Genomic DNA, 142,045 nt, shown 5'->3' on the forward strand with positions numbered 1-142,045 from the left:
TCTCTTCCAACAGAATTAGCACACAAATCATCCGACAAGTGACCCTCAAGCCTGTAAGATGCCAATATTTCATTAGGTGAGAGGCCCCGAAAATGCTGCCCCATCTCCTGCGTTTCTCTTTTACCACCGTTAAACATTCCTTTAGATTATTCCAAGTATGGATTCCCACACTTGGCTACACTTGCATGCCATCAGCTCAGTTTTTGCCAAATCTATTGTTGTGCACCATCTTTCTAAATATTTACAACAAAATCATAGTCCCTGATGGATTGGCAGGTCAGTCTTGGACAGAGAAGGAAATGGCCCTGACTGCCCTAGGATGTCCCAAGGAAACTAGCTGTGTATTTGAAGTATCCAAAAGGAAAGAAAAGGGAGGCACAGAAAGGATCGTATTAGCCACCATTTCAGTTTTGTTCAGCGCTATCTTTGAATTCTGTGTCACCCAAAACAAACCTCATTTGGGATAAATCTTCAACATCAGTAACATTTAGTCCCTTGAGAATATTACCTCAAATCGGGAAGTCAAAATCTCAAAAAGAAAATTACTTTCAACCATTATTCAAATACAATAGAAATTCTATGATTGCCTATTCACATGTCAAAAATATTTCCTTATATGTAATAAATCAGTGTAGACTTGATTTCATGATTGGATGTATGAGACTGACAGAAACTGATTTTAAAAATCTTTTATCTTGGTAAAACATTTTGGAATTCACAAAACATTTTCATATATTATGCCTTATTTAATCCTCACCACAGCCCTTTGAAAATATCCAAAGCCCGTTTTCTTTAACATTGTTTGTGGGGCATAGATATAAATTCCATATTCCCAGAAATCCTAGTACTTCCCTTCATGTTTTTGCTATGGTTTGAGGGGAAATTATAAGAAACATTGTAGATCGGTTTCTCCATGGCTAATTTGGGGTAATTGCAAAATTCATATAAATAAGCTACTCAAGGTAATCTTCGTCAGTGAGTGTTTTATAAGGTAATTTATTGAAATGAGAGCTGAAGTTTGAATTGTTAGCTCAGCTATGCAGACGGCTTCACTGTGAGCATTGCACCACAGCCAGGCTCTCTCAGTGCAGATCAGAAGGGCAGTTCACTGAACTCAGTAGGGCAGTACTGGCTGTGCCAGCTTGTACAATTCACAGCTTTATGGCCAGGACTGCAGAATCACGGCTTCCGCTTCCCATCAGGGGAGAAAGCAGCAGCATCTGAGCAGAGAGAAAGTTAGAAAAGAAAAGCTTGGCTATTATCTGAAATTGCACTGGCTTTGACTTGTCCAAAAGCTATTTCCCCTTTCAAAGTCACTTCGTGAGCATTGACTGTACCAGAATAATCAGCATTCTCTGTGGCTGGCTGAAGGGTGAGTCAGGATTCTAAATTCTAGCTGCAGTGCTGGGGAAAATGGAAACACCAGGCAAGGAGTACATCATGATGTCAGCAGTTTCCGAGGGCTGGTCAAAATGCCAGAAAACACGGCTGGTTTTACAATGCAATAAATGTATCTGAATGTTCCAAAAAAACGAGGCAAAAGATTTATGCTCCTGACATTTGCCCTCAAGCAGGTAGATGTTTTGATATGGTGTGCCTAGGACCTAACATGCCACCAATTAAAGTGTATCGCTGGCATGCAAGGATGCAAAGAAAACACTGCTACATGTAAGGTGCAGCAGACCCAAAGCTCCACAAGGTGGGCAGCCCCGAATGAAACCCCTTGGTCACTTCATCAGTGATCCAAATTCAAGTTTCAGAAATTATTCATCTATTCCTAAACTTTACAGCATGTTGAGAAACAATGACCACCAAAATGTCAACACAAACAATTTCATGTAACTGACAAAAGATTGCTATACAGAACATATAAAGAACTTTTAGGCTGGGCGCAGTGGCTCACGCCTGTAATCCCAACACTTTGGGAGGCTGAGGCAGGTGGATCACCTGAGGTCAGGAGTTCAAGACCAGCCTGACCAACATGGAGGAACCCCGTCTCCACTAAAAATACAAAAGTAGCCGGGCGTGGTAGTGCATGCCTGTAATCCCACATACTCAGGAGGCTGAGGCAGGAGAATCGCTTGAACCTGGGAGGCGGAGGTTGCAGTGAGCCGAGATTGCACAAAACTCCGTCTTACAAAAAAAAAAGAACTCTTACAAAGTAGTAAGAAAAAGACAAACAATCCAACAGAAGAAATAAGCAAAATAGCTCCTTCTCAAAAGAGGAAACCTGAATAGTCTACAAATATATGAAGAGATATTCAACCCCACGGGTAATCTGGGAAACGCTAATTGAAAAAAATGAGACACCAAATGGAAATTAATGTTCGCACAAAAAACCTATACATAAATGTTAACAGCAGCTTTATTTGTAATAGCCCAAACTTGGAAATAAACATAGGTCCTTCAATGAGTGATGGTTGAATAGACTGTGGTCCATCCATACCATGGAATACCAACAATAAAAGGGATTTTTTTTTGTTTTTCTTGGTTTTTTTTTGAGATGGAGTCTCGCTCTATCACCCAGGCTAGAGTGCACTGGTGCAATCTTGGCTCACTGCAACCTCGGCTCACTGCAACTTCTGCCTCCCAGGTTCAAGCAATGCTCCTGCCTCAGCCTCCCAAGTAGCTGGGACTATAGGCATGCACCACCACGCCCAGCTAATTTTTGTATATATATATATTTTTTGAGATGGAGTCTCACTCTGTCATCCAGGCTGGAGTGCAGTAGCGCAATCTTGGCTCACTGAAACCTCCGCCTCCCAGGTTTAAGCAGTTCTTTGCCTTAGCCTCCCAAGTAGCTGGGATTACAGCGTGTGCCACCACGCCCAGCTAATTTTTATATTTTTAGTAGAGACGGGGTTTCACCATCTTGGCCAGCCTGGTCTTGAACTCCTGACCTCATAATCCACCCGCCTCTTCCTCCCAAAGTGCTGGGATTATAGGCGTGAGCCACCACGCCCGGCCTACTTCTTATATTTTTAGTAGAGACAGGGTTTCACCATGTTGTCCAGGCTAGTCTCAAACTCCTGGCCTCAGTGATCTGCCTGTCTTGGCCTCCCAAAGTGCTAGGATTAAAGGTATGAGCCACTGTGCCCGGCCTTGGATTATTGATACATGCAACAACTTGGATGGTGAATATGCTGAGTGAAAAAAGCCAATCTCTAACAGTTACATACTACATGGTTCCTTTTATACAACATTTTGTTTAATTTTTATTTTTTTTTCTTTTTAAGTTTCCACATACAATATTGAATACAACATTTTGAAAGGATAAAATCTTTTTTTTTTTTTTTTTTTTTTGAGATGAAGTCTTGCTCTGTCACCCAGGCTGGGGTGCAGTGGTGCGATATCAGCTCACTGAAACCTCTGCCTCCTGGGTTCAAGCGATTCTCCTGCCTCAGCATCCCAAGTAGCTGGGATTACAGGTGCCCACCAACACGCCTGGCTAATTTTTTTTTTTTTTTTTAGATGGAGTCTCTCCCTGTCATCCAGGCTGGAGTGCAGTGGTGCAATCTCGGCTCACTGTAACCTCTGCCTCCTGGGTTCAAGCAATTCTCCTGCCTCAGCCTCCCTAGTATCTGGGACTACAGGCACGCGCCACTGCGCCCGGCTAATTTTTGTATTTTTAGTTGAGACGGGGTTTCACCACATTGGCCAGGCTGGTCTCGAACTCCTGACCTCGTGACCTGCCCACCTTGGCCTCCCAAAATGCTGGGATTACAGGCGTGAGCCACCGCTCCCGGCCTAATTTTTTGTATTTCTTTTTTTTTTTTTTTTTAGTAGAGACGCGGTTTCACCATGTTGGCCAGGCTGGTTTCGAACTCCTGACCTCAAGTGATCTGCCTGCCTTAGCCTCCCAAAGTGCTAGGATTACAGGCATGAGCCACCTTGCCCAGCCTGAAAGGATAAAATCTTGCAAATGAAGAACAGAGGTTAAAAAGGAGGGGGAGGCCAGGTGCAGTGGCTCACACCAGTAATCCCAGTACTTTGGGAGGTCGAGGCAGGCTGATCACTTGAGGCCAGGAGTTCCAGACCAGCCTGGCCAACATGGTAAAACCCCGTCTTTACTAAAAATACAAAAATTAGCCAGGTGTGGTGATGCATCCCTGTAGTCCCAGCTACTTGGGAGGCCGAGGCACAAGAATCGTTTGAACCCAGCAGGTGGAGGTTGCAGTGAGCTGAGATTTCACACCACAGGAAGATCCTTGTGTTTTAACTGTTCTGTATCTTGAGTGTGGAGGTGGATACATGGACCTACATATGACATAAAATTATATATAATTAAATGCATTCACATACACATAAAATGAGTCTGAGTAAAACCAGGGAAACTTGTACAAAATTGGTGGACTGTGCCAATTTTGATATTCTGGTTGTGACTATACTTTTGCAAAGTATTATCATTAGTAGGATCTGGGTTAACGGTATGCAAGTTCTCCGTATTATTTCTTTTGACTACATATGAAATCTATAGTTATCTGAATAAAATCTTTTTTTTTTTTTTTTTTTTGAGACAGAGTCTCGCTCAGGGTGGAGTGCAGTGGCACAATCTTGGCTCACTGCAACCTCCACTCCCAGGTTCAAGCGATTCTCCTGCCTCAGCCTCCTGAGTAGCTGGGACTACAGGTGCTTACCACCATGCCCAGCTAATTTTTTGTATTTTTAGTAGAGATGGGGTTTCACCACGTTGGCCAGGATGGTCTCAATCTCCTGACCTCATGATCCACTCGCTTTGACCTCCCAAAGTGGTGGGATTACAGGCATGAGCCACTGTGCCCGGCCTGAATAAAAATTTAAATAAAAAGAGACGCCATGCTTCACCCATGAGATTGGCAAACAAATTTTAAAATCTCACAGTATAAAGTTCTGGCAAGGGTGTAAGAAACATGAAGTCTTCATCCACTGCTACTGAGTGTATAATTAGCTATGGCCACTTTTGAGAGTAATATGACAAGCAACCAGTGAAATTTAAAATATCACCCTTCATTGCTCAACATTCACCTTCTGGGGCATATATACTCTAGAGAAATGATTCTGCATGGGCCTGAAAAAATTTGCAAATTTGCATGTAAGGGTTTATGATAGCAAAGGAGTGAAAATAATGTAAATATCCTCTAATAGGTGAATGAACAAATAGAACATAGTTTATTTATAATATAAAGCAGCATAAAGTAATGAACTAGATGAGAATGAACATATATATATACACACACACACGCAGATAGATCTTAGAGACACAATATCAAATTTAAAAAGCAACTTACGGATTGATATTTACTTATTCAACAAATACTTGAGTGCTTACCATGTATCAGGAGCTGTTCTAGGAGCTAGCAGTACAGCAGAAAACAGACAAAGAAAGATAAAGTCTCTGCTTCACATATCTTACATTTTTGTATGGGAATACAAGCAAATAGACACAATACTATTTACGTAAAAATGTTAAGGGTGCATGTATGGTTTGGAATATATATCACATGTATACACATACACACACATATGTTAATGTATACACACATTTTTTAACTGCTCCTTGTGGAGCAGGGGTACCCTAAAAGCAGTGTGCCTAGGGAAGCCATACTTTTTAAAAAATAATATTTAAGGCTGGGCATGGTGGATCACGCCTGTAATGACAGCACTTTGGGAGGCCAAGGCAGGTGGATCACCTGAGGTCAGGAGTTCAAGCCCAGCCTGACCAACAAGGTGAAACCCCATCTCTACTAAAACTATAAAAATTAGCTGGGCGTGGTGGTGTGCACCTGTAATCCCAGCTACTTGGGAGGCTGAGGCAGGAGAATCACTTGAACCTGGAAGGCGGAGGTTGCATTGAGCCAAGATGGCACCATTGCACTCCAGCCTGGGCAACAGAGCAGGACTCCATCTCAAAATAAATAAATAAATAAATAAATAAATAAATAAAATCTTAAAAATAGTATTTTAAAGTAGACTAGAATGATATACTTAATTTTTTTGAGACAGGGTCTTGCTATGTTGCCCAAGCTGCTCTTAAACTCCTGAGTTCAAGGGTCCTTCTACCTCAGACTTCTGAGTAGCTGAGACTACAGGCACATACCTGTGCCCAGTTTATACCATTTTTATGATATTGGGAGGAAGGAAAATAAGTAGGACTTGGGGTGAGGGTGGTTGAAGGGAATGTTAACTATATCTGCAATATTTTAATTATCTAAAAGGCATTCTTTGGCCAAGTATAAACACAAATGTTTTCTTTTGTAGTTACAATTAATAATTGAAAGGTATATATTTAGATGGAGTCTCACTCTGTTGCCCAGGCTGGAGTGCAGTGGCACGATCTCGGCTCACTGCAAACTCTGCCTCCTGGGTTCACTGCATTCTCCTGCCTCAGCCTCCCGAGTAGCTGGGACTACAGGCGCCTGCCACCACGCCCAGCTAATTTTTTGTATTTTCAGTAGAGACGGGGTTTCACCGTGTTAGCCAGGATGGTCTCAATCTCCTGACCTCGTGATCCACCCGCCTCGGCCTCCCAAAATGCTGGGATTACAGGCATGAGTCACAGTGCCCGGCCATGAAAGGTATTTTTATAGTATAAAAATTTAGAGTCTAAGCTAATATTTCATAAATTGAGGTCTGAGCACATTTCTCAAGATTGAAAACTACTGACATATTTATTGATTCATCCTTGCCAAACTCACGAGTGACTAATTTATAAACTAGAATGGCATTTGTGTTAATTTTTGAAGAAAGGGGCTAGAGACTTAATGAACAAATGGGTAGTATAAAACCTAGGCTCTCCTTTTCTTATCATCACTGCAATTAATTGCATTAATTAGGCATTAAACCCCTTATGAGATGTGGCTGGCACCCTAGTTTAGATCATGTTCAAAACATTTGCTCTTTTTGGGATTTGTAGGAACTCCTTGCAACTCTGTAAGTCTCCTTTTTTCATTTAAAATGAATGGATTAGGCTAAATATCTGAGATTAGACTAAATACTTTTCTGGATCTTAGCTTCTAATTCACCCAATTATATAGTAGTTCTTTTTCAACTTAGTCTTTACAAATTTGTTATTATTATTATTACTATTTTTGAGATGGAGTCTCACTCTTGTCTCCCACGCTGGAGTGCAATGGAACGATCTCAGCTCACTGCAGCCTCCCACTCTGATTCTCCTGCCTCAGCCTCCTGAGTAGCTGGGATTACAGGCGCCAGCCACACCCGGCTAATTTTTGTATTTTTAATAGAGACGGGGTTTCCCCATGTTGGCTAGGCTGGTCTCCAACTCTAGACAAATGGCTAGAAAGTACTAGAATCAGGATTTCTTTTTTGTGTGTGTGTGAGTCATCAGCGCCAGGCCACAAAGGCTTTTGTTAAGAGTTAAATGAAGCTGGGCGCGGTGGCTCACGCCTATAATCCCAGCACTTTGGAAGGTGGAGGAGGATGGATCACCTGAGGTCAGGAGTTTAAGACCAGCCTGGCCAACATGGTGAAACCCTGTCTTTACTAAAAATACAAAAATTATGGCCGGGTGCGGTGGCTCACGCCTGTAATCCCAGCACTTTGGGAGGCTGAGGTGGGCAGATAACCTGAGGTCAGGAGTTTGAGACCAGCCTGGCCAACATAGTGAAACCCTGTCTCTACTAAAAATACAAAAACCTACATGGTGAAACCCCGTCTCTACTAAAAATACAAAAATTAGGTGGGCGTGGTGGCACGTGCCAGTAATCCCAGCTACTTGGGAGGGAGGCTGAGGCAGGAGAACTGCTTGAATCAGGGAGTCGGAGGTTGCAGTGAGTCGAGATGGCGCCACTGCACTCCAGCCTGGCAAGAGAGTGAGACTCCTTCTCAAAAAAAAAAAAAAAAAAAGAAAAAGAAAAAAATTATATGGGGATGGTGGCGCATGCCTGTAATCCCAGATACTCGGGAGGCTGAGGCAGGAGAATCGCTTGAACCCGGGAGGTGGAGGTTGCAGTGAGCCAAGATCGCGTCATTGCACTCCAGCCTGGGCAACAATGCGAGACCTCGTCTCAAAAAAACAAAAAGTTAGCCAGGCGTGGTGGTGGGCGCCTGTAATCCCAGCTTCTTGGGAGGCTAAGGCAGGAGAATCGCTTGAGCAGGCAGCAGAGGTTGCAGTGAGCCGAGGTTGCACCAGTGCACTCCAGCCTGGGTAACAGAGCGAGACTACGTCTCAAAAAAATAAATAAACCATATCAAAAAAACCTCATTATTTTGATATCCATTGTTTAGTTCCAAGTTTAATTAAATTATGTAGATACTTGATATAAAATTACTTTTTAAAAAAATTGAAACTCTGTCACCCAGTTTGGAGTTCAGTGGTGCTATCTCAGCTCACTGTAACCTCCACCCTGGGCTCAGGTGATTCTCCTATCTCAGCTTCCTGAGTAGCTGGGACTGCAGGCAGGTGCCACTACGTCTGGCTAATTTTCTGTATTTTTGGTAAAGACAGGGTTTCACTATGTTGCCGAGGCTGGTCTGAAACTCCCGAGCTCAGGCAATCCACCTGCCACAGCCTCTCAAAGTGTTGGAATTATAGGCATGAGCCACTGCACCTGGCCAGCTATTTTTCTTTTAAGGAAAAAAAGAGGCTGCTTTGCTTATGGAGTAGCCCTTCTTTATTCCTTTACTTTATACAAAGAAAAAGAAAAAAAATGGGAGGTTTTACTTTCAAACTTTTTTTTTTTTTTTTTTTGAGACAGAGTCTCACTCTGTTGCCCAGGCTGGAGTGCAGCTGCACAGCTTCAGCTCGCTGCAAGCTCCACCTCCCAGGTTCACGCCGTTCTCCTGCCTCAGCCTCCCGAGTAGCTGGGACTACAGGCACCTGCTACCACGCGGGTAATTTTTTGTATTTTTAGTAGAGGCGGGGTTTCACCTTGTTAGCCAGGATGGTCTCGATCTCCTGACCTCGTGATCCGCCCACCTCAGCCTCCCAAAGTGCTGGGATTACAGGCGTGAGCCACTGCGCCCGGCCTACTTTGAAACTTTTAAAACTATTTGCAAGTAAAATTTTTCTCTAACCAGTTAGTTTGCAGTAGAGAGTTTCAATTCAAGGTCACAGAAGAGGAAGCCAACTAACTAATTAAATGCTCACTAAATGATTGTCAGTGTTTCAGATTTTCTTTATCATCAGTTAGCATTCCCTACACCATCACTTTAGGGAGTCAATAGAATTTTATAAGAGTAGGCCTCAGTAAGTACTGGGAGGCCAGTAGCACTGTTCAAGCACATGGGCTGTCTGTGTTTGAAGCCTGACCTGTCATTTGTTCACTTTCTGACCTTGAGCAGATTACTTAAACTCTCTCAACCTGTTTCCTCATGAGGATAATACAAGTACTTCTAGGGGGTTTGTGAAAACTCATAAAGAGGTTAAAAACATTGCCTGGCATATAGTAAGCACCCAATAAATAAGAAATAATATTTGTATAGTAATTATGCCAGAAACTGTTATAAGAGCTGTATATATATTAACAATTAGCTATTACTAGTATTACTAATACCTAGTTCAGGATTTAGCTTAGTAAACTTTCTGCTTCAGAAGCAAATATGAGAGGTGAAAACATCAATTTATTCTCCTTAGTCTTAGTTACATACTTTCCAAGTAAAGTCACAGAGCACAATTTCCTTGCTGGCAGGGACAAGACATGGGTTTACATGATATCACCTATCCCCTCAATTTAACAGCATGTACTATGCAGTTGGGCATTTAAGCAGAAATTAAGAGTTGGCAGGTATTGCTCAACTGGTACCCATTTTAGGAATAATGCTGAATCATAGCATTTTATCTGGTCTTCTCTCAGGATATTTAATGCTAATTTTTTGTATTTTTAGTAAAGACGGGATTTCACCTTGTTAGCCAGGATGGTCTCGATCTCCTGACCTCATGATCCACCTGCCTCGGCTCCCCAAAGTGCTGGGATTACAGGCGTGAGCCACCGCGCCAGGACTTTTTCTTTTCTTTTTTTTTTTTTGAGAGAGTCTCCCTCTGTTGTGCAGGCTGGAGTGCAGTGGCTCACTCTCTTGCTCCCAGGTGCAAGCGATTCTCCTACCTCAGCTTCGCGAGTAGCTGGGATTACAGGTGCCCACCACCACACTCGGCTAATTTTTGTGTTATTAGTAGAGACAAGTTTTCACCATGTTGCCCAGGCTGCTCTCAAACTCCTGACCTCAGGTGATCCACCTACCTCGGCCTCCCAAGTGCTGGGAAGTTTTTTTTTTTCTTTTCTTTTTTTGAGACTGAGTCTCGCTCCGTCACCCAGGCTGGAGTGCAGTGGCGTGATCTCGGCTCACTGCAAGCTCTGCCTCTCAGGTTCAAGCGATTCTCCTGCCTCAACCTCTCGAGTAGCTTGGACTATAGGTCCCCGCCACCACGACCGGCTAATTTTTTGTATTTTTAGTAGAGACGGGATTTCACCGTGTTAGCCGGGATGGTCTTGATCAGCTGACCTCGTGATCCGCCAGCCTCGGCCTTCCAAAGTGCTGGGATTACAGCTGTGAGCCACCGCGCCCAGCCAGTGCTGGGAAGTTTTTTGTATTTTTAGTAGAGACGGGATTTCGCCGTGTTAGCCAGGATGGTCTCGATCTCCTGACCTCGTGATCCGCCCGCCTCGGCCTCCCAAAGTGCTGGATTACAGACGTGAGCCACCGAACCCGACCGACACTTAATACTTTCTTATGGCCCTTGTTATCCTGTAAATTCTTCAAGGGCAAACTCTGTGTCTCAACTAGTCACCTTTGTAACCCTTGCAATGCTGAGCATGAGACTGAACACTGGGGGAGAGGAAGGGAATAAAACATCTCCAGGGAAGAGGAATGTAATGGGAGCCTCTTCAAGTCCCACTGGCAGCTTATCTTTCGAGTGAGCCTTTTCCTATTTTCAAACATCTCTAGTAAAATAGGCATACCAAAGGGCATATCCAGGCAATACAAGCCATTGTAGTTAAATTCCATCATACACCTTTTCTGGCGCCTCACGATCAGCCTGGCTCTATTAATAATAGTCATTACAGAAAGCTGCATGCCAGGTAGAAAGAGCCATTAGCTGTTACTACTCCACTGCCAAGAAGTAAAGACATTATGTTTCCATTTCTTCTACTTAAGTCTTTTAAAACCTATAGAACATTATGTCCAGTATCTCTATCTCACACTCACTTTCATTTTCTACAGCTGTTAAAATTTTTGTTTTAAATATTAGGAATATTCCATTCCTGGGTCTATAATGAATAGCAAACATTTTATACAGTACTATGGTTGGAATGGTAAACAAAAATAAGTCAGAGAATATTAATTTTTTGCCCTATGGTAATTTTAACTTGTCCTCTTGGTGTGGTGTGGACGCACCCAGGTTGGACTTCATACACAGCCTCTTGCATTATATTGACTCATTGTCAGAGCTCACGAAGTCACTACCTAAGTGTCTGATTGCTACACTATACATTACCTCAAGATACTATGAAGGTTAATCAGATTACAGAGGGGAAATCTATAAAGCTGAGTAAGCTCCTTGGTAATAAAACTATATAAATACAAAATACTGTTTTTTATTGGCAGATAATATATCGTGTTTTAGCACAACACATAAGCTGCTAGGCATTTATTCAATCTGATTGGGAATGGGTTAAATTTGGTTAAAAAATTACCTTAGGTTGCTTTAATTAAAAAAATGTTTAAGGCTGAGTGCAGTGGCTCACACCTGTAATCCTAGCACTTTGGGAGCACTGGGTGCAGTGGCTCACACCTGTAATCCTAGCACTTTGGGAGCACTGGGTGCAGTGGCTCACACCTGTAATCCTAGCACTTTGGCCTAGCACCGCTTGAGGCCAGGAGTTCAAGACCAGCCTAGCCAACATGATGAAACCCCATCTCTACTAAAAATACAAAAATTAGCCAGGCGTCGTGGTGGGAGCCTGCAGTCCCAGCTACTCAGGAGTCTGAGGCAGAATTGGTCGAACATGGGAGGCGGAGGTTGCAGTGAGCTGAGATAGCACTCCAGCCTGGGCAACAGAGGGAGACCTTCTCAAAAAATAGTAATAAATAAATTTAAAAAGTTCGGCCAGGCGCGGTGGCTCATGCCTCTAATCCCAGCGCTATGGGAGGCTGATCACCACTTTGGGTGGGCGGATCACCTGAGGTCAGGAGTTTGAGACCAGCCTGACCAACATGGAGAAACCCCGCCTCTACTAAAAATACAAAATTAGCCCGGCGTGGTGGCGCATGCCTGTAATCCCAGCTACTGGGGAGGCTGAGGCAGGAGAATCACTTGAATCAGGGAGGCAGAGGTTGCAGTGAGCCGAGATCGTGCCATTGCACTCCAGCCTGGGCAATGGAGCGAGACTCCGTTCTCAAAAAAAAAAAAAAAAAAAGTTTAAAATATCATTGGTCCTTAAAGTTATACATTCATTCTTTGATAATTGCTATGTTGAACACAACCTCCTAACTGCTTTACAATGATTAAGCACTAATGATTTGAACCCAGGTTTAATGCCTGACTCTCAACACATGTGCTCTACCTTCTCACGAACATGATTTCAAAAATCATAGCCCCGGGATTCGGGATTGGCGGCTCATGCCTGTAATCCCAGCGACAGAGCAAGACCCTACTCTTAAAAAAAAAAGAAAAAAGAAAAAAAAAGAAAAATAAATCATAGTATTGAACTGGGAGGTTTCACTGAGACGAAACTTGGGACTCTTCCTTTTTTTTTTTTTGTTTCGAATAAAGCCATTCTAGAATGAGACAAAATTCTAAAATATTTTATAGTTAACAGTTTAAATTGGGTTTAATCTTGACAAGACTATCTAGGGCTATATACACAAATCTCTTTTGGAGAAAATACCACATCTAAACTGAAGTCTATTCCTGAATATGACACACCAGGTCAAATGGTTCTCCTGGCCCTCCCGGGGGATGTCACTCATAAACGTGCTAAAAGTCACAGTCTAGGCCCCATTACCTTACATACTCATGACCTTCCCAGGAAGGCCCCTCGCCCTTACCAGGCACTTTCATTTTGGGAAGATACATCAGTCCTGGCGGAGAAAGCAGCAAGGCCTTTCCCCGGTTCACAAAAATTAATACAAATCTCAGAGGCTGCATCCCACAGCCGTGACCACCGTGACCTGGCATCCCCTTTTCTGCAAACTTAAATGTTATCTGGAATTCGGGCCTGGCTCTGAAAGCCAAGGGCCTGGCAGGAGCCCGAGAAAGGGGAGAAACTTTCTGCGGCCCCAAGCTAATAGCAGTCACTGCACCGAGACCCGTCCCCTGGCATCCCTTTGCTCCAGCTGGCAAGACAGACCACCAAGGTCAGCCAGATTTCCACCCAGTCTGGCCGGGCCCGGACCCAGCTGGGAAGGGACCGAGAAGCACCGGGACCTGGATCCCGGTGGGAAAGGCCGCGCGCGGGGCACGGCGGGAAAAGACGCGGCGCGCAGAAACACCCGCCCCACCCCTTGCCGCGCCGCGCCGCGCCGCGCTCTAGTGGGCGGCCCTCCCGCGGGCGGCTCTGATTGGACTGCCGAACCCCTCGCGCTGATTGGCCGCGTGGGCGAGGCGGAGGAGAGCCGTGCGCAGCGGCGTATGTGGGGCCGTGTGCAGACCCGCGTGTGGCGCAGGCAAGGACCCTCAAAATAAACATCCTCTACCTTGCAAGCCGTCTTCCCCAGGCCTGCGTCCGAGTCTCCGCCGCTGCGGGCCCGCTCCGACGCGGAAGGTGAGGGCTGGGGGAGGGGGCCGGCGCTGAGGGAGCCGCAGTGCGGGTCGGGTCTGTGGCGGACAGAGAGGGTGGGGAGCGGCGAGGTGGCGATGGCGGCCGCACTTTGGCCTGCGCCGCTGCTGCGTCAGGCGGGAAGCTCGGCTGCTGCCGCCGCTTCGGACCCGGGTTTCTGGCCCACCGCTGTCGGACGACACTTCTGTCCTTTCTTCGTCCTGGAAAGCTGGGTCGCCGAGCATGCGGGTCTTTCGGCGCCAGGGCCGCACCCCAGGCCGCAGGCTTAGGGCAGAGGAGGCCCGCCCGTGCGCCCTTGGGGCCGAGGCCCTGACGCTTCGAGGGTCGCGGAATGAGGGACCGAGGGTGGATTTGGCGGGAACTCACTGGAAGAAGTCCGTGTGGTGGGGAAAGGCTCTCGGCTGCGGATGAAGGGGGGGATGGGGTGGATATAGTCGTGCCGGCCATGTGCTGGGGTCGTGCGCCTGGCGGGCCATGTGCCAAGGGTTTTGGGGGCCTTAGAAAAGAGTTCTTAGGCCGGGCGCGGTGGCTCACGCCTGTAATCCCAGCACTTTGAGAGGCCCAGGCGGGCGGATCACGAGGTCAGGAGTTCGAGACCAGCCTGACCAATATGGTGAAACCTTGTCTGTACTAAAAATACAAAAATTAGCCGGGCATGGTGGCGGGCGCATGTAATCCCAGCTGCTCCGGATGCTGGACAGGAGAATCGCGTGAACCCGGGAGGCGGAGGTTGTGGTGAGCCGAGATCGCGCCACTACACTCCAGCCTGGGCAACAGAGACTCCGTCCTTTAAAAAAAAAAAAACAAAAAAAAAAACGAAAGAAAAAGGTTCTTGAAGAAGCCTTTGTGTTTGGGGTGACGAGACTCTGCTGGAAGACTTGGGAGCCTTTAGAGTTTATACTCCCTATACTTGATAGTTTTCCGATTTTTGAATTTTTATCGTCATTCAAATACTAAGTTGCTTGTGTTACATTATCATCCCAAAAGGGGCTGATGGGGCTCACTTTCCCTGAGTCAACACGATTTAAGTTGCTGGGATCCTTTAAAAGCGCCGTTACCAGAAAAAACACGAATTTGTCAAACCTCCAAAACCACAGCAGCGGGCGGTAGTCTGCATCATTTCTTGGATTAATGAAACAGATGTAATTACAAACGAGACACGAAATTCAACTAGCTCCCCTCCATCTAGATTTTTCCATATCGTGAGAACCTATTTTAGAATGGCATAATGGTCCACATTTGGGTTTAGGTGTTGATTTTATTTTGGGTAAGGCTTGTGCTTGTTCCCACATGTTAAACACATGGCCTCAGCCACAGGGCACTTCCAAAGGAAGTGACTGTTTCTGGTCTTGGGGGTCTTGTAAAAAGAGAACATTGCTCAGTAATCGTCTGTGTTTTTAGCTAGTGTGTTTCAGGCATTATTCAGAAGGACTCAGAAGAGGTAAGATAAGCCAAAACTGAATTTGTTTTGTGTCTTTTTCAGAGTGAAGGAGGTCTAGTGAATATCCCCATCTTGCTTTTAAATTACATTTTTAAAAGTAGATTTTTCCCCGTTTCCTATTTGACCCAATTTTGGAGTGAAACGTAACCAGTTAGTATTTCCATTCGAATTTAAATTAGCAATTTTATGTTATTTGTTTGCTCAAGCAGTATAACTGGAGTGTAGAGCTTTGAGGGTTTCAAAAAGATAACGAGATGCAGTCCTTATCTCCTGGGCTTCCCCCTCCCCCCTCCTAAATAGTTTTAAATGCTTCTAATGAGTTACTCTGGTTAAGGATAATCAAACACCTGTAAACTGCCAGGATCCTAGGTACATGCTGTTTTTAGTTTGTTGAGCCTGATTCTTATCTACAAGAGTTCTTTGTGTATTGGAATATAAAAGGAATAATTTATTACATTCCCAAGGGCAGAATTAAAGACTTAAGTTTTTCCGATTTCATCTCTTGATAAGTTTTTCTTTAAAAAAATAACAGTTTGTGTTTTTCTGAGGAACCAAAGGTCCTTTTTTTTTTTCATATTGGTAACAGGAGAGGTAATGTATTTCAGATGGTGCATTCTGTAAAATATTTTGAACCAAATCAGTGGAAGACCAGGGGTTTTTCTTTTTTTTTTTTGAGAGGGAGTCTCACTGTGTCGCCCAAGCTGGAGTGCTGTGGCGCGATCTCGGCTGACTGCGACCTCCGCCTCCCGGATTAAGCGATTCTCCTGCCTCAGCCTCCGAAGTAGCTGGGATTACAGGCGCCCACTGCCACACCCAGCTAGTTTTTGTATTTTAGTAGAGACGGGGTTTCAGCATGTTGGCCAGGCTGGTCTCGAACTCCTGACCTTGTGATGCGACTCCCTCAGCCTCTCAAAGTGCTAGGATTACAGGCATGAGCCACCGCGCCTGGCCAGGTTTTTCAGGGAAATGTCTTTTTTTAAAGTATAAATGTGTTTTGTTACATGATTTATGACAATTGTACTTGGTTTTTTTTTTTTTTTTTTTTTTTTTTTGTGAGACAGGGTTTTTCTCTCGGCCAGGCTGGAATGCAGTGGCACAATCTCGGCTCACTGCAACCTCCATCTCCCAGGCTCAAGCAATTCTCCTGCCTCAGCCTCCCAAATAGCTGGGATTACAGGCGTGTGTCACCACGCCCGGCTAATTTTTGTATTTTTTGTAGAGACGGGGTTTCACCTTGTTGGCCAGGCTGGTCTCGATCTCCTGACCTCAGGTAATTCACCCTCCTCGGCCTCCCAAAGTACTGGGATTACAGGCCTGAGCCACCGTGCCCTGCCAACAATTCTACTTGTCTTTTAAAGTTCAATAAAAAATATATGGCATGTATATGGGATAGTACCAAACTGGTGCCTAAAAGCAGTGAAACCACAAAAGCCAAAATTGACAAATGGGATCTAATTAAACTAAAGAGCTTCTGCACAGCAAAAGAAACTACCATCAGAGTGAACAGGCAACCTACAAAATGGGAGAAAATTTTCGCAACCTACTCATATGACAAAGGGCTAATATCCAGAATCTACAATGAACTCAAACAAATTTACAAGAAAAAAACAAACAACCCCATCAAAAAGTGGGTGAAGGACATGAACAGACACTTCTCAAAAGAAGACATTTATGCAGCCAAAAAACACATGAAAAAATGCTCACCATCACTGGCCATCAGAGAAATGCAAATCAAAACCACAATGAGTGAGATACCAGCTCACACCAGTTAGAATGGCAATCATTAAAAAAATCAGGAAACAACAGGTGCTGGAGAGGATGTGGAGAAATAGGAACACTCTTACACTGTTGGTGGGACTGTAAACTAGTTCAACCATTGTGGAAGTCAGTGTGGCGATTCCTGAGGGATCTAGAACTAGCAATACCATTTGACCCAGCCATCCCATTACTAGATATATACCCAAAGGACTAAATCATGCTGCTGTAAAGACACATGCACACGTATGTTTATTGCGGCATTATTCACAATAGCAAAGACTTGGAACCGACCCAAATGTCCAACAATGATAGACTGGATTAAGAAAATGTGGCACATATACACCATGGAATACTATGCAGCCATAAAAAATGATGAGTTCATGTCCTTTGTAGGGACATGGATGAAATTGGAAATCATCATTCTCAGTAAACTATCGCAAGAACAAAAAACCAAACACCGCATATTCTTACTCATAGGTGGGAAGTGAACAATGAGAACACATGGACACAGGAAGGGGAACATCACACTCTGGGGACTTGAGGGGTGGGGGGAGTGGGGAGGGATAGCATTGGGAGATATACCTAAAGTATGATAATTAAAAAAAAAAAAAACAGTGAAACCACCATTGGACTAATTGGAATGATTTGTCTATTGGCTGAAGATTTGACCACAGAGAGATTCTGCTTTTTTTTCCTTGCAGGGATGAAAAATTAAAAAAAAAAAAAAGGTTGGTTCCTTTTTCTCTTCCTAGCCTCCTACATTAAGTAGAGAGCCAGAAGAATGATGCCAAGGCATCCTGGCCTGCTGTGTGGAGAACCCTCTTTCCTTACTGTCTCACTTAATAGTTCTGGCAGTGTCAGATGCTGCAGCAGCAAGGGAATGCCATTGAGTGATTGCAGTAAGCTATGCAGCATTTTCATGTTTAAAACTACTGAGATAATAAAGTGAGAACTTGAGGCCACCAAATTTTAAGTTGTAATTAGAAGGATTTTGTTAATTAGAAATATGAGAGTGCTACAATGATCACCTAGAATGGCTCCATAAATACAAATGAGGTGTTAACTAGTGAATCTAAGTTGCCAGTGTTTGTGTTTGGTGAGACTCCTAAGTTCTGCCGTGAAGTTAAAGAAAATATCTATCTTTTAAGATTCAAGAAACCTGTGTGAATGAATTCAAAATTTTTATGACTGTAGATTTTTTAAAAAGCCATCAGTTCTAGTTTACTTTGATTTTTATCTAAAGAGAAATACAGAATGAATACTTACAGCATTACAATTCAAATGTGCGTGGCTTTTTTTTTCTTAGTTACTAGATACGTAGTAGTAATACCTTTATGTAATATTTTGAAGTAGAGATTGAATTGGTATAATTCCCTACCTTAAAAATACTACACAATAGCATTTTTGTCATATATTACGATAGCATTTTTGTGTACTTTACCACTTAACTTTTTTCTTTTCTTTTCTTTTTTTTTTTTTTTGAGACAAAGTCTCGCTCTGTCACCCAGGCTGGAGTGCAATGGCAGGATCTCAGCTCACTGCAACCTCTGCTTCCTGGGTTTAAGCCATTCTCCTGCCTCAGCGTCCTGAGTAGCTGGGACTATAGGCATGTGCCACCACGCCTGGCTAATTTTTGTTTTTTTAGTTTTTTTGGAGACGGAGTCTCGCTTTGTCACCCACACTGGAGTGCAAATGGCATGATCTCGGCTCACTGCAGCCTCCACCTCCTGGGTTCAAGCAATTCTCTTGCTTCAGTCTCCTGAATAGCTGAGATTATAGGCACGCACCACCACGCCTAGTTAATTTTTGTGTATTTAGTAGAGATGGGGTTTCACTATGTTGGCCAGGCTGCCGACTTCAAGTGATCTTCGTGCCTCAGCCTCCCAAAGTGCTGGGATTACAGGCATGAGCCACTGCGCCCGGCCTTGACTCTTAACAAAAGCCTTTGTAGAGGATTGAGAGCCAGACTCTTGAAATTCTGATTGTAGTACTTTCTAGCTGTGTGGCTTTGGGTAAGTCACTTGGTGTCAGATTTTTTAATTTATTTTTTTGAGATGGAGTCTCACACTGTCGCCCAGGCAACCTCGGCCTCCGAGGTTCATGCCATTCTCCTGCCTCAGCCTCCCAAGTAGCTGGGACTACAGGCGCCTGCCACCATGCCCGGCTAATTTTTTATATTTTTAGTGGAGATGGGGTTTCACCGTGTTAGCCAGGATGGTCTTGATCTCCTGACCTTGTGATCTGCCCGCCTTGGCCTCCCAAAGTGCTGGGATTACAGGCATGAGCCACTGCCCCTGGCCAATGTCAGATGTTTAGTTTGTCATTAAGATGGAGCAAGAATACATAACTTGTGAGTTTGTAAGATTATAGATATGTTTACTAATGACTGACTCATAGATATCCAGCTGTTAAAACTCTTCAAGAAGTAATCAGGGCAGGCGGAAATGGATGTAATTAACCAAGGTCAGGCAGTAAGTTCAGGAACCAGGATAAAAATACAGAATTGCTCCTGAGTAAGTACTCTGTTTTCCATTATTCTGGCTGGAATGCAGGTAATACAGAAAGTATATTTGCTTCCTTTCATTGCTTTTTTTTTTTTTTGAGGTGGAGTTTCGCTCTTGTTGCCCAGGCTGGAGTGCGATGGTGTGATCTCGGCTCACTGCAACCTCTGCCTCCCGGGTTCAAGCGGTTCTCCTGCCTCAGCCTCCTGAGTATCTGGAACTACGGGCACGTGCCAGCACACCCGGCCAATTTTGTGTTTTTAGTAGAGACAGGATTTCTCCATGTTGGTCAGGCTGGTCCTGAGCTCCAAACCTCAGGTGATCCGCCCACCTCTGCCTCCCAAAGTGCTGGGATTACAGGTGTGAGCCAGCGCACCCGGCCCCATAGTTTGTTTTTATTAAAACAATCTGGGGTATCCTGGCTAACACGGTGAAACCCCTGTCTCTACTAAAAATACAAAAAAAAAAAAGTAGCCAGGCGTCATGGCGGGCACCTGTAGTCCCAGCTACTCGAGAGGTTGAGGCAGGAGAATGGGGTGAACCTGGGAGGTGGAGCTTGCAGTGAGCCGAGATTGTGCCACTGCACTCCAGCCTGGGTGACAGCAAGACTCTGTCTCAAAAAAAAAAAAAAATCTGAAGTGTTTCAGTACCATGTTGGAACAGTAAACTGACTTAATGGAGCATAATAATGTGCATACGTATATACATTCAGAGGGCAAAAGCTCCAATATGGTCTAAATGCAGTTAAGTGAACAACATGAATGAGTCGGAGATAACCCTGAGCTTGCGAAAAGTAAGGATATATACAAATGTGAATGTGTACAGCTGTGTTAGGAAAACCATATAAAGTAATAAAGATAGCCAGAATCATACCCTACTTTGCTAGTATCATTTTTATCTCCAACTTTCCTGTTGCTACTTTATTTTAAATGTATTTTCTAGGACAGAGTTATGATCATTCTATTTATTAGAACCCTGGTTGTTAGTCTTGACCACATACTGTTAGATTTTAGTAGTTTACTATATTTGTTTTTAGTATCAATAGTATGGTACAATTACATTAAGGAAGACAAATTTAGTATAGTAACCATTTGTGGTTTCTTTAATTCCAAGATAAGTTCAAAATTTGTAAAATAGTTACACCTCTTAGTTTAGCATACATGGCTCCTCACAGTGAATCTTAAGTCTTGTCAGACCTTATCTTTTTTTTTTTTTTGAGACAGAATCTTGCTTGCTCTGTTGCCCAGGCTGGAGTGTTAGTGGTGCGATCTCGGCTCACTGCAACCTCTGCCTCCTGGGTTCAAGCAATTCTTGTGCCTCAGCCTCCTGAGTAGCTGGGATTACAGGCACTCACCACTGTGTCCAGCTAATTTTTGTATTTTTAGTAGAGACAGGGTTTCACCATGTTGGCCAGCTGGTCTCGAACTCCTGACCTCAGGTGATCCATCTGCCTCGGCCTCCCAAAATGCTGGGATTACAGGCGTGGGCCACCCCGCCCGTCCCAGACCTTATCTTGACTGTCTTAGTCATTTCTTCTCTTGCCTGACATGCCTTGTGCTCCTACCACCCTTTAAAGTGGTTTGTGTCGTAAACATTTGATACACAAAAATTGAAACTTAGGACAAATATCTTGATGTCTGGTAGTTGAAAATGTGAACTGATTTGGAAATCACCAGTTTTTCTCCTCTTAATCTCTTCCCCATTCCATTCAGGAAATAGACTGTAAGGTGGGAAATAAGTATAAGCAGTTAACCTCACTCTAAACCTGCTATGTAGTAGACATTGGACTGAGTTCTGTCTACTCTCTGTAAGCAATCCAAGGTAATTGGCGAAAGTGGAAAGAATATTTACTGAGAAGACCAAAACTTTGGTTTTTAAATTGAATATCTATTAAGCACAAGGTAACAATTCTTACCACACACATCAGTTTTATTATTTCCCTTTTACAAATAAGACAGAGATGGGTAGTCAGATGTCTTTGAGGTAACACAGCAAGTAGTTAAACTGGGTTAAGTGATTAACCCAGGTTGAATATGGTTCCAAAATCTCTTATAGTGTCAGGCAGGCTACATCAGTGCAGTATACATATATCAGGTTTCACGAAAATTTTTTTCCAGAGAAAACACAAACCCAAGGAACCTTCAGTAAGTGGTCCGTTATATTAGTGGTTTTTAGCAAAAGGAAGAAACTTAAGTGTTTTCCTGCTGCCTGACAAAAGTGAAAAACAGTATATTGGTTTTTATTGAAGTTAGTATGTTTTGTAGCTTGCATAAAATAGTATTGAAATCCAATTGATTATGAATTCTTGGACTAATAGAACCTGGATGACAAATTAGAGGTTCTGGCCTGGCTGCTGGCTTTTTTAGTTGTCTTGGGTGTACATTTCTCAGCCACACGTGGGGATTGTGTTAGATAATCTGAAAAAAAATCTAATTTTCATGGTTTTATGATTCAGCAGCTTTCTTCCTTTGATATTTTCTAGTATTTGCTTTATTATAGATTGGAATCCTCAAAATAACATTTACAAGTAGAAGATACTTATGTTACTGGATTTTAAAAAAAATTACATTGGGAATGTCTTTTGAGTGGTTGGCCCTAATCCCTGTCAGAAGCTGAAAGTTGTGGATCCTAAATTCATCTGGGCAGAACCTTACCTATGATTTCAGAAAGCTGAGAGTTTCAGAGAGTGACTGTAGTCAGTCTTTAGTGAGTACAAAATTGATAATACATCATTACTTCAAATTAATGGTGCAGTAACTCTTGTGACTGATAGCAATAATTCAGGTGCTTTGTTGTTAGTACTTGATTAGATTGGATTGGGTCAGTAGTTTCACCAAATTGCTAAAGACCCCTGCCCCCCTAGAATTAAAATACTGAGTTACATAATGGCTACTAAAAGGATAACTATATGGGGTGTTTGATGATTCAAAGGTGAATTACTTGGTCTCTACCTTCAAGGAATATGATACAAGGCAATATGGTACTGCCATTAGACAGATATTAACAGAGTGTCCTGGGACTTAATAGGAAGGGTAGTTCCAGGCTGGGAGATGTAGTCAGATTCTTTTATAGAGTTGGCATTTGAGTTGGCCCGTGAAGGTTGGAAAAAGTTGTGACAGGTGGAAAAGGAGCAGGGGAGACCAGGACAGTGCAGTGAAATTCCAGCCAGGAGCAGTCATAGGCAATGAGACAGACTCATGGAGCCATGATTCTCAGCTGTCTTACCTTACCTTAGTTTTCCTAAGGAATATCATGGAATTATGTAAAGACCTTTAAACTAAATACATCCATATGAGATGAGTGCTAGGATGGGGACCTGCTGCCTAATATAAGTAGTGTGAGTCTAAAACATTGTGGAAAGTGGTTAGTTTAATAATGTTATTAAAGAGACAAGTCTATCACAAGGGACCAGTTACCAGTGAAACTGTAGATCACCTGATTCACTGTGATAGGGTTAGCCAAAGGGAGGAGAGGGCAGATTACATACATAGTACCTAAGGCCACTCAAAGACCTCTTTTAAAATCATGGTGTCATATTGATGACATTTGGAGGCTATTAATGTTTTTCTTCCCTTTTAAGACTTAGTGTTTTTTTTTTTCTTTATTAGCATTAATTTACTCTAGTAAATAAAATTCTGTGTGACTAAAAATGGCAAAACAGGCTGGGCGCAGTGGCTCACGCCTGTAATTCCAACACTTTGGGAGGCTGAGGCAGGTGGATCACTAGGTCAGGAGATCGAGACCATCCTGGCCAACATGGTGAAACCCTGTCTCTACTAAAATACAAAAAATTACCCGGGCGTGGTGGTGCACGCCTGTAGTCCCAGCTATGTGGGAGGCTGAGGCAGAGGAATCGCTTGAACCCGGGAGGTGAAGGTTGCAGTGAGCCAAGGTTGCGCCACCACACTCCAGCCTGGTCACAGAGCGAGACTGTCTCAAAAAAAAAAGCAAAACATCTAAAACTTCTGTTATATTCTAGTGTGTAAAGTTCTGCCTTTGCCACTGAGGTGCATATCTGTTTTACAGAATAGTTTTTTTTGTTCTTTCTTTGAAGACGGAGTCTCGCTCTGTCACCCAGGCTGGAGTGCGGTGGCCCAGTCTCAGCTCACTGCAACCTCCGCCTCCCGGGTTCAAGGGATTCTCCTGCCTCAGCCTCTCGAGTAGCTGGGACTATAGGTGTGTACCACCACGCCCGGGTAATTTTTTTAATTTTAGTGGAGTTGGGGTTTCACCATGTTGGCCAGGATGGTCTTGATTTCCTGACCTCATGATCCTCCTGCTTCCCAAAGTGCTGAGATTACAGGCGTGAACCACTGCGCCTGCCCTAATTTTGTGTTTTTAGTAGAGATGGAGTTTCACTGTGTTGGTCAGGCTGATCTCCAACTCCTGACCTCAGGTGATCCTCCTGCCTTGGCGTCCCAAAGTGCTGGGATTACAGGTGTGAGCCACTGTGCCCATCCTTGTTTTGTATTTTCTAAAAGAGATGTATCTTGTTTAAACATTAAATTATAAGATATTCAGGCCTTGCAAATTGTCTGGATTACACTGTAAAAGTAATCATTTATGTGCAAATAATTCCTTGAGATCAATAGTTAAATGAGCTCAAGCTGATCTCACTAAACTGGAGAAGATACAAAATGAAGATGGGGAGGAAGTGGTGCCATAAGCAGCTTTTTTACTTTGATCATTTTATATACCTTTTTTTTTTTGAGATGGAGTTTCACTCTTGTAGCCCAGGTTGGCTTGTAACAATCTCCACCTCCCGGGTTCTAGAGATTATCCTGCCTCCGCCTCCTGAGTAGCTGGGATTATAGGCATGCGCCACCAAGCCTGGCTAATTTTGCATTTTTAGTAGAGACGGGGTTTCTCCTTGTTGGTCAGGTTGGTCTCAAACTCCCACCCTCAGGTGAACCATCCTCCTCGGCCTCCCAAAGTGCTGGGATTACAGGTGTGAGCCACCGTGCCCTGCCTGCCATTTGTTTTTTTTGTTTGTTTGTTTTTAATTCTGACTCTTCTCTGTGGTGGAAACCAGCAAATACTTCACATAATTTAGGATGCTAATACTAGTACAGTTAAAAGAATGATGACAAAGCAGATACTATTTCAAATTCTGTAAAAATCTGTTATTAATATCCTTCACTGGCTGTTTCTTCTGACTAGAAATGTTTTGTACATCTGAAAGCACCGGTAGTAACTCATAGCCAAATAATTTTTTTGGTGATATGTTCATAGGCAAGTGGCAAGAGTTAGTAGAAAGATTTCTCTAAGAATTTATCCTAAATCAGATTGCACAGAGTTCGGGTAAGTGAGTATTGGGTTATTTTCTTTTGTATATTTGACAATGGGAACTTTTTGAAACTCAACTTCAGCGTAATTTTAAGTCACTAAATTTGTCCACAGGTTAATGATTAAACAGTTACTGAAAGTGGAGAACCTTGCCATTTTTCTGACTGCGTTTTGGGTCTTTGGCACTGTGGTTGGGTTAGCTAATTCGATAATCCACTCAAGTTTTACTCAGTTGGAAATATGTTTTTCTATATGATGGTGCCTGTGCTTAGGTTTGAGAGGATATTTAAAATACAATTTTGTGTGCCATTGTTTGACAATGGAATTAAGGGTAAAAATATTTAGATATGGAAGTGTGAAAATACAGTTGCATTGTTTTCATTCCGTTCTATTCCATTTCATTCTATTTTAAGAATAGCCTCAATTTATTTTTAGATTGTTACATAAGTACAAAATCCATTTGCTTTAGTGGGAGTTTTATTTTTATTTTAAAATGATACCCAATTAAAGGAGTTTATTATGAAATTCTAAGTAGCATTGTTTAAAATGTAAAATTACATTACAGAAACATTTGGAAAGGGGAGATCAAAAGAAAAGAAAACAAAACACAAATGTCCCAGTGCTGTAGGTGCTATTATTTGCGCTTTGGTATAACTCATGGTCGTTTTCCTACTATTTTTATTATACAGTCATCTCTTGGTATCTGTGAAGTGGTTCCACGAACTCCCTCAGATACCAAAATCCTCCTATGCTCAAGTTCCCGATATAAAATAGTGTAGTACTTGCATTACAACCTTTGCACATCTTCCCATATACTTTAAAATCATCTCTAGATTACTTATAATACCTAACACAATGTAAATGCTGAATAAACTTATAATACGTAACACAATGTAAATGCTGAATAAGTAGTTGTTAACATTGTGTTGTTTAGGGAATAATGGCAAGAAAAGTCTGCATGTTCAATACAGATGCAACTTTTTTCCACTGAATATTTTTATTCCGAGGTTGGTTGAAGCCATGGATGCAGAACCCATGGATATAGAGGGCCTACTGTACTTGTACCATCTAGAGATAAGATTTGTATCTTGCATTTGTTTTAACATATCTGTTCTAAAGAATATCTCAGTCACCAGGCAAGTGCTGCAGTATAACTAGGTACGTCAGGTGCTAAGGTTAAGAGAGTATTTTCCTTCACTGACTCCTCACTCCGAGAATCCATTTTACAGCTTCATTGGTTTGGGTTATTCCAATTTTTTGATGTGAGTAAATAAATGACTTCTATTTGCCCAAAATAAAGCTTATATAGGCCTTATAACCATGCAAATGTGTCCATTAAGTTGGACCTGGAATGAGTGAATGACTATTACTGCCAGTGTGTGTGTATGTCTGTGTCTGTGTCTGTCTGTCTGTCTGTCTGTCTCACTTTGTCCCCTAGGCTGGAGTGCAGTGGTATGATCTCGGCTCACTGCAACCTCCACCTCCCGGGTTCAAGCGATTCTTCTGCTTCAGCCTCCCGAGTAGCTGGGATTAAAGGCACATGCCACCATGCCTGGCTGTTTTTTGTATTTAATAGGTCTATAATACCCAAGCATGTAGTTGTGTGATTATTTTATTTTTTTGAGACGGAGTCTCACTATTGCCCAGGCTGGAGTACAGTGGCACCATCTCAGCTCACTGCAAGCTCCGCCTCCTGGGTTCACACCATTCTCCTGCCTCAGCCTCCCAAGTAGCTGGGATTACAGGCGCCCGCCACTTCGTGTGGCAAATTTTTTGTATTTTTCGTAGAGACAGGGTTTCACCATGTTAGCCAAGATGGTCTCGATCTCATGATCCACCCACCTCGGCCTCCCAAAGTGCTGGGATTACTGGCGTGAGCCACCACGCCCAGCTATTTTTTTAACCAATATATTAGCTAGCTTTTTTCCCCAGAATAATTTTCCAAAAATACATTTAATAGAGAATAAAAGTTAAAAGAACTTTCAGTGGTTTAATGCTGTTACTTTTAATATTTCAAAGATCTGACTGCAGCCATGAGCAGCAATGAGTGCTTCAAGTGTGGACGATCTGGCCACTGGGCCCGGGAATGTCCTACTGGTGGAGGCCGTGGTCGTGGAATGAGAAGCCGTGGCAGAGGTGGTTTTACCTCGGATAGAGGTATTTTGTCGAATAGAAAAATTTGAAGTACTTCAGTATTTGTTAGTATCAAGACTGGTCTGACTAGCCGAATTCTTTGTTTTTGCTCAAAACAGGTTTCCAGTTTGTTTCCTCGTCTCTTCCAGACATCTGTTATCGCTGTGGTGAGTCTGGTCATCTTGCCAAGGATTGTGATCTTCAGGAGGATGGTAAGTATTTAACACTTCCTTTTCATACCCCTCTAGAGCTTGGAGAGGTGAGCACATGCAACTGTGTATAGCATTTCCACCTTTGAGGTTTTGTATTGTATAATTTAAAACGTAACACTTTGTAAAGGTTTTATAGTCTTGGCCTGTTTCTTTTTTCCTTATTGTTGAAGCCTGCTATAACTGCGGTAGAGGTGGCCACATTGCCAAGGACTGCAAGGAGCCCAAGAGAGAGCGAGAGCAATGCTGCTACAACTGTGGCAAACCAGGCCATCTGGCTCGTGACTGCGACCATGCAGATGAGCAGAAATGCTATTCTTGTGGAGAATTCGGACACATTCAAAAAGACTGCACCAAAGTGAAGTGCTATAGGTAAGGTGTCAGAATGTTGTTAGAAGAAAACTCATTGCAGATTCTTCCAGAGATGAATTAGCTATAAATGGAAGGGACTTAGTAAATTCAGTGAAACTTAGCTGTGACCAGATAAGACCAATTTTCAGCATATGTAACTGGCAGTCTATCTCTATATAATTCTGTATTCTGCCCTGATATCCTGTGGCTTATGGTACCTGGGCAGTTTTCACAACTGGACTTTTTTAATATATAAAAGTAAGAGTGTTATAATTTGAAACTTCCAGAGACTTCATAGAAAGCTCTGTAATATACATAAATCTTTTATCATGTAACCAGAAATCTTTGCCTGTTTGTGACATGTAAGTGTATAATTTGATAAATGTTGTGTACATATCTGAAACCTTAGGGGTTAATTGCATGAAAACAAAGATCAGGCGTTTTGTTCTGCATGGTGGCTGTTGCTTTGGTAGACAGTTTTGTTCTGAGGCCCATTGTGAAAACTATGTTAATTTCTTTTTTAGGTGTGGTGAAACTGGTCATGTAGCCATCAACTGCAGCAAGACAAGTGAAGTCAACTGTTACCGCTGTGGCGAGTCAGGGCACCTTGCACGGGAATGCACAATTGAGGCTACAGCCTAATTATTTTCCTTTGTCGCCCCTCCTTTTTCTGATTGATGGTTGTATTATTTTCTCTGAATCCTCTTCACTGGCCAAAGGTTGGCAGATAGAGGCAACTCCCAGGCCAGTGAGCTTTACTTGCCGTGTAAAAGGAGGAAAGGGGTGGAAAAAAACCGACTTTCTGCATTTAACTACAAAAAAAGTTTATGTTTAGTTTGGTAGAGGTGTTATGTATAATGCTTTGTTAAAGAACCCCCTTTCCGTGCCACTGGTGAATAGGGATTGATGAATGGGAAGAGTTGAGTCAGACCAGTAAGCCCGTCCTGGGTTTCTTGAACATGTTCCCATGTAGGAGGTAAAACCAATTCTGGAAGTGTCTATGAACTTCCATAAATAACTTTAATTTTAGTATAATGATGGCCTTGGATTGTCTGACCTCAGTAGCTATTAAATAACATCAAGTAACATCTGTATCAGGCCCTACATAGAACATACAGTTGAGTGGGAGTAAACAAAAAGATAAACATGCGTGTTAATGGCTGTTCGAGAGAAATCGGAATAAAAGCCTAAACAGGAACAACTTCATCACAGTGTTGATGTTGGACACATAGATGGTGATGGCAAAGGTTTAGAACACATTATTTTCAAAGACTAAATCTAAAACCCAGAGTAAACATCAATGCTCAGAGTTAGCATAATTTGGAGCTATTCAGGAATTGCAGAGAAATGCATTTTCACAGAAATCAAGATGTTATTTTTGTATACTATATCACTTAGACAACTGTGTTTCATTTGCTGTAATCAGTTTTTAAAAGTCAGATGGAAAGAGCAACTGAAGTCCTAGAAAATAGAAATGTAATTTTAAACTATTCCAATAAAGCTGGAGGAGGAAGGGGAGTTTGACTAAAGTTCTTTTTGTTTGTTTCAAATTTTCATTAATGTATATAGTGCAAAATACCGTATTAAAGAGGGGAATGTGGAGGACTGAAAGCTGACAGTTTGGACTTTTCTTTTTGTACTTAAGTCATGTCTTCAATAATGAAAATTGCTGTTAAAAGGATGTATGGGATTTAGATACTTTTGCAAAGCTATAGAAAATTCACTTTGTAATCTATTATAATAATGCCCTTGAGTTCTGTGTTCAGTCTGAACAGGTTTTTTGGTGGTGGTGGTGGTTTTGTTTTTTGGAGACGGAGTCTCACTCTGTCACCCAGGCTGAAGTGCAGTGACGTGATCTTGGCTCACTGCAATCTCCACCTCCCAGGTTCAAGCAATTCTCTTGCCTCAGCCTCCTGAGTAGCTGGGATTAGAGGCACCCGCCACCACCCCCCGCTAATTTTTTGTATTTTTATTTTTATTTTTATTTTATTATTATTTTTTTTGAGACGGAGTCTCTCTCTGTCGCCCAGGCTGGAGTGCAGTGGCGCGATCTCGGCTCACTGCAAGCTCTGCCTCCCGGGTTCGCGCCATTCTCCTGCCTCAGCCTCCTGAGTAGCTGGGACTTACAGGCATCTGCCACCGCGCCCGGCTAATTTTTTTTTTGTATTTTTAGTAGAGATGGGGTTTCACCGTGTTAGCCAGGATGTTCTCGATCTCCTGACCTCGTGATCCACCCGCTTCGGCCTCCCAAAGTGCTGGGATTACAGGCATGAGCCACTGCGCCCGGCCTATTTTTTGTATTTTTAGTAGAGACTGGGTTTCATCATGTTGGTCGGGCTGGTCTCGAACTCCTGACCTCAGGTGATACACCTGCCCCCCCCCCCAGAGTGCTAGTGTTACAGGCGCGAGCCACCGTGTCCGGCCGATTCTGAACAGTTTTAATACCATTGCTGTTTTAGTGTTTTGTGTTTTCCTGGGCTTTTTTTTTTTTTTTTTTTTTTTTTTTTTGAGACACAGTCTCGCTCTATTGCCCAGGCTAGAGCGCAATGATGCAATCTCAGCTCACTGCAACCTCCACCCCCCACCCCCACACCCCGTTCAAGTAATTCTCCTGCCTCAGCCTCCCAAATAGCTGGGATTACAGGTGTCCGCCACCACACCCAGCTAATTTTTGTTATTTTTAGTAGAGATGGGGTTTCACCGTGTTGGTCAGGCCGGTCTCCAACTGTTGCCCTCAGGTGAGCCACTGTGCCCCACCTTTTCCTGGGTTTCATAAGGATCTGAAGTGGTGGATTCCTTGTTTTTGCTAGTATCTCATTTAGAGTTGAGATGGACCTTAAAACTCATCTGTTTTAACTCACTTTTTAATAGATGAGTTAAACTTAATTTACTTAAGGATGTACAATTAGAGCCTGGAACTTCAACCATTATTCACTCCCCATGCCCTGTTTCCCCCCACTTCGAAATTAAATGCAGTTAGCGTCATATACTTTTTCCATTTAGTTCGTTTTCCCCCTCCATACTGCTGTGTGATTCTTGACTTTGGGTATGAGTTTTTCATCCTTCATGCAGGGTTCTGTCAGTTCATGGTATAGTGATTCAGTGTTAAAATGGTGGTGTCTCAGCTGTGCTGTGCACATTCCAACCTTGTCAAATTAATAGTCCCAAGCAAGCTGAAAAAGAGGTAATAACATACTCATTTCTTTATGAATATAAGCTTATAATATTTTTTCATGTGCTATTTTTACTGAGCAAATTGTATGTCTCACATGTTAACACAATAAATATCTTGACAATTTTATTTTCTACCATATGTATGAAACAGCATAAGGAAAGACTTGTTTTTGAAGGCATCACTGTTAGGTTGGGGGAAAGACTTATTTTTGAAGGCATCAGTGTTAAATGAGGTTTGGGGGCTGGTGTGCACATGGAGTTATTTCCCCCCAAATTCTGGGCCTCATGTAGGAGACCTAAAACATAGCAAATGGGATATGTTGTTATGGCTCTTTAGGTCAGCTTAGTTCTCGTTAATAATACTTTTCCTGTGTTAATCACAGCTTTGTGTGTTGGGAAGGGAAAAAGTAAAGTGGGTTGGTTAAAATTTAGAACTCGTTTGCTTCATGGACCCATTCCTTGTGCTGAATTTGTAGTACTTTAGTTGCGTTTTGAGACCTTTTGAAACAACATAATTAAGGACCTATTCACAGGAGACCTCAAAGCGTTCCTTTATAAGATAAAATTTATTTGCATTGACCTGGATGACTGGAAAGCAAATGCAACATGAAAATGTGTATTTTACAGAGAAATCCGGCTAACTAAAAGGAGTCACGCTGGACGTGGTGGTTTATGCCTGTAATCCCAGCACTTTGGGAAGCCAAGACGGGTGGATCATGAGGTCAGGAGTTCGAGACCAGCCTGGCCGACATGGGGAAACCCTGTCTCCACTGAAAATACAAAAATTAGCCAGGTGTGGTGTCACACGCCTTGATTCTCAGCTACTCAGGAGGCTGAGGCAGGAGAATACCTCAAACCGGGAGGCAGAGGTTGCAGTGAGCCAAGATTGGCGCCATTGCACTCCATTCTGGGGAACAGACAGACTCCGTCTCAAAAAAAAAAAGTACAATGAACCCCTATGTGTTATCGATCTAGATTTAACAATAGTTTGAAAGTAAGTTATAGACGTGACACTTCACTTTATCATGCATCTTGTAAGATGTTCTCATTACCACAATACCATTATCATACTTAATGTATCTAAACATTATTCCCTAGTATCTGATACCTAATACTGTATTCAAATAGCATAATTGTGTCTAAGAAGTGTTATGTAGCTACTTTTTCCAAACCAGGATCCAGTCAGCGTTTATGAGTTGCATTAGGTTAATGTGTTTCTTTTTCTTATTTTGAGAAGGAGTCTCGCTCTGGAGCTCAGTGGCATGATCTTGTCCTACTGCAACGTCCACCTCCTGGGTTCAAGCAGTTCTCGTGCCTCAGCCTGGGGGATAGCGCGAGACTGCCTCCAAAAAAAAAAAAAAAAAGATGAGGTCTTGCTATGTTGCCTGGGCTGCTCTCAAACTACTTGGCCTGAAGTGATCCTCCTGCCTTGGCCTCCTAAAGTGCAGGAATTATACGCAAGAGCCACTGTGTCCAGCCTAGTAATTCTTTAGTGGCATGCATAACTCTGTGTTTAATTTTCTTCACTTAAAATTAGCTGGGCGTGGTGGCGGGCACCTGTAGTCCCAGCTACTGGGGAGGCTGAGGCAGGAGAATCGCGTGAACCCAGGAGGTGGAGCTTGCAGTGAGCCGAGGTCCTGCCACTGCACTCCAGCCTGGGCCACAGAGCGAGACTCCGTCTCAAAAAATTTTTTTCTTCACTTGATGAAAATATTTTTTCTAATTTGTTTTTTTGAATCAAGATCCAAATCCTCTCTATACATGTGTTTCGTAATGTCTCTTAAGTGTCTAAGTCTCTTAACAGTTACCTGTCTTTATTGAAGAAAACCTGAGGTTGATCCTATGACCTATATTTGGCTGATTGTATCATTGTGATATTGTTTCACATGATTTTTAACCCCTGTGGTTTTTGTAAAATGGTAGATTCAGAAGGTTGATTTTACATATATATAAACATATATATATAGAGGTTCTGTTTTTTTTTTCTTTCTTTTTTGAGACAGAGTCTTGCCCTGTTGCCCAGGTTGGAGTGCAGTGGCGCTATCTCAGCTCATTACAACCTCTGATTCCCAAGTGATTCTCCTGCCTCAGCCTCCCAAGTAGCTGGGATTATAGGTGCCTTGCCACCATGGCAGCCTGGTTTTTTTTTCCTTTGCATTGGAATCTCACTCTGTCGCCAAGGCTGGAGTGCTGTGGGAGTGTGATCTTGGCTCACTGCAACTTCCACCTTGCGGGTTCAAGCAATATACCTGGCTAACTTTTGTATTTTTAGTAGAGATGGGGTTTCCCCATGTTGGCCAGGCTGGTCTCGAACCCCGGACTTCAAATGATCCGCCTGCTTTGGCCTCCCAGAGTGCTGGGATTACAGGCGTGAGCCACTGCACCTGACCTCTTTTTCTTTCTTTTAGACAAGAATATATCATAGGAGATGCAGTGTGCTTCCTGTTGCATCATATCAAGAGGTGCAAAATGTCAGGTTTTAGTTTTGGTGATCATAAACATAATCGGTTTGGTGATTTCAGTTTTGTCCATTCATCTTGAAGTTCCCCATTAATCTTGTACTAAGTGGTTTTTACGGTTTGAGAGCCATGGATGATAGATATCCTGGATGACTTCAGTTATGAGGAACAATTAATGGAAGAATTTTAAATCATTTAAAATGCAAGACTCCCAGGAATTAATGTGTGCTCATTCTTTTCTTTTTTCCTTCTGTCTGTCCACCCGTCCGTCCTTCCCTCCCTTCCCTCTCTTTTTTTTTTTGACAGAGTCTCGCCCTATTTCCCAGGCTGGAGTGCAGTGGCACAATCTCTGTTCACTGCAACCTCCGCCTCCCAGGTTCATGCAATCCTGCCTCAGCCCCCCTAGTAGCTGGGATTACAGGTGCCCATCACCAAGCCTGGCTAATTTTTTTTTGGTTTTTTTTTTTTTGAGACGGAATCTCAGTTGCTCAGGGTGGAGTGCAGTGGTGCTATCTCGGCTCACTGCAACCTCCGCCTCCCCGGTTCAAGTGATTCTCACACCTCAGCCTCCCAAGTAGCTGGGATTAACAGGTGTGCACTACCATGCCCAGCTGATTTTTGTATTTTTAGTAGAGACAGGGTTTCGCCATGTTGGCCAGGCTGGTCTTGAACTCCTGATCTCAGGTGATCCGCCCGCCTTGGCCTCCCAAAGTGCTAGGATTACAGGCATGAGCCACCTTGCCCGGCCCGCCTGTTATATATATATATTTTTCAAGGCAGAGTCTTGTTCTGTTGCACAGGCTGATCTCAAACTCCTGGGCTCAAGTCCTCCTGCCTTGGCCTCCCAAAGTGCTGGGTAGAATGCTATCTCAGATCATCATGGTGGTAGTTTCTGGTTGTTTGGCTGCTAGTGTTTGGGGGGTTAGAAAATTTACATCTTTGGGAGGGTACTATTCTGTCTGGCTTCTGGTCCCCAAAGTTTCACATCCATTTCACATATAAAATGCATGTATTCTATTCCAAATTACCCAAAGTATCAGCCCATTGATACTTTTGTAAAATCTTTGATAATTGGGGTGGGGGGTGTGGAGTAAAATCTCATCTACATCTCATCAGTTCCACCTGAGGATATCCTCAGGCTCAAGCCTTTTCTTACGTTTTGTCCTTTTTCTCACAGTCCAAGCTGGCAGTGTTTCTGCTGGTATAAAATTCTCAAGAACCTTGTGAGTCTCCTTTGTGTGTCGTGGGAATTCATTCCATTAGACAAACAGGAGGCTCCTCCACAGACAGAGGGGATAATCTCATCTCTATTTCTGGTTTCTGCTGAGATGGTTGTGTCAGTTGCCTAGTCTCTTCAAAGAGCCTTCGGTATGAATGAATATTCTGATCTTTTGATTCTTCTGAGGCACTAGAAAAAGGTCGTACAACTGCACCCTTGGCTTTTTCTCCAGAGCACACATTCCTTGCAGTGAATCCCCTAATTTTAGCATCTTTTGCTATGTGGAAGACTGAGAATTTCCCAAATCAAGTACTGGTTCCTTTTGGCTTAATAGTTCTTCCCTCAATCTCTCTTTTTTTTTTTTTTGCATTTTATATAAGCAGTAGGAAGAAACCAGAAAACCTCCCCAGCTAAATATCCAAGTTCGTTGTTTACAAGTTCTGCTTTCCTTATAACTGTAGGACACAATTCAGCTAAGTTTCTCCCACTATTTGAGGACCCCCTTTCCTCCCATTTCCAGTAGCATGCTCCTCACTTCCTTCTGAGCCCTCAATATGAGGATTTTTTTTCCCCCTCGAGATGGAGTCTTGCTGTGTCACCCAGGCTGAGAGTGCAATGGCGCAATCTCGGCTCACCGCCACCCCCGCCTCCCGGGTTCAAGCAATTCTCCTGCCTCAGCCTCCCGAGTAGCTGGGATTACAGGCATCCGTTACCACACCCGGCTAATTTTTGTATTTTTAGTAGAGACTGGGTTTCACCATGTTGGCCAGGCTGGTCTCAAACTCCTGACCTCAGGATCTGCCTGTCTTGCCTTCCCAAAGTGCTGGCATAGGTGTGACCACTGCGCCTGGACCCCAGCAGGATTTTTAATGTCCATATTTCTACTAACAGTCTTTATGATGATTTACATATTCTTTAACACTATATGTTCTATTACATTTTTCCTTTTTTTAGATAGGGTCTCTCTTGCCCAGACTGGAGTGCAGTGGTGCAATCACGGGTCACTGCAGCCTTGACCTCCTGTACTCAAGTAACTTCCCAGTTCAGCCTCCCGAGGAGTTGGGACCACAGGCAAGCCACCATGCCTGGCTAACTTTTAAATTTTTGTAGAGATGGGGTCTCCCTATGTCGCCCAGGCTGGTCTTCAACTCCTGGGGTCAAGCCATCCTCCCACCTCGGCCACCTAAAGTGCTGGGATTACAGGTGTGAGCCACTGTGCACTTCTTCTATTGTGCTTTTCATTTCCTTCAAAGTCCTCACTAGCAGAGTTGCTAACCCATACTTCTACTAATAATTAAGGCATTCTAGGCTTTTCCTGTCATCTTCAGAATTCTTCAGCTTCTGCCCATTGCCCAATTCCAAAGCCACTTCCACAGTTAGGTATTTGTTAGAGAAGCATCCCACTTGGAGGTACCAAAATCTGTATTTCATATTGTTGCTTTAACAACCTACCACAGACTTTGTGGTTTAGAACAATACCAGTTCTTTATAGTTCTGAAAGTCAGAAATACGTCTTATGGGACTAAAAGTGTCAGCAGGGCTATTTTCCTTCTGGAGCTCTAGGGAAGAATCTTTATCCTTGCATTTTCCAGCTTCTAGAGGCTTTCTGGATTCTTTGGCTCATGTCCATGTCACTCCAGCATCAACTTCATCACATCTCCTCTGATTCTGAACTTTGGACCCCGTCTTGTGTTTTCTTTTTTTTTTTAGACAAAGTTTAGCTCTTGTTGCCCAGGCTGGAATGCAATGGTGCGATCTCGGCTCACTGCAACCTCCACCTCCCAGGTTCAAGCGATTCTCCTGCCTCTGCCTCCCGAGTAGCTGGGATTACAGGTGCATGCCACTGCACCCAGCTGATTTTTGTATTTTTAGTAGGAACAGGGTTTCATCATATTGGTCAGGCTGGTCTCGAACTCCTGATCTCAGGTGATCCATCTGCCTTGGCCTCCCAAAGTGCTGGGATTACAGGTGTCAGCCACCACGCCCGACCTGGCCCCCCTCTTATAAGGTTACTTGGGATTGGCCGGGTGCGGTGGCTCACCTGTAATCCCAGCACTTTAGGAGGGTGAGGGGGGTGATCTTGAGGTTAGGAGTTTGAGACCAGCCTGGCCAACATGGTGAAACCCCGTCTCTACTCAAAATACAAAATTTAGCTGGGCATGGTGGCGGGCACCTGTAATCCCAGCTACTTGGGAGGCTGAGGCAGGAGAATCACTTGAACCCGGGAGGCGGATGTTGCAGTGAGCTGAGATTGCACCATTGCATTCCAGCCCGGGCGACAGTGTGAGACTCCGTCTCAAAAAAAAAAAAAAAAGAATACTTGTGATACTTGTGGTTGCACTGGGGCTGTCGGATAATCTGGGATAATCTTTCCGTCTCAAATCTTTTTTGTCTGTTTTTTGTTTTGTTTTCTTGAGACAGAGTTTTGCTCTGTTGCCCAGGCTGGAGTGCAGTGGTGCAATCTCGGCTCACTGCAAGCTCTGCCTCCTGGGTTCACGCCATTCTGCCTCAGCCTCCCGAGTAGCTGGGACTACAGGCACCCGCCACCACGGCCAGCTAATTTTTTGTATTTTTAGTAGAGACGTGGTTTCACTGTGTTAGCCAGGATGGTCTCGATCTCCTGACCTCGTGATCCACCCGCCTCGGCCTTCCAAAGTGCTGGAATTACAGGCATGAGTCACAGCGCCCGGTCTCAATTTTTTTTTTTTTTTTTTTTTTTTTGAGGCAGAGTCTCACACTGTTGCCCAGGCTGGAATGCAGTGGTGTGAACCGACTCACCGGCTCACTGCAACCTCCGACCTCCTGGATTCAAGCGATTCTCCTGCCTTAGCCTCTTGAGTAGCTGAGATTACAGGCATTCACCGCTGTGTCCAGCTGATTTTTGTATTTTTAGTAGAGATGAGGTTTCACCATGTTGGACAGGCTGGTCTTGAACTAATGACCTCAGGTGATCCACCCGCCTCAGCCTCCCAAAGTGCTGGGATTACAGGCATGAGCCACCGCACCCGGCCCTATCTCAAGCTTCTTAACTGCACCTGCTAAATCTCTTTTGCCATGTAAGGTAACATACTAACAGGTTTCAGAGATTAGGATGTGGACATTTTGGGGGGCTGTTTTCTGCCTGCAATACCTGCTCTCCAGTGAATCCATGTTTAGTGGAGGACAACATTTGAGGCACTTACATGGATGCTAGGGGACATATATGTGAATGTTAGGCAAAAGTCCTGCCTGAAGCCGGAAAATACCTTTTTAATATTAGTTTTTTTCACCCAATTTGATGTATTATTCTATCCCACTTAAAATACATGAACTAATAAAACCAGATTTTTTTCACCTGTGTGGTTGCTGTTCAGGAATATAGGCTCAATGTTGTCTCACATCAGCATCTGTATGTGAGATTTTTTAATTTTTGTAACCCGATGTAAATCATAGCAGCTTTATTGGCCAAATCCAGCCTGCTGGCCAGTTTACAACTGCTGCTTTAGGATTAGTGATGTGATCCAATGACAGATCATAGTTGGGATTGGAATCCCGGATGTTTAAACTGTCTCAAATGGTAAGTAGGCATCAACCAGTCAGATTAGTCAAGTGGCAGGGGGGATAAAGGACAGGGTGCTGCAAGCAAAAGGAGCATCATGAACAAAGGCAAGATCAGTGTGAGCAGAGAAAGGAAGGCCATTTAGCAGACTGGCAAGATAGGTCTGACTCTTATTGGTTGCAACCCTAAAGAATTTTACATAAATCTTCACATAACTAAAGATTTAAGTGGGCTAGAGGCAAGGCCATATTCTCATCCACCCAACACTAAATCTTGTCTCCTGAGCTCTGAAGTGGCTGACAGTTGGTATTACCTTCTGTCTGACATCCAGCAGGATCTATTTTCTCCAGCATTGCAAGCAGATCTCAAGACTCCATCTGGCTAGGTCAGCTTGGGTCTGAAGCCCACCAGTCACTATGCCTAGGGAGATGGGATGGATGGATTAGCTTAATCTAGCGTTTGATCCATACTTAAAGCTGGGGATGCAGTTCCCTTCCCCACAACCAGAGGGCTCCCCAAATGGAACTGAGATAAGTGGGTAGGGGGAGCAAATGCTAGGACAACATAGGTAACACCTCTTGAATCCTGCTAATATGTGATCTCTGCATCCTAGAGTCAGGGACTTAATGGATAAAGGTGGTATGGACATGTTGAGAAGGCCTCATTTGAGTGAGGAATGACCCTGCTTGTTTCAGATCAGATATTTAAGGTAAAAGTTAAGCTGCTTGAACAAAAGACCCCCAAATGCAGAGGGCTTAACAAGACACGTTTTTATTTTTCTCATTTTGCAGAGCTCAGTTTTCCATAGCTGGGAGGTGGGGAGTCTGGCGTCTTCACAATACTTCCATTTCTGAATTCAGGTTGGCTGATCCCATGGACACGTCTCAGTCAGCAGAGAAAGGAAAAGGGCAACGGATGTATATTTTTGTCATGGCTTCATCTAAGTGACGCACATTCCTTTGACTCGATTCTCATTGGCCATTATAAATCATAAACCAGACAGGTGGGAGGATGGGGTCTGTAGTGGGTGGTCATATGCCCACTTAAAACTTGTCACATTGGAAGTGAGGAGCGCCTCTGCCCGGCCGCCCTGTCTGGGAGGTGAGGAGCTTCTCTGCCTGGCCGCCCCGTCTGGGAAGTGAGGAGCGCCTCTGCCCGGCCGCCCATCGTCTGGGATGTGAGGAGCACCTCTGCCAGCCGCCCCGTCTGGGAAGTGATGAGCGCCTCTGCCTCGCAGCCCTGTCTGGGAGGTGAGGAGTGCCTCTGCCCGGCCGCCCTGTCTGGGAGGTGAGGAGCGCCTCTGCCCGGCCGCCCTGTCTGGGAGGTGTACCCAACAGCTCCAAAGGGACAGCGACCATTGGGAGTGGGCCATGAGGACAATGGCGGTTTTGTTGAAAAGAGAGGGGGGAAGTGTGGGGAAAGGAAGGAGAGATCAGATTGTTGCTGTGTCTGTGTAGAAAGAGGTGGGCATAGGAGACTCCATTTTGTTCTGACTAGGAGAAATTCTTCTGCCTTGGGATGCTATTGATCTATGGCCTTCCCCCCAGCCCCCTGCTCTCTGAAACATGTGCTTTGTCAACTCAGGGTTAAATGGATTAAGGGCGGTGCAAGATGTGCTTTGTTAAACAGATGCTCGAAGGCAGCATGCTCTTTAAGAGTCATCACCACTCCCTAATCTCAAGTACCCAGGGACACAAACACTGCAGAAGGCCGCAGGGACCTCTGCCTAGGAAAACCAGAGACCTTTGTTCATGTGTTTATCTCCTGACCTTCTCTCCACTATTATCCTATGACCCTGCCATATCCCCCTCTCCGAGAAACACCCAAGAATGATCAATAAATACTTAATAATAAAAAAAAAAAATTGTCACATTTCAGGTATGAGATTCAGGTGACTATTCTAAGTACTTTTCCTGTCCTGTCTGATCCTGAACCACATGTCAGCTGCTTCTCTCTTTGGCTTGTGCCTCCTGCCTGCGGCTAGGGTGCCCATCACTAGTTAGGTCCCATGGTGGAGGGAGTCCCTGCAGCTAAGGCACCATGCTTGAAAGGGGAAAGCGGCTGTAACAGAATTTGCTGCGGGCCCTCACCTGAATTCCCCACCACAGTTCCTCTCATTGCTGACACCATGCGGGAATAACCATCAAAACGTCTCCTACCAGGGACCTCTCCTGTCTTCCTGGTCCTTGTCTAACGATCTTCTGGTCCCAGCAATGTGCTCAGGACACAGTGACCGCACTTCTCCAACCACCCTCCTGCCCTAAGTGGCACTTTTTGCCTGGAACTTAAAATTTTAAAAGAGGATGACCTCAAGCATCGTCCAGCTCTGAAAGGCCCCGGGATTCCAACAGACCAGCTCAGAAAAACTAGAAATGGCCCTAAGAAGTGACAGGGAAAAGTAAAGGAGTTTACGAAGCCCAGCCAGCTCCAACTCCAGGACGCACACTCCAGCTCCCACTAGAGGAGCTGTCGGGGCTGTAGATCCCTAGTCGCAGAGATGAGGTCGAGTAATTTCCAAAAGGGGACATTTGCTCTCACAGAAGAACCAAGAAGGAAGCCGGTGGGATTAGAGTAGCGGCAATCACTCAGACCGCGCCCAGCGCTGCCTGCTCCCGCAGTACCAATAGTGAACGCAAGACATTTAGTATGCCTGTTTCTAGAGCTAAGACCCGTCGCCCGGGCTGTGTCCGAAAACCGCCAGTCCCTCTGAGCCAGTCCCTCTGCGCAAGCCCGATCACACGTCTGCGTGTGATGATGCCGCGTGCCGGCGCTACCGGAAGACCGCCTGCCGGAGCGCGGGAATTTTCTCTCCCAATCTCCGGCCGGATCTCCCTTTCACTTCCGGTCCTCCCTTGCACTTCCGGTCCCTTTCTTTTACGTTTCCCACAAAACATCAGGCTCTGTGGGCAGTTAGAATCTTCAGTTCCTGTGAGCATCGCTTCGTCCGGGCACTTCCGGACGAAGTTCACTTCCTGTCCCTTTCTTTTACGTTTCCGACAAAACAGTGTCTGTGGGCAGTTAGACGCTTCAGTTTCTGTGAGCGTCCGCTTCGTCTGGGCACTTCCGGTACTCCCATTCACTTCCGGTCCCTGTCTTTTACGTTTCCGGCAAAACATCAGTGTCTGTGGGTAGTTAGAATCTTCAGTTCCTGTGAGCGTCGGCTTCGTCTGGGCACTTCCGATACTCCCGTTCACCTCCGGTCCCTTTCTTCTACGTTTCCGACAAAACATCAGTGTCTGTGGGTAGTTAGAATCTTCAGGTCCTGTGAGCGTCGGCGTCTTCTGGGCCTGTGGAGTTTCTTGGACAGGGGCCTCGGGGCTCCAGGACGGCGCCCTTAGCGACACCATGGTGAGTAGGGTGGGCGGCTGAGGGAGCGAGTGGATGGGCGGGCAGGCGGGGGGGCGCCCAGTCCACCTGGGGCGCTCGTTCGGTAGAGGCTCAGGCGTGCAGTGCTGAGAGCTTCAGGTTCCTTGGTGTAACGAGGGGATTCTCTTCCTGCCTCCATTAGCTGTCACAAATTGGAAAACTGGAAACTCGGGAGCCGCGTTACCGTCCTGGACAGTGTCTTAATCCCGATGAAGCTCTTTACGTTAACCTGAGGGAAATTGAAACACGGAGAAGCGCTAGGTCTCCCTCCGAGTTACGGTGCATAGTGTGGGCCGGCTGTTTGTCCCTAAATACCACAGAGAAGATTAAGAGCAGTTGTGACTATATATTTCTGGGATTATTTCATTTATGTCCGTTCTCAGTCTGCTCCATAATATACGAACATCACGAGGGTAGGGTCTTTTCCTTATTGCTTCCTTAATGTCTGACACAAAGTCGTTGCAGATGTTGAATAACTATTGAATAAATGAATGGCGTAGACAGAAAGTGTTCTATGAGGGTGTGCTCTCTGTGGTCTGGCGTCATTTGTTGGTTTCTTCATTTCTTCAAGAAGCATTTATGACGTGTAAATATAAGAATACACGTAGTGCGGGTACAAAGATGATTGGTACCGGCACTACGTAATATTGGCTACTGTATTATTTTCATTAAGTGAAGCCCCTATAAGAAACATTGGGCGTCATGGTTAGGTTATAAGAGATATATTGGAAGCCATTGTAGATTGATGAGCAGAAGCTCCCAAGAAAAAGAGAGAAACCAGTGGAATAGAAGTAGCCGTTTCGCGGGAGGCTGAGGCAGGAGAATGGTGTGAACCCGGGAGGCGGAGTTTGCAGTGAGCCGAGATCGCGCCACTGCACTCCAGCCTGGGCGACAGAGCGAGACTCCGTCTCAAAAAAAAAAAAAAAAAGTAGTAGCCGTTTCTGTGAGAAGGTATATCCCAAATTACTGCGGTGTTTGCCTATCTACCAGGCATTTGCCAAGTTTGTTTCTGTGTCAGTTGAAGGGGAGAATCTCAAAAGAGATTTAAATTGAACTCGATTTTGCTGAGTGTCTATAAATTGCATGCCTGGTGTATTTGTCTCATGAAGATATCGTGACAGCTCTGTAAGATGAGGTATGATCTCTATTGTAAAGATGGGGAAACTGAGTGATAGAGAGACTACTTCTCACAGATGGTAAGTGGAAGAACTGGGAATGTAAGTCCCTGACTTAGCCAGGACTCTTTCTACCTAGACTACAACCCAGAAAACTCGTTCTCTGTCAGACACTGTGTTTCAGGGATAATTGAGTTGACATTTAGTGTGACAGTACTTACATAAAACTTTACGAAAGGCAGTCTTCAGACTTATTTTCCCCAAATACCACTGGCAGGGAACAGGCAATTGTGATGCTGGGTGTTAAATGCCACGGTAAGTATAATCCTTGATAGAGGACACCAGCCTAACTGGGAAGAAGGGGTCACAGAATAATGTTCTGGGTGGTCAGGAAACAAGTAAAATTTGAAGGAAGAATAATGCAAGTTAGCCAGATACAAGGCGTTAGGGTCAGTGGAGGAGTAAAGATTTTAAGTAGAGGGAGGAGCAGACTTGGTCACAGGATTTGGACATCTTTTGATTTTTGTTTATTGTTGTTCATATAGTACTTCAAGTGGTTTGCTTGTGATTGTATTCTTGTAAAACTTTTCAATAAAAAGTAAATGGCAAGAAAAAAATATATTTTAAACATGGGCATTTTTCTTCTCTTTTCTCTCTTTCCAGGCCCGAAATGCAGAAAAGGCCATGTAAGTATCAACTTGTTTTTGGCTGTAAATTTTTTGTAACTTAATAACCACCATGTAACTCTTTGTGTATTTCCTCTTTTTGGTATCTGAGCCTTTTGAGAAGTTGTTTCTTTCTTTACATATGTTAAAAATAGCATTCCTGTTTTTGCCCATTTGTTTTCTCCATTTATGTGTTTTCTCACAGTTTCCAGAACTTAAACACTGGATGAACATTTGTTCACCTGTGGTTGGTGTAGGGGTTGTGAGAGTGACAGCCAGGGAACACCATGATGTTAGTCTTTTAACACCTGGATGTATTGCTTATCACAGTGGTCTGATAAGTAGAGTTTCCCACAGTCCTTATGTGTAGTGTAAGTAAAATAGATTCTTGGGTATTCAGGAATACAAATTGCCTCATAATCCCTACTCTTGAGAACATGGAAGTCCCTAACTACTCTGTGATTTCTTAATTACTATATATATATATGAATGACATTAAATATGGTCATAAGCAGATCTACCCCATCCAGGAACATGGGTAATGAGAAGTCGGTATGAGCAGGATCTAATGGAGTCTTTTATATCCCTGGTAGGACGGCCTTAGCAAGATTTCGCCAGGCTCAGCTGGAAGAGGGAAAAGTGAAGGTTGGTGTAAATCTTCCTCATGAATTGTAAAGTGTCAAGAATAAATGCAGGCTGGGCGCAGTGGCTCATGCCTGTAATCCCGATACTTTGGGAGGCTGAGGTGGGTGGATCACTTGAGTCTAGGAGTTTGAGACCAGTCTGGGCAACATGGCAAAATCCCTTCTTTACAAAAAATACAAAGATTAGCCTAGCCAGGCATGGTGGCACCTGCCTGTAGTCCCAGCTACTGGGGAGGCTGAGGCAGGAGAATCGCTTGAATGCAGGAGTCTTACATTGCAGGGAGCCATGATCATGCCACTGCACTCCAGCCTGGGTGACACAGTGAGAACCTGTCAGAAAAAAAAAAAAAAAAAAAAAGCAGGGTGCAGTGGCTCACGCCTGTAATCCCAGCACTTTGAGAGGCTGAGGGGGGTGGATCACTTGAGGTCAGGAGTTTGAGGCCAGCCTGATTAACATGGTGAAACCCCGTCTCTACTAAAAATACAAAAATTAGCTGGGCATGGTGGCAGGCACCTGTAATCCCAGCTACTTGAGGCTGAGGCGGAAGAATCACTTGAGCCCTGGAGACGGAGGTTGCAGTGCACCGAGAGCGCGCCGCTGCACTCCAGGTCAGCAGACTTCAAACTTCAAAATTTCTATTTCTTATCTGTACCTGCTGACGCTCTTGAGAGTCTGTACACTTGAATTCCAATACCTCCCCACAGCTGAGGCAGGGTGATGGATCTGGCTGCTTGTTTTTCCGTTTCTTTTGTATTATAATGACTGGGCCCGGCCCTCTTTTTTTTTTTGAGATGGACGCTCTGTCACTCAGGCTGGAGTGCAGTGGCGTGATCTGGCTCACTGCAACCTCCAACTCCCTGATTCAAGCAATTCCCCTGCCTCAGCCTCCTGAGTAGCTGGAATTACAGGCACATATCACCACACCCAGCTAATTTTTTTATATTTTTAGTAGAGACAGGGTTTCCCCATGTTGGCCAGACTGGTCTCAAACTCCAGGCCTCAAGCAATCTGCCTGCCTTGACCTCCCAAAGTGGGAATTACAGGGATGAACCGCCGTGCCCGGCCTGATGACTGGGTCCTTTATTACTCCAGCTCTAATATTGAATAGGGACTGGAGTATGATGTGGAGAACAGCTGTAAGCTGAAACCGGTAAATTATTTCATTTCTTAGAGACTCACCAAATTAGAGATAATATATACCATTCTTTGGATTTTTTTTTAATTTTATATACACACATGTATATGAATACACCCATATTTATGTATGTTTGTTTTAAACACTGATAGACATTGTTTCTTAAGGTACTATAAATATGCCATGAAATAGCTATAACCTAGTTTGGCTGTCTCTCTATTGCAGGACAGTTAAGTTCTTTCCAATACTAAATACAATGCAATCAATGTTTTTCCTAAGGAGAGATTGTAGAATGAGGTTTAAGGCTTGATGCAGATCATCTGGAATGAAAACTTCAAATATTTTTAGGCCATTAGATTTAGGCTTAAGGCCTGAATCAGTTGTGAATGTTGTATGAAACTTTTAAATAGTATAATGGAAATGTGTTTTTTTTTTCTCCTTAGGAACGAAGACCCTTTCTGGCCTCAGAATGTACTGAGCTGCCTAAAGCTGAGAAGTGGAGACGACAGGTATGTTCTGGGTAAATCTGATTTCAGTAGAAGTAACAAGTCTCTCATTTCTTCTTATTATCTAAATGACTGCTAGACCAAAAGTCTAAGTATTTTTGAATACTAATTTTGAATTATAGTTTTTCTGTGCTTTCTAACATATTCAAAAATCATTAAAATGTATTACTTTTTTTTTAATAGATCATTGGAGAGATCTCTAAAAAAGTGGCTCAGATTCAGAATGGTAAGCAAACTTGTTCCTTTAAAGTGCTTGATTCTCAAATCCACAGTTAGACTTGAGGACTTCAATACTCCTTTCACAATAATCAATAGAGCAAGTAGATAGTAAATCAGTAAGGACATAGAAGAGCCAATCAATACGATCAGTCAGTTTGATGTAGTTGAAAGTTGTAGAATACTCTACCTCACAACACTGTACCTAACAAAAAAGAATACGTCTTTTTTTTTTTTTTTTTTTTTTTTTTTTTTTGAGACAGAGTCTCACTCTGTCACCCAGGCTGGAGTGCAGTGGCGCGATCTCGGCTCACTGCAAGCTCAGCCTTCCGGGTTCACGCCATTCTCCTGCCTCAGCCTCCCGAATAGCTGAGACTACAGGTGCCCACCACCATGCCCGGCTAATTTTTCTGTACTTTTAGTTGAGACAGGGTTTCACCGTGTTAGCCAGGATGGTCTTGATCTCCTGACCTTGCGATTTGTCCGCCTCAGCCTCCCAAAGTTCTGGGATTACAGGTATGAGCCACTATGCCTGGCCTAATACATGGTCTTTTTTAAGAGCACATGGAACATTCACCAAAATAAAACATATTCTGGGCTGCAGAACAAATGTTAGCAAATTTAAAATATTTGAGGCCGGGCGCAGTAGCTCACGCCTGTAATCCCAGCACTTTGGGAGGCTGAGGAGGGAGGATCCCCTAAGGTTTGGAGTTTGAGACCAGCCTGACCAACATGGAGAAACCTCATCTCTAATGAAAATACAAAATTAGCTGGGTGTGGTGGCTCATGCTTGTAATCCCAGCTATTTGGGAGGCTGAGGCAGGAGAATCGCTTGAACCTGACGGGCGGAGGTTACAGTGAGCCGAGATCACGCTATTGCATTGCAGCTTCAGCAACAAGAGTGAAACTCCATCTCAAAAAAAAAAAAATTGAAATTACACAGAGTATTTTCTCTGATTATAACAACAGATTCATATCTGAAAAATTCCTAAATATTTGGAAATTAAACAATGTACTTGTAAATAATTCATGTGTCTGAGAGGAAACAGCAAAGAAATTAGAAGATATTTTGAATTTAATTAGAGTGAAAACATAATGTCAAAATTTAGGGGATGAAAAAATTTATGGGATATAATGCTTAGATAAAAATGTATAGCACTGGCCTGGTGTGGTGGCTCACACCTGTAATCCCAGCACTTTGGGAGGCCGAGGCGGGTGGATCATGGGGTTAGGAGATAAGAGACTATCCTGGCCAACATGGTGAAACCCTGTCTCTACTAAAAATACAAAAGTTAGCTGGGTGTGGTGGTGTGTGCCTGTAATCCCAGCTACTCAGGTGGCTAAAGCAGGAGAATCGCTTGAACCCAGGAGGTGGAGGTTGTAGTGAGCCAAGATCGCGCCACTGCACTCCAGGACTCCATCTCAAAACAAACAAACAAAAAATACATATGTGGCACTGAAATAATAGAAAATTATGAAAGTTTTCAAATCAGTGATCTAAGCTTCTACCCTATGAAATTAGAAAAGAAGAGCAAATTAAACCCAAAGCAAGCAGAAGGAAGGAAATAGTAAAGATAAGAAATCAATAGCATTGAAAACAAGATGAATAGAGAAAACAGACCAACAGCTGGTTCTTTGAAAAGATCAATAAAATTGATAAACTTCTAGTAGACTGACCGAGAAAAAAATATACACAAATTAAGAATATTGGGAATATTACTATAGAATCTACATACATTAAAAGGATAATAAGGAAATATTACAGACAATGTTATACCCATAAATTTGACAACTTAGATGAAATAGGTTAATTCCTTACAAGACACAAACTGCCAAAGCTCACTTAAGAGAAGTGGTCCTTTTTTTTTTTTGAGATGGAGTCTCACTCTGTCACCCAGGCTAGAGTGCAGCGGCGAGTTCTCGGCTCACTGCAACCTCCACCTCCCTGGGTTCAAGCAGTTTCTCCCACCTCAGCCTCCCGAGTAGCTGGGATTACAGGCACCCTCCATCATACCTGGCTAATTTTTTTTTTTTTTTTTTTTTTTTTTTTTTGAGACGGAGTCTCACTCTTTCACCCAAGCTGGAGTGCAGTGGTGCGATCTCGGCTCACTGCAGGCTCCGCCCGCCGGGGTTCATGCCATTCTCCTGCCTCAGCCTCCCGCGTAGCTGGGACTACAGGCGCCCGCCACCTCGCCTGGCTAATTTTTTTTTTTTTTTTTTTTTTTTTTTTCTGAGACGGAGTCTCGCTCTGTCGCCCAGGCTGGAGTGCAGTGGTGCAATCTCGGCTCACTGCAAGCTCCGCCTCCCGGGTTCACGCCATTCTCCTGCCTCAGCCTCCCCAGTAGCTGGGACTACAGGCGCCCGCCACCACGCCCGGCTAATTTTTTGTATTTTTAGTAGAGATGGGGTTTCTCTGTGTTAGCCAGGATGGTCTCGATCTCCTCCTGACTTCATGATCCGCCCATCTCGGCCTCCCAAAGTGCTGGGATTACAGGCGTGAGCCACCGCGCCCGGCCTAATTTTTTGTATTTTTAATAGAGACGGGGTTTCACCGTGTTAGCCAGGATGGTCTCGATCTCCGGACCTCGTGATCTGCCCGCCTTGGCCTCCCAAAGTGCTGGGATTACAGGCGTGAGCCACTGCACCCGGCCAAATTTTTGTAATTTTTTAGTAGAGACAGGGTTTCACCATGTTGAACAGGCTGGTCTTCAATTCCTGACCTCAGGTGATCCACCCTCCTCGGCCTTCTAAAGTGCTAGGATTACAGGTGTAAGCCACAGTGCCTGGCCAAGAAATAGTTCATTTTGTTTTGTTTTGTTTTGTTTTGAGACAGAGTCTCGCTCTGTTGCCCAGGCTGGAGTGCAGTGGCATTATCTTGGCTCACCGCAGCCTCTGCCTCCCGGGTTCAAGCGAATCTCCTGCCTCAGCCTCCTGAGTAGCTGGGCCTACAGGCGCCCACCACCACGCCCAGCTAATTTTTTTTTGTATTTTTAGTAGAGACGGGGTTTCACCATGTTAGCCAGGATGGTCTCGATCTCCTGACCTCATGATCTGCCCACCTCACCCTCCCATAGTGTTGGGATTATAGGCGTGAGCCACTGCACCCAGCCCTGAAGAAATTTTTGATTGTTACAACTGGAAGGGTGCTACTGGCGCATAGTGGGTAGAGGCCAGGGATGTGCTAAGCCTCTTACAAGTAATTATCCTAAATAAACTACAGTGTCAATAATTCTACTGTTTAGAGACAGTTCAAAAAGAAATGGTAAACCCGAGTAGTCCTATATCTGTTAAAGAAATTGGGGCTGTGCACCGTGGCTCACGCCTGTAACTGCAACACTTTGGGAAGCGGAATTTGGTGGATCACCTGAGGTTAGGAGTTCAAGACCAGGCTGGCCAACATGGTGAAACCCTGTCTCTATGAAAAATACAAAAATTAGCCAGGCATGGTGACGCATGTGTGTAATCCCAGCTACTTGGGAGGCTGAGGCAGGAGAATCACTTTAACCCAGGAGGCAGAGGTTGCAGTGAGCCAAGATTGGGCCATTGCACTCCGGCCTGGGTGACAGAGCGACAGTCCATCTCAAAAAAAAAAAAAAAAAGATGGAAAGAAATTGAATTCATTTCTAAATACCTTTCTAAAAGAAAATTCCAGGCCCAGATGGCTTCACTGGTCAGTTCTACTAAATATTTAAGGAAGAAATAATACCAACTCCACATAGTTTCCTCAAGAAAATGGAAGAAGAGGGAACACTTTTTAACTCATTTTATGAATTTTAGTATCAGCATTACCCTGATGCTAAAATCACAAAAAGATATTATGAGAAATAACTACTGACAATATTTCCTATGAATATAGACAAAAATCTTTAATGAAACATTAGCATATCAAACCTAGCAATGTACGGCCAGGCGTGGTGGCTCACGCCTGTAATTCCAGCACTTTGGGAGGCCGAGGTGGGTGGATCGCGAGATCAGAAGATCGAAACCATCCTGGCTAACACACGGTGAAACCCCGTCTCTACTAAAAATACAAAAAAATTAGCCAGGCATGGTGGCTGATGCCTGTAGTCCCAGCTTCCCGGGAGGCTGAGGCAGGCGAATCGCTGGAACCCGGGAGGCGGAGCTTGCAGTGAGCCGAGATCGCACCACTGCACTCCAGCCTGGGCGACAGAGCGAGACTCCGTCTCAAAGAAAAAAAAAACCTAGCAATGTATAAAAAAGATAATACACCACAACTAAGGAGGATTTATTCTGGAAAACCATAGTAGATTCAGCATTCAAAGATAAGTGAATTCACTGTGTCATTCTAAAGAAGAAAATCTGTATGATGATCTAAGTAGATGCAGAAAAAGTATTTGACAAAATTAGACGTTTATTCATGATAAGAACTCAGCAAACTGGGAATAAAAGGGAACTTTTTACCCTGATAAAGCACTTCTTTTTTTTTTTCTGAGACGGAGTTTTGCTCTTGTCACCCATGCTGGAGTGCAGTGGTGCAATTTCAGCTCAATGCAACCTCCGCCTCTCAGTTCAAGTGATTCTCCTGCCTCAGCCTCCTGAGTAGCTGGGATTGTAGGCGCCAACCACCACGCTTAGCTAATTTTTGTATTTTCAGTAGAGACAGGGTTTTACCACGTTGGCAAGGCTGGTCTCGAATTCCCAACCTCAGGTGATCCACCCACCTTGGCCTCCCTAAGAGCTGCGATTACAGGCATGAGCCACCACACCCGGCCCTGATAAAGTACTTATAAGAAACCTATAGCCAATAAACTATTTAACGGTGAAGGAATGAATGCTTTCCTCGTAAGATCAGGAATGAGGCAAAGACATCCATTCTGACCACTATATTCAGCGTGATTCCAGAAATCCTAGCCAGTGCAGTAAAGTAAAAAAAGGAAATATAAGGCATAAAGATTAGAAAGTAATAAATAAAACTGTCTTTATTGTAACATAGAAAATCCTATATAATTTTCTTTTTTTTTGAGATGGAATCTCGCTCTGTCGCCCAGGCTGAAGTGCAGTGGTGCAGTCTCGGCTCACTGCAACCTCTGTCCCCTGGGTTCAAGTGATTCTCCTGCCTCAGCCTCCTGAGTAGCTGGGACTACAGGCATGCGCCACCATGCCCGGCCAATTTTTGTATTTTTAGTAGAGACAGTTTTGCCATGTTGGCCAGCCTGGTCTCGAACTCCCAACCTCAGGTGATCCACCCGCCTCTGCCTCCCAAAGTACTGGGATTATAGGCATGAGCCACCACGCCCAGCCTAAAATCTTACATAATTTTCTATGTAGAAAATCCCAAGGAACCTACAGAAAGACTTCTAAAATGGATAAGTGAATTTATCAAGATCACAGAAAAGAAGTTCAATATACAGAATTATATATATACACACACACACCCATAAATATATATATATCTATATCTATATCTATATATATATATATATATTTTTTTTTTTTTTTTTGAGGTAGAGTCTTGCTCTGTCACCCACGCTGGAGTGCAGTGGCCCAGTCTTGGCTCACTGCAACCTCTGCCTCCCAGGTTCAAGCTATTCTGCCTCAGCCTCTCGAGTAGCTGGCACTACAGGCATCCACCACCACACCTGGCTGATTTTTGTATTTTTAGTAGAGACAGAGTTTCACCATGTTGGCTAGGCTGGTCTGGAACTTCTGGGCTCAAGTGATCTGCCTGCTTCAGCCTCCTAAAGTGCTGGGATTACAGGTGTGAGCCACCATGCTCAGCTTCAAAATTATATTTTTATATACTAACATTGAACAGCTGGAAATACAACATTTTTTAAAAGTGCTATTTACAAAAGCACCAAAACACAATAAATAACTTAGGTATAAATCTTTTTTATTTTAATTTTATTTATTTATTTTTTTGAGACGGAGTCTTGCTCTGGAGTGCAGCTAACTGCAAGCTCTGCCCCCCCGGGTTCTTGCCATTCTCCTGCCTCAGCCTCCCGAGTAGCTGGGACTACAGGCGCCCACCACCACGCCTGGCTAATTTTTTTTGTATTTTTAGTAGAGACGAGGTTTCACCATGTTAGCCAGGATGGTCTCGATCTCCTGACCTTGTGATCCACCCGCCTCGGCCTCCCAAAGTGCTGGAATTACAGGCATGAGCCACCGCGCCTGGCCATTCTTAGGTATAAATCTAACAAAATACAGTCAGGATCTGTATGCTGAAAACTAGGATGCGATGACTAAAGAAACCAAAGAAGACCCGAATGAATGGGGAGATACACTGTGCTCTTGTATGGGAAGACTTAACACAGTATAGATGTTAATTCTTTCTCTCTTCAAATATATCACAATCAAAATTCTAACAGGATTTTTTGTTTACATTGACTGTCTGAAATTTAATTGGAAAGGCAAAGGAACTACAATAGCCAAAACAATTTTGAAAAGGAACAAAATTGGAGCATTCATTCCACCTGATTTCAAGATGTAATAGAAAGCTCCAGCTTCCAGATAATGTGGTATTGGTGAAAGGACAGGTTACATAGACCAAAGAAACAGAATTAGAAGTCCATTAGAAGTCCAGAAATAGAGCCACACATAAATGATTCAGTTGACTTTTTTTTTTTTTTGGAGACAGAGCCTTTCTCAGGCTGGGTAGCCTGGAGTACAGTGGTGCAGTCATAGCTCACTGCAGCGTCCACCTCTTGGGCTCAAGTGATCCTTTTGCCTCAACCTCTCATGTAGCTGAGACGGCAGACGCATGCCACCATGCCTGGCTAATTTTTTTCTTTCTTTTTTTTTTTTTTTTGAGATGGAGTCTTGCTCTTTTGCCCAGGCTGGTGTGCAGTGGCACGGTCTCGGCTCACTGCCTCCAGGGTTTAAGTGATTCGCCTGCCTCAGCCTCCCAAGTAGCTGGGACTACAAGTGCGTGCCACCATGCATGGCTGATTTTTTGTATACATATATATATATATATATATATATTTTTTTTTTTTTTTTTAGTAGAGATGGGTTTTCACTGTGTTAGCCAGGATGGTCTCCATCTCCTGACCTCCTGATCCACACACCTTGGCCTCCCAAAGTGCTGGGATTATAGGCGTGAGCTGCTGTGCCTGGCGTGCCTGGCTAATTTTTTTTTTTTTTTTTTTTTTTTGAGATGGAGTTTTGTTCTTGTCGCCAGGCTGGAGTGCAGTGGCGTGATCTCAGCTCACCGCACCTCCACCTCCCGGGTGCAAGTGATTCTCCTGCCTCAGCCTCCCAAGTAGCTGGGATTACAGGCATGTGTCACTATGCCCAGCTAATTGTTTGTATTTTTAGTAGAGATAGGGTTTATCCTTGTTTGTCAGACTGGTCTCAAACTCCCAACCTCAAGTGATCTGCCTGCCTCGGCCTCCCAAAGTGCTGGGATTACAGGTGTGAGCCACTGTGCCCAGCCTTGCCTGGCTAATTTTTAAATTTTTGGTAAAGATGGGCTCTTGTTATGTTGCCCAGGCTGGACTTAAGCAGTCTTCCCATCTGTGTCTCCCAGAGTGTTGGGATTACAGGCATAAGCCACTATGTCTGGTTTGGTCAGTTGACTTTTGACAAAAGTTGTGAAAACAATTCAATGCAGAAAGGGATGACAAATAACTCTTAAAAATTCATCGATTAGAAAATATAATTTGTTTTAAGAAGTGGGCAAAATTTTGAACAGATACTTTACCAAAGAAAATCCGTAGGGTGGGCATGGTGGCTCACGCCTGTAATCCCAGCACTTTGGGAGGCCGAGATGGGTGGATCACTTGAGGCCAGGAGTTTGAGACCAGCCTGGCCAACATGGCAAAACCCCGTCTCTACTAAAAATACAAAAATTAGCTGGGTATGGTGGCTTACACCTGTAATCTCAACTACTTGGGAGGCTGAGGCATGAGGATAGCTTGAACGTGAGAGGCAGAGGTTGCAGTGAGCTGAGATTGTACCACTGCACTCCAGCCTGGGCAACAGAGCGAGACTCTGTCTCAAAACATAAAATAAAATAAAATGTAGATGCAAATGAGCATCTTTTCATGTGTTTAACATAATAGTCATAAAGGAAATGCAGATTAAAAAAACAGTGGGATACTACACACTTAATAGAATGACTTACACAAATAGTGACAATGCCAAGTGCAGGTGAATATGTGAAGTAATGAACTCTCGTGAGGAGGCAAAATGGAACAGTTACTTTAGAATGGGGTTTGGTGGTTTCTTATAAAGTTAAACATACACTTAACCTATGATCCATCAATTCCACTCCTAGATATTTCTCCAAGAGAAATGTAATACTTTTCTGTTACACAAAAACTCATACATAATGTTTATAGTAGCCCCAAAACTGGAAGCAACCCAAAGGTCCTTCTGGTGAATGGATAAACAAACTGAGGTGTGTCTATAAAATAAAATAATACTCAGTAGTAAAAACAAACATATAGGCTAGGCACTGTGGCTTATGCCTGTAATCCCCAGCACTTTGGGAGACCAAGGTGGGAGGATCGCTTTGAGTTCAGGAGTTGGAGACCAGCTTGGGTAACATAGTAAGGCCTCATCTCTGTAAATAATAATAATAATTAAAGTAAATAAATAAAATTAAAACATATGGATGAATAAATAAAAATAAAACAAAAATAAATAAAATTAAAACATTTCAACTCAGCATAATGCTGAGTGAAAGAAACAAAACTCAAAATACTACATAATTTATGATCTCATTTATATGATGTTCTGGAAAAGCAAAATTATAGGAACAGAATACATTGTGTTTACTGGTGGCCAAAAGTTGGGTAGGAGGAGGGGTTGACTATAGTGGTGCATAAGGGAATGTTTTGGGGCGATGGAACTTTTCTGTGTCTTAATTGTGGTGATGATTACATGATTATATGCATTTGTGAAAACTCACATAATTGTGTACCAAAAAGTAATGTTTTTATATGTAGATTTTGGAAAGTCAATAAAAAAAAATAAAACGTGTGATTCTTGTTTTCTCCAAGATGCCTTGGCTTTGCTTTGGGAGAGGCTTCTGGAATCCTCTCCCTTTGCTTTGGTTGAGGCCCTCAGAGGATTGGGCTGCCTTGAGTTCTCTGTGTCTTTAGCACTGGAAAGTCTCACCATGGTGGTGGCAGGTCTTTTTTATTTCTTAATAGAACAGAACGTGGGAGTGGGAGGTTCTAAAATGTATTTTTTTTTTTTTTTTTTTTTTTTGTGAGACAGTCTTGCCCTGTCACCCAGGCTGGAGTGCAGTGGCATGATCTTCGCTCAGTGCAACCTCTGCCTCCCAGGCTCAAGCTATTCTCCTACCTCAGCTTCCTGAGTAGCTGGGATTACAAGCGTGCACCATCACTCCCGGCTGATTTTTGTATTTTTAGTAGCGACAAGGACTCCCCATGTTGGCCAAGGCTGGTCTCGAACTCCTGACCTCAAGTGATCTGCCCTCCTCTGCCTCCCAAAAGGCTGGGATTACGGGTGTGAGCCACCGCACCCAGTTACAATGTATTCTTACTTGACTTTTTTTTTTTGAATGGCGGACTCACTCTGTCACCCAGGCTGGAGTGCAGTGGTGCTATTACAGCTCACTGCAGTCTCTGCCTCCTGGGCTCAAGTGATTCTCCCACCTAAGTCTCCCAAGTAGCTGGAACCACAGGCATGTGCCACCACACCCAGTTAATTTTTCATATTTTTGGTGGAGATGGGATTTCACTATGTTGCCCAGGCTAGTCTTGAACTCCTGAGCTCAAGCAGTCCACCCACTTCTGCTTCCCAGAGTGCTGGGATTACAGGCGTGAGCCACTGCACCTGGCCTGTTTGACTTTTTTAAAAAAATGGACTTTATCCAGGCAAGAATTACATGTAATAAAATTCCCCCGTTTTTAATGTAGAGTTGGATGAGTTGCAGCAGATTTTTATACCCGTGAAAGCCACCACCTCCACAAGCAGTATCCATCGTCCCTAGAAGTCCTTTCATGCCCATCTTCTAGAGCATCAGTCTTAGCTGTAACCCAGGTGTAAGAGCCCTTCTGGATTTGCTGTTGTCATCCAGCATTACCTCATAAAGGCCTTGCTGTGTCTCCACTGTGTGCAAATTGTCCCTTTCAAAAGTTACATGATGTTTCATTTCAACATACTAGGGTTCATTAACCATTTTCCTACCTTCTCTTGGTGTGATGCCCCAGCTGCACCACAGTGAAATTTGTTGTGCACATCCCTTTCAATTAATCCCTTAGCCTTAATTCTTAGCCCTATAGTCCTTGCCAAAAATTTTTCCCATATAGCAATACATTGCTTTCCTGAAAACGCTAAACCATCATAGAATGCTGCCATCCCTAGGTGCGTATCCCAGCCTTATTGTGTCTTTGCTGGCCTTGGTTGCTGTTTCCCCCTCTCTCTTAAGAGCTTGTTATTTCAGTAGTTGTATAAATGGAACTGCCGGGTTGTTTCAGGGTTGTTTATATTTTTTTGGTTGCTAATGAGGATGAAGTTATTTTCAAGGATTTTTTTTTCTTACACTAGTGGGAACTCTGTTTATAATTCTTGTCCTTTCATTTATTTGGGTGGTTTTTCTTATCAATTTAGATGAATATTTTTATGTGGTATACCTTCGTAGGTGTTGACATTCATTTTAAGGATATGATACTAAATGTACGTGTTAGAGGTGTTGACATTCATTTTTATGGAATGATATTGTTAACCTTTTTGTTTTCTAGCTGGTTTAGGTGAATTTCGAATTCGTGACCTGAATGATGAAATTAACAAGCTGCTAAGGGAGAAAGGACACTGGGAGGTCCGGATAAAGGAGCTGGGAGGTCCTGATTATGGAGTGAGTACATGGCAGCCCCAGTGGCGGGTCTTGTCTAGTTTTCCACCTACAGCAGTTCCCAGCCCATTCCTGCCATAGGAGTCCCTTGATACAGGAAACCTATGAACAGGATGGGTAGGATGATGCTGGAAGACCTCACAGCACATGCCTCACAGCAGACAGGGCATCTATCTGTATGTACCAGCCAGAAGGCCTTGCGGAAGCTGCTTCATCTCTGGGCCTCGTGTTTAAAATCACCATGAGCCCGGGTGTGGTAGCTCACTCCTATAATCCCAGCACTTTGGGAGGCCGAGGCGGGCGGATCACTTGAGGTCAGGAGTTCAAGTCCAGCCTGGCCAGTATGGCAAAAGCCCATCTTTTCTAAAAATACAAAAATTAGCTGTGTGTGGTGGTGCACGCCTGTAATCCCAGCTACTTGGGAGGCTGAGGCAGGAGAATCACTCGAACCTGGAAGATGGAGGTTGCAGTGAGCAAAGATCGCCACTGCACTCCAGCCTGGGCAACAGAGTAAGACTCTGTCTTCAAAAAAAAAAGACTATGGTCCTTCACTGGGTGCAGTGGCTCACACCTGTAATCCTAGCACTTTGGGAGGCTGAGACAGGATGAGCCCTTGAGCACAGAAGTTTGAGACCAGCCTGGGCAGTGTTGTGGGACCCTGAATCTACAAAATATTTAAAAATCAGCTAGGCATGGTAGCACATGCTTATAGTCCCAGCTGCTCAGAAGGATGAGGTGGGAGGATGGCTTGAGCCTGGGAGGTGGAGGCTGCAGTGAGCTGTCATCATGCCACTGCATCTCAGCCTGGGTGCCAGAGCAAGATACTGTCTCAAAAAAAAGATAAAATGACCATGGTTCCTCACATTCTTTGAGTGCCTTAGGAACTGGAGACAGCCATTTGTTGGCTTTGTTATCTGAGAGCCATAGAGACACTACATTCTGTCCTTTTTTTGGACTTCTATAAATGCAATACTCTAGAACCATAGCTTTCAAACTTTTAAGAACATGGCCCATTGTAAAACACACACAGACACACACACAATCACAAGCCAGCACACAAAGGTGCTGAAAAAAACAATAAGTATGGTATATTTTTTATTCTGTTCTATTTTGGTTTTTAAAAATTTGATGTTTGTGACCTGCTTAACTGATTTCATGACGCACTAATGGGTCTTGGTTTTGAAAACTCCCGCCCCAGAGCCTAATTCATTCACACTTTTGTGATGAGACCTACCTCAGATCACTGGAAACAGTATGTAATCAATGGACTATAACGTGTTATATAAGAAACACATGCAGTTTTTCTACGTGTTGATCTTTTCACCTTTGAGAAAGTCTAACACATAACCATAATTCTTACCCTAGTACATACAAATGGAGTGTTCAGCCTTCCCACTGCAGAAGAGGAAAGGCATTCCCATTTCTGAAGCACCTTTTGTGTCCGGGCACCGCACTAGGAGACTTCTCTTGGGTGTCTTGCCTAACTTCTTTTTTTCTTTTCATTTATTTTATTTTTGTTGTTTTTTATTTTTATATGCCAATCTTCTCTATCATTCCGATTTTAGTATATGTCCTGCCAGAGTGAGCACTTGCCTGACCTCTTCAGCGGTTGTGTGGTGGAGATTTTATTTTTCCTGTGAGGCGGCTTAAAAGCAGCTCATTAATCCACCTAGAAAAGTAGTCTCAGGTATGAAAAAATTCGTATGTGAAATGTTAAGTTCCACCACCCAAATTCAACACTATTAATATTTTTATATATTTCTTCCAGAGATTTTTAATGCTTAATAATTTTATTTTTATTTTCTACATAGAAAAGTAATATATTATCACTAAGTTCAGAAAAGTACGAAGAAGTAGAACAACACTCAGTCACAATCCCATTACATAAGTGCAGCCACTTGAATATGCTCTTTATCTTTTTTTTTCCTTCTGTTGTTTTTGTATGAATGTCATAATTGAAACCATACTCATTGTATGTGCAATTTTGGTTCTGGATTTTGTTTTTCTTTTCAAAATGGTAGCTTTCATTATATAAACAGTACATATTTTTGTGCAGAGAAAAAATATAAAAATTATAAAATATAAAAAATACATATTAGTATATACATTATAGAAATTCATTAATATTCTAACTATGTGCTTTATTCTCTAAACTGTATAAGGAATACAGTTTCATGTCAATAAATAATCATATGATAGATATGTATATTAAATTGTTTTATTCTAGTTTAGTTTTTTTTTTTTTTTTTTTTTTTTTTTTGAGACAGAGTCTCGCTTCATCACCCAGGCTGGAGTGCAGTGGTATGATCTTGGCTCACTGCAACCTCTGCCTCCTGGGTTCAAGCAATTCTTGTGCCCCAGCCTCCAGAGCAGCTGAGATTACAGGTGTGTGCCACCACACCTGGCTAATTTTTATATTTTAGTAGAGTTGGGGTTTGACCATGTTGGCCAGGCTGGTCTCGAACTCCTGACCTCTGGTGATCTGTCCGCCTTGGTCTCCCAAAGTGCTGGAATCACAGATGTGAGCCACTGCACCCAGCCTCTTAGTTTTTGAGACAAGATCTTACTCTGTCACCCCAGGCTGGAGTGCAGTGGCACGATCATGGCTCACTGCAGCCTTGACTCCAGGTGCAAGTAATCCTTTTACCTCAGCCTCCCGAGCAGCTGAGATGACAGGTGTGTGCCACCATGCTCAGCTAATTTTTTTTTTTTGAGACGGAGTCTCGCTCTGTCACCCAGGCTGGAGTGCAGGAGTGTGATTTCGACTCACTGCAACCTCCCCTGCCTGGGTTCAAGCAATTCTCATGCCTCAGCCTCCAGAGTAGCTGGGATTACAGGTGCCTACCACCACGCCCAGCTAATTTTTGTATTTTTAGTAGAGACAGGGTTTCACCATGTTGGCCAGGCTGGTCTCGAACTCCCTACCTCAGGTGATCCACCTGCCTTGGCTCCCCAAAGTGCTGGGATTATAGGTGTGAGCTACCGTGCCTAGCCATGCCCAGCTAATTTTTAAATTTTTTGTAGAAATGGTGTCCCATTATGTTGTCCAGGCTGGTCTTGAGCTCCTGGAGTCTATCAGTCATCCTGCCTCAGCCTCCCAAAGTACTGGGATTACAGGCATGAGCCGCTGTGCTCAGCCAAATTGTATGATTTTAAAAAATGTTTTTTAACTCAAAGCACATTGCAAAAATATACAGAGAACTTTTATATACTGTTTATACAGATTTACTGGTATTTAACATTTTGCTTGTATTTGCTTTATTTTCTTTGTGTACCTTGAGATTTATTTTTTGTGAACCACTTGAAAGGTAGGTTACAATACATCATGCTTCTTTACCCTTTAATATATGTGTATTTCCTAAGAAGAAGAATATTCTCTTATGTAACCATGGTAGAGCTATCAAGTTTAAGAAATTTAACTTGGCTACAATAATTGAATCCATGTGGCATTTCATCAGTTTTCCCAATAATGTCCTTGGTAGCATTTCCCCTGCAGTACAGGACCTGATCCGGGGTCACATACTACATGTAGTTGTCAAATCGTCTTTTTTTTTTTTTTTTTTCGAGACAGAGTCTCACTCTGTCGTCCAAGCTGGAGTGCAGTGGCGCACGATCTCAGCTCACCCTAACTCCGCCTCCGAGGTTCAAGTGATTCTTGTGCTCCAGCAAGTGATTCTTGTGCTCCAGCAAGTGATTCTTGTGCTCCAGACTCCCAAGTAGCTGGGATTACAGATGTGTGCCACCATACCCTGCTAATTTTTGTATTTTTAGTAGAGGTGGGATTTTACCATGTTGGCCGGGCTGGTCTTGAACTCTTGACCTCAGATGATCTTCCCGCCTTGGTCTCCCAAAGTGCTGGGATTACACATGTGAGCCACCGCACCCAGCAAATCATCAGTTTTAATAGATATAGTTGTATCTTCTGGATGTATTTCATTTTTTTTCCACTGATTGTCATATAGGTTGTTTGTAATCTTTTTAAAGGTTTTGTCACTTAGCATCGTAAGTGTTTTTTATCTTTATTTATTTATTTATTTATTTTTAAATTATTTTATTTTATTTTTTTGAGACGGAGTCTTGCTCTGTCGCCCAGGCTGGAGTGCAGTGGCGTGATCTCAGCTCACTGCAAGCTCCGCTTCCCAGGTTCATGCCATTCTCCTGCCTTAGCCTCCCAAGTAGCTGGGACTACAGGCGCCCACCACCATGCCTGGCTAGTTTTTTGTATTTATAGTAGAGACGGGGTTTCACCGTGTTATCCAGGATGGTCTCGATCTCCTGACCTCCTGATCCGCCCGCCTCGGCCTCCCAAAGTGCTGAGATTACAGGCGTGAGCCACTGCGCCCGGCCTAGTTTTATTTTTTTTTTTTGAGACAGGGTCTTGCTCTGTCACCCAGGCTGGAATGCAGTGGCGCGATAGGTGTGTGTCACCATGCCTGGCTAATTTTTGCATTTTTTTGTAGAGACAGGGTTTCGCCATGTTGCCCAGGCTGGTTGTGAACTCCTGGCCTCAAGTGATCTTCCCGCCTCGGTGTCCCAGAGTGCTGGGATTACAGGTGTGAGCCACCATGCCCAGCCCATAAGTGTTTTTTATTTATATATTTATTTATTTATTTTATTTTTGAGACAGAGTCTCACTCTGTCACCCTGGCTGGAGTAGAGTGGCACGATCTTGGCTCACTGCAATCTCCACCTCCCAGGTTCAAGCAATTCTTCCTGCCCCAGTCTCCTGAGTAGCTGGGATTACAGGCGTGTCTCACCACACCCAGCTAATTTTTTTATATTTAGTAGAGACACAGTTTTGCCATGTTGCCCAGGCTGTCTTGAACTCCTAAGCTGAAGTGATCGCCTACCTTGGCCTCCCAAAGTGCTAGGATTACAGGTGTGAGCCACTGCATCCGGCTATTATCTTAAAATATATTTGCAGACATGGAAATAGTGGGTTTAAAGATCAGATCCGCCAGGCTCAGTGGCTCACACCTGTAATCCCAGCACTTTGGGAGGCTGAGGTGGGCGGATCATGAGGTCAGGAGTTCAAGACCATCCTGACCAACATGGTGAAACCCCGTCTCTACTAAAAATACAAAAATTAGCCAGGCATGGTGGCACGCACCTGTAATCCCAGCTACTCAGGAGGCTGAGGCAGGAGAATCGCTTGAACCTAGGAGGCGGAGGTTGCAGTGAGATTGTGCTACTGCACTCCAGCCTGGGCAACAGAGCGAGACTCCGCCTCAAATAAATAAATAAATAATAACTAACTAACTAACAGATCCATTTTCTCTTTTTTCTTCACAATAAGAAAGTCGGCCCTAAAATGCTGGATCATGAAGGAAAAGAAGTCCCAGGAAACCGAGGTTACAAGTACTTTGGAGCAGCAAAAGATTTGCCTGGTGTTAGAGAGCTGTTTGAAAAAGAACGTAAGTAACTAAGTTTGTGACAGTTTTAGCCTTTCATTGGTAATAATCATAAGAGTAGATATGCTATATGCTAACTGCTCTTACTTTTTTTTCTTAGTTGCATAACAGCCTTATAGTGTAGGAATTATTGTTCCCAGATTTTAACTGAGAATTCTTAAGAACTGGGATAGAATCATAGGCCCATGCCATACAATTGGGTCTGGAAAGTGCACCCAGGATTGGCTGGTGCAGGATTCTGCCTTTGGCAGGTGCTAATCTGTCAGTCTGGACAAGGAGTTTCCCTACTTGAAGTTTCCCAGAACGATTGGGGCAGGCTCTGAAGTTCATTGAATCAGGTTCATGTTTCAGTTACTTATTAGTTGAACAAATGATAACCAAAGAACAAATAAAATCTTGGGCCAAACCCTAACATGTAAAAATGGACAAAAGTGAGGCCCAGCACCGTGGCTCATGCCTGTAATCCCAGCACTTTGGGAGGCTGAGATGGGCGGATCACCTGAGGTAGGGAGTTAGAGACCAGCTTGACCAACATGGAGAAACCCCGTCTCCACTAAACATACAAAATTAGCTGGGCATGGTGGTGCATGCCTGTACTCCCAGCTACTCAGGAGACTGAGACAGGAGAATTGCTTGAATCTGAGGGGTGGAGGTTGCGGTGAGCCGAGATCATGCCATTGCACTCCAGCCTGGACAACAAGAGCGAAACTCCATCTCAAAAAAAAAAAGGAGAAAAGTGGAGCTACTTTGTGTGAATCCAAATAGGGCACACCCACCTTTCCTCCTCCTTTCAGCCAAACCTCCTGAATATAATTTGAAACTGTTAGTCTGGAGTTTTAGTCTGTTTTGATTTTGTATTTTAGAAAGGTAGTCAACACTTCATAGGAAAAAGTATGAGAGGCAGAGAAGAATGATGCCAGTATTTTCACCATTATTAGCGTTTTGTTATATCTCCTTCTAGTTAGCTTTTCTATTTAAAAAAATATATAGTTCTATTTTTATTAAATGCTGCTTGTTTTAAAATTCATTATTCCAAAACTAGTTTTACATAGGGCACTACCATCACTTAAAAATAATTCAGAGTTTAAATATTGTGCCATTAATTATGAAGGAATATATTTTTTACTACAGAGGAGTTATAGCCAGGCACAGTGGCTCATGCCTGTAATCCCAGCACTTTGGGAGGCTGAGGCAGGAGAATCACAAGGTCAGGAGTTCGAGACCAGCCTAGCCAACATGGTGAAACCCTGTCTCTACTAAAAATACAAAAAAAATTAGCTGGGCATATGGCAGGCACCTGTAATCCCAGCAACTCAGGAGGCTGAGGCAGGAGAATCACTTGAACCTGGGAGGCAGAGGTTGCAGTGAGCCGAGATCGTCCCACTGCGCTCCCCTGGGCAGCGGAGCAGGACTCCATCTCAAACAAAAAAAAGAAGTTATAAAATACAGAAAATCAGAAAAAACCACTCACATTTTCACACCTTGTATGTGATGATTGTTAATACATTAGGGCATTGTTCCCTCCAGTTTCTTTCTTTCTTTCTTTCTTTCTTTCTTTTTTGAGATGGAGTCTTGCTCTGTTGCGCAGGCTGGAGTGTAGTTGTGCGATCTCGGCTCACTGCAACCTCTGCCTCCTGGGTTCAAGCAATTCTCCTGCCTCAGCCTCCCAAGTAGCTGGGACTACAGGCGCATGCCACCATGCCCAGCTAATTTGTATTTTTTTTTTTTTTTTGAGACGGAGTCTTGCTCTGTCGCCAAGGCTGGAGTACAGTGGCCCAATCTTGGCTCACTGCAAGCTCCACCTCCCGGGTTTACACCATTCTCCTGCCTCAGCCTCCTGAGTAGCTGGGATTACAGGCGTCTGCCACCATGCCCAGCTAATTTTTTTTTTTTTTTTTTTTTTTTTAGTAGAGACGGGGTTTCACCATGTTAGTCAGGATGGTCTCGATCTCCTGACCTCGTGATCCACGTGCCTCAGCTTCCCAAAGTGCGGGGATTACAGGCGTGAGCCACCGTGACCAGTACTAATTTGTATTTTTAGTAGAGACGGGGTTTCACTATGTTGGCGCCAGGGTGGTCTCGAGCTCTTTTTTTTTGAGATGGAGTCTTGCTCTGTTGCCCAGGCTGGAGTGCAGTGATGCGATCTCGGCTCACTGCTGCAAGCTCTGCCTCCCAGGTTCACGCCATTCTTCTGCCTCAGCCTCCCGAGTAGCTGGGACTATAGGCGCCCGCCACCATGCCTGGCAAAGTTTTTGTATTTTTTTAGTAGAGCCAGGGTTTCACCGTGTTAGCCAGGATGGTCTCGATCTCCTGATCTCGTGATCCGCCCGCCTCGGCCTCCCAAAATGCTGGGATTACAGGTGTGAGCCACTGCTCCCGGCCGGTCTCAAACTCTTGATGTCATGATCTGCCCACCTCGGCCTCCCAAAGCGCTGGGATTACAGGAGTGAGCCACCTCGCCTGGCTGTTCCTTCCAGTTTCTAAAGGGTTGTATTGGGGCGGCTCCTATATTGTGATTATGCTCTGTATGTTAGGTTTTTTGCATTTACATTTTTCTAAATGTATTTTTGCTTATTCCAGTGATAGATTTTTGGGTTTTTTAATTTATTTTTCCTTTTTTGTCATCTATTGAAAAGATTTTTGTTTTAGAAAGAAAATGAGTAAGCGAATTTTACTGGTTATAATTCAAATAGTACAGATAGAGTTAAAGTCCTCTTACCTCTACGCTCATCCCAGTGCCCCTCCTAGAGGTAACTGATAACCATTATTATCTGTTTGGTATGTTCCTTTCCGGCCTTAAAAAATTTTTTTATTTTTTTAGGCCAGGCGCGGTGGCTCACGCCTGTAATCCCAGCACTTTGGGAGGCTGAGGCGGGCGGATCACAAGGTCAGGAGATCAAGACCATCCTGGCTAACATGGTGAAACCCCGTCTCTGCTAAAAAAAAAATACAAAAAATTAGCTGGGCATGGTGGCGGGCACCTGTAATCCCAGCTACTTCGGAGGCTGAGGCAGGAGAATGGCGTGAACCCAGGAGGCGGAGCTTGCAGTGAGCTGAGATCGTGCCATTGCACTCCAGCCTGGGCAACAGAGCAAGGCTCTGTCTAAAAAAAATAAATAAATAATAAAAAAGAAGAAGAAGAAAATACAAAATTAGCTGGGCATGGTGGCAGGTGCCTGTAATCCCAGCTACTTGGGAGGCTAAGGCAGGAGAATGGCGTGAACCCGGGAGGTGGAGCTTGCAGTAAGCTGAGATCGCGCCATTGCACTCCAGCCTGGGTGACAGAGTGAGGCTCTGTCTTAAAAAAAAAAAAAAAAGAAGAAGAAGAAGAAAATACAAAATTAGCTGGGCGTGGTGGCGCGTGCCTGTAATCCCAGCTACTCGGGAGGCTGAGGCAGGAGAATTGCTTGAACCTGGGAGGTGGAGGTTGCGGTGAGCTGAGATTGCGCCATTGCACTCCAGCCTGGGCAACAAGAGTGAGACTCCGTCTCAAAAAAAAAAAAAATGCTGGGATTACAGGCATGAGTCACTGCGCCTGGCCAGCTTTTATTCTTTGACCAATCTGGTTGGTTGTCATTTTGTTTTTCATTTTTAATAATTACTTAGCTGGGTGCAGTGGCTCACACCTATAATCTTAGCACTTTGGGAAGCCTAAGCGGGTGGATCACCCGAGGTCAGGAGTTGGAGACTTGCCTGGCCAACATGGTGAAACCCCATCTCTACTAAAAATACAAAAATTAGCTGGGTGTGGTGGCGGGTGCCTGTAATCCCAGCTGCTCGGGAGGCTGACGCAGGAGAATCGCTTGAACCCAGGATGCAGAGGTTGCAGTGAGCCAAGATCATGCCATTGCACTCCAGCCTGGACAACAAGAGTGAAATTCCATCTCAAAAAAAAAAAGAATTACTTAAATATTCCGGATTGTAGTCCTAGTCTGAAAATATCTTCTTTAGGGCTTTCTCATGTATCTTTTTTGTTTGTTTATAGTTTCTTTTGTCTTTTTTATTTACTTACATTTCCTGTCATGCTTTTTCATTAAACATTATGACAGTTCCTGTGTTATTAAAATACTTTGTGAAATAGCATTACAGGGGCTGCAGGATATCCCATCCCATACATATTCTGCAATTTACAATCCTAGGTTATTCCCAAGTTTTCTCTATTATATAAATAATACTGTGATGCATATATCTGTCCATGAAGCTTTTTGCTATCTTGTGTTTGGTTTTTTTTTTTTTTTTGAGACGGAGTCTCGCTCTGTCACCCAGGCTGGAGTGCAGTGGCGCAGTCTTGGCTCACTGCAACCTCTGTTCCCTGGGTTCAGGCGATTCTCCTGCCTCAGCCTCCGGAGTAGCTGGGATTACAGGGGCCCCCACGACCATGCCTGGCTAATTTTTATATTTTTAGTAGAGATGGGGTTTCACCATGTTGGCCACGCTGGTCTCGAACTGCTGACCTGGTGATTCTCCCGCCTTGGCCTCCCAAAGTGCTAGGATTACAGGCATGAGCCACCACGCCCGGCCTGGTTTTGTTTTTTACTTAGGTAGATTGCTTTTAAATGGATTAATGGGTCCAAGTACTGATTTTAAAAAGGGCTCTACCACTTAAATAATCCCATGAATAGTATAGAAAAGTGTCTATGCATGTTATTTTCTTTTTTTGTGTGATGGAGTCTTGCTTTGTCGCCCAGGCTGGAGTGCAGTGGCGTGATCTCGGCTCACTGCAAACTCTGCCTCCCAGGTTCAAGCGATTCTCCTGCCACAGCCTGAGTAGCTGGGATTGCAGGTGCGCACCACCACGCCTGGCTAATTTTTGTATTTTTAGTAGAGACGGGGTTTCACCATGTTGGTCAGGCTGGTCTGGAACTCCTGACCTCGTGAGCCACCTGCCTGGGCCTCCCAAAGTGCTAGGATTACAGGTGTGAGCCACCGCGCCCACCCGGTATTTTCATGAACATACGTGCCACGTGTGTGTATAGCGTTGCATCAGGAGACAGCTTCGCTGGAGTGTGATTATGACTTGGAAACTCAGCTCCATTTCTGTTTCTTATAGCTCTTCCTCCTCCCAGAAAGACACGTGCTGAGCTCATGAAGGCAATCGATTTTGAGTACTATGGTTACCTAGATGAAGATGATGGTGTTATTGTGCCTTTGGAACAGGAATATGAAAAGAAACGTAGGTCTCTGGGCATTTCATTTCATAATAGATGGCATCTGTTTTCTGTTGTCTCCTTTGAAAACAGGATTTTCAATAGTGCTTTATGCCAGAAGGGAGTTTTCTTTGTTGCTAATGGTCTTCAGGCCTGATGGTCTGCTAATTCCCTGACCCCTGTGAGGCAGTCAAAGCTGTGTGGGCCAGAGGTAACAGGTTGGGGAAGCCATGAGAGCCACGTCTGACCGGTCCCTGTCTGCTAGGAGGTCACCATCTGGATTCGTGCTAATACCAGTGCCCATGTGACACATCAAGCCAGGACTTTGGAAGCAAGTGGTCTGGAGCTGGAGCTGCTTTCTAGCATGCTCTGCCCCTGTCTTCTCTGTTTTCATTTGGACATGTTGGGAAGCCACTCAGGTTATGGAAGTGGGGAGGATTTGGGAATGTTCCCTAAAAAGCTGTTTTGTAGTGACTGAAGGCCAGAGCTGTTGTAGGACTACCATGCCTCACATCCATTTCCACCCATGGGGGCAGAATGAAGGGTGTCCCTTTCTAGAGGGGATGTCTAGACTTTCCCTGCATAGTGTTGGCCTTTCCCTGCATAGTGTTGAAAGCTAATTTAGAGACTGAAATAAATAGCACCTACCCTCTCTTGTGTTCAGTCAGAGCTGAGTTAGTGGAAAAGTGGAAAGCAGAGAGAGAGGCTCGGCTGGCAAGAGGAGAAAAGGAAGAGGAGGAGGAAGAGGAGGAAGAGATCAACATCTATGCAGTCACCGAGGAGGAGGTATTGGGGTTGGCCCCTTCTGGCACTCACTGCCATCTGCTCCAAGCCATGAAGTGTGGCAGGGAGGAAGCTTGGCTCCCAAACACAGTCAGGGTTCACAGCCCAGCTTGCTCACCTGCAGGATGGCTGTGAAAACACTTGTGAGATTACAGGAGGGTTTCAGGAGGCAGCAGCCATGAGATTGCCCTGCCGGCCGTGGTTTACACCAGGGCTTCCTTCTTTCCTTCTTAAAGACAGGCCCTCCTGCATACACTAGAATTAGATTGATAAACACAGAGGAAGCCATGAGCTTTAGCCCATGACCTGATCACTTCTGTTCACGTGGCAGTGGCAGTCGCTCTTCTGTAGTCTAACACCCCCATCTTTTTTATTTTTTTTGAGACGGAGTCTGGCTCTGTTGCCCAGGCTGGAGTGCAGTGGCACGATCTTGGCTTACTGCAACCTCTGCCTCCCGGGTTCAAGCAATTCTTCTGCCTCAACCTCCCAAGTAGCTGGGACTACAGGCGAGTGCCACCACGCCTGGCTAATTTTTGTATTTTTAGTAGAGACGGGGTTTCACCATATTGGCCAGGCAGGTCTGGAACTCCTGACCTCGTGATCCACCCGCCTTGGCCTCCCAAAGTGCTGGGATGACAGGCGTGAACCATTGCGCCCAGCCCTAACACCCCCGTCTTACACATGGAAAGAAACGCAGAGCAGAGAAGAAACTTTCTCAGAGGGTCATGGTTGGGGAATCTTTGCATATTTTCAGACCTTTTGCATATTTTCTGATCTTTTGCATATTTTCTGATCTGTAGGAAATACTCATTATATATCTTACTTATTACTTTTTATTATAGCCACCATGTAAGTAATCTTGACATATCTCTGTCTGTGCTACACCTTTTATTTTTTTCTATGAAACACTACCAAAACTTCACTGCATTTAAAGAGGTATTCTGAAACAAGGAAAACTCAGCATTTGAAATCTCTGCCTCCCAGGCAGAGCTCTTCTGCAGGGCCCTATATTTGGAGTCCTTGCTGCCTGCACAGGTCTAGGTGGATCTGATGTGCTGGACTGAGAGAAGGGAGGGGATCACCCACACATGGATGATGGCTCAGGTTCCACATGAGGAGCTTGCTGAGACACCACTGGTGAAGAAGCAGGCTCAGGTTTAGTAACTTAATGTCACACGGGATATAACAGGCCTGACGTTCCTGCTAATGTCCAGCTGGGCCAGCACTGGGGTTCAGTGCAGGTCTGAAGCAGGATGGCAGCATGCCTTAGGAGGATTTCCTCTAGGTACAAATATTCATTTGCTCTCTCAGCAGGTGTTTAATTCATGGCTCCTGTGAGCCAGCCCCATTCCAGGTGCAGGGACATGGTGGTACAGAGGCTTGAAGTGTAGCTCATAGTCCAGGCGGAGGCAGTCCAGTAAGAGAGACAGTGAGCAACAGAACCTCAATAGAGCCTGGTGCAGGGACAGCCTGCAGACACTCTGCTGGGAAGCTAACCCCTCAGCTGAGATTAGGACGATCCAGCGAACTTAACCAAGGAAGGAGGAGATGAGGGGAGAGGGCTCCCAGCAGGGGCGCATCATGTGCTGAGAGATCCTGTGATGAGTGTGAGAGACAAAGGACAGCCCAGTGTGCTGGAGTGCAGAGATTGGGTGCTGGGTGTGAGTGGAGGCTGATGGGGAGCTGGTGTTGTGGGGAAGAGCAGTGGAAACCCACAGCAGAATTTTTTTTTTTCTTTTCAAATAATTATAGCGATATAGGAAGTTGCAAAGAGTACAGAGAGATCCTGTGTATGCTTCACCCAGTTCCCCGCAGTGGTTGTATCTCATGTAGTTCTAGCACAGTAGTAAAACTGGGAGGTTGACATTGGCATAATGAGTGTGTGGAGTTCTGTGTCATTTGTCTCCATGTGTGGAGATCCATGTGGCCATCATGACAATCCAGATACAGAACTGGCCGGGGGTGGTGGTCACGCCTGTAATCCTAATACTTTGGGAGGCTGAGGTGGGAGGATTGCTTGAACTCAGGAGTTCAAGACCAGTCTGGCAACACAATGAGGCCCTGTTTCTACCAAAAATAGAAACAATTAGCTGGGTGTGGTTGGACATGCTTATAGTCCCAGCTACTCAGGAGGCTGAGGTGTGAGAATTGCTTGAGCTCAGGGGGTTCAGATTACAGTGAGCTGTGATTGCACCACTGCACTCCAGCCTGGGAACTGTCCCCTTACTACAAAGATCCCTGGTGCCACCCCTTCACAGTTCACACCTCCCTGTCCTCACCATCTCTTCTCCTAGCTGATCCCTAACCTGTTCTCCATCTCTGATTTTGTCATTTCAGAATGTTTTATAAATGGGATCATGCTGTGGGTCACCTTTAGCGATGGCCTTGACACTCAACATGATGCCCTTGCCATCCCTCTGGTTGTTGAGTTCAATAGTTCATTCCTTTTCACTGCTGAGTGTTGTTCCATATACAGAAAAGTACACACCTGCTAAATGTGTAGGTCACTGGATTTTCACAGGGTGAACACACACATATAGCAAATACCAGTGAAGAAACAGAACAGGACCACAATGCCAGAAGCTCACCACTGCCTCAGGGGTCACCCTCCTGACCTCTCGTGATCTATATGTTTCACTTGTGTCTGAACGTTACATATGTGGAGTTGTGTGTACTCTTTTGTGTCTAATGTTTGTGGGTATTTGTGTTGTGTCCAGCTTGGGGTTTTGGCAGATAGGGTTGCTGGGAATTTTCTTGTTCCCGTGCAGTGTTTCTCTTGAGTACATGCTGAGGAGTGGAACCGCCAGATCAGGGTAGGTATCTGTTTAGTGTTAGATACAACCAGTTTCTCCAAGTGCCAGTGGATGAGAGGTTCCTGAAGAGGATTTTGAAGCCATCCCCACTGGGAGCCAGTCAGGGAATGGGTCGTGCACGGTGTCTGCCAGAGCCCAGCAAACAGTGGACTCCCGACTCGCCACAAGACCCCTTCTCTCTTTCCAAGTCCGTGTTGTTTTCTTTGTTATTAGAAATTTGTATTGACTCATAGGCAACCTCTGAGTTGATTATTTTTCTATACATGGTGCATTCTTTTACATTTAAATTTTTAAAAATAGTGATACATTCACAAGGTTCAAAAGTGAAAAAGTATATAAAGATATTCCACAAAGATTCTCTTTCCTCACCCTGTCCCTCATCTACCTTGTTCTCACTGCCGTCAGTAATTTCTATTCTTATTTCCTCCTTAGACAAAAGGTAGCATAATATACACCATGTTCTATGGCTTTTTTTACTTACTCTTGTGGCTCAAGTGTCTTTCTATAAGTATAGAACTTTCTTAGTTTTTTTTTTAATTTTAAATAGTTGCAGAGTAGTGTGTTTTATAGAGTTGCCAGCATTTATCTAGCTGGGCGCCTACTGATGGACTTTTCGCTTGTTCTGTTTGTAGTCGGACGAGGAAGGCAGCCAGGAGAAAGGAGGGGATGACGGCCAGCAGAAGTTCATTGCTCATGTCCCCGTTCCCTCGCAGCAAGAGGTAGGACCACAGCTAAGAGCTGCCTGGGTGCCGGGGGCTTCTCTAAAGCAGACTGCACAGAGCACTATAGTGGGTTTTCATTGTCCTTCCTACCCATCAGGGCAGCTCAGGGTCTTGACCACATGACACCTGTCATTATGCTCAGGGTGTGGGGTCCAAAAAGGGCAGGACCCTCTGCTCTAGGCCATTCTTTTGTTCAAATGTTTCCAATGGGAGGGAGTTAGGACTCTTGGAGACTATTCTGCGTATTTAAATCAGACTCCTCGATGGACTTCTCCCACGGGGACTTCCTCCTGGCTGGGTCTGGCAGGGGTTGGAGGGCTTTGCTGAGGAGTGAGCCCTGCACTCTTAATTTCCACAGATTGAGGAGGCACTGGTGCGAAGGAAGAAAATGGAACTCCTCCAGAAGTATGCAAGCGAGACCCTGCAGGCCCAAAGTGAAGAAGCCAGAAGGCTCCTGGGGTATTAGGACCCAGCTGGGGCTCTCCTTGGAGTTCTTCCATCCCTGAGTGGTACCTCAGGACCCAGGGCTGCAGACAGGCAGGCTGGTGCTGCAAGGGCTCCTGCCCCATTCTCAGCCTTCCTTCCCTCTCGTCTCATGTTGACCGGAGGGTAGGGGTCTGTCCCTGGTCTTCCTGGTAGGTTTTGTACACATATTTTGCTACTGTGTGGATCCATTTATTTTTATTGTGGAGTGTATACAACAGGTTGCGAACTGGCTGCCTGTGGCTTATTTTGACTTGCACTGCGATTTTGAGGGGAGAAGAATCAATTAGTGGCAAACATTTAAAAATGCAATTTTTTGCAGACCAAAGTATAATTTTAAAAAATGCAAATTTTCTAAAAGACACATCTCTTAAAAAATGAGATGATGTGGCGAGGCACAGTGGCTCACACCTGTAACCCCAGCACTTTGGGAGGCCGAGGCGGGCGGGTCACGAGGCCAAGAGATCAAGACCATCCTGACCAACATGGTGAAACCCCATGTCTACTAAAAATACAAAAAAATTAGCTGGGCGTAGTGGCATGCACCTGTAGTCCCAGCTGCTTGGGAGGCTGAGGCAGGAGAATCACTTGAACCTGGGAGGTGGAGGTTGAAGTGAGCCGAGATCGTGCCACTGCACTCCAGCCTGGCGACAGAGTGAGACTCTGTCCCCCCCCCGCAAAAAAAAGAGATGATATGTCAGCCCTGAGCACGCAACCCACAAGTCAATGACCAGGTCCCTCTGTGTTGGTCGCTGCTCTGGGCTCTCTGTTAGCCCCCCTCCACCTGCTCCACTCGCTCCTGCCTGGGTGGCAGGAATTTGAGTTTGCTACTCCTGTTTTATAACCCATTCTGCAGAAACCTATTTTTATTAAAGATTTTTATAAGAAAGGGAAACCTCCATGTCTTCAGCTTGTTCCCTGGGCTGACGGCTCTGAGGTGACAGTGACATTAGGATGTGGCCAGTCACTGAGGGGCACTGCCTTCCTGCAAGGGAGTCCCTGAAGCCCCAGCCCCAAGTGTGGCAAAGACAGGACCAGATCCCAGGAGTCTAGGTGGGAGTGAGCCGACCCACCGTGGCATCCGTGGCCACAGCTGTAGACAGGGCTCCTTGGCAGTGGGCCACACTGTGGCCTGCTGAAAGCACACAGTGGACATGAGCTGAGTCCAGAGCTTCCTCTGAACTGGGGCTTAGCTCTCTAGTAGGGAACCATGGTCAGCGGCTGCAGCCCCTGGGCAAGATGGGGCCTGGCCTCCTGCCCTCTGCAGGGTCATGGGAGTATCTGGGAGCTCAGGGTCAGGGCCAGATGGCTGTTCCTGGGGCCTGGGGCTCCAGCTCAGGCTGTTTGGGACTAGGAGGAACTCGGCTTGGAGAAGCCCATCACACAGCAGGAGGCCTGGGATGGTTGGTCTGTGGGGAGCAGCTCAGACTTGGGGTGGCAGAGCCGTGTGTGGCTGTGTGTGGCCAAGTCGGGAGAGTGGCCAGTGCTGGGCCCACTCTAAGGAGCCCGAGGGCCACAAGGACTGTGGAAAAGGTCTGAGTGAGGGAGTTGGGAGCTAGTGGCTATGGAACTTGCTTGAGGATGCTCCGTGCGGCCACAAGGAGAGGCCCAGGCAGGACCAGGTCAGGAGGAGGCCGGGGCAGAGGCCCTGGCAGGAAGTGGGTGGGCTTGGTGGGGATGGGAGTAGCCAGGGTGTAGGTGAGGATGGGGAAGGGGCCCCCCTGCCTCCTGGCTTCCCTGAGGGCTGGGCTGGCCAATCCCAGCCCTCAGTCAAGCCCGGAGGCAAATGCGTGCAGGGAGGAGAGGTGTCCAGGTTGAAGCTTTGGGAGCCCTTGGAGGCAGCAAGGCAGACTCGCCTCTGGGACCCAGCACCCAGCTTGGGCCTGCAGGTGGGAGCTCAGGAGTGAACATCGTGGGGGCCTTGAGCAAGACCCTCTGGGCCCAGCCTCACCTTCCATACTTTGAAGTCAAGGAGTGGACCTGTGCTGTCTCAGTTCGCTCTGGGGTCTGGGCAGTCCTGTGGTTTGGGCAGAGGCCTCAGAGGGCCCTAGGGACAGACTGACCCAGGTCTGAGCCTCTGGGGAGCGTGCGGATGGCCGGGCTCAGACAGGCCTGGTTGTGGGTTTGTCTTCCAAGGGGCACACGCGCACTCTGGTGCTTCCTGGCATTCAGAAGAGAATGGGGAATCCAGACATCAGGCCTTCCTTCTCCCTGGGAAGGATGGCAGGTGCTTGGAGCCAGGCCTGTCTTGAGAGCCAGGGCTCTGGGCCTTCCTCCTCCAGTGCCCTGTTCTAGGCCTTCAGTGCACAAAGCACTCCCCTCCTGGGGTCTCTTCAGGGCTCTGCCGGATGCAAACTGGCCAGGGATTAGGATTCCACATTTGAGGAAACAGACTGAGAGTGGAGAAGCACCAATCTGGACATCCTCTAGGTGTTCCTGGCAGAGGCCCTTGCTACTTGTCTGTGCCCAAAGGCCCTAGAGGGTCCTAGATGTGGGACAAGGTCTCAGCAGGGCTACAGTCCCAGGCCTGGAAACAGCTGGGGGTGGGGGAAGCTGGCTGGGTGGGTGTGGTCATCTTTTCCCAGTTTGTGGCTCCGAGGTGACAGAACCAGTCTCAGGAGGCTTTGTTTGGTTAATAAAATCTGCTGAATGGTTTATATTAGCTTTGGCTCTGCCTGTGGTTTCCCGAAAAGCTACTTTTTCATAGTCTTGTTTCCATCAACTTCCTTCTTCCCTCACACTGCCTGTCCTCCGGTGTCTAAAACACACCACCTCTCTCCTGTTTTGCTTTAAGACTAGTCATAGCATCCCCACCCAGGCCTCCTGGACCTCCTCCCACTGCATCCCCAACCGGCTGACCCCACCTGCCCTTGGGCAATTTATAAACAAGAAATGAAAACCTTTCTCCTCGTGCCCTGCACTTGCCCTGCAGTCCTGCGCATGGCCACCCCATTCCCTGAAACACTGGCAGGATCTGGACCCGAGCTGGGGCTCCTCACCCTGCTCACTGCGTAGCACTAAAAGTAGGAACCGGCCTGGATGGACATCAGGCCTGGCCCAGCACCCAGCTGACTAGCAAGCAGAGGGATCCAGGGGGAGGGGCAGCGCCACCCAGCTCCTTCTGGCATCTCACTTGCTGCCCGCCTGCTCCACCCAAAAGGATGCAGAAGGCAGTGTCTGTGGAGGGCTGGCCTGGCACTCTGAGTCCTGCTTCTCTGCTGCAACTCCTGGGGGCTTTTAGCAGGTCATGCAGTTCCTGAGCCTGGATTTCCTTTCCTACAAAATGAGCCGTGGAGAGGGCAGAGTTGTTCACAGTTCTCTAGCTGGGCCAGGGTAGAAGTCTAAAAAACCGGTGTGTTTGAGGGGCTGGGAAGTCAGATGAGGGGCTGAGGGGAGATGATGTTGGGAGAAGAGGAACCTTAAACGTGTGCGTGTTCCTGAGCGTCTGGGACTTGGCACTGAACTTGCTTGGGCAGGGGATGCCTTTGTAAGGTCCCTTCTAGCAGCAGATGGGGTGAGGGTAGGGGTTGTGCTGGGGGGACTAGAAACAGACCAGGGAGGAAGCCAATCTGATCCTCTAGGGGATGGCTGGGTCTGGTCGGGGGCTAGCAGTAGAGGTGTGAGTTGGGGTGCCTGAGGTGCTGACCCCTATATTTTGAGTCAGATCCTCAAGTGTGAGACCAGTGCCATCAACAGAAGCAGTGGGAGTGGAGGTGCTCATTTGCCCGTGTTTATGACATTTTGAGATTCTGGGAGGAGAGAGTGGGTGCCTGTGTTTTCTTTGGTCACCAGGTGAGTGCAGAGGGCTGTTTATGGAGGAGCCTTTCCAGCCAGCAGTCAGCACCAGCCAGAGCACTGAAGTTTATGACTGCTGTAGCCGATTCTGCTTTATTCCTACTTTTAATTTTCAGAGTCCAGAGTGCTCACCATTATAACACGGAACCTCACAATCCTACTTTTAATTTTGTAATATTTTGTAGCCAGCACCTCTCTGTATGAAAGACACAAGGTATTGTGGTTGGCATCTGGCTTTAATGGTGTTTTTTCACTTGGCACATTTTCAGCACTAGCCTTGGCATCACCACATAAAGAAAATTTGGGGCCGAGAGTGGTGGCGCTTACCTGTAATCCCATCACTTTGGGAGGCCAAGGCAGGAGTATCATTTGCTTGAGCCCAGGAGTTCAAGACCAGCCTGGGTAACATAATAAGACCTCTACAAAAAATAAAAAAATTAGCTGGATGTAGTAATGCACGTCTGTGGTCCCAGGCCTGTGATCGAGTACAAGAGGCTGAGTTGGGAGTATGACTTGAGCCCTGGAGATTTGAGGCGGCAGTGAGCCGTGATTGTACCGCTGCACTCCAGCCTGGGCAACAGAGGAAGACGCTGTTTCCCCCATACCCCTACCCCCCCAAAAAGAAGAAAACTTGTCTGATAATGTTGTAGGTTTATATTTTAATAATGGCAAGTGTAGAAAGAAAAAGATGAAAGGAGAAAGAAGGAAGGAGAAAACCAGGTACAAATGTCCCTTTAGCCACTTGGAGGAGGTCTGATCCAGGGAACATTGCCATTATGGGATACCCTCTTTATCATCTGAGATGGTGCCACTGCATGGCAATGACACAAACAGTTAAAATGCATTCAGCTCACCCACCACTAGCTTTAAGAATGTTAAATTCTTGGCCAGGCGCAGTGGCTCATGCCTGTAATCCCAGCACTTTGGGAGGCCGATGTGGGCAGATCACGAGGTCAGGAGATCGAGACCATCCTGGCTAACACAGTGAAACCCTGTCTCTACTAAAAATATAAAAAATTAGCCAGGCGTGGTGGCTGGCGCCTGTAGTCCCAGCTACTCAGGAGGCTGAGGCAGGAGAATGGCGTGAACCTGGGAGGCGGAGGTTGCAGTATGCAGAGATCGCGCCACTGCACTCCAGCCTGGGCGACAGAGTGAGACTCTGTCTCAAAAAAAAAAAAAAAAAAAAATATGTTTCTTGGCCGGGCGTGGTGGCTCATGCCTGTAATCCCAGCACTTTGGGAGGCCGAGGTGGGCGGGTCACCTGAGGTCAGGAGTTCAAGACCAGCCTGGCCAACACAGCGAAACTCTGTCTCTACTAAAAATACGAAAATTAGTCGGGTGTGGTGGCACATGCCTCTAATCCCAGTTACTGAGGAGGCTGAGGCAGGAGAATTGCTTGAGGTTGCGGTGAGCCAAGATCACGCCATTGCACTCCATCCTGGGCAACAAGAGTGAAACTCTGTCTCAAAAAAAAGTTAAATTCTTGACCAATTTTTTTTTTTTTTTTTTTTTGTTGTTGTTGTTTTTTTTTTTTTTGAGACGGAGTCTCGCTCTGTCGCTCAGGCTGGAGTGCAGTGGCGCGATCTTGGCTCACTGCAAGCTACGCCTCCTGGGTTCACGCCATTCTCCTGCCTCAGCCTCCGAGTAGCTGGGACTACAGGCGCCGGCCAACACACCCGGCTAATTTTTTGTATTTTTAGTAGAGACGGAGTTTCACCATGTTAGCCAGGATGGTCACAATCTCCTGACCTTGTGATCCGTCCATCTTAGCCTCCCAAAGTGCTGGGATTACAGGTGTGAGCCACCATGCCCGGCGACTAAATTCTTGACCTATTTAAAAAAATTTGCAATATAGGCCGGGTGCGGTGGTTCATGACTGTAATCTCAGCACTTTGGGGAGGCCGAGGTGGGCGGATCATGAGGTCAGGAGATCAAGACCATCCTGGCTAACACGGTGAAACCCCATCTCTACTAAAAATACAAAAAATTAGCTGGGCATGGTGGCGGGCGCCTGTAGTCCCAGCTACTCGGGAGGCTGAGGGGGGAGAATGGCGTGAATCCGGGAGGCAGAGCTTGCAGTGAGCTGAGATCGCACCACTGTACTCCAGCCTGGGCGACAGAGCGAGACTCCGTCTCAAAAAAAAAAAAAAAAGTGCAATATACATTTTTTCAAATTTGGTGTATTAAATGAAATATAAATATTTTTTAATTGCTGCATTTCAAATTAGCATGATTCCGTTTCAAATAAAATGCCACTGTGCTACTCAGGAATTTACCACCAAAAGAGGAAATGCAGATATTAGACAGCTTTATTGAGGTATAATTTACATACCATAAAACCCACCGGTTGTAAGTTTACATTTTGATGATTTTAATAAACTTGTGGAGTTGTGCAACCCTTACCACAGTCCAATTTTAGAATCACCCCACAAAGGCAAGGGAGTGGTGCCTGGGTTTTCTGACAAAATCTATACTCAGACCAACATGTCCCCTGCCCCAGCCCAACCAGTTCCAGGCTAGAGCAGTGGAAAGGCCAGTTAGCTATCCAATCACCACACGCTTCATCCTGGCTCCTGGATTCCACACCATTTTGTGCTGTGGTAGCTGCTCTGAGCTGGGGGCAGGCCTTGTTTTCTGGAGTTCTGGACTTTGACCTGAGCTAGTCCCAGCATGCAGAAACCTTCCATCACATCTCCTGTCTACTTCTACCCTGGAGTGGAGGTTATTTCCTGCCGCTCTAACTCTCCGCTCCCATCAGGTGTACCAAAGCGGGGCTCTCAATTGCTTTTCAGTGGCACTTTGGGGTTTCCTGTCTGATTCTGTTAGGTATTTCCCATGGGAGTGGAGTTCAAACTTTCAGAAGAAACAACTCTTCTGCCTTCTCCATGGGGTCTGCCTTTGCAGACTGCTCGTTCAGTCCCTTCCTATCTTGACCTGAAAGGTTGGCCGGGGTCCTCACAGTGGCACTGGGGGACTGGCTCTCTGCGAAGTCTCCTTCAGCTTGAAGACTTCCCCTTTTCTCCTGGATTTTTGTCTGCTTTGTCCACAGGTGCATTACAAGGCCCCAGGACAGTGCCCACATGTAGTAGGCATTCATTAAATGTGTTGAATACCTGGAATTGGAGTGCCACAAGCGAGCTGTCTGGAGGGGTAAGGGGTGCTGTCAATTCCTTCCCATCTTCGGAGCTGGGAAGCCCAGTCCTGTCGGATCTAGTATAAGCTTCTTACAGATGTTTGGGTCTCCTTTCTCTGAGGCGCCCTGGTTCACTGGGCCAACTCAGGAGTTGGTCTGCCCTTCCTCAGAAATCCCCTCAAGTTTCTCTGTTCCTCTTCCTAGACTGGTGCTTTTTGGCTGGGTCAATTTCCCAAATGGGCCTGTAGCTTCTCTGAGCTGGGTCATCCAGCCGTTTGGCAGCTGCTTCAACCACTGCTAGGCTGCCTTTTGGAGACAAGAGCTCCCAGCTCCTCCTTCTGGCCTAGCTTCCCATCAAATGGAGCCCTGGGTCCTCTCCTCACAAGGATTTTGGCCTCCTCCGCAGTTTTGTAGCCAGCCCGGATTCTGGCCTTCTTGCAGCCTGCTCCCTACCTTCCTTTCCGCCCATGGGAAGAGCGACCCCCACCACTCTCGGAGACTGCACTGCCCGCCTGTCAGAGTGGGCACTCAGGTGACACTGCTGTGGTCGTCCCCTTCCCCCGTGATCCATTCCGGAGGGGGTCATTCTTAGTCTAGGCCTGCAGGCCCGGAGCTCCCACCATGGTCTCCGCCTGTCCCTGACCGGCGGTCTGGGAGGCAGCAGGTAGGGGATCCCGGGCAGGCGGACCAGGCCTGGGTGGGGGGCGGGCAGGAGGCGCGAGACCTGGGGCTGAGACCTGGGGGTCCCAGCTGATGAAGGGTCGGGGTGGGCAGTGGTCTGGGGGCCAGACGGATCCGCGGTGTGGGCGCGCCGGGGTGTTGATGGAGGAGGGGCCGAGGGTGCTGAGGGCGGGGTCGGGCTGGGGGCGGGGCTGAGGGCGGAGTCGGGTCGGGCGGAGTCAGAGCTGAGGTGAGCCTGAGGGCGGAGTCGGGGCGGGCTGAGGTGGGCCTGTGGGCGGAGTCGGGGCGATGTGCTGAGGTGGGCCTGAGGGCGGAGTCGAGGTCGGGCTGAAGGCGGAGTCGGGGCGGGCTGAGGTGGGCCTGAGGGCGGAGTCGAGGTCGGGCTGAAGGCGGAGTCGGGGCGGGCTGAGGTGGGCCTGAAGGCAGAGTCGAGGTCGGAGCTGGGGACGGAGTCGAGTTCGGGCTGAGGGCGGAGTCGGGGCGGGCTGAGGTGGGCCTGTGGGCGGAGTCGAGGTCGAGCTGAGGGCAGAGTCGGGGCGCGCTGAGGTGAGCCTGGGGGCGGAGTCGAGGTCGGAGCTGAGGGCGGAGTCGGGGGCGGGGACGTAGGCGGAACCGGGGTCGGGCTGAGGTGGGCCCGAGGGTTGGGCTGGGGGCGGAGTGGGTGCCAGCCTGAGGTCGGAGCCCGGGTGGGGCGGAGTCGGGGGCGGGCTGGGGCGGGCCTACAGGCCGGACTGGCCTGGCACGGAGCTGAGGGCCGGCCGGAGCTTTGCGGAGGGCCCGGCTTGGCGGGTCCGGGGCGGAGCCGAACCCGCGGGGCTCCGGGTTCGGGCGGGGCCGAGCCGGGCCGGGGCGGGACCCAGCCGGGGTGGGGCGGGGCCGAGGCCGAGGCAGGCGGTCGGCAGTGCTGGGGGTTCAGGTGTTGCGGCGGCTCCACGTAGCCAGGCGGCCCGTGGGCTGGAGCGGGCGGAGCTCGGCCCGCGGCTTGCGTGAGCTCAGGCCGGTCCCAGCGTCCAGAGCGTCGGCCCTTCGGCTTCCTCTAGGCCATGGCAGGGCCGGGCCCAGGCCCGGGGGACCCGGACGAGCAGTACGATTTCCTCTTCAAGCTGGTGCTGGTGGGCGACGCAAGCGTGGGCAAGACGTGCGTGGTGCAGCGCTTCAAGACCGGCGCCTTCTCGGAGCGCCAGGGAAGCACCATCGGCGTCGACTTCACCATGAAGACGCTGGAGATCCAGGGCAAGCGGGTCAAGGTGGGAGGCCGGCCAGGGCCCCTGGAAGGCGCTCCCTCGGAGGGTGGGGCGGGGGCAGCGGAGCCCCTGGCCGCGGCGAGCGCACCCCGCATCCGTCTGAAGTTTCCTTTGGCTTCCCCTTTTTCCTTCCTTGGGTCGGAGCAGGCCTGGACCCCGGGGTCTGGGCCGGGTTCAAGTCCTCAAAGCGCCGGCCACGGGTTGCGGGGAGGGGCGAGGGAGTGTGGAGGAGGCGGCCCTGCCCTCCGGAGCTTACACCCTGGGGGGGACTATGCTCCAAAATAACTTTAGCCATTGGAAGGCAGGGGGTTAGACTCCCCTGTTCCAGATACTAGCGGAGCGCCTCGGAGTACGGAGATCAGACCCCCCACCTCCATCCACCGCGGTGGCAGCCCCCAGCTCAGCCTACCGGCGGGGCACTCAGCCAGAGAACTGCATCCCCACCCCAGGACTAGGAGCGATCAGGAAGTAGTTGCTTCTAGGACCGGAGGGCCAAAACTTTTTGTCAGAATTTCCGGCCTGGCCACGCCTCCCTGCAGTCTCTTTGTGGACCTGGTGGTGGAACTTTACTCGACTAGGGCCAGCCCCGGTTCCCTCCCCCAGCTGGAGTTTGATAGAAACTGAAAACTTCACAGATACCGGAAGGTGGGGGAGAGAACCAAGCTTTGGCAATGGCTCCGAATAAAAACAGCAGGATGTGGTTGCCACGGTGTCCTGGCAGTGGTTTGATAAATATTTGTGATGAATGAAATCAGAGTTTCTTAACCTAGGTGTTAGTACTCCCTAATCAACTAGGAGACCCTGGGCTGAAGGCACTCAGTAACTTTTCTGAACCGCACTGTACAGAAATCTTTGCTTGCTTTCATGGTTTCGAGCCCCCATGATCTTCAGGACACCTCTCAGGGCACAGGGCTGGGACGATCTCTGCCAGGGAGTTGGGAGTCACTGGAGCCTTGCTGCTGCTGGGCTCTGCCTCTCCGGGTGGCTCTAGGCCTGCTCCTTGTTGCCTTTGGCTAGGATATGTAGCTCTTTGTCTTTGTTTCTATAAAATTGGGATAATTTCTGGGTGTTGCCTCTCTCCTGCCCCAAGGTGGAGAAAAAAGTAAATCAACAGTCTTTATGTGTCCACAGTGCCTCTCAGTAGATATGACGGGGAAGCAGAAACTCCTGCCTGAGGGGTTTTGTTATTATTATTTTTTAATCGTCTTCTGGGGTCTGTGTTTTGGTCTCCGTGGATGGAAAAGAGCAAGGCGCAGAAGGCAGCTTTGAGTCACTCGGGACCACCCTTTTGGAGCAGGTAGCCAGGGAAGGGCTGGAGTGGGTGGAGTGTCCGTTAATGAGTGTGTGCCCAGTGATGATGCCAGCAGCTGCAGGGAAAGGGGAGTGTGAAAATACAGGCTAAAGAGCAGTGGTGTCCTCCTCACGAGCTATCGGTCTGCATCTGGAGTGTCTGTGGTGGCCCGGTGCTGACGGTGGTCAGGGAGGGGGCAGGGTTCCTGTTTACCTGTTGAGATAACAGACTGTGTCCCAGCAGAGCTCCGGGTTTACTGCGCACGGGTTATGCAATGCAGGGCCAGGCAGTTCGTTCTTTCCTTATGGTTGCCTCCAGATTGTCCGTCCTAGGAAGCAGCCCGGGGCCCAGGGAGTAGAAGAGCTGTGTAGCTGTGGTAAACACCTCTCCAAGTTATAGCCGCTGCCCTTCTTGAGAGGCTGCTGGGAATCAGTTGGGTTACAGGTGCATTCTCTGCTGACTGGAGGGAATTCTTACCCCCGCTCACACAGGATGGAGCCTGGGCACACAGCTAGGAAGTGATAGAGGTGGGAATATTTTTCCCAGTTTTTCTGACTCCAAAGCAGATTTCTCCCCCACAGTGGACAGCTTTTCAGAATCCCATTGTCTGTTGTGGGAAAGCCTCTGGGCAATTGTTTACCACCTCATTTTGCCGGCAGGAAAACCTGAAGTCTAACTCACTGCAGAGGCTCCAAATTAAAGCTGGGCAGCCGTGAACTTGAGGGAACACTGTCCTTGGAGCCGGGCTTCCTGGAGTCCGCTGCCGCCACAGGAGCAAGCCATTTTCCCTCCTCCGTCTATAAAGTGCCTCTGAGTAGTCTTTTGGCAATGTGATTTTAAGTCAAGTTTTTTGAGGTCTAATTTACACACGGTAAACCTTCACCACTTGAGGTGTACAGGTCTATGAACTTGACAAACTTACACAGACAAGCAGCCACATCACTATCAAGATGGAGAATTTTCCCACCAACCCAGAAAGTTCTTTTGTTCTTCTGTAGTCAGTTCCTTTCACCCCATCCTCTGGCAACCCCTGATCTGTTTTTTGTCTCTGTAGTTTCAGCAGTGTGATTTTAACTGAAAGCCTTGATAAACCAGAGCTTATTGTTGTTTTTTCTGTGGAAAGCAAGTGCACATCAGGGATTCAGTGTAAAACCTTCCCAGGGGCCGGGTGCAGTGGCTCATGCCTGTAATCCCAGCACTTTGGGAGGCCGAGGCAGGAAGATTGCTTGATGTCAAGAGTTCAAGATGAGCCTGGCCAGCATAGTGAGACGTGGTATCTATTTAAAATAAAATAAAATAAACCTTCTCCGGGCCTGTCTTGGGAAGCCCAAGATGCTTGTCCAGCAAGCATCCAGTCTTATATCCTAAAGCTTTCCCTGTGATTCTTTACAATGATGCTGGGTTTTATTAGAGCTTGAGGAAGCTTAGAGATGGATCACCTGGTGGTTTTCTAGCTCCTGTGAGCTTGGAGGTACCGAAAGGTAAGGAGAAAGGCCAAGAGGGCAGAGAGAGGGTCAGAAGGGCTTTAACTAGCTTCCCAACCAGTCAGAGCAATACCTTTATCTAGTTTTATGTTGAAATTCTTGTTATTTGACTAAATAATTCTCCTGCTAAAAAAAACGAAACATTTGAGAATCACAGATTTAATCAAATTACTTTATTTCTGTAGCCACTTCCCATTACAACCAGAATAACCTCCAAACACCTTCCCCAAAGAGATGGACCTCTGGAAGGAGACAAAGTTGTTGAGGCAGACAGAGGCCCATCTCTACCCTTCACTGCCTGCTCTCCAGCTTCACTAGCCCTTCAACATGGCAGGCTTACCCCTGCCTCAGGACCTTTGCATCTCTTCCCCTGCCCATCATACTCTGCCTCTAGATCCCCACGTAACTGCTACTTCATCATTCAGGTCGCAACGCAAACGCCACATCTTCAGAGAGGCCTTGCCTGATCTCCCAGGTCCTCTATTCTGTAACTCTGTTGTATCTGGTCATAACACTTACCACAGCTTCAAATTAACTGTTTTTTTCTGTCTCCTCCTATAGAAGGTAAGCTCCTTGAAGACACAGGGATCAGTGGGCCAGTGTCAAACACATGGTGTCCAATATGTGCCTGTTAATTGGTTCCTTTATAGAGAGAAAGCTGAGGCCAGGGTCACTTAAAACTCTGTGGCAAAACCAAGGGTTTGGCTGGCTCCTAAGCCCAGTCTTCATTTTTACTTGACCACCCTGCTTATTTGCTCTGAGTTCATAAAGGTGACCGTGAGATTCTGAAAGTGAATGGATCTAATAAAAATGCAGTTGTGGCCATTGCATTCACTGAGAGAAGAATGTGGAATGGGGCATTTTAGAAAGATTGGGGTTGACAGTTAAAGAGTTTTAGGGTGTTTATCGATTATTAACCAAAACGTGTAGATATACCCAAACAGCTCAGAGACACTGCTGTATGAGTCAGTAAGGCTTTGTATATGGTGATCATTTCCAGTGTTCTTGTGGATGCATTTGGCTGTAGCTATGAGAACTGGACTTATAAAGTGAATCTGAGTGCTGCTTATCTTGTATACTGTGGAGTCTCTGACAGAGAGCACTGGACTAGGAGTCTGAAGTTCTGAGTCTTGCTTCAACCCTGCCACAGTCTTGGGCAATTCATTTTTTTTCTGCTTGGAGCCTCAGGCTTCCTCATCTGTGAAATGGGACTAATGGTCTTTGCTCTGCCTCTTTCTTAGGGTTGTCAGAAAACTTTGAACATGCTTAAAATAGTTTAAAGTTTCCATGACTTACTTTTGAATAGATAAACCATTCACATGGTTCAAATTTCAAAATTTTAAAAACTTCAAAGGGTATATAATGAAAAGTCTCCTTTCCGTGTTTGTCCCGTAAGCCACCCAGTGTCCTCTAAGAAGAAGCCATCAGTGTTACTCATTTCTTATTTAAAAACAAGGATTTATAAATATAAATAAATATATATTTTATTATTGCTGCAGTTACTGTTTTCCTCCCTAGATGAGACAGATTAGGTCTGAATTTGTGCCTCCCTCACCCCTCCCTCCTCCCCACCTCAGTGTCCTCAGGAAATCTCAGCTGGCTCTAAATCCTTAAAACATTCTGAAGCTCCTCTACTCACTCTTATCTGGGACAACACAAAGGCCTGTTATGTAAACTCGTTTTTGCAGATCACTAGGCACACCGGCCTCAAGTCCAGCACAGAGGTCAGCCTTGTGGAACTGTACCCCTCTATTCAGCTCTCTCTCAGGCTCACTGTCTGCTCGCTAGGGATGCTGCCAGATCTCTCCTTCATAGAGGTAAAGTCTGTGCCCTTGGGCCTGGACCTCCAGATTTCAGGACCTTTGGCCTTGACTCTCAAGCTTCCCCTTGCCCTAGGAGTCAAATTTGTTTTTGTAGCTGCTCCTGGCACTTCAAAAAGAGGGGGCAGGGCGGGATAAGAGGAAATGGTTTTTGGTTAAAGTTTGCATTCACAGTGCTTCCAATCAAGAGTCTAGTTCTGCTCATCTGTTCTTTTGCTATTTGGATAAAGTTTGTTTGACTTTTTCAGTTTTCATTAGAAATAGCAAAAGGACTGTTAGATAAGAAAGAAGTTCTAGGTCATGCTGATTTTCTGAAGAAATCTGTTCTTGATACCAGGGACAGCCATCCTAATTGCAAAATAAACCTTGCCTCTCGAGGTTTCTTAGAATCCTGAGACAGCATGTCTGGTGGAGAGGTGAGTGGAAAGAGGGCCAGCTTTGGAATTGCACAGCACCAAGTTAAATCTTATCCTCAATGGATATGTTCGAAGACCCCCAGTGGGTGCCTGAAACCTCAGATGGTACTGAACGCTATATAGACTATGTTTTGTCTTATACATACATCCCCATGATAAAGTTTAATTTATGAATTAGGCACAGTACGAGATTAACAACAATAATTAATAACAAAATAGAACAGTTATGACAATATGCCGGCATCACTATTCCTGCGGTTTGGGACCATTATTAAGTAAAGTAAGTATTCTTTGAACACAAGCACTGTGATACAGTACATGCTGGACAAAGGGATGATTCACATCCCAGGTGGGACGGAGCAGGATGGCGTGAGATTTCATCATGCTACTCAGAATGATGTGCAATAGAAACTTATGCATTATTTCTAGAATCTACCATTTAATATTTTTATTTGTTTTTTTTGAGACAGAATCTCGCTGTGTCGTCCAGGCGGGAGTGGAGTGGTGTGATCTCGGCTCACTGGAACCTCCACCTCCCAGGTTCAAGCGATTCTCCTGCCTCAGCCTCCCAAGTAGCTGGGATTACAGGTGCCCGCTACCACACCCAGCTAATTTTTGTATTTTTTGGTAGAGATGGGTTTTCACCATGTTGGCCAGGCTGGTCTCAAACTCCTGACCTCAAGTGATCCACCCACCTGGGTCTCCCAAAGTGCTGTGATTACGGTGTGAGCCACTTAATATTTTTATATTAAAATGGCCTACTTAATATTTTTATTTTTTATTTTATTTTTTGAGACGGGGTTTCACTTTTGTTGCCCAGGCTGGAGTGCAATGGCATGACCTCGGCTCACTGCAACCTCCGCCTTCTGGGCTCAAGTGATTCTCCTGCCTCAGCCTCCTTAGTAGCTGGGATTACAGGCATGCACCGCTATGCCTGGCTGATTTTGTATTTTGTTTTTTGTTTTTTTTTTAGTAGAGACAATGTTTCACCATGTTGGCCAGGCTGGTCTCGAACTCCTGACCTCAGGTGATCTACCTGCCTCGGCCTCCCAAAGTGCTGGGATTACAGGCATGAACCACCACGCCTGGCCCTACTTAATATATTTAGAGCAAAGTTGATGGCAGGTAGCTGAAACCTTGGAAAGTGAAACCATGGATAAGTGGGGGATACTGTACCTTAGGCATGTGACTTTACCTCTTCAAATATGTCTTACCTGCAAAACCCCTACCCTTAAGGACCTGGCCCATAGTGGATCATCCACAGATGGGAACTGATGTTGGTGTGTAACCACCTGATGAGAGAGAGTAGATTGTGGGGGGTGGGGGTCAGGAAGCTTGGTTTCTTGGCCTAGTTGCCCAGCTGACCGTAAACAAGTCACTTCATTGACCTGTTGTCCTATCAGTAAAGTGAAGACAATAATACCTGTTTTACTGGCCCATGTGGGGTTGCTATAAAGGCAAGAGACTGGCCCCTGTGGCTCTGCTTGTACTGGAAATAGAGCTATACAGTGACCCCAAACTGATCAGGGATTGCGGGAAGTAGAGGCACACAAGGCCTTTACCACCTTTTGTCTCCATGCTGTGACTCAGGATATCCACGTCTGCTTTCCTTTCGTTCGTTGTTTAGCCCTTGTAGGTTTCTTTACCTTGCACTGGCCTTTGTGTAGTGCTGGGGCTGTGATTGGCCTTTGCTGAGGCCTCATGCTAGGTGGTTTTCCTGGGTGCTTTGGGTATGAGGAATCCTCAGAGTTCAGTAATAAGAGGAGCAACTCTCCCTCAAATGTGCATGCACTTTATAAGTTTCCATCGCTTTTCTCATGAGTTGTTGCATTTGATCCTCATAGCCACCCTGCGGGAGACTATCCCCATCTTACAGAAGAGGAAATGAAGGCCCATTTGTGGCAAAGTCTGAACCAGAGCCAAGCTTTTCAGCTCCTAGTCTGGTACTTTTCTCCTCATTGCTGTCTTGTGCCCTCTCCTACTACCGCAAACACACACAAACCCACAAATGAAAAAAGTTGGGACTGATTTAAAATCTAGGCCATCTGTATTGCTTGCATTTTACACATTGATAAGCAGTATCATGTCAACATTCTAATGCCTAGTAGTTGTTAAATAAATGTTTATTAATTCAGATGAACTGGGGGTAGTGTTCGGAATGGCCAGTGTGAATGACAGAAAAATCCCACTTTCTAGACTGGCCTGCGAAATGCTGTTTTATTGTTGATGTGGCAGCAGAAGCTAACCAAATGCTGTTATATACCGGATCTTTCTTTTTTTTTCTTTCGAGACAGAGTCTCGCTCTGTCACCAGGCTGGAGTGCAGTGGTGTGAGGCACGATCCTGGCTCACTGCAACCTCCACCTCCCTGGTTCAAGCAGTTCTCCTGCCTCAGCCTCCCAAGTAGCTGGGACTACAGGCACACACCACCACGCCTAGCTAATTTTTGTATTTTTAGTAGAGACGGGGTGTCACCATGTTAGCCAGGATGGTCTCGATCCCTTGACCTTGTGATCCGCCTGCCTCAGCCTCCTAAAATGCTGGGATTACAGGTGTGAGCCACTGCGCCTGGCCACATATCGGATTTTTCTAACCTGCTTTGGGTTCATGAATAAGGACCATTTGCCATTAATGTTTCCTATCCAGATACCATTAAAATCAGCTCTCCTCTACTTGCACCAGTTTGCCTTGCAAATCTCCCTTTTCTGGATTGGAAGAAGGCAAACTGAATCCCAGAAGCAGTGTGTGAGCATTACTTGTTAGAGGTTTTCACCTGTGCTCGTGAATGACCACTCTGAAATCCCAAAAACAGAGTGTGGCTAGAGAGTAATGTGACTGGTGTTCAAAAATAACCTAGGGCCGAGTGTAGTGGCTCATGCCTGTAATCCCAGCACTTTGGGAGGCCGAGGCAGGCCGATCATGTGGTCAAGAGTTCAAGACCAGCCTGGCCAACATGGTGAAACCCCATCTCTACTAAGAATACAAAAATTAGATGGGCATGGTGGCGCATGCCTGTAATCCCAGCTACTCGGGAGGCTGAGGCAGGAGAACCACTCGAACCCAGGAGGCAGAGGTTGCAGTGAGCCAAGATCGTGCCACTGCACTCCAGCCTGGGTGACAGAGCAAGACTCCATCTCGGGAAAAAAAAAAAATAATAATAATAATAATAAAAATAACCTAAAACTCAAACGTGTATATGAGTGCTATCCCTTTCAGAGTCATCTCTTTGAGTAATTGTATATGCATTTCCCAAAGGTTTCATCTGCTGTGATGCTGTGTTCAGAAACTTCTCTAGAACCCGCACCTGCTTTGGTGGGTATTCCAGGGGTGGGTTTGATGAATAAAAACAGTCAAAAGAAGCCTGGACAACATAGGGAGACCTCATCTCTACAAAAAAATTAATAATTAGCCAGGTGTGGTGATGCATGTCTGTAGTCCCAGCTACTGAGGAGGCTGAGGCGGGAGGATTGCTTAAGTCCCGGAGATCAAGTCTGCACGTAACTATGACCATACAACTGCACTCCAGCCTGGGTGACAGAGTGAGACCCTGTCTCAAAAAAAAAAAAAAAAAAGCAACAAAAACCAGCCTGCCTACCATAATGTTAGCAGTTCTTCTGCCCAAAATGAGGTCTGGCTATAAAATAATTCTGGTTCATGTTAGGCAATTCCTGTATGTGCTAGGCAGTGGCAGCTGTTGGAGTAAGTGTACTGACTTCTGAGGTGACGTCTCTTAAAGGGGACAAGGTGCATTTTGATTTGAGAGACCTAAAAGCCTGGTGTTCAGCTAACAGCATGAGGGCTGGGAGTCATTTCCCCTCCTTGCATCAGTTTCCTCACTGTTGCGTGATGAAGTGAGACTGGGTGATCTCAGAAGCCTCTCTAGGCTCTGTTATTCTTTGAAAAAAAGGCCCTTGTCATTTCAAGCCAGATAACCTCCATGCCCACCATTTTTATGGCCATGGAGTATAAAAATTGGATATTTTTAAAATTAAAAAATTCTGTTTACCATTTCCAATTAAAAACTTTGATTTTGGGGTTTTTTTATTCTTGGCTTTTTTTTTTTTTTTTTGAACAGGGTCTCAGGGTCTCACTCTGGTTGCCCAGAATGGAGTGCAGTGGCATGATCTCAGCTCACTGCAACCTCTGCCTCTTGGGCTCAGGTGATTTTCCCACCTCAGCCTCCTGAGTAGCTGGAACTACAGGGCATGCGCCACCACGCCCGGCTAATTTTTTGTGTTTTTAGTAGAGATGGATGGGGTTTCACATTGTTGCCCAGGCTGATCTTGAACTCCTGGACTCAAGAAATCCACCTGCCTCAGCCTCCCAGGAGTGCTAGGATTACAGGTGTGAGCTGTCGTGCCTGGCCTTATTCTTGGCTTTTAACTGTGTGTAGGTCCATAAATAGTGGGTGATTTCGTGACCAAAAAAATGGATCTTAGTGTCAGAGTAAACTTCAGTTTGCTAGTTAGCAATTGTTAATATCTGTCATGTTTATATATTTTTTCAATACTCCCAATAAGAATAGGACTCTCATGTTTATATAGAACAGAATCAATTTTATGAAATACATGAAAATTCTATGAAATATGTAGAAAAATCTCTTAGAAAAAAATCAATTTTATTATTGAAATCTCAAGGCCAATACTTCAGTGTAAACTCTGACCCTACAGTTTTCTTTGGGTTTCTTCCCCAGAATAAGCCCTCAACATGTGTTAGCTGCATGAGTGGGAGAGTGAGGAGTAGGATCAACATCTGATGGGAGGGTGCCACTGGATCCCACGGCTGGCAGCACAGGTCTCTTTTTTTTTTTTTTTTTTTTTGAGACAGAGTCTCTATCACCTAGGTGGAGTGCAGTGGTGCCATCTCAGCTCATTGCAACTTCAGCCTCCCAGGTTCAAGCGATTCTTCTGCCTCAGCCTCCTGAGGAGCTGGGACCACAGGTGCACACCACTACGCCTGGCTAATTTTTATATTTTTAGTAGAGATGAGGTTTCACCATGTTGGCCAGGCTGGTCTCAAACTCCTGACCTTAAGTGATCTGCCCACCTTGGCCTCCCAAAGTGTTGGGATTACAGGCGTGAGCCACTGCGCCCAGCCATGGACTCTTGAAGCTCTACTAGAAGCTCTACTAGAAGAGTTCAGGAAAGGGCTGGAGGGCACCCTCCACATTTTAACAGAACACATGGAGGGAGAAATGCATGTGAAGTGAAAAAAGGAGACCTCCTAGGAATTCGGGGAGTCCCCTACCCTTGGGAAGGCGCATGGTGATGGGTGGAAGGTGAGGTGTGTCCAGATAGGCTTGGGGCCAGTTTGCTGTGCATTTGTGGTACAAGTGCATACGTCAACAGATTGATATTTTGCTTTCCCTGAATTATCCTGTCTAAAGTAGCACTCTCCCAAGTTCCTTAAAAAAAAAAAAAAAAAATCTTTATGGAGATATAATCCACATATGATAAAAATTCCCCCACTTAAAGTGAGCGATTCAGTGGTTTTTTTTTTGTTTTTTGTTTTTTTTTTAATATACTCACAGAGTTGTGCAGTCATCACCACAGTTGATTTTAGGATATTTTCATCACTGCAAAAGAAACCTCATCACCATAAGCAGCCACTCTCACTTCTCAATCCCCACCAACCCCTGGCAATCACTCAGCTACTTTCTCTCACTGTAGGTATGCCTATTCTAGACATTATATACATAAGTGGGACTGTGCAGAATGTTTTCTTTTTTCTTTCTTTTTTTTTTTTTTTTGAGACAGAGTCTTCGCTCTGTTGCCCAGGCTGGAGTGCAGTGGCGCCATCTTGGCTCACTGTAAGCTCCGCCTCCCGGGTTCACGTCATTCTCCTGGCTCAGTCTCCCAAGTAACTGGGACTACAGGCGCCCACCACCACGCCCGGCTAATTTTTTGTATTTTTAGTAGAGACGGGGTTTCACCGTGTTAGTCAGGATCGTCTTGATCTCCTGACCTCGTGATCCGCCCGCCTCAGCCTCCCATAGTGCTGGGATTACAGGCGTGAGCCACCGCGCCCAGCCGCAGAATGTTTTCAACATTATGCCCTTACTTGCCTTGTTTTGTTTTTTTGTCCTAGTACTTTGCATTGCCCCAAGTCATACTTCACTTGTTTGTTACTGTTTGCTTCCTTCCACCCTCAGGCACTCAGCGCTGCTGGGCATGGACTTTGTCTTAGGTATCAAAGCACTTGGCACAGTGTACTTTACCTTTTGGTTGTTGAATGAATAAAGGCAGGCAAGAAGGAAGCACACTCTTTCCCCATTTATCCAGCTACCTCTTGGCTTGCTTTTGTTGAATTGATCAGTTCTCTTCCACGTTGGCTTCTAGTAAGTTGGAAATATAGTGCTGTTTCTATTGATTTTATTAAGTTTTAAATTCATGTTTAAATTTATCTACCAGAATCTGTTTTTTTCACCTAAAGAAGACAAGAACCACCATAATCCCAACACTTTGGGAGGCAGAAGCCGGCGGATTGCTACAGCCCAGGAATTTGAGGTTAGCCTGGGCAACATAGGGGAGACCCTGTCTCTGCAAAAAATAAAAAAATTAGCCAGGTATGGTGTTGTGTGTCTGTAGTCCCAGCTACTCAGGAGACTGAGGTGGGAGGATCACTTGAGCCCAGGAGGTTGAGGCTGCAGTGAGCCAGGATCGCACCACTGCACTCCAGCCTAAGTGACAGAGTGAGAGCCTGTCTCACACACACACAAAAAAAAGACAAAACCAAGCACACTTTTACTTTCTCCTCATTGCCCATTCCAAAATTTTTTTTACATTATGTACCAACAGTTACTTAGACTTAATTCTAACTTTTAATATTATTATTATTATTATTATTATTTTAGATGGAGTCTCTCACTGTCGCCTGGACTGGAATGCAGTGGTGTGATCTCGGCTCACTGCAACCTCCACCTCCCAGGTTCAAGCACTTTTCCTTGCCTCAGCCTCCCAGGGAGCTGGGATTACAGGCGCCCACCACCATGCCTGGCTAATTTTTTTTTGTATTTTTAGTAGAGACGGGGTTTCACTGTGTTGGCCAGGATGGTCTTGAACTCCTGACCTCGTGATCCACCTGCCTCAGCCTTCCAAAGTGCTAGGATTACAGGCGTGAGCCACCCTGCCCAGCCTAAGTTTTGTTATTTTTAAATGTACTGTTCTTTATTTCTTTGATTCATTTTAGTTTTGTCTGAATTTTTTCTCAAATGATTCTTTTTTTTTTTTTTTTTTTTTGAGATGGAATCTTGCTCTGTCACCCAGGCTGGAGTGCAGTGGCATGATCTCGGCTCACTGCAAGCTCCACCTCCTGGGTTCACACCATTCTCCTGCCTCACTCAGCCTCCTGAGTAGCTGGGACTACAGGCGCCTGCCACCACACCCGGCTAATTTATTTTGTATTTTTATTAGAGACAGGGTTTCACCATGTTAGCCAGGATGGTCTCGATCTCCTGACCTTATGATCCACCCGCCTCAGCCTCCCAAAGTGCTGGGATTACAGGCGTGAGCCACCGCACCAGCCTCTCAAATGATTCTTATAGAAAAAGTCTGTAGTTGATAAACTTTCAGTAATCACATAACCAAAATTATTTTTCCTTCACTTAAATGTTAGCTTGGCTAGATACAGAAATCTAAGTACAAAATAATGTTCCTGAGAACTTAAGATACTGAACTACAGTTGTGTGTTGCTTAAAGACAGGGATATGTTCTGAGAAGTGTGTCATTAGGCGAGTCCATCATGTGCCCATTGTTGAGTGTCCTTACACACCTTAGATGGCAGAGCCTCCTACACACCTAGGCTATATGGTATGGCCTATTGTTCCTAAGCTACAAACCTGTACTGAATACCATAGACAGTTATAATGCCATAGCAAGTGTTTGTGGATCTAAAGTAAACATAGCTAAACCTAGAAAAGAGGCAGTAAAAAGACAGTATAAAAGATAAAAATCGGAATATTTGTATAGGGCCTTAACCATGAATGGAGCATGCAGGACTGGAATTTGCTCTGTGTGAGTGAATGAGTGAAGGTGAGTGACTGTGAAGGCCTAGGGCATTAATGTGCTCTACCATAGACTTCATACACACTGGGCACTTAGGCTACACCAAGTTTACTTAAAAGTTTTCTTTCTTCGATAATAAATTAACCTTAGCTTACTGTAGCTTTTTTTTTGCTTTATAAACTTTTTTCCTTTTCTTTCTTTTTATTATTTTTATTTTTGAGATGCAGTCCCACTCTTGTTTCCCAGGCTGGAGTGCAATGGTGCAATCTCAGCTCACCGCAACCTCCGCCTCCTGGGTTCAAAGAATTCTCCTGCCTCAGCCTCCCAAGTAGCTGGGATTATAGGCACTCGCCACCACTCTCAGCCAATTTTTGTATTTTTAGTACAGATGGGGTTTCACCATATTGGCCAGGCTGGTCTTGAACTCCTGACCTCAGGCAATCTGCCTGCCTCAGCCTCCCAAAGTGCTGGGATTACAAGTGTGAACCCCTGAGCCTGGTCCTTTTTTCTTTTTTCTTTTTTCTTTTTTTTTTTTTTTTTTTTGAGACGAGTCTTGCTCTGTCGCCCAGGCTGGAGTGCAGTGGCGCAATCTCGGCTCACTGCAAGCTCCACCTCCCGGGTTCATGCCATTCTCCTGCCTCAGCCTCCTGAGTAACTGGGACTACAGGCACCCGCCACCGCACCCGCCACCACACCCGGCTAATTTTTTGTATTTTTAGTAGAGACGGGGTTTCACCGTGTTAGTCAGGATGGTCTCGATCTCCTGACCTCGTGATCCGCCTGCCTCAGCCTCCCGAAGTGCTGAGATTACAGGCGTGAGCCACCGCGCCTGGCCCCTTTTTTCTTTATAAACTGTTAAACCAGGGATGTCCAATCTTTTGGCTTCCCTGGGCTACATTGGAAGAATTGTCTTGGGCCACACAAAATACACTAACGATAGCTGATGAGCTTAAAACAAAAAAATCTCACAATGTTTTAAGAAAGTTTATGAATTTGTGTTTTGCTGCATTCACAACTGTCCTGGGCCACATGTGGCCTGTGGGCCATGGGTTGGACAAGCTTTTGTTAAACTGTTTTTTAATTTTTTTTCACAGCCAGCAATGTTTTTAACTTTTGACTCTTTTGTAATAACACTTAGATTAAAACACAAACACATTGTACAGCCTTATAAAAATGTCTTTTTACATTCTATTCTATAAGTTTTTTTCTATTTAAAAAATGTTTTATTCATTTTACTTTTTTATTAAAAACTAAGAAAAAAAAACAAAAAAATAAAAACTAAGACACACACACATTAGCCTAGGCCTACACAGGGTCAGGATGCTCAATATCACTGTTTTCCTCCTCCACATCCTGTCCCACTGAAAGGTCTCCAGGGGCAGTCACCTGCATGGAGCTGTGGCCTCCTGTGATGACAGTACCCTCATCTGGATGCCTCCTGAAGGGCCTGCGTGAGGCTCTTGTTGAGGAGGAGGCTTGTTTCTTGTTTTTTCTTCTTTTTTTTTTTTGAGACACTCTGTCACCCAGGCTGGAGTGCAGTGGCACCATCTCGGCTCACTGCAAGCTCAGCCTCCTGGGTTCACGCCATTCTCCTGCCTCAGCCTCCCAAGTAGCTGGAACTATAGGTGCCTGCCACCACGCCCAGCTAATTTTTTGTATTTTTAGTAGAGATGGGGTTTTGCCGTGTTAACCAGGATGGTCTACGTCTCCTGACCTTGTGATCCGCCTGCCTCCGCCTCCCAAAGTGCTGAGATTAAAGGCATGAGCCACCGCGCCCGGCCTGGGAGGAGGTTTGTTTCTATGAGCATCACACAAGCTCATGAGTAATATGTTGGGAGCCACCAACACATTATCAGCCTAATGCTGCAGCTGATGTGAAGTCTGATAGTAGTTGAATTATTGTTTGCTTGTTGTTAACTCATATTTTACTTTTGGAAATATTTAGGCTTTTTAAAACATTACTTCTGGTGTTCTGAAGTCTTACCACAGCCTGTTCACATGTGGGATTTTTTTTCATTCATCCTGCTCTGAACTTGGTAGGTATAGCCAATGTGAAAATTCCTGTGTTTCTAGCCCTCTAGAGAATTTTCTTTTATTTCTTTGATTAACTCCTTCTTGTCATCTCTCTATTCTCTTTTCTGGAGGTTGTATAGGACAGGAGCTAAAATTCAAGGTCTGTCTTCCAGGTCTCTTTTCCTCTTTTTTTTCTTTTTTTTAGATGGAGTCTCGCTCTGTCGCCCAGGCTGGAGTGCAGTGGCGCTATCTTGGCTCACTGCAACTTCCACCTCCCAGGTTCAAGCAGTTCTCCTGCCACAGCCTCTCGAGAGTAGCTAGGATTACAGGCACACGCCACCACACCTGGCTAATTTTTGTATTTTTAGTAGAGGTGGGGTTTCACCATGTTGGTCAGGCTGGTCTCGAACTCCTGACCTCAGGTGACCCACCCGCCTCGGCCTCCCAAAGTATTAGGATTATAGGCGTGAGCCACCAGACCCGGCCATAATATACGTTTTTTTAAATTTTAAAGTAAGTTGTAGACATCATACTTCACCCCTGAATACCTTAACATGCAACTTTTTTTTTTTTTAGATGGAGTTTCGCTCTTGTTGCCCAGGCTGGAGTACAATGGCGCGATCTTGGCTACTGCAACCTCCGCCTCCCAGGTTCAAGCAGTTCTCCTGCCTCAGCCTCCCGAGTAGCTGGGATTACAGGCATGCGCCACCACGCCTAGCTAATTTTGTATTTTTAGTAGAGACAGGGTTTCTCCATGTTGGTCAGGCTGGTCTCAAACTCCTGACCTCAAGTGATCCGCCTACCTTGGCCTCCCAAAGTGCTAGAATTACAGGCGTGAGCCACCACACCCGACTACATGCAACTTTTAAGAATAAGGATTGTAGGCCAGGTGTGGATTGTAGGATTGTAGGAGAATCACTTGAACCTGGGAGGTGGAGGTTGTGGTGAGCCGAGACTGTGCCACTGCACTCCAGCCTGGGCAACAGAGTGAGAATAAGGATTGTAAAAATAAGCGCAATACTCATATCACACCTAGGCAAATAAATATTTTCATGATAGCATCTCTTGTCTAGTCCATTTTTAAGTTTCCCCAACTTGGCTGGGTGCAGTGGCTCATGCCTATAAATCCCAGCACTTTGGGTGGCCAAAGTGGGCGATAGTGTGAGCCCAGGAGTTTGAGACCAGCCTGGGGAACATGGTGAAACCTGTCTCTACTAAAAATACAAATACAAAAATTAGCTGGGTGTACTGGTGTGTGTCTTTAGTCCCAGCTACTCAAGAGGCTGAAGTAGGAGGATCACCTGATCCCAGGAGGTCGAGGCTGCAGTGAGCTGTGATTGTACCACCATACTCCAACCTGGGCAACAGAGTGAAACCCTGTCTCAAAAAACCCCACAATAAGTTCCCCAACTCCCCCTGAAATGTCTTTTGTGGTGTTTCTGCCTTGCCCCCATGTGGAGTCCAATATGGGTCCACGCTTTGCATTTGGTTTTGTGCCTCTTCAGTCTCTTAGTCCAGAGCAACACCTTTTTTTTTCTTGAGACAGAGTTTCGCTCTTGTCACCCAGGCTGGAGTGCAGTGGCGCAGTCCCAGCTCACTGCAACCTCCTTCTCCCAGGTTCAAGCGATTGTCCTGCTTCAGCCTCCTGAGTAGCTGGGATCACAGTCACCTGCCACCATGCCCAGCTAATTTTTGTATTTTTTTTTTTTTTTTTTTTTAGTAGAGACAGGGTTTCACCATATTGACCAGGCTGGTCTTGAACTCCTGACTTCAGGTGGTCCACCTGCCTCAGCCTCCCAAAGTGTTGGGATTACAGGCGTGAGCCACTGCGTCCGGCAACACCTCCTTTTTTTTTAAATGACATTGATTTTTTTTTTTGAGACAGAGTCTTGCTCTGTCGCCCAGGCTGGAGTGTAGTGGCGCAACCTCAGCTCACTGCAACCTCCACCTCCTGGGTTCACGCCATTCTCCTGCCTCAGCCTCCCGAGTAGCTGGAAGTACAGGCACCTGCCACCACGCCCGGCTAATTTTTTGTATTTTTAGTAAAGATGGGGTTTCACCGTGTTAGCCAGGATGGTCTCAATCTCCTGACCTCGTGATCCGCCCGCCTTGGCCTCCCGAAGTGCTGGGATTACAGGTGTGAGCCACTGCACCCGGCCAAATGACATTGATTTTTTAAATTAATTTACTGATTAGTATAAGCCATGATTTTTTTTTTTTTTTTTGTAAGAGTCACCTTCTAGTTTTTTCTCATGGTTTCCTTATGTTGTCTTTTCACTTGTTTCTTTATTCCTTGTATTTCCTGTAAGCTGGAAATGTGGGGACTCGATGAGCCTAAAGTTAAACCATTCTGGCAAGAATGCGTCCTAGGGGATGTTGTGGGCTTCATCCTGCAGCACAGGAGGCAGCCCCCGGTGCCAGGTTCCACACTAGTAATGGGGCCTGTTTGATCACCTGGTTAGGGTGGTGTTTACCAGCTTTCTCCATTTCTGTTGATTTCTAAAGATTTCTCTTTGTTCTTTGGACTTGTTTCTTGATCGCTTAAGAGCCACGGCCTTCCATGTGGAGCACCAGACAAGTTGAAATAGGGCTAAAAGGGAAGAACCCTTGAAACCTGGAAGGTGGTACTCTGTCGAGCTTAGTTATGGTTGTTGGCTGAGAATTACCCATCTGACACCCTGTATGTAAATTACATAGGATGGCAACTTGTGCATGGTTTATTTGTTCATTCATTCCTTAGGTACCTGCTCTCTCCCAGGCACTGTTCTAGGTACCAGAGAGAGAAAGGTAAGTAAGAGGCAGTCTCTGTTTGGGGACTCACCTCTGGTGGAGAAAATACATGTAGACAGGTAATTAGCATGCAATGCTATTAATGCTGTGGCTGTAGTAACTGAGGCTTCTGAACCAAGAGTTGGACTGCATGGCCTGACAAGTACTCATCTTTCACCTCCACACATTGTGGCGACAGCCGGCCAAACATGGACAGTCAGGGCTGTTCCCGGAAGGCAGGACCATGTGGCTGCTGTGGCTGTCCTAGGGAGGCATGCTGAGTTCTGCAGAGCTTGGTGGGGGGCTTTAATCCACACTCCTCAGGGCCACAGAGGTGTGAAGGGGAGGGAGGCCCTGGAAGATTCGTGAGAGATTCCTAGGGAAGTGAGATGGGCAGGGCTTTGAACGCCATGGCCGCCTCTGTGCAGAGCTGTGGCCCTGGGAGGGAGGAGTGTGATGTTTGTCTAAGCTGCATGCAGCTGGAGAATGGGGGCAGATGAGAGCATGGCAAATATGAGGGCCAGCCTGGTGGCACTGGCAGGCTGTGGGCCTGGGGGCCATAGGCAGCGAAACAGCCAGCTGTGCCTGGGAGCCCGGGGAGGAGGGTTTGCTCTAGAGAGTTGATGAGGCGACCGAGTGGCTTGGAGGGTGAGGTTGAGGGACTCGTGAGGCCAGTCTGAGCCATTGTTGATGACCAAAGTAGCAGGGAACTGGAGGGATGGTTTGAGGGTTGGGGTTGTTCAGTATGGGCCATAGGACATCTGAATCCCTTGTGCCTGGGCCCTTGCAGCGGAGGAATTTGGGGAAAAGAGGTGTGGGGTTTACGGGAATTCTTGTGGAGGCTGTGAGGGCTCCAAGAGGCTGTCTACCAGAGACACTGGCGCTTGCAGCCCTGACTCTGAGGGTGCTGTCAATGTTTGCTGAAAGCCCTTCCTGATGGGCCCCCCAGCTGAGTGGTGCCCACTGCGAGCTCCTGCACACTGCCTTGGTTTCCTCATTACCCCAAATGTTTCCCTGGTGCCGAAAGGAGCCTGCAAGCAAGCAAGGTGTTTGGGTGGCAGCAGGCTGGTCGTGGATGCCCTTAGCTTCCTGTGAGGAAGAGGAATACCTGGAAGAGGTGGCACTTGGCAAGCAGATGAGGCAGGACTTGTTGGCCAGAGGCCAGGGTTGTTTCCCACAGTGCACCTTTTTCTCATCCAAGCTGTTCAGGAAAGGGTTTGATTCCTGCAGGAGGTGCCAGTGGCAGTGAGATTTCTTGGAAGCAGTTTCTATGTGCTTGTGGAGGAGCCGTGTCCACGGTAAAGGACACCAGGCTTCGGAGTCAGACAGACCTCTGCTGATGCTTCATTCCTGTGACCTCTCAGACATAAGGAGTAATGAGACCGACCTTCTAGGGTTGTCACGGGATGAAGTGGCCTGACACACAGGGAGCACTGACAGTGCCAGGCGCCCACAGAACTCTGCCTTCCTGGCTTTCAGGGCCTCTGGCCCCTTGCTTTCACCGGGCCTACAAAACGTCGTGGGTTACTGTGATTCCTGGGTGACTGGGGAGGAAACTCGAACTGCGAGAAGCTGACAGGGCCATCCCTCATCACTTGCTGGTGGAGTATAGGAACAGGAATGCACATCCTGGATTTTTCTTCACTCTGCATCGCCACCAAGCCTCCCAAGGAGAGCTGCATTGTAACAAGGGACAAAGAAAGCCATTTCTCATGCTGGGCCTTCGGGCACTCATTTTTAAGAGGCGGGAGGAATTTTGGGCATGAGAGTCTGTCCTGGTCCTCTACTCCCCTACTGCAGAGGAGAATTTGTGCCCTCGACACCAGACTGCATGCATTGCAGTCTGCTCTGCCTGCCACCAGCCTGTGTCGCTGGTCCAGCCTGATCTTACCTTTCTTGTCCTTGCTTTGGTCTCTCTCCACCTGTCTGGCCAGATGGTGGCAGGCTGTGTCCTTAGCCGGTTAATATGCTAGAGGTTTTGCTGTCTTACCGTGGTGCTTCACAGTGCTTCACTCCCTGGCCTGTGGCCTGCTTGCGAGCCCAGGGCCAAACCTTTCCCTGGAGGACCACAGCATGGTGGGAGGAGGGACAGCGGCAGTCAGGAGCTCGCGTGGCCCACAAACTCCACCTCCTGGTTTGACTCACCGCATCCCAAGACACAATGAAAAATAGCTCAGGAACTTGTATTTGGGTCAGTCTGACCAGTTTTCAGAGTTTGTCCTGAGAACTAACTTTTCCAAGGTCCCTCTCTAATATGAAGAAGCAAGGAACTTTCCACCGCCTGCTTCGTTACTCAGGAGAAAGTCCTGTCAAGTAAAACCTTCCTCTGTTTCCACTGGGAGGGACAGATGCTGGACACAGGTCCCAGAGCCGAACTTCAGTGGTGCTTTTAACCTAGTAAGCAGGATTGATTTCCCACTGGAGCACATCTGAACTCACTCAGTGGGAACATGAACCAGGAATCCCTGGAAAGCAGCTTTCAGCCCTGCTGCACGGGCCTGACTACTGGGACCTGCTCACAGCGGACTGCTGATGTGTTGAGGCCCTTTTCTGTGCAGGCACTGTGCAAGTATTGATGGTGCCAAGAGGAATAAGACAGGGTCTTTCTCCTCAGGGAACCCATTCCTGATGGCAAGAGAGGGACATAGGAACCAGGAGCCAAGCAGTAGCCTGAGGTCAATTTCCACTACAAAGCCCGCTTTTTGTTTGTTTTTTAATGTTAACTTTTTTTTTTTTTCTTTTGAGATGGAGTTTCACTGTTGTTGCCCAGGCTAGAGTGCAATGGCATGATCTTGGCTCACTGCAACCTCCACCTCCCAGGTTCAAGTGATTCTCCTGCCTCAGCCTCCTGAGTAGATGGGATTATAGGCATCCACCATCATGCATGGCTAATTTTTGTATTTTTTAGTAGGAACAGCGTTTCACTATGTTGGCCAGGCTGGTCTCGAACTCTTGACCTTAGGTGATTTGCCTGCCTTGGCCTCCCAAAGTGCTGGGATTACAGGCATGAGCCACTGCGCCTGGCCCTGTTTTTTTTGTTTTGTTTTGTTGTTGTTGTTGTTGTTTGTTTTTTGAGATGGAGTTTCACTCTGTTGCCCAGGCTGGAGTGCAGTGGCACGATCTCGGCTCACTGCAGCCTCCATCTCCCAGGTTCAAGCAGTTCTTGTGCTTCAGCCTCCTGAGTAACCAGGCTGACAGACATGTACCACCATGCCCAGCTAATTTTTGTATTTTTAGTAGAGACAAGGTTTTGTCACGTTGGCCAGGCTGGTCTTGAACTGCTGGCCTGAGGTAATCTGCCCACCTCAGCCTCCCAAAGTGAGCCACCACGCCTGGCCTAAAGCCTGTTTTGTTTGGCCGGCAGAAGGGTGGTTGGCTGGTTTGTTACTATTGAACTTGTTTTAGATAGCATATCCTTTTCTGATTGCCAGCGGGTCCCACCAGTCCTATCTTCTTACTGCCTTTTATGTCCCTTGTCTGGCCCCAAAGCCCAATAGTGCGGGACATTTGACTTAGATGGATAACCCACTCTGTGATGTGTGTTGTTGTAGGGGCAAGAGTAAAGAGCTATGGGAACATGAAGGAAAGAAGAGTTAATTCTGCTCAGGGTTGGGCCACAGGCCTATGGTGTCAGGGAAAATGAGACACTTTTGAACTGGGGTCCTGAAGGATAGGTAGGAGTGCACCAAAAGGTTAAGATGAATGCAGTTTATCCCAGAAAAGATCCCTAATGGTGAGAACAGCACTGCCTTGTCATGAGTGTGGAGACTCAGAGCGTAGTATAAGCTGGGAGTTACGTTTGGAGATTAGAAGAGGAAAGAAGCCTTATCCCTCACCCAACATGTGCTTCCTGACTGAGGCAGCGATGGGCAGGACTGAGCCCTTCTGTCACCAAGGTGAAAGAAGGGCCTGAAGCCCAGGACTGAAACCCTTGCAGCCTTGAAATCCCCACCCCATATGAAACTTAGCTGCCAACCCTTGCTGAGTGGGAGAGGAGGGGGAGTGCTGCTTTTCTGAGCATACACACGCTGGGAGCCCTTTTCCTTCCTAATTAGGCCTTACCCATACCCTCTGGGTCCAGTAGATGTTTCTGGACTTCACCCTTCCCCGAAGGTCAATTATAAGACAAGCCTGCTGGGAAAAGTTCAAATAGCTGGTGATATGCTAGGTGACAGGGCTTGGAGCTCATTCACAGTTTAGAGTCCCTGTTGGCTGGTCAGGTTAGTGGCTGGTCAGGTGAGTGTGCAGGAGGAGAGCTTGGGGGTGGGGGATAGAGAAAGTGCGGTTCCCGCTCTCAACTTGGCAAATGTTTTCAGCAGTTTAAGGCCATTTATGTGCCCTGGGCAGTGAAAAACACTCTTAGCCATAACAATATGCAGCTCACTCAGCTGGCAGTGTAAAAGGTTCACGGGGCAAAATGGTCCTCAGTACTCTCCTCCAGATTATGTTTCTGTCGGGCACCTTCTACATGCCAGGCACTGTGCTAGGTGCTGTGCGGATTGCAGAAAACTAGACTGATGCAGCCCGTGCCCTTGTGGAACTCATGAGGCAGAGAAAGTAAACCTTTAAAAAGTGTGTGTGCATGTGTGTGTGTGCATGTCAGGCAGTGACGTGCACTAAAGAAAAATAAATTGGGGTTGGGACAGGGTGGGACTGCTCTTTTAAGAACAGCCTTTTGGCCAGGTGCGGTGGCTCGTGCCTGTAATCCCAGCACTTTGGGAGGCCAAGGCGGGCAGATCACCTGAGGTCAGGAGTTTGAGACCAGCCTGACAAACATGGTGAAACCCTGTCTCTACGAAAAATAAAAGAATTAGCCGGGCGTGGTGGCACACACCAGTAATCCCAGCTACTTGGGAGGCTGAGGCAGGAGAATCGCTTTAAGCTGGGAGGCGGAGTTTGCAGCGAGCAGAGATCATGCCACTGCACTCCAGCCTGGGTGACAGAGTGAGACTTCATCTTAAAAAAAAAAAAAGCCTAGATGGGAATGAATGAGGAGGCCAGTCACATGGGCGTCTGGGAGAGCTTTTCAGGCAGGGAACACCAAGGGCAAAGGCCTTGATGCAGAGGCCTTGGAGTACTCCAGGAACGGCCAGCAGGCAGCTAGAGGCAGATCCTGGGGTTGTCACCTAAGGGTTGAGGGCAGAGGAGTTACAAGATCCTAGCACTGTTTCAGAAGCTGCATTATGCTGTGTGCAGAAAATAGACTGGGTGAATTGGAGGTGTGGAGACAGGCCTGAGGCCACGTAGACCCTGGTAAGAGGCTGGAGTGGCGGTAGGGAGGTGGGGATAAGTGGGCAGGAGGAGGGCACAGCTAGAGCAGATGCAGTGGGGACTCAGAGCCCACGTGTCCCTGCTGGTCCCAGCCTCTCCCAAGGCAGAGAGACAGCCAGACTGGAGTCTAGGACTCTGCGTTGGGATGCCTTGGCCAAGTCCCAGTGCCCCTCAGAGGCTCCCTCTTTCCTCTATAATGTCGGCTCCTGATCTCTGCCTGCAGGCAGTGGCAAGAACGAGTGAGATGGCCGGGACCCCCAGGAGTCCACAGGGTGGGTCTGCTTGCCTTCTGAGACACTGAGCCTAGGCCTGACCTCTCCAATAGATGGTATGATGGTTCCTGGTTGCTGTGTCTTGTCACCTGCCTGTTTCAAAAGTAGCGTAGCTAAAGTGACAGATCAGAGGCATTCAACTCTCATCCAGCCTCCCTTGGGTGCTGCCTAATGCCAGCTGGCTTGGTTGGGGTGGGGAGGGGTCTGGTCTGGGGAAGGGGCTCTCCTGACTTGGCTTCTCCCTCCTCTTTTGGAATATAGTAGGCATGGGTGAAGTGATCAAGCTGCCTGTTACACTAATCCCTCTCTGTGATCCCACGACAAGACTGCTCCACCCAGTGACCTGAGTGATTTTTTTTTTTTTTTTTTTTTGAGATGGAGTCTCGCTCTGTCACCCAGGCCTGGAGTGCAGTGGCAGTATCTCTTGGCTCACTGCAAGCTCTGCCTCCTGGGTTCACACCATTCTCCTGCCTCAGCCTCCTCAGTAGCTGGGACTACAGGCGACCGCCACCACGCCCAGCTAATTTTTTGTATTTTTAGTAGAGACGGGGTTTCACCATGTTAGCCAGGACGGTCTCGATCTCCTGACCTTGTGATCTGCCCGCCTCGGCCTTCCAAAGTGCTGGGATTACAGGTGTGAGCCACCGTGCCTGGCTGTGATATTTTAAAAACAAACCAGAGCACATCTTATCTTAGCCCGGGCTTCCCCTGGAAAACAGAGCCAGAGAGAAGGGCTCACATGCTTAGCTTTTGTTTTGGAGACTGACCTGGGGAAGGAGGCAAGGCTTAGATAGAGCTGCATCTTTCAATTAGCTGCCATGGGCAGTGGCCTTGACCCTGAGGACTTTACAAGGTGCATGAAGAATGTGTCTCACAGTGGTCCCTCTGAGAGGTGGGAGAAAAGAGCTTTATCCCTGTTCCCCGTTGGTCACAGGTGATCCCTAGGGTGCGGAGGCCTCTCTCTTCTGGGTCATGGAGGCATGAGCACACAGTGCTTACCGGCAGGCCTCCCTGGCCAGACTCAGAGATGCTCCCAGCGAGGGAGTGAGGGGCGCGGTGTGGGCAGGCCTTTGTGTGTGTGCAAAGCTGGTTGCTACAGCAGTGGCTGGAGTGCAGGGTGCACTGATAAGATATGTGAGTGGGAGAAAAGAGGAGACTGGCTCATATTTCCCTGCCTGAGACAATCTCCAGTGGCTTTACGTTGCAAGAAAAATGAAATCCACACTCTTGACTTTGGCCTGCAAGATCCTATATGCTCTGGCTCTGGCCCATGTCTCCGAACATGTCTCCTCCCAGTTTCCTTCTTCACGGCCATCTGGCCACACTGCCCTTTCCATGTCTCTAACACGGTAAGCATTCTTCTGCCTCTGAGCCTTTGCCCTGTTCCCCTGCCTGAACACCGTCCATGTGGTTGGCTCTTCATCACTCAGGCCTCAGCTCAGACACTTGCTCAGATCATCAAATAGACTGGCACCCACCCCCTGGGATGTCTGCCTGGCTTTCACATTCTGTAGCGTGCTCATGATCACCTTCTAAAAGGATCTGTGACACATTCTGTCTCCTCTTACTAGGATGGAGCTGGTTTTGCTCCATTCCCTGCTATATCCCCAGTTACCAGAGCAAAGGCTGGGACAAGGCAGGAGCTCAGCACATGTTGAATGAAAAATGAACGACTCATGTACACAGCCCAATATGTTTTTCTTTTGGTACTTTATATATTCTCCTTTGCATTAAAGTTCCTTTGTGTATATTAAAAACGTTTGCCACAAAATTATAATAGCTCAGTAAATATTGTTAAACGGATGCATTTATCAGCACCTTCTCCATGCTAGCACTTGGGCACATGGGTTTGGTCATTTGACTCTGACAGCACCTTTTTGTACGGATGAAAAACAGAATGGCCGGGCGCGGTGGCTCATGCCTGCAATCCCAGCACTTTGGGAGGCCAAGGCGGGCGGATCACCTGAGGTCAGAAGTTGGAGACCAGCCAGGCCAACATGGCGAAACCCTGTTTCTACTAAAAATACAAAAATTAGCTGGGTGTGGTGGCACACGCCTGTAATCCCAGCTACTCGGGAGGCTGAGGCAGGAGAATTGCTTCAACCTGGGAGACAGAGGTTGTGGTAAGCAGAGATCACGCTACTGCACTCCAGCCTGGGCGACAAAGCAAGACTCGTCTCAAAAAAAAAGAAAAACAGAATGAAGTTTAAGCCTAGAGACACAAAGCTGGTGACAGAGCATCAGGTCATCAGTAGTTATTTTGTTGGTTTTTCATTTAGTTTTTATTTTAAGCAAACTTAACTTGTGTATGGTTTGAGGAGTCATTTGGTTCTACAAGGATTGGTAGCAGAAGGTCTTAGGATACTGCCAACCCCCTGCCCTAGAGCAGCCACTTCCACCTCTTCTTTTGAAATAGGGTCTCAGTCTGTTGCTCAGGCTTGAGTGCGGTGGTACCATCTGGCATTTCTTGCAGGGCAGCTTTTTTCCAAGGAGCTTCTCTCTACTTCCATTTATCTGAAAATGTCTTGATATCACCCTGTCTTATGAGGGAAAATTGTGTTTGACAAGGACTTCAGCATTGAGAGTTTTTTCTTTCTGCACTTGTTTTTTTCTTTTTAGCACTTCTCAGCATTGTCTTCTGGCCTCCATTATTCTGAGAAGTGGTTATTTGTCATTTGTATTGTTGTTCCCATGTATAGAATATGTCTTTTATCAGACTGCTTTTCATATTTCCCCTTTATTCTTGTTTTCTGTCATTTTGACTGTGATCTACTTTGGTGTGTTTTGTATTTTTCTGCTTGGGGTTTGCTGAGCTTCTTGGATCTTTAAGCCAGGTGTGTTTCATCAGATTTGGAGATTTTTCAGTCATTACTTCTTTGGTATTTTTCCCTTATTATCACTATCTTTTCCTGGAACTGCAATTATGTGAGTATGAGACAGTTTGGTATTATCTCACATATCCTTGCGATTTTATTCATTTTCTTCAATCTTTTTTCCCCCTTCCTCATACTAACTCTTTATTGATTTTTCTTCAGGTTCACAGATTTTTTTTTTCTGCCATCTATAATCTGCTATTAAGCTCATCCAGTGAATTTTCCATTTATTATAATTTTTAGTTCTAGAATTTCCACTAATTTAAAAATTAAGTTTAGGCTGGGCGCAGTGGCTCACGCCTGTAATCCCAGCACTTTGGGAGGCCGAGGCGAGTGGATCACCTGAGGTCGGGAGTTCGAGACCAGCCTGACCAACATGGAGAAACCCTGTCTCTACCAAAAATACAAAATTAGCTGGGTGTGATGGCACATGCCCATAATTCCAGCTACTCAGGAGACTGAGGCAGGAAAATCACTTGAACTCAGGAGGTGGAGGTTGCGGTGAGCCAAGATCGTCCCATTGCACTCCAGCCTGGACAACAGAGTGAAACTCTGTCCCAAAAAAAACAATTAAGGCCGGGCGCGGTGGCTTACGCCTGTAATCCCAGCACTTTGGGAAGCTGAGGTGGGCAGATCACAAGGTCAGGAGATCAAGACCATCCTGGCTAACACAGTGAAACCCTGTCTCTATTAAAAATACAAAAAATTATCTGGGCATGGTGGTGGACGCTTATAGTCCCAGCTGCTTGGGAGACTGAGGCAGGAGAATGGCATGAACCCGGGAGGCGGAGGTTGCAGTGAGCCGAGACCGCACCACTGCACTCCAGCTTGGGCGACAGAGTGAGACTCCGTCTCAAAAAAAAAAAAAAAATTAAGTTTAATGTAAATATATTTTTTGAGACAGTCTTGCTCTGTTGTCCAGGCTGGAGTGCAGTAGCGTGATCTGGGCTCACTGCAACCTCTGCCTCTGAGGTTCAAGGGATTCTCATGCCTCAGCCTCCCGAGTAGTTGGGATTACAGGAGCATACCACGATGCCTGGCTAATTTTTGTATTTTTAGTAGAGATGGGGTTTTACCATGTTGGCCAGGCTGGTCTTCAACTCCTGACCTCAAGTGATACACCCACCTTGGCCTCCCAAAGTGCTGGGATTATGGGCGTGAAGCACTGCACACAGCCTGTAATTTTAATAATAATAAATAGTCTAATAAAACATTTTTTAATGTTTTAAGAAATAATTTTCATTTATTTCCTTAAATCCCCTATTCGTCCATTCATTATGATGATGTTTTTCTTTAATTCTTTGAACATACTTTCCTTGTAATTTTCTGAACATATTTAAAATCGCTGCTTTAAAGTCTCCCTACTAAATGCAATATCTGGGCCATTTTGGCATCAGTGTCAATAGATTACTTTTTCCCTTATCTGTGGTTCATATTTTCCTATTTCTTTGCATGTTTAGCAATTTTCAATAGTATATGGAAATTGTGGTTGATAACTTAACAAGACTCTGGATTCTGTTATCTTCTTTAGAAGAGTGTTGATTCTTGTCCTAGTAGTCAATTCAGTTACTGGCTGATCACCTTGAAGTTGTTTGTTTAGGCTTGTTTTTTATGTTTTGTTAGGGTGGATATGTGGAAAGACTAAGGTGTTTCTGAGCCTCGCTAATGTGGCAGAACTCAACCTCCAAACCCGAGGCTTATGTTGGTGAGGGCAGGTCTATGGAGGCCTATTCTTTAGGCATGGTCCTCACCCATAGTGACGTTCTGATAGCTCATATACGGGGCGCTAATGAGACACTAATGAGTCCTTTTCACTGTGTCTGGCTTGGAACTTCAGCATCCCCTAGCACTCCTGAACCTCTGTCTCTGGTCTGTTCTCAACTCTGGAAGGGGCACTCTCCGGTCAAGAGCTCACTGGGACACCTCACATAGACTTTTGGGCTCCCCCTGCTTATGTCTCCTCATTTCATCACATCATCTGCTCCAGACCCTGATCTCTGCCTCCTTAGCTCAGTGGGACTACTGTGCTCTCCCTGGATTCTAGCCCCGTGGTCAGGAAACTCCCAGGTAGAGGGTCACTATGATCATGAGGCGCCTTTCATGAGTTTTTCCTCTTTTAGGGGTTATGGTCTCAGGCTGCTTGTTGTCTACATTTCAAAAACGACAGCCTCATATATTTTCTCCAGTCCTGTGGTGTGTGTGGAGGGAGGGCTACTCTGCCACTAGCGATGCTGCCATGGCTGGAAGCTGCTCCAGGAGCCCTCTGACCGGCTCCAGGTTGGCTGATGTCTAGGCTGCTGCTCAGGTATTATCCTGGGATTTATCTCTCTTTCCATCATCCTGGCATCTCCCTTTGCCTCCCTTTTCAGTTGAACTCTCTGTTTTCTGGATCCCACATTTTCTTATTTTTTGTTGACTTCTTTAGGTAGAGGAACTTTCAGTCACTCCCTGAGGAAGGGTGGCAGGAAGGTGAATTTTTCAAGGACCGTATGTCTGGGAATGCCTTTATTAAACCCTCACACTTGACTACTGGTTGGTTGGGTAGAGAATTCTAGGTTGGAGATAATTTTTCTCCTCATTTTAAGGCATTGTTTTGTTGGCTGTCTAATGCCACGTGGGTCTTTTGTGTTCTTTCTTCTTACCTGTTGTTCTGGTAAGAACATCCATTTCCGCCCATGGATGCAGTGTGGTCTGCTCTGTTCCATTGTGTGTGTGCCTGGTGGGCCCCTCAGTCAATTCTGGATACTTTTCTTGAAATACTTGATTTCCTCTCCTTGATTGTATTGTTCTCTTTTTCTGAAACTCTGATTATCCTGCTCTCCTAGGCTGGTTCTTAATTTTATTTTCTTTTCTTTTTTTTTGAGATAGTCTCACTCACTCTGTCATCCAGGCTGGAGTGCAGTGGCACGATCTCGGCTCACTGGAACCTCTGCCTCCCAGGTTCAAGCGATTCTCCTGCCTCAGCCTTCCCAGTAGCTGGGATTACGGGCGTGCACCACCACACCTGGTTAATTTTGTATTTTTAGTAGAGATGGGGTTTCACCATGTTGGCCAGGCTGGTCTCGAACTCTTGATCTCAGGTGATCCTTCTGCCTTGGCCTCCCAAAGTACTGGGATTACAGGCGTGAGCCACCGCACCTGGCTTTCAATTTTATTTTCTCTCTTTTCCATTTCTTTGTATTTTTTCTCTACTTTGGAGGGATTTCTTCAACTTTATCTTCCAACCCTGATGTTGCATTTTTCATGTATGTTATCATATTTTTAATTGAGCTCTTTTTTCTTTCTGAATGTGCCTCTCCAAAAAAGATACTATTCTTTCCTTGTTCCATGAGTCTTTCCCTATTTCTGAAACGTTGACTATTGTTTGAGTACTTTGCCTCTGTGTTGTTTCTTCTGTGTTGCGTTTTTGCTGTTGTTTGGCTGGTGTCTTTCGTGTTATGTGTGGAGATGAGTTATCTCCACACCAGAGGTTATCTGGATCCCAGGCTTGTGTGGTGCACACATAAACCTTGCACTTCACCCCATGCTGCCATGCGTGAGCTGCAAGACGCATGAACTATGGAACATAGGCCTGGTTTTCTTAGAGCCACTCACTGAGGAGTAAATGGGACAACTCAGGAAAGAGGAGTCTTATTTGGCACATTGTGGCCCAGAGCTTTCACTCTTAGACTTCTCTGTGTTGGGGCTGGGGCAATGGTGGTCACCTCCACAGTGCCAGGGGCAGAGGCCCTGCCTTCAGGAACTGTCTGGGCCTCTGTGGCCTTTCCCCACCCCAGACAGACCTTGAGAGAAAGACCTTTCTCACATACCTTGAGAACTAGGTAAAGAGGCACCACGAGTGTTTGTGCCTGCAAAGGGGGCTGACGGACCTGCAGATTGGCACACGCCACAAGCTGGGTGTCAGTCTTCAGAGAGCCACGAGAACCTGTGATTGGTGGGGCAGAGAAGGCACGCCCAATCCCCAAGGTGTTTGGTCACCAAGATCCCTGGCATATGCCCCTTGGCTGGTGATCTCTGCCCAGAGTGGGTGGCCTCCTAGCCCCGCACAGACCTCTGCCCCTGCCCGGCCTGGTATCCATCCTGCCGGACTCTGCTTCTAAAAGACTCTAGGGAAGCTCCTCCCACCCATGGGCACCTCTTCTCCACAGCCCATGTCTGGTGGGAGGTGGAGCAGAGTAGGTGTTAAATGAAGACATGGGTGGCCAAAGCTCCTTGCTTTGGCCAAGCTGGGTCAGCTGATGGAAACTGCCTTGTACTCAAAGGCCCCATGGGAGGACTCTGCCCATTGCCACCACCAGTCACTTTTCCCACAGTCCTCATCACCAAGCTGTAGAGTCCTGAGGGAACCCTAATGCTGGAGGAGCCTCACACATAGCTGGGTACATGATGCTCTTGTAGGGGAGGGTACCTGGCCATGTGAACTGCTGGCTGTGCCTACTGCTGGCCGTGCAGTGCACCTGGAACCAACTTTCCAGCCGCCGGCCGCTTGAGCACTGGTGGTTCTGTGTTCGCAGCAGTGGGCCCAGTGCTGAGGGGAGACGGGTACACGGAGGGGCACACGGAGGACCTGGGCCAGCTCAGAGTATACCCCTTCCTCCACCTTTCCCTGGGGACCCTAGAGGGCCAGGACGGGCTGCTCACCTTCCCTTTGCTTCCCCGTTTTTCCAACAAGGTTGAGCCATTGAGTTGCTTTCTAAGGATTCAGAAGGCCTCCTAGCCCAGTGGAACCACAGCTCTGGGTGTGGGTCTGTGGGGTCACTCTGCCTGTCCCCATGTTCAGCCTGTGCCACTGGGTTCACTGAGGAACCTTATTTCTTTAGCTGCAGATCTGGGACACGGCCGGCCAGGAGCGGTTCCGCACCATCACCCAGAGCTATTACCGCAGTGCCAATGGGGCCATCCTTGCCTACGACATCACCAAGAGGAGCTCCTTCTTGTCGGTGCCTCACTGGATTGAGGATGTGAGGAAGTACGCGGGCTCCAACATTGTGCAGCTGCTGATCGGTGAGTTGGGGGTTCCTCGGGATCACAAATCCCATCACTCTGCCTGTCCCTGCCTCCCTCTGCTTTTTAAACACAGGGTAACCCTGAGTTCAGAGGGAGTCCCAGCCAGAGTTTGAGCCATGGTTTTGCAAATCCTGATCCCGCTAATCACTTAGAAAGTTACATTCAAGGCTGAGCACGGTGGCTCACGCCTGTAGTCCCAGCACTTTGGGAGGCCAAGGCGGGCGGATCACGAGATCGGGAGATGGAGATCATCCTGACTAACATGGAGAAACCCCGTCTCTACTAAAAAAATACAAAAAAATTAGCCGGTCATGGTGGCAGGCACCTGTAGTCCCAGCTACTGGGGAGGCTGAGGCAGGAGAATGGCATGAACCCGGGAGGCGGAGCTTGCAGTGAGCTGAGATCGCTCCACTGCACTCCAACCTGGGTGACAGAGCAAGACTCCGTCTCAAAAAAAAAAAGAAAGTTATATTCAAAATTGGAATTAGAGGAAAGAAGAAAGGGAGCTGAAGTTTGCTCTGCAGTTCTTCACATGTGTCAAGGTTTAGCTCTTGTACCCCGGCTTCTCCTCATTTAACAGGGGCTGGAGCTAGGCTCAGAAAAGTAGAGTGATTTATCTGGGTCCACATGGTCTGTGAGCATACACATGTAGGCTTTGAGTTTGCTTCTGCTGACCTCAAGTCTGTGGCTTTCTCTGTTGTGCCGCACACAGAGCAGGGACACTTGATGGCTTCCGTGCCTCAGAATCCCACAGAAGTCTTCTTCAAGTGCAGCTGCAGGGCCTCAACCTCCAGAGCATCTGATCCAGGCGGGCTGGGTGGGGCCCGTGAATGTGCATTTCTAACAAATTCCCAAGTGACACCCACCTTGCTGGTCCAAGGACCCCACTTTGAGAACTGCTGCTGTGGAAGGATGCAGTTTACCTTTGTTTTCCTTATATATAACCTTCCCAGACCTGGACTGGAGAAGCTCTTTAGCTCTTATGTTATCCCTGGGGTCCTCACCCCAACAGGTTGATTCTTTTTTTTTGAGACAGAGTCTCACTCAGTCACCCAGGCTGGAGTGCCGTGGCGTGATCTTGGTTCTGCAAGATCTGCAAAGCCACTGCAACCTCTGCCTCCCCGGTTCAAGCGATTCTCCTGCTTCAGCCTCCCGAGTAGCTGGGCCAACAGGTTGATTCTTCTGACTCAAATGTACAGACAGGGCCTGGACCTGACTCTAGCCAGGAAGAGGGTGGTGCCTGGTTCCATGTGGCCTGCCTTCCACAGCCTGTTCAGACTAGGACATGGAGTGCTTGGCATGAACAGAGCTTTCCTCACCTAGCCTAACCATTTCCCCCCCTTTTTTTGCTGGGGGTGGGGGACGGAGTCTCACTCTGTCGCCAGGCTGGAGTGCAGTGGCACGATCTTGGCTTACTGCAACCTCCGCCTCCCGGGTTCAAGCAATTCTCCTGCCTCAGCCTCCTGAGTAGCTGGGACTACAGGCGTGCACCACCACACCTGGCTAACTTTTGTATTTTTAATAGAGATGGGGTTTCACCATGTTGACCAGGATGGTCTCGATCTCCTGACCTTGTGATCCACCCGTCTCGACCTCCAAAAGTGCTGGGATTACAGGCGTGAGCCACCACACCCAGCCACCAATTCCCTTTTATCCAGGACATTTCTGAAAAACATTCCAGCCTGGCGTGGTGGCTCACACCTGTAATCCTAACACTGAGAGGCTGAGGTGGGGTGGATTGCCTGAGTTCAGGAGTTCAAGACCAGCCTGGGCAACATGGTGAAACCCCGTCTCTACTAAAAATACAAAAATTAGCCAGGCATGGTGGCGCACACCTGTAATCCCAGCTACTGGGGAGGCCAAGGTAGGAGAATCGCTTGAACCTGGGAGGCGGAGATTGTAGTGAGCCCAGATCGTGCCACTGCCCTCCAGCCTATGCGACAGAGTAAGACTCTGTCTTCCAAAAAATAATTAATTAAAAAACATTTTATTATAGAACTTTGTTTTTTTTTGAGACAGAGTCTCACCCTGTCGCCCAGACTGGAGTGCAGTGGCGTGATCTCGGCTCATGGCAAGCTCTGCCTCCTGGATTCACACCATTCTCCTGCCTCAGCCTCCCGAGTAGCTGGGGCCACAGGCGCCCGCCACCATGTCCGGCTAGTTTTTTGTATTTTTAGTAGAGACGGGGTTTCACCATGTTAGCCAGGATGGTCTCGATTTCCTGACCTTGTGATCCACCCGCCTCAGCCTCCCACAGTGCTGGGATTACAGGCGTGAGCCACCGCGCCCAGCCTATGGAACATTTTATACAGCTATGAAAATAGTATTTTATCTATTTATTTATACATACTTATATACATACATATATTTTTAGAGATGCAGTCCTGCTATGTTGCCCAGGCTGATCTTGAACTCCTGGCCTCAAGCAATCCTCCTGCCTCAACCTCCAAGTAGTTGGAATTACAGGTGTGAGCCACTATATCTGGCTTAGAATAGTATAATAATGAGCCCCCAGGTACCCATTACCCTGCTTCAGCAATTAGCAACTGAAGTCCAGCCTCCTCTCATCTGTACCATGTCACCTCCCCTCCCTCAGATTATTGAGACAAATTCACATCAAACCATTTCACCTGGCAGTATTCCAGCATGAACCTACAAAATATGTGAACACTTAAAAACAGCAATATTATTTTCTCATCTAAAAATACTGACATTTCCTTAATAATATCAAATAGCCAGTCTGTATTCAGATTTATAATTGCTCATAAAATTCATATGTGTTTTATTTTTTCCAGTTTGTTGAGATCAGGATCCAAATAAGTTTCACACTTTGAAATTGGTTGCTACATCAGTTAAGGTTACCAAGGAAATTTTAGATCTTTACAGACTCTTTTTTTTTTTTTTCGAGATGGAGTTTCCCTCTTGTTGCCCAGGCTGGAGTACAGTGGTGCGATCTCGGCTCACTGCAACCTCCGCCTGCCACTCCTGCCTCAGGCACCCGAGTAGCTGGGATTACAGGCCCCTGCCACCACGCCTAGCTAATTTTTTGTATTTTTTTTAAGTAGAGATGGGGTTTTATCATGTTGGCCAGGCTGGTCTTGAACTTCCAACCTCAGGTGATCCACCCACCTCAGCCTTCCCAAATGCTGGGATTACAAGCATGAACCACTGCACCTGGCCCAGACTCTTTTTTTTTTTTTGTCTTCCTTATAACCACATTACAAAAGTCAACCGTGTAGAGACTTTTAAAAAATTATTCTAGAAATTGGGTCAAGGAGCAATTTAACAGATTGTTTGGAACATAATGAAGTCATCTCATACCATCTAGGAGGATCTGGGTAAATTGAGATGGGGTCTCACTATGTTGCCCAGGCTGGTCTTGAATTCCTGGGCTCAAGCAATCCTCCTGCCTTAGCTTCCCAAAGTGTTGGGATTACAGGTGTGAGCCACTGCACCCGGCCTAAAAAAGGTTTTTTAAAGAAAAACAGATGACCATGCCGGGGTGTCCCTTTGTAGTGGTGGAAGGGAGTGGCATGGGGCTGTCAGCGTGACCCTCCCAGGTGGGACTGGGCTTGCCCAGCCCCCATGGCCTCATGCTGCCCCTGGCTTTCCTCTGCAGGGAACAAGTCAGACCTCAGCGAGCTTCGGGAGGTCTCCCTGGCTGAGGCACAGAGCCTGGCTGAGCACTATGACATCCTGTGTGCCATTGAGACGTCTGCCAAGGACTCGAGCAACGTGGAGGAGGCCTTCCTGAGGGTGGCCACGGAGCTCATCATGCGGCACGGGGGCCCCCTGTTCAGCGAGAAGAGCCCTGACCACATCCAGCTGAACAGCAAGGACATCGGAGAAGGGTGGGGCTGCGGGTGCTGACCAGGGCCAGGCCGGCAGACTGGGGGCTCCCCACCTCCTTGCTGTCCCCAGCCTGCCAAGCCCAGCCCTCCAGAGCCAGCCCTCCTGGGCACCGGCGACTACAGCAGCCGGGTGAAGCTCTGGAGCTCTGCATCCTGTGGCCTGGCTGCGGGATGGAGGCTCTCCTTGAGGAAGGGGAAGCAGGATACCCTGGCGGGTCACCCTGCCAGCCAGCAGCTGGCCCTCCACGATCTTCACATTCCAAGACTGGCCTGAACCCGCCGGTGTGGGCCACAGTAGGAGGGGCCAGCGGTCCTCCCTGTCCCATGCCTGCTGGCTCTGACCGTTTCCTCTCATGGGTTTGCTTAACCTGTGGCAGCAGGTTGCTGCTTTCCAGGGATGTGCCCAGTACCCTGGGTTCTTCCCGGTCATCCTGGGGCTCTGCGCAGAGCAGCAGAGCTAGAGCCATGAGACCCACAGACTCAGTGCCTGAGCGCAGCTCCAGGGAAGCCCCAGCCCCTTCCAGGCAGGGAACCTGCTTCCTGCCTTCACTGCCCCCGCAGCACTCACAGACATCTCCCTGGGGTCTGGCTCACTGCCTTATCAGGACCTCTGAGTTTTCTGACTTTCCGTGTAGCTTCTCATTTTCATCAGCACAGCATGGGGTCACAGCCCACAGCTAGGTAGAGACTGTCTGCTGGCTCGGGGCCCAGTGTTTTGCCACTCAGGTTGTAAAATTAGCTAATCCTTCAGTGCCAGCACTCAGAAGTCTGGCGGGTGGGGGAATGAGATGGGAAAGTGGACATTTAAGGTCCAAGTAGAAGCTTGCATCCTTGAGGCTCAGGGATGAGAGGGCACCGCAAGGCACCCAGCTTTACCCCACAAGCAGAAATCCTGCCAGCTGAGCGTGGGTCCCAGTCTAGTTTATGGAATCGAGTCTCCCAGACAAAAAAGGAAAGGCCCTGGCGGTCCTTGGCCTGGCCCATTTTATTCCCTGGACCCTTAACTGCCTCACCCTGAGCTGGGCACCAAGGTTAAAAGGCAAAAGTGGGGTGGGGGGATGTGGGAAGCAGCATTGTCCTCTGGGCATGTGGCTCAGAGGTATCACAGTGACAAGAGAGCCAGGGCTAGGGCTGGAGGGGCCAGGTGATCTTCCCTAGCCAATCCCAGTCCGTCTGTGTCAGCCCAGCTCTGCCTTGCAGCCCCCTCAGCATGGGTGCCCCCAGAAGTAAGCAGCTCTTGGACCCATGAGCAGGGCTGCATCAGGTTGTGGTCTAGCTCCCAAGGCCAGGCCAGGCATGGCTCAGTGCAGTCCCTGGGCCAGTGAGATGCCTCCCCCATGCCTCCCTGCCCTCTGCACTAAGCACTTTCCAGGCAGGCCTGGCCACAGGGCAAGAGCAGGCCTTACAGCAGTGCCACGGTGACCCAAGAGGCAGGGTTGGGGCCTGGACAGGGGTTCCTCTGCTGAGACTGAGACAAGCAGGGCTTGATGCTGGTGGTGGAGCCAGCATCTCACCTGCCAGGCTTCCTTTTGGGCAGGGAGGCTACCTGTGGAATGGCTGAGCCTGGTTCTGCAGGGGAGGAAGGCTGCCAGGAGCTGGGGGGCTGGCACCTGCATTGAGGGGAGTCTGGGTGCATCAGATTGGGTGGCGCCAGAGGCAAGGCTGCCTGGCTCCCTTTCTCAGCAGCTTTGCTTGTGGCAGGGGTGAGTGGAGCTGAGTGGGGTCTGGGCTCTGCCCCTGCGCCTCCACTGCAGTGCCTGGGCTCCGCTTGCAGGGCAGACAGTGCCTGGCACTGAGGGGTGCCCCCAGACCCCACTGTTACTGGATGTGCCGTGGGCAGTGCCTTCCTCCAACCTCACAACCTTTCTGCTGGGGCTGATGTTTCTTCGGTCACATGGTCAGAAGGGGCTGAGCTGGTCTTTCACTGCAGGCCCACTCTGGAAGAGAAGTCCCATGAAGCCTGTCCTTGCAGAGCCCCTCTGTTTTGGGGGAACAGGGAGCATGCACGGGGTCTTGGGAGCAAAGGCCTGGGCTTCCCTGTTTGAATTTCAGCCCCAGTTCCAGGGCAAGTCCCAGCCACACTTACCGGTACTGCCCACCACCAACCACTGCCCACCTCTGAGAAGCCCGGCTCTCCTACTCTGCTTCCAGGCCGGGGCCTCACAGGTGGGGCTGTTACCTTCCTCAGGGCTTAGGGAGGGAGGGAGGACATGGACAGGGCCCTCCACCCTGGCTCCTTCACAGGGATGGTAGCTGACCGGTGATGGGTTCATTTGTCACCTTGGACTGTGAGCCACTTCCATTTCTTGCCCCCCAGGCAGGAGCAGCCTCACTCCAAGGGCTTGGCCTGGAAAAGCAGGCTCACCTGGGACTCCACGTTCCTTCCCCCACTGCCACTGTGCCCCCCCACCCCGTCCCTCCACCCCAGAAGCCCTGACCTCTCATTTGGGCACCTTGCTGTCCTCTGGGCTTCTCCTCTGCCCAGGTCACCCTGTGGCAGGCCTGGGCCCTCAGGATGTTTCAAAGGCTCCACAGCTCCACCTGGCTTCACTCCAGCACCATGCCCCTGGAGCACCTCTGTCCTGTCTGGGCCAACCTGGTCTCCCTGCCCCATGCCCTCCCCTGGCTCTTACCAACCTGCCCTTTTATTCATGCCATTTGGGGTCACAGATGGCCTAGCTGGACACAGCTCCCAGAACCGGCTCCACCCTGGGGCCTTACCCCTAGTACCCCCTGGCAGGAGCAACCCACCCCATGGTCGAGGGACTGAAGCCATTTCCTACAGAGAAGCGTTCCCACCCCCTCTCAGGCACAAAAGCCGGTGTCCAGGGGCTCAAGACCTGTACCTGGGGTTGCAGGGGCTCCTGCCCTGCTGTATCCCACCGGGAGGGGGCCCCACTGCCCTTCCAGCCCTTAAAACTGGGCTGGGAGAGAAGATGGGGAAGTGTGTGAGACAAAACAAAGCCGGCTTGTTTCCTCCCCTTGGCAGGCCAAGCTCTCCCGGCAGCCTGGGCTCTGGGGCGGAAGGAGAACAGTGCCATCTCTTCCTTTGTTGATAAATGGCCAAAGAGTGGGAGCAGGTGGGGTCGGGCCAGAGTGCAGGGGAGAGGGCAATGGTGGAGGTGGCCGGTGGGGGGAAGCAGAGGGAGGTGGGCTGAGGCCTGGGTGGGGCTAGTGTGATGCTGGCTTAAGGAGCTGGAGGGGTTCCTAATACACATTTAATTCAGTTTCTCTTCCCTAAGAGGCTGCCGGAGTTGGGGCCTCCTCCAGCAGAGACCCTCTGACCCCTGCAGGGCCTGGACTTGGGGTGAACAGGGCTTCAGTCAGCGCAAGTATTCCATTTGCATTTGGTAATTTTTCAGGTCACCTATTTATGAATATATAAATCTTTATACCAAATCTATTTTTTAAAACATGGAAAAGTTGCCTTTATGGAAACTTGGCAGAGCCAGAGTGTACACATTCCTAAACCATTAAACAGATTTCTATAACAAGCCACTGCACCCAGGACTGGTTCTCTCATCTTTGAGCCCAGAGGCGGCCCAGGTGGCCACGTGCCTCAACTAGTCTCCAGGCCTGGGGTGGTAGACATGCTGCCCCTGCCAGTCTGCCGCCCAGAGCCCTGCGAGACCTTCCCTCTGTCCCTAAACCCTTGGGGGACCCCCTGAGCAAGAAGCAGTTGGTGCCTGAGGGGCAGAGGAAGCTTGGGCTGGGTCCCTTCTCTGCCAGGGACACCCCAGGTTCCCCCCATTGGGTTTGTGTTGGAGAGGGCTCTTTGGTGATTGGCAGGGGCACCCTCACCCCGACCTCCCCATGAGGGAAGTGTCACTCTACTGAGCACACAGGCCTGGGTGAGGAGTCCCTTGCCCGGGTCTTGTAGCCACATTGATCCCACAATGGCAGGAACAACCCACCCCATGGTCGAGGTTCCCCCCACCCCTGGATCCTGGGCTGAAGACATTTCCTCCAGAGAAGTGTCCTCACTCACTCTCAGACACAAACGCCAGTGTCCAGGGGCTCAGGGCCTGTGTCTGGGCTTTGGGGGGCTCTGACCTGTTGTTATTCCGAGTTAGGACTTAAGAACACCATGAGGGGCTCCTGCTCCTGTGATGTGACCAGCACAGAGATGTCACCAGGCACACAGTAGATGCTCAGCTTAGATAAGTGCCTGAATCAGGTCTCTGGCACTGGGAAGCCCATGAAATCCATAGTCCGCCCACCAGTATAATCAGGGGTCTATTCCTGATCACTCAAATAAGGGGTTCTCTGCTGAAAGGGACTCTTAAAACAGCAGGGCTGCTAGTCGGTCACCCTGAGGAAGAAGGGGGGGGCCAGCAGTGCTGCAGCACCTTGCCAAGCTTGACTCTGAGACAAACTGACATGATGGGGCTCAGAGCAGTCTGCCGTTGAAACCCAGGTGTGCCCTGACTGTCCTGTGGCTCTGGGCAGGTCATTTCTCCTCTCTGGGCCTTGGTTTCCTCAAACCTGGGATCCTATTCCCTGTCCCATTTGCATCCTGGGGAGCCCCGAAGAGATCCCAGGAGGGGAGTGCTTTGTGCACTGAAGGCCTAGAACAGGGCACTGGAGGAGGAAGGCCCAGAGCCCTGGCTCTCAAGACAGGCCTGGCTCCAAGCACCTGCCATCCTTCCCAGGGAGAAGGAAGGCCTGATGTCTGGATTCCCCATTCTCTTCTGAATGCCAGGAAGCACCAGAGTGCGCGTGTGCCCCTTGGAAGACAAACCCACAACCAGGCCTGTCTGAGCCCGGCCATCCGCACGCTCCCCAGAGGCTCAGACCTGGGTCAGTCTGTCCCTAGGGCCCTCTGAGGCCTCTGCCCAAACCACAGGACTGCCCAGACCCCAGAGCGAACTGAGACAGCACAGGTCCACTCCTTGACTTCAAAGTATGGAAGCTGAGACTGGAGCCCAGAAGAGTCTTGCTCAAGGCCCCCACGATGTTCACTCCTGAGTCCCCACCTGCAGGCCCAAGCTGGGTGCTGGGTCCCAGAGGTGAGTCTGCCTTGCTGCCTCCAAGGGCTCCCAAAGCTCCAACCTGGACCCCACTCCTCCCTGCATACATTTGCCTCCGGGCTTGACTGAGGGCTGGGATTGGCCAGTCCCGCCCTCAGGGAAGCCAGGAGGCAGGGGGGCCCCTTGCCTGTCCTCACCTTCACCCTGGCTACTCCCATCCCCACCCACCTCCTGCCAGGGCCTCTGTCCCAGCCTCTTCCTGACCTGGTCCTGCCTGGGCCTCTCCTTGTGGCTGCAGAGAGCATCCCCAAGCAAGACCCCTCGCCACAAGGTCCCGACTCCCTCACTCAAGACCTCTTCCACGGTCCTTGTGGCCCTCGGGCTCCTTAGAGAGGGCCCAGCATTGGCCACTCTCCCCTGACCTGGGCACACACAGCCACATGCTGCTCTGCCACCCCCAGTCTGAGCTGCTTCCTGCAGACCGACCATCTCAGGCCTCCTGAGGTGTAATGGGCTTCTCCAAGCCAAGAGTTCCTGTTCCCAAACATCCTGAGCTGGAGCCCCAGGCCCCAGGAACAGCCATCTGGCCCTGACCCTGAGCTCCCAGACACTCCTATGACCCTGCAGAGGGCAGGAGGCCAGGCCCCATCTTGCCCAGGGGTTGCAGCCACTGACCATGGTTCCCCACTGGAGGGCTGGAGTCCCAGCTCAGAGAAAGCTCTGGACTCAGCTCGTGTCCACTGTGTGCTTTCAGCAGGCCACAGCGCGGCCCATTGCAAGCAGTCCTGTCTACAGCTCTGGCTACGGAGGCCACGGTGGGTGGGCTTGCCCACACTTGGGCAAGGAGGTTTCCCTTTCATATCAGATTTTAAAAGATTTGTTTCGGCTGGGCACGGTGGCTCATGCCTGTAATCCCAGCACTTTGGGAGGCTGAGGTGGGCGGATCACAAGGTCAGGAGATTGAGACCATCCTGGCTAACAAGGTGAAACCCTGTCTCTACTAAAAACACAAAAAATTAGCCGGGCGTGGTGGCGGGCGCCTATAGTCCCAGCTACTTGGGAGGCTGAGGCAGGAGAATGGCGTGAACCGGGGAGGTGGAGCTTGCAGTGAGCCGAGATGGCGCCACTGCACTCCAGCCTGGGTGACAGAGTGAGACTCTGTCTCAGAAAAAAAAAAGAAAGAAAAAAGATTTGTTTCTTAGCACAACAATTGGGTCTGCTGTATTCTGGCCCTTCACTCTGCCAGGAAACTCCACGGTCTGTGCTGGTTGGTGGGAAGCAGGAGAGGTGTGGCCCATTGAGAAGCCAGCACATGGCAGAGGAGGCGGGGAGAGGGAAGAGTGTGGCCAAGTGGCCCCGAGGGAGCTCCCTGGAGCCGGGTGAGTAGGGCCTGCCTGCTCCTGCCTTGCTCCACTTGTGGTCCGTGGGCCAGCGGCGTGGGCATCATCCAGGAGCCTATACAAAAATGCAGAACCTCAGCCTCTACCCCAGACCTCCTGAGTCAGAATCTGAATTTTAAGATCCCCAGGGGGATCCTCATTGTGTGCACATGACTGAGGAACTCTAGTCAACACAGCCTGCTCACTGCACAAGCATGGCCCAGGGTCAGGCCCTGACATCCTAGAATTTTCGGGTTCTTCCATTGGCCTGAAGGATCTTATCCATTTATGTCTTGGTCAAGTGTCTTTTCCTTCCTTCCTACAAATGCCAACTTCATCTGCAGACTTCAAGGTCAACGGGCTCACAGCGGCCGGGCGCAGTGGCTCACGCCTGTAATCCCAGCACTTTGGGAAGCCGAGGCGGGCAGATCACGAGGTCAGGAGATCGAGACCATCCTGGCTAACATGGTGAAATCCCGTCTCTACTAAAAAAAAATACAAAAAATTAGCCAGTCCTGGTGGCGGGCACCTGTAGTCCCAGCTACTCGGGAGGCTGAGGCAAGAGAATGGCGTAAATCTGGGGGACGGAGCTTGCAGTGAGCTGAGATCACGCCACTGCACTTTAGCCTGGGCGACAGAGCGAGACTCTGTCTCAAAAAAAAAAACGGCTCACGGCTCGCTCCTCAGCAAGGCTCAGACTCCATCCCATAGCCAGAGACAGTGCCATGAATGGAGTCAGCCATGAATGGAGTCAGCAGGACCCCTGCATCACCCTGACACCCAGACACTCTCCCCAGGGCACTTTCATCATCCAAGTGCTACTCTGCCTGGACACATGCAAGCTTGTCATCCCTAATAGTGTTTTTGTTGTTGTTGTTGTTTATTTTCTTCATGTTACCTTGTCTAAGACCTAATATGGTCCTTGATCTCTTCTTGATCCTTGACCAACTTGACGTTGTAGACTCTGTGGGCAGAAAAGACATAAATTCACATATAGTTGCCAAATATGGTGCATTGTCAGGTATGAGTAGATGTTTGGCTGAAGGCTGCTCAATTTCCATGTCTAGAATCTTCAAACTTCTGTCAGATCGGCGGCTACAGCCACCCAAGGTGTTGGGGGCTGGTATTTATTGCGAGGTTTCTGTAAACTTGTATTGTTCTCAGCATTGTACAAGAATTCATAAGACAGTTTAGGTGCTTTGCCTTAAATTGCACATCTAGTCAGTGGCAGAGGTAAGATTTGAACCCTGTGCATCTGGGCTCCAGGGACTGGGCCTTAACCCTGGAAATCCTGAGAGTGGACATTGGGTATTTGAGGGTGAGACAGTGGCTGCAGTGAGCGCTACCACATAATCAGGATTAGATTCAACAACATGGACATAATTCTAAATGAACATTTCTGAAAATAACACCCCTTATAGGGATCTCCCTGAAGGAAATTTTTTTTTTTTTTTTTGAAACAGGGTCTAGCTCTGTCACCCAAACTGGAGTGCAGTGGCACCATCTCAGCTCACTGCCACCTCTGCCTCCCGGGATCAAGCCATCCTCCTACCTCAGCCTCCCGAGTAGCTGTGGCCACAGGTGTGCGCCACCACACCTGGCTAATTTTTATATTTTTTGTAGAGATGGGGTCTTGCTATGTTGCCCAGGCTGGTCTTGAACTCTAGGGCTCAAGTGATCCTTTCACCTCAGTCTCCCACAGTGCTGGGTTCCAGCCATGAGCCACTGGGCCTGGTCTAAACTTTATAGTTTTCTGTGAGAAGTATATATTATGTTAACTCTGAAAGAAATTCTGAAAGAGTCATGAAAACAATATAACATTTAAAAATGCTTATGATGCAGTATTCACTGAACGACTCAGAACACCAAAATATAGAAATTTGAAATGTTATGACTGATGTAAAAACTAGAGTCTGGGCCTGGTGCGGTGGCTCATGCCTGTAATCCCAGCACTTTGGGAGGCCGAGGCAGGCGGATCACCTGAGGTCAGGAGTACGAGACCAGTCTGACCAACATGGTGAAACCCCGTCTCTACTAAAAATACAAAATTAGCTGGTGTGGTGGCGGGTGCCTATAATCCCCGCTACTTGGGAGGCTGAGGCAGGAGAATTGCTTGAATCCGGGAGGCAGAGGTTGCAGTGAGCCTAAATCGTGCCACTGCACTCCAGCCTGGGCAACAGAGTAAGACTCCATTTCAAAAAACAAACAAACAAAAACTAGAGTCTGGATATGACAAGGTTAAGGGACCCTTAAGGTGGTTAAAGGACACTTAAGGTGGTTAAGGTAAGGAGGATTTAAACCCCAACAGGCAGAAACTTTCTTCCCTTTCTTCTTCCTCTCCTCTTCCTCTTCCTCCTTTCTTCTCCTCCTCCCACCTTCCTCCTTCCTGGGCAGGGTGTGGGTCATTGTGGCTTTCTACATGTCCACTGAAGCTGTTACCTGTGTGATGCCAGTGAGCCCACTGGAGGCCTCTGGCCACTGAGTCCTTTCCAGATGGCACCGAGTCCCTGGACAAGACCCTTGAGTCCCGCACACCCCTCTGCTTCCTGGCACATGTTATACGTTCTCCGCCGCAGACCTGGAGTCAGTCATTACTCCAAGGAGCCCTTGAGGGTTGTGTTGTTCTTAAAACAAACTTCTAAGTTCTCTCCTGCTCTTTGCCTGGCGTTCCTTTCTCCTGTTGTTTTAAACATTGTCTTCCATGTGAGGGCTGTTCCTCAGGTCTGGGGATTCCTGGAAGCCTGAGTGCCCAGACAGGACTTATCAATGGGTGGGCTTCTCCCTGCTGGGTGATTATGGGCCAAGCTGCTCTTCCACTGGGGAGGGGTCCCCTAATGTCTGTAGCCAGAGAGAAGAGATCTTTTCCCTGAAGCATTTCCATTTCTCCAGCACAGGATCTTCTAATCTCCTTCCTGGGGGTGGTGGGGATGGGAGAAACCCCATTGCCTGCGCTGGGTAGCCAGTCAGGAAGGAAGCCAGGATCCTGCGGCAGGAACTGTAGACGTTCCCATCTATTTTTGGCCCTGTACCAAATTTTTGCCCTCCACTCTACCTGCTGTCCCAAGGCTGGGGTTCTCTTTTCAATTTCTTAAAAAATGAACGCCTGCCCCCAACATTTCCATTTGGACGGGGTGAAGCGGTGGTCCCTAGATGCAGAAATCAGGGAGGGGCCTGAGGGTTACAAATGCTGGGAGCTAGACTTCCAGGCAATCCCTGACTTTCAGGCCTCTCTCGTGATCTGTGGTGATCTGCAGCATCTGAGTGCTGACCCCTGGGGGTCCTGGGGGCACAGTGGCTGCTTCTCCTCAGGTTTCCCCCTGCCAGCCCCACTGTGATCTGTGGAAGTGGCCACTGCCTCCATCCACTCTCCGCTCCACAGAAGCATGTTGGCCTCTCTTCCCCACAGTCACCTCCCCTCATTCCCTTTGTCCTTGTGGATTTATCCCTTTTTAAAAATAGGCCAGATGCAGTGGTTCATGCCTGTAATCCCAGCACTTTGGAAGGCCAAGGTGGGCAGGTCACCTGAAGTCAGGAGTTCAAGACCAGCCTGGCCAACACGGCGAAACCCTGACTCTACTAGAAATACAGAAATTAGCCAGGCATGGTGGTGCACATCTGTAATCCTAGCTACTTGGGGGACTAAGGCAGGAGAATCGCTTGAACCCGGGAATCAGAGGTTGCAGTGAGCCCAGATCGTGCCACTGCACTCTAGCCTGGGTGACAGAATGAGACTGTGTCTCAAAAATAAATAAATAAATAAATAAATAAATAGAAATTAAATTGAATTAAATTTAAAAAATAAAAATAACCGCCAAGGAATTCTGGTGGGGTGTGGGTAGGGAGAGGAGACCCCCTCTCCCCAGCGTGGTCAATATACCAAGTATAGCTGGAAGCCTGGGCAGGCTCCAGAGGCGTCCCCACAGCACAGGTTGTCTGTGATGGTTGTCTCTTGTGACGGTTGACCATATGAATTGGGTCACTCTTGTCACACCCAAATAAAACAGAGTCCAGAGGCGGGGGGCAGGAGGGTGGCACATAACACAGCTCCAGGAATGTCATTCTCTGCAGCCTGGCTGCTGAGGCTGCCTGCTCCAACCTGAAACCAGTTTTTTGTTTTGTTTTGTTTTTTTGAGATGGAGTTTTTGCTCTTGTTGCCCAGGCTGGAGTGCAATGGCGCGACCTCGGCTCACTGCAACCTCTGTCTCCTGGGTTCAAGCAATTCTCCTGCCTCAGCCATCCAAGTAGCTGGGAGATTACAGGCATGAGCCACCATGCCCGGCTAATTTTTTGTATTTAGTAGAGATGGGGTTTCACCATGTTAATCAGGCTGGTCTCGAACTCCTGACCTCAGGTGATCCATCTGCCTTGGCCTCCCAAAGTGCTGGGATTACAGGCGTGAGCCACCGCACTCAGCCAAAGCCAGTCTTATCTGATAGGTACTGATACCACCCGTTGCAACTCTAAGATGAGTTTCACTCGCTGTCACTCACCAGTCAGAGCTGGCCAGCATCCCCAAATTTTACTGGTGCCAATGAACTTTCCAAAAAACAGTATGTACCATTTCTCCTTTTTATAACACCTCCAACCTCCTCTTTGTTCTTCAGACATATTGAAGACCACTTACTTGGTCTGTGTGTAAGACCCAAATTGCTTCCCACATAAAATGTTAAATTTAGAGATTTTTCTCTATATTTTAATCCTTGATTTTTACACTCTGGAAGGTGCTCTTCTGGCTGTATCCAGCCTTCTGCTGAAATTACTCATGAGGAGTTTCAGGTGGTGTCAGCCTCATCTCTTCCTTTGTTAAGTTCCTCAGAAAGAAATTTGCCAAGATATTCGTAGGATGAACTGAATTTAGAGGTTCATCTGGGAGACTTGAATCTTGCTATCATGAATGGGTACTTTTTTTTTTTAATTAAGTATTTATTGATGATTCTTGGTTGTTTCTGGGAGAGGGGGATATGGCAGGGTCATAGGATAATAGTGGAGAGAAGGTCAGGAGATAAACACATGAACAAAGGTCTCTGGTTTTCCTAGGCAGAGGTCCCTGCGGCCTTCTGCAGTGTTTGTGTCCCTGGGTACTTGAGATTAGGGAGTGGTGATGACTCTTAAAGAGCATGCTGCCTTCGAGCATCTGTTTAACAAAGCACATCTTGCACCACCCTTAATCCATTTAACCCTGAGTTGACACAGCACATGTTTCAGAGAGCACGGGGCTGGGGGAAAGGCCATAGATCAACAGCATCCCAAGGCAGAAGAATTTCTCCTAGTCAGAGCAAAATGGAGTCTCCTATGCCCACCTCTTTCTACACAGACACAGCAACAATCTGATCTCTCCTTCCTTTCCCCACACTTCTCCCCCTTCTTTTCAACAAAACTGCCATCGTGCTCATGGCCCGCTCAGGATGGTCGCTGTCTCTTCGGGGCTGTTGGGTACACCTCCCAGACAGAGCGGCCGGGCAGAGGCGCTCCTCACCTCCCAGACAGGGCGGCCGGGCAGAGGCGCTCCTCACTTCCTCCCAGACGGGGTGGCAGCCGGGCAGAGGCGCTCCTCACCTCCCAGACAGGGCAGCCGGGCAGAGGCGCTCCTCACCTCCCAGACGAGGTGGCCAGGCAGAGGCGCTCCTCACTTCCCAGATGGGGCAGCCAGGCAGAGGCGCTCCTCACTTCCTCCCAGACAGGGTGGCGGCCAGGCAGAGGCGCTCCTCACCTTCCAGACGGGGCGGCCGGGCAGAGGTGCTCCTCACTTCCTCCCAGACGGGGTGGCGGCCGGGCAGAGGCGCTCTTCACCTCCCAGACGGGGCGGCCAGGCAGAGGTGCTCCTCACTTCCTCCCAGACGGGGTGGCGGCCGGGCAGAGGCGCTCTTCACCTCCCAGACGGGGCGGCCAGGCAGAGGCGCTCCTCACTTCCCATACGGGGTGGCGGCCGGGCAGAGGCGCTCCTCACTTCCCAGATGGGGCAGCCGGGCAGAGGCGCTCCTCACTTCCTCCCAGACGGGGTGGCGGCCAGGCAGAGGCGCTCCTCACCTCCCAGACGGGGCGGCCGTGCAGAGGTGCTCCTCATCTCCCAGACGGGGCAGCCGGGCAGAGGTGCTCCTCACTTCCTCCCAGACGGGGTGGCGGCCGGGCAGAGGCACTTCTCACCTCCCAGACGGGGCGGCCGGGCAGAGGCGCTCCTCACCTCCCAGACGGGGTGGCCAGGCAGAGGCGCTCCTCACTTCCCATATGGGGTGGCGGCCGGGCAGAGGCGCTCCTCACTTCCCAGATGGGGCAGCCGGGCAGAGGCGCTCCTCACATCCTCCCAGACGGGGTGGCGGCCAGGCAGAGGCACTCCTCACCTCCCAGACGGGGCGGCCGGGCAGAGGTGCTCCTCATCTCCCAGACGGGGCAGCCGGGCAGAGGTGCTCCTCACTTCCTCCCAGACGGGGTGGCAGCCGGGCAGAGGCACTCCTCACCTCCCAGACTGGGCGGCTGGGCAGAGGCGCTCCTCACTTCCCAGAGGGGGCGGCCGGGCAGAGGCGCTCCTCACTTCCCAGACCGGGCGGCCGGGCAGAGGCGCTCCTCACTTCCCAGACGGGGCGGCCGGGCAGAGACGCTCCTCACTTCCTCCCAGACGGGGTGGCGGCCAGGCAGAGGCGCTCCTCACTTCCTCCCAGATGGGGTGGCGGCCAGGCAGAGGCGCTCCTCACTTCCCAGACGGGGCGGCCGGGCAGAGACGCTCCTCACTTCCTCCCAGACGGGGTGGCGGCCAGGCAGAGGCGCTCCTCACTTCCTCCCAGATGGGGTGGCGGCCAGGCAGAGGCGCTCCTCACTTCCCAAACTGGGCGGCCGGGCAGAGGCGCTCCTCACCTCCCAGACGGGGTGGCCAGGCAGAGGCACTCCTCACTTCCCAGATGGTGTGGCGGCTGGGCAGAGGCGCTCCTCACTTCCCAGATGGGGCAGCCAGGCAGAGACGCTCCTCACTTCCTAGACGGGGTGGTGGCGGGGCAGAGGCTGTAATCTTAGCACTTTAAGAGGCCAAGGCAGGAGGCTGGTAGGTGGAGGTTGTAGCGAGCCGAGATCACGCCACTGCACTCCAGCCTGAGCACCATTGAGCATTGAGTGAGCGAGACTCCATCTGCAATCCCAGCACCTCGGGAGGCCGAGGCAGGCAGATCACTCGAGGTCAGGAGCTGGAGACCAGCCCGGGTCAACACGGCGAAACCCCGTCTCCACCAAAAATACAAAAACCATTCAGGCGTGGCGGCGCGCGCCTGCAATCCCAGGCACTCGGCAGGCCGAGGCAGGAGAGTCACAGGAGCCCGAGGCAGGGAGGTTGCAGCGAGCCGAGATCACGGCAGCACAGTCCAGCTTCGGCAGCACAGTCCAGCTTCGGCAACAGAGGGAGACCGAAGAAAGGCTAGAGGGAGAGGGAGAAGGAGAGGGACGAACGCGTACATTTTTTGTTTATTCAAACCTTCTTTCTGTTCTCAACAACATTTTCCTATCATTGTTTTTTAACAAACCAAATTAAAAAAAAATTCTTTTAGAGATGGAGTCTCACTATGTCACCCAGGCCGCTCTCAAACTCCTGGCCTCAAGAGATCCTCCCGCCTCAGCCTTCCAAAGTGCTAGGGTTACAGGTGTGAGCCACTGCACCTGGCCAGTAAACCAAATTTTAGTACCCCACGAAAGCTCTGGATCTGTGTGGTGCAAACAGGCTTTTTAGAAGTCCTCAGGCTTGTCAAAAGCCCACGGGGAAGGGACAGAGAAGCCAGGAGGATTCTGTTAGGCTCATTTATCTTATATACGAGGTACTGCCTAGAAGCTTGAAAAAAGGACTTAGTGCTAAAAACGTTGGAGAATCATTACTCAACTTTTTAAAAACTTGTGGTAAAATATACAAACATAAAACTTACCATCTTTGTTATTTTTTAAGAGCACAGTTCAGTAGCGCTAAGTCTGTTCCCATTGTTAGGCAGCCAGGCTCCAGAGCTTTCTTACCTGAGAACTGAAACTCCATACCCACTTAGCAGCTCCACATGCCCCTCCTCGAGTCTGGACTCTAGACTTTTTAAAGGCAACTGAATGGGTGACTTCAGTCACAAAATAAAATTACCCACATTTGCTGAAGGATACGACATAAATATATAAATTTTTAAAAGGCCTTTCTGTGAGATAATTCAACTTTCTATTTTTTTTTTTTTTTTTTTTTTTTGAGATGGAATCTCACTCTGTTGCCCAGGCTGGAGTGCAGTGGCGCGATGTCGGCTCACTGCAACCTCTGCCTCCCGGGTTCAAGTGATTCTCCTGCCTCAGCCTCCCGAGTAGCTGGGATTAGAGGCACTTGCCACCACGCCCAGCTAATTTTTGTATTTTTAGTAAAGATGGGGTTTCACCATCTTGGCCAGGCTGGTCTCGATCTCCTGACCTTGTGATCCTCCCGCCTCGGCCTCCCAAAGTGCTGGGATTACAGGCGTGAGCCGCCACGCCCGGCCAATTCAACTTTCTAAACTCAATGGAAGGAATGATTCTTCAGGTTATGATGGGGGTCCACAGAGCTTTTCTGAAATGGAGGACATCAGGTGAAGAGTATATTCCAGGCTCTGGCGTTGGTTGTATTGACTGACAGGTAGGTGCAAACCCAGCAGGCTGGGTGAACCGCAGAGCCTGCCTTCCCTTTTTATTATGGAATCTTTGTAAACCGAAAGCCTCAAAGTTGCCTCCCCTCCGCTCCCCTCCCCTCCCCTGCCCTCCCCTGCCCTCCCCTCCCTTCCCGTCCCTTCTCTTCTCTTTTTTCTTCTCTTTTCTTTTTTTGAGACAGGATCTCACTCTCTTACTCAGGCTGGGGCGCAGTGGTGCAATCTTGGCTGTCAGCAACATTCGCCTCCTGGGTTCAAGCTATTCTCCTGCCTCAGCCTCCTGAGTAGGTGGGACTACAAGTGTGCACCACCATGCCCGGCTAATTTTTGGATTTTTTTTGTAGAGATGAGGTTTTGTCTTGTTGCCCAGGCTGGTCTCGAACTCCTTACCTCAAATTATCCACTGGTCTTGGCCTCTCAAAGTGCTGGGATTACAGGCATGAGTCACTGCACTGGGCCTCAAAGTTGTTTTCTAATTAGCAGGGATACAAAGATACCAAACAGCAGCATAAAATTGTATCTATATCCCTATAAAAGTCTGAACAAAAACAGAATAGGATATCTGTGCGGTTCCACTGATGCCCTGAGGTGCTGCCTGGCTCCAGTCTTTGCTTCCCACCCCACGGCAAGGGGAAAGGGAGGACCAGTCACCCCTTTCCTTAAGGGCACGGCCCGAAGCACCTGCCTGCATCGCCTTGGCTAGGACTTGGTCACGTGGGTGCAGCTCACTGAGGGCATCTGGGAAATGTCTGTATTCTGCACGGCCCTGTGCCTGGCTAAAATTCCATTCCCATGGAAGAAGGGGAAGTACAATTCAGAGGCCAAGCAAGCAATCCTTGCCACATTGAGTGATCCCTGCCCAGCTTGAAGGGGTGGCTGGAAAAGGCCTGGTGCTTTGGGTTAACTAAAGATGCCTTTCAGTTCCATCTCCCTCAAATGCAGCTGTGTTGCCTTTGGAGGCTTTCTTCCTCTGACCATAAGTTTTCTCATTTGAAAAGATGAGGATAATTCTTCCTATCTTGCAGGGTTTTCTGAAGATTAGAAATGATATATATGACTGAGTGTGGTGGCTCATGCCTGTAATCCCAGCACTTTGGGAGGCTGAGGAAGGAGGGTTGCTTGAGCCCAGGAGTTCAAGACTAGCCAGGGCAACACTGTGAGATCCCATCTCTACCAAAAAAAAAATTAGCTGGGCATGGTGGCACGTGCCTGTGGTTCCAGCTACTTGGGAGGCTGAGTGGGAGGACTGCTTGAGTAGGAGAGGTAGAGGCTGCAGTGAGCCATGATTGTGGCACTGCACTCCAGCCTGGGCAACAGAGTAGGAATTTGTCTCAAAAAAAAAAAAAAAGGAATGATATGTAATACATTTATAATAATGATATATGTGAAACAAATAGCTTGTACTCACCAAAGAGTTGTTTCCACTGTAATTAGTACTGCCAAGTATATGATTTTTTTTTTTTTTTGAGACAAAATCTTGCTCTTTCACCAAGGCTGGAGTGCAGTGGCACGATCTCAGCTCACAGCAACCTCTGCCTCCTGGGTTCAAGCAATTCTCCTGTCTCAGCCTCCCAAGTAGCTGGGACGACAGGCGTGCACCACCACACCAAGCTAATTTTTGTATTTTTAGTAGAGATGGAGTTTCACCCTCTTGGCCAGGCTGGTCTCGAACTCCCGACCTCAAGGCTCCCAAAGAGCTGGGATTACATGAGAGCCACTGCACCCGGCCCTGCCAAGTATATGATTAAGCAAACAAACATTACAGACTGTGATGGTTATTTTATGTGCCAACTTTGCTGGGCCCTGGTATTGAGATATGTGGTCAAATATTATTCTGGGTGTTTCTGTGAGGGTGTTTTGGATGAGATTAGCATTTGAACAGTGGACTTTGAGAAAAGCAGATTGCCCTCTGTAATCAGGTGGGCCTCATCCAGTCAGTTGAAGGCCTGAAAAGAACAAAAAGACTGACCTCCCCTGAGCAAGAGGGGATCTGCAGCAACAGCCTTTGGACTTGACCTGTGATTCTGTGTCCCTGGGTCTCCAGACTGCCGGTCCAGCACGCAGGTTTTCGACTTGCCAACCTTCATCATCATATGAACGAATTCCTTCAACTCTCTCTGTACACACTTCCTATTGGTTGTTTCTCTGGAGAACCCTGACTAATACACGGATGCCAATGTTTATTTTCCAGGGGACATTCAGACACAGGGTCAATCCTTTGCACTCCAGAGTATTTGTAATGATGATTTCTGCCCTGCTGACTTTTTTCCTTTCTTCATCCAGTATTTTAGGGCCAACTTCATTTTAAGTGGGGTGGGGAGAGGAATGAGAAGGAAGAGGGAAAATTCTTGCCATTGAAAATGCATCTGGGGGCCAGGCAAGGTGGCTCACACCTGTAATCCAGCACTTTGGGAGACCAAAGCAGGTGGATCACCCAACGTCAGGAGTTCGAGACCAGCCTGGCCAACATGATGAAACCTTGTCTCTACCAAAAGTACAAAAATCAATCGGGCATGGTGGCAGGTGCCTGTAATCCCAGCTACTCGGGAAGCTGAGGCAGGAGAATCACTTGAACCCGGGAGGTGGAGATTGCAGTGAGCTGAGATCACTCACTGCACTCCAGCGTGGGCAACAGAGCAAGACTCCATCTCAAAAAAAAAAAAAAAGAAAATGCATCTGGGGCCGAGCATGTTGGGTCACGCCTGTAATCCCAGCACTTTGGGAGGCAAACATGGGTGGATCACTTGAGCCCAGGAGTTCGAGACCAGCCTGGCCAACATGGTGAAACCCCATCTCTACTAAAAATACAAAAATTAGCTGGGTGTGGTGGCACATACCTGTAGTCCCAGCTACTGAGGAGGCTGAGGCAAGAGAATTGCTTGAACTTGGGAAGCAGAGGTTGCAGTGAACCGAGATTGCTCCACTGCACTCCAGCCTGGGCAACAGAGCAAAACTCTGTCTCAGAAAAACAAACAAACAAACAAACAAACAAAAAAAAACAAAGAAAATGCATCTGAACTTCGACCCTCCAAATGAACTTACTTTATTTCATGTATTTATTTTTTTTTTGAGACAGGGTCTCACTCTGTCGTTCAGGCTGGAGTGCAATGGTGCAATCTTGATTCACTGCAACCTCCCTCCGCCTCGTGCCTCAGCCTCTCAAGTAGCTGGGATTACAGGTGTGTGCCACCATGCCCAGCTGGTTTTTGTATTTTTAGTAGAGACAGGGTTATGCCATGTTGGCCAGGCTGGTTTCCAACTCCTGGCCTCAAGCAATCCACCCACCTCGGCCTCCCAAAGTGTTGGGATTACAGGCGTGAGCCACTGCACCTGGCCGAACTTTACTTTTTCCCAAATCAACTTTGGGGATTCTGTCCCAAGAAAACACATCTAGATGTGGAAAAAGTTTTATGTACAAAGAATTCAAATACAATGTGCTATGGTTTGCTTTTTTTTTTTTTTTTTGACGGAATTTCAGTCTTGTCATCCAGGCTGGAGTGCAATGAATGGTGTGATCTTAGCTCACTGCAACCTCTGCCTCCCAAGTTCAAGCGATTCTCCTGCCTCAACCTCCCAAGTAGCTGGGATTACAGGTGCCCACCACCATGCCCGGCTAATTTTTGTATTTTTAGGAGAGATAGAGAGTTTCACCATGTTGGCCAGGCTAGGCTGGTCTCAAACAAACTCCTGACCTCAGGTGATCTGCCCACCTCGGCCTCCCAAAGTGTTGGGATTACAGGCATGAGCCACTGCACCTGGCCTGGTTTGCTATTTGACCCCTCCAAGTCTCATGTTAAAATGTGTTCCCCAATGTTGAAGGTGAGGCCTGGTGGAAGGCGGGTCATGGGAGCACACCCCTCATGGCTTGGTGCAGTCCTCACACTAATGAGATGAGTGAATTCTCACTATGTTAGTTCCCAAGAGACCTGATTTTCAAAAAGAGCCTGACAACTCCCTCCCCTCTTTCCTGCTCCCTCTCTCACCGTGTGACCCACCAGCTCCCCTTCACCTCCAACATGAGTGAAAGCTTCCCTGAGGTCTCACTAGGAGCAGATGCTGGCGCCAGGCTTCCTGAACAACCTGCAGAACTGTGAGCCAAATAAACATCTTTTCTTTATAAATTACCCAGTCTCGGGTATTCCTTTATAGAGACACAAACAGACTAAGACATAATGCCATTTGTGGGGGCAGGGGGGACTTGGAAACAAACTAGATATCCCAGAAAATGAGTGGCATAGAAATGATCTTCATGAAGGATTTGATTGAAGTAGTGATTGGAATTCTAATATTGATTGGAAAATGCTAGTAAGTGAAAAAAACTGAATAGCTGTTTATCATTGCAATTTCCCACCCAAACTTAAATGTTCCTCAATAAAAGATGAATTAATAAAAATAAAATGAATGAATACAATAAAATTAAAAATGACTAAGTAGGCCACGCATGGTGGCTCACGCTTGTAATCACAGCACTTTGGGAAGCCAAGGTGGGTGGATCACTTGAGCTCAGGAGTCCGAGACCAGCCTGGCCAACGTGGCAAAATCCTCTCTCTACAAAAAGCTATTAGCCAGGTATGGTAGCGTGCTCCTGTAGTCCCAGCTTCTCAGGGAGGCTGAGGTGGGAGGTTAGCTTGAGCCCAGAAGGTCGAGGTTGCAGTGAGCTGAGATCGCACCACTGCATCTCAGCCTGGGAGACAGAGTGAGACTCCATCTCAAAAAAAAAATTGACTAAGTAAAAACAGATGAACCATGAAAATATGTTCTCAATTACTCTCATAAATAAAACAATCATAAATATATATTTAAATATATGGGTGTGTATATACCCACATGTCCACCCACATATGTATATATACACACACATTTTGGGGAGAAAGCCTGGAAGGATATTCAGTCAAAGTTAGGAAGAAATCTCTCTCTGGAGGGGGCTGGATTTCAATTTCAGGCCTTTTATTATTATTATTATTTTTTTTTTTTTTTTGAGACGGAGTCTCGCTCTGTCGCCCAGGCTAAAGTGCAGTGGCGCCACCTTGGCTCACTGCAAGCTCCGCCTCCCGGGTTCACGCCATTCTCCTGCCTCGGCCTCCCGAGTAGCTAGGACTACAGGCGCCCGCCACCACGCCCGGCTAATTTTCTTGTATTTTTAGTAGAGACGGGGTTTCACCGTGTTAGCCAGGATGGTCTCGATCTCCTGACCTCGTGATCTGCCCATCTCAGCCTCCCAAAGTGTTGGGATTACATGCATGAGCCACAGCGCACGGCCTAGGCCTTTTATTATTATTTTTCATGTCTGGTAGGTAATGTGCTGACATCATAACAAGGTTTGAGAAAAGAACTTCTCACTCACACAAGAATGAGAAAAGCCAATCACCACACTTATAAACTACAAAAGGCTCCTAATTTTCTTTGTAGTTTTAGAGAAAAATTTTTGGTTATGATCATGAATTAGTTATATATAGCCAGGAAAATCAATAAAGCTATTTCCATTTTTTAAAGAAGGGAAAAAGTTGGGCTAGATAATTTGTGTGGTTATGATCTCAACTATATACAACTGTTCAGAGGACACCAGAAGGAAATACCGCAATGGCGAGCCCCATTGTTCCCTCCGTGCCTTCACGCTGGTATGTTTACTTTCTAAGAATGTATCTTTTCCAGAGGTAGAAAAGAGAAAAGCTGGGATGCTTAGACTAACCGTGTGTTAATAGTGACTGTCTTTGGCTAAAGGAGCTTACAGAGATTGCTGTATTACTTAAAACAAAATTATTACTATGTATTGTGGTAAAACATACATGGCATGGGCTGGGCATGGTGGCTCATGCCTGTAATCCCAGCACTTTCGGAGACAAAGGCAGGTGGATCACTTGAGGTCAGGAGTTCAAGACCAGCCTCGTCAATATGGCAAAACTCCATCTCTACTAAAAAAATCCAAAAATTAGCTGGGCAAGGTGGCGCTTGCCTGTAATCTCAGCTACTCAGGGGCCTGAAGAATCACTTGAACCCAAGACGCAGAGGCTGCAGTGAGCCAAGATCGGCCTGGGCGGCAAAGCGAGACCCTGTCTCAAGAATAAACCCCCAAAACCAACCATACATGGCATAGTATTTATGAGAGAACACAGTATTTTGAGAGAATCACATCTCATTCACACAACAGCAAGAAAAGCCAATCATCACACTTTTAAACTACAAAGGCTCCTAATTTTCCTAATTTTAAGCATCCATAAAATCCGTAAAGTGGAGAGTGCAGGGACCTTAGGCACATTCACACTGCTGTGCCACCATGAACACCATCCATCTCAGAATGCTTCCATCTTCCCAAACTGAAACTCTGTCCCCACCAAACTCCCTGTGCGCCCCCTCCCCCAGCCTTGGTGGCCACCACCCACTTCTGTCTTGGAATGTGACCACTCTAGGGCCCCCAGGCCGTATTGGTTCCTCTTCTGGGCATGCTCATAAACTTCTGTCTTGGTGCAAAGAAGTTGGGCAAGAGCTGAAGGAGGAGGCTTGGTCCTGACCGAGAGGCTTGCAGGGGTAAAACAGCACCTGCACAGCTGGGTGGGGTCCAGGCAGTGCTGACCCAGTGTCCATGGGACTCCAGGAAAGAAAGCAAGGCTTTGTCCCCTGCCTAGGAGACGACAGGAGAGTTTTAACTAAATACATTTTGTAGGTTGGACACGGTGGCTCACGCCTGTAACCCCAGCACTTTGGGAGGCCGAGGCAGGCGGATCACGAGGTGAGGAGATCAAGACCATCCCGGCTAACACGGTGAAACCCCATCTCTACTAAATATACAGAAAATTAGCGGGGCGTTGTGGCGCATGCCTATAATCCCAGCTACTCAGGAGGCTGAGGCAGGAGAATGGCGTGAACCCAGGAGGCGGAGCTTGCAGTGAGCCGAGATCGCACCACTGCACTCCAGCCTGAGCGACAGAGCGAGACTCTGACTCAAAAAAAAGAATAAATAAATAAATACATACATTTTATGATCATTTTCCTTCCCTGTCATTATAATATGGGAAATCCACAGGGATTTTCTATTTTGCCACCGTTGTATCAGTCTTCTCTTTTCCTTCGGTCTAGGGCAAGCTTGTCCAACATGTGCCCCAGGATGGCTTTGAATGCTGCCCAACACAAATTTGTAAACATTATGAGGATTTTTGCAATTTTTTTTTTTAGCTCATCAGCTATCATTAGTGCTAGTGTATTTTTTTTTCTGTTTATGGTGTGAGATATAAATTAAATTTTATTTTTTCCAACTTGAGAGTCAATTGTATACCTGCTTTTTATTGTATCCTATTTTTAAATTACAATTTCTTTCTTTCTTTTTTTCTTTTTTAGAGACAGAGTATCATTCTGTCACTCAGGCTGGAGTGCAGTGCTGTGATCATAGCTCACTGCAGCCTCCACCTTTTGGGCTCAAGTGATCCTTCCATCTCAGTTTCCCAAATAACTGGCACTACAAGTGTGTGCCACCATACCCAGCTAATTTTCTCATTTTTATTTTTTGTAGAGATGGGGGTCTTGCTATGTTGCTCAGGCTGGCCTTAAACTCCAGGGCTTAAGCAATCCTCCCTCTTCGGCTCCCCAAAGTGGTGGGATTACAGGCGTGAGCCACCACACCCAGCTAAAATTATAATTTCTAATTGTCTAAAAATGCAATAGATTTTTGTGCATTGATCTAATATTAAGTAACATTTCCAAAATCCCCTACTAATTAGTGTTAGTGTATTTTATGTGTGGCCCAAGACAATTCTTCTTCCAATGTGGCACAGGGAAGTCAAAAGATTGGACACCCCGGTCTAGTGTAAAATTCCAGAAAGGTTGGTTTCTAGAGCCCAAGTCTGCTCAGCCTGCACCTGCCTGAGACCCCAGAGGAGGGGCAGTCAGCCAGCAGGGGTCTGCCACAAGATCCCTTCCCAAAGGTCGGTGTCTGTGTTGGGGGGTGAGGGTATTGTCACAAAATAAACCCCCACCAGCTGCTGCCTCCCATTTGTTTGCTTGGTTTTTACTGCTCCTTGTTGAGCAGGGCTAACTCACAGGCAGAGCACCCAGAATCGCTGCGCCTACAGCTTTTGAGAAGCCCTGTCTGGTGGAGGACACATTCTGGTCCACTCCAGCAGATGCCACAAAGGCAGTATCTTAATCACTAAGAAGGTCAAATCTGTAGCCTATTTGTCATCCTAGCTTGTTTCCAAGAATCCCTAAAGTTCAAGAATCAAAGACCCCAGGTGGGTGAACAAGGAGGAAGGTAGGGGGCAGAGGCAGAGCACTTGGCCTCAAAGCAGCTGTATTCATCTGAGAATGCCACACAGCCATCAGGCATCCTTTCTGTGAATTTTGTTTCCATGCTTAATACAGAGTTTTTGGGTTGACCAGCAGTTCCTAAGTTGAGTGCCTGTGGGCAACCATGAGAAGAGGACTTACAAGACTGGCATGGGGGCCAGACTGCTTGGGTTCAAATCTCACCTCTGCTATTTACCGTTTTGTGCCTCAGTTTCCCCATCTGTAAAATGGAGAGGAGGAAGGTGAGGTGAGAAGGGTGTTCACTGCCCACAGCCATGAGGTAGCTCTGAAGCCAGCCCAACTGCTCCACAGAACTGATGTTCATGGTTTCTTTGAATAAACATAGAAATTGATCCTCCCAGTCTTAAAACTTGAGAAAGTTACATTTGTTTAATTTGAGTTCCTCTCTTAGGAAAGCAACTATCAGGCCTCCCAGATAGTGTCAAGGAGTTGAAACTCACCACATCATCTGCACAATGAGAGGCTAGACCCCTCACCCATCATGAGTGCCTAACTGACCACCTGCTTCCTGTTGACCTCCCTAATTCCTGTTTTCCCACACATGGTTACGTTTCTTCTCTGTTATATGACCCCTAGTTTTAGTCCATCAGGGAGATGGATTTGAGACTGATCTCCCAACTCTGACTACAGCACCCAATGAAAGCCTTCTTCCCAGACGATACTTATTGTCTCATTGGCTTTCTGTGCAGTGAGCAGCGGGACCTAGACCTAGACCCTGGTGTTGCGGTAACAGTTCAGAGGTTTATACACCTTCCTAAGGGTGAGGGACTTGGTGCAGTGCTTGGTACTTAAACGTCCCCTGCATACGTGACCCCTTGGTGATCTTTACCTCTCCACAGCTTGCTCCTCATCTGAACCACAAATTCAGAATTTCCCTAAACTAGCTATAAAGGAAAACATTGGAATTCATGACATGGAACGTGAGCACTAAAGCTGACACATGGTGGACGTGCAACAGATAGAAGGGCAGAGCTCACAGCAGAGAGGGCACAGGAGGTGGAAAAACCCACAGGAAGCTTACTCTGAGCCTTCAGGGACCCCGCCAGCAATATGTCCTTGCGGGACATAACATTTTTAGTTACTAAAATAGAAGGAAACTTGATAAAATGTGAGCACCCCATGCCAGCAGAGTGACCACGAGGCTTTTCCATGCTTTCAGGGTTGGAGATGTTCTGAGCTCATGAGAGGTCCTCTGGGAATTCACCAGAAGGAAATAATTTGGGGAGGGTGGTATGCTGGCCGGCGACAGTACTGTCTGTGAAGGCACGAAGAAAACAGGCCCACAGCCTGTGTCCGGAGTTTGTTCCTTCCAGTGGGTTCTTGGTCTTGCTGACTTCAAGAATGAAGCCACAGACCTTCGTGGTGAGTGTTAACAGCTCTTGAAGGTGGCACGGACCCAAAGAGTGAACAGCAGCAAGATTTATTGCAAAGAGTGAAAGAACAAACTTTCCAGTGTGGAAGGGGACCCGAGTCGGTTGTCACTGCTGACTGGGGTGGCCAGCTTTTCATTCCCTTATTTGTCCCCACCCACATCCTGCTGATTGGTCCATTTTACAGAGTGCTGATTGGTCCATTTTACAGAGTGCTGATTGGTGTGTTTACATCCTTTAGCTAGACACAGAGCGCTGATTGGTGCATTTTTACGGAGTGCTGATTGGTGCATTTACAATCCTTTGTTTTTATGGAGTGCTGATTGGTGCATTTACAATCATTTAGCTAGACCCAGAGTGCTGATGGGTGCGTTTTTACAGAGTGCTGATTGGTGCATTTACAATCCTTTAGCTAGACAGAAAAGTTCTCCAAGTCCCCACTTGACCCAGGAAGTCCATCTGGCTTCACTTCTCAAACCCACAAGAGGCTAGTGTAGGGTGGTGCCCATGAGCTGCCACAGAGCAAGGACATGAATTTGGGAAATACATATTGCATGTCCTCCTACAGAATGGCAAAACAGCAAAGTTTTAGAGCCTGCTGTGTATCAGAATTTAGACAATGCAAGCCTCAATGCCCAGCCATGGGCTTCTTAGTCTAGAGCAGTAGTTTTCAAACTTTTTGCTCTCAGGACCCATTCTTAAAAATTCTGGAGCACCACAGAGAGCTTTTTATGGGTTATATCTACCAATAGTTACGGTGTGTGAAAATAAGGGGAGACAGTTTAAACATACTTAATGTGTCACTTTGTTTACAATCATAATGATAAAGCTTAAGGATGTTAATGAAAATAAAATACTTTATTTTTTTATTTTTATTTTTTTTGTTTTTTGTTTTGTTTTTTTGTTTTTTTCTTTATTATTATTATTATTATTATACTTTAGGTTTTATGGTACATGTACGCAATGTGCAGGTAAGTTACATATGTATACATGTGCCATGCTGGTGCGCTGCACCCACCAACTCGTCATCTAGCATTAGGTATATCTCCCAATGCTATCCCTCCCCCCTCCCCCCACCCCACAACAGTCCCCAAAGTGTGATGTTCCCCTTCCTGTGTCCATGTGTTCTCATTGTTCAATTCCCACCTATGAGTGAGAATATGCGGTGTTTGGTTTTTTGTTCTTGCGATAGTTTACTGAGAATGATGATTTCCAATTTCATCCATGTCCCTACAAAGGACATGAACTCATCATTTTTTATGGCTGCATAGTATTCCATGGTGTATATGTGCCACATTTTCTTAATCCAGTCTATCATTGTTGGACATTTGGGTTGGTTCCAAGTCTTTGCTATTGTGAATAATGCGGCAATAAACATACGTGTGCATGTGTCTTTATAGCAGCATGATTTATAGTCCTTTGGGTATATACCCAGTAATGGGATGGCTGGGTCGAATGGAATTTCTAGTTCTAGATCCCTGAGGAATCACCACACTGACTTCCACAATGGTTGAACTAGTTTACAGTCCCACCAACAGTGTAAAAGTGTTCCTATTTCTCCACATCCTCTCCAGCACCTGTTGTTTCCTGACTTTTTAATGATTGCCATTCTAACTGGTGTGAGATGGTATCTCATTGTGGTTTTGATTTGCATTTCTCTGATGGCCAGTGATGGTGAGCATTTTTTCATGTTTTTTGGCTGCATAAATGTCTTCTTTTGAGAAGTGTCTGTTCATGTCCTTTGCCCACTTTTTGATGGAGTTGTTTGTTTTCTTCTTGTAAATTTGTTGGAGTTCATTGTAGATTCTGGATATTAGCCCTTTGTCAGATGAGTAGGTTGCGAAAATGTTCTCCCATTTTGTAGGTTGCCTGTTCACTCTGATGGTAGTTTCCTTTGCTGTG

General features: G+C 47.1%; 4 protein-coding genes, 1 long non-coding RNA gene and 1 other non-coding gene across 7 annotated transcripts; 3 read left to right on the forward strand and 3 right to left on the reverse strand.

Annotated features, from left to right (window-relative positions):
• Positions 1-976: 976 nt before the first annotated feature.
• LOC129058229 (uncharacterized) lies at positions 977-13,221 on the reverse strand. The gene is made up of 2 exons (XR_008523248.2): positions 12,988-13,221; positions 977-1,220 (listed from the first exon to the last, which is right to left on the reverse strand). It is a non-coding gene; the product is annotated as an uncharacterized LOC129058229 (long non-coding RNA).
• A 359-nt stretch (positions 13,222-13,580) lies between these two features.
• Positions 13,581-30,695, forward strand: CNBP (CCHC-type zinc finger nucleic acid binding protein; the record flags this gene model as incomplete). The annotated part of the gene is given in 5 exon segments (NM_001133231.1): positions 13,581-13,703; positions 26,724-26,861; positions 26,957-27,049; positions 27,220-27,418; positions 27,922-30,695. Coding segments are annotated over 4 exon segments (534 nt in total). The 3' UTR covers positions 28,040-30,695.
• LOC134761106 (uncharacterized) lies at positions 30,356-41,763 on the reverse strand. Its single transcript, XM_063722447.1, has 3 exons — positions 39,878-41,763; positions 38,101-38,207; positions 30,356-30,570 (listed from the first exon to the last, which is right to left on the reverse strand). The coding sequence occupies exon 1, from the start codon at positions 41,132-41,134 to the stop codon at positions 40,373-40,375; it is 762 nt and encodes a 253-aa protein (XP_063578517.1). The 5' UTR covers positions 41,135-41,763; the 3' UTR covers positions 30,356-30,570; positions 38,101-38,207; positions 39,878-40,372.
• Positions 40,997-72,478, forward strand: ISY1 (ISY1 splicing factor homolog). The gene is made up of 11 exons (XM_002813154.6): positions 40,997-41,135; positions 42,932-42,954; positions 43,527-43,578; positions 45,157-45,222; positions 45,403-45,445; positions 56,115-56,227; positions 61,521-61,638; positions 66,686-66,808; positions 67,447-67,568; positions 71,011-71,097; positions 71,459-72,478. Exons 1-11 carry the CDS (start codon positions 41,133-41,135, stop codon positions 71,564-71,566), a joined length of 858 nt encoding a protein of 285 aa, XP_002813200.1. The 5' UTR covers positions 40,997-41,132; the 3' UTR covers positions 71,567-72,478.
• Positions 72,479-79,921: 7,443 nt separating this feature from the next.
• RAB43 (RAB43, member RAS oncogene family) lies at positions 79,922-118,999 on the forward strand. 2 transcript variants are annotated; one of them, XM_063722448.1, is made up of 3 exons: positions 79,922-80,439; positions 111,468-111,651; positions 115,274-118,999. In XM_063722448.1, the coding sequence occupies exons 1-3, from the start codon at positions 80,236-80,238 to the stop codon at positions 115,522-115,524; spliced, it is 639 nt and encodes a 212-aa protein (XP_063578518.1). In that variant the 5' UTR covers positions 79,922-80,235; the 3' UTR covers positions 115,525-118,999. The 2 variants fall into 2 exon arrangements, with proteins under 2 accessions (XP_063578518.1, XP_009236689.1); XM_009238414.4 differs by lacking the exon at positions 115,274-118,999 and having other exon boundaries at positions 80,064-80,425; positions 111,468-111,604.
• Positions 119,000-135,759: 16,760 nt separating this feature from the next.
• Positions 135,760-135,867, reverse strand: LOC112132942 (small nucleolar RNA U13). Its single transcript, XR_002914642.1, has one exon. It is a non-coding gene; the product is annotated as a small nucleolar RNA U13 (small nucleolar RNA).
• Positions 135,868-142,045: the final 6,178 nt, after the last annotated feature.

This window comes from Pongo abelii, chromosome 2 (genome assembly GCF_028885655.2).
Source record: "Pongo abelii isolate AG06213 chromosome 2, NHGRI_mPonAbe1-v2.0_pri, whole genome shotgun sequence".
NCBI lineage: Eukaryota > Metazoa > Chordata > Mammalia > Primates > Hominidae > Pongo > Pongo abelii.

Coding starts and splice junctions, on each gene's coding strand:
- RAB43 (XM_063722448.1), top strand. CDS start 80,236: ATGGCAGGGCCGGGCCCAGGCCCGGGGGACCCGGACGAGCAGTACGAT. Junction 80,440..111,467: donor TCCAGGGCAAGCGGGTCAAG/GTGGGAGGCCGG, acceptor TTATTTCTTTAG/CTGCAGATCTGGGACACGGC. Junction 111,652..115,273: donor CATTGTGCAGCTGCTGATCG/GTGAGTTGGGGG, acceptor TTTCCTCTGCAG/GGAACAAGTCAGACCTCAGC.
- ISY1 (XM_002813154.6), top strand. Junction 45,446..56,114: donor AGTGGCTCAGATTCAGAATG/GTAAGCAAACTT, acceptor TTTGTTTTCTAG/CTGGTTTAGGTGAATTTCGA. Junction 56,228..61,520: donor TGGGAGGTCCTGATTATGGA/GTGAGTACATGG, acceptor CTTCACAATAAG/AAAGTCGGCCCTAAAATGCT.
- LOC134761106 (XM_063722447.1), bottom strand. CDS start 41,134: ATGGTGTCGCTAAGGGCGCCGTCCTGGAGCCCCGAGGCCCCTGTCCAA.